The 144,179-nt window shown below is 31.7% G+C and overlaps 11 protein-coding genes across 19 annotated transcripts; 5 read left to right on the top strand and 6 right to left on the bottom strand.

Annotated features, from left to right (window-relative positions):
* Positions 1-1,078: 1,078 nt before the first annotated feature.
* LOC100812551 (RNA-binding protein 2) lies at positions 1,079-5,786 on the bottom strand. Of its 5 annotated transcripts, XM_014773035.3 has the most exons (7): positions 5,342-5,474; positions 4,275-4,449; positions 3,281-3,423; positions 2,901-3,189; positions 2,678-2,739; positions 2,479-2,560; positions 1,079-1,487 (listed from the first exon to the last, which is right to left on the bottom strand). In XM_014773035.3, the coding sequence occupies exons 2-7, from the start codon at positions 4,327-4,329 to the stop codon at positions 1,384-1,386; spliced, it is 735 nt and encodes a 244-aa protein (XP_014628521.1). In that variant the 5' UTR covers positions 4,330-4,449; positions 5,342-5,474; the 3' UTR covers positions 1,079-1,383. The 5 variants fall into 5 exon arrangements, with proteins under 5 accessions (XP_014628521.1, XP_003556144.1, XP_006606160.1 ...); XM_003556096.5 differs by lacking the exon at positions 4,275-4,449 and having other exon boundaries at positions 3,281-3,396; positions 5,342-5,786; XM_006606097.4 differs by lacking the exon at positions 4,275-4,449 and having other exon boundaries at positions 5,342-5,780.
* Positions 5,787-16,541: 10,755 nt separating this feature from the next.
* On the bottom strand, positions 16,542-24,745 carry LOC100811999 (PH, RCC1 and FYVE domains-containing protein 1). The gene is made up of 9 exons (XM_003556094.5): positions 24,192-24,745; positions 23,092-23,178; positions 21,834-21,923; positions 21,610-21,696; positions 21,389-21,508; positions 18,753-20,852; positions 18,381-18,527; positions 17,337-17,872; positions 16,542-17,028 (listed from the first exon to the last, which is right to left on the bottom strand). Exons 1-9 carry the CDS (start codon positions 24,237-24,239, stop codon positions 16,947-16,949), a joined length of 3,297 nt encoding a protein of 1,098 aa, XP_003556142.1. The 5' UTR covers positions 24,240-24,745; the 3' UTR covers positions 16,542-16,946.
* Positions 24,746-39,142: 14,397 nt separating this feature from the next.
* Positions 39,143-39,613, top strand: LOC121174363 (L-type lectin-domain containing receptor kinase S.6-like). The gene has a single exon (XM_041013568.1). It carries the CDS (start codon positions 39,143-39,145, stop codon positions 39,611-39,613), a length of 471 nt encoding a protein of 156 aa, XP_040869502.1.
* Positions 39,614-70,680: 31,067 nt separating this feature from the next.
* Positions 70,681-78,773, top strand: LOC100811468 (ABC transporter C family member 10). The gene is made up of 12 exons (XM_014772764.3): positions 70,681-71,177; positions 72,256-74,331; positions 74,551-74,871; positions 74,959-75,045; positions 75,185-75,772; positions 75,863-76,027; positions 76,482-76,776; positions 76,899-77,113; positions 77,214-77,519; positions 77,627-77,690; positions 77,778-78,017; positions 78,401-78,773. The coding sequence occupies exons 2-12, from the start codon at positions 72,286-72,288 to the stop codon at positions 78,511-78,513; spliced, it is 4,440 nt and encodes a 1,479-aa protein (XP_014628250.2). The 5' UTR covers positions 70,681-71,177; positions 72,256-72,285; the 3' UTR covers positions 78,514-78,773.
* Positions 78,774-80,632: 1,859 nt separating this feature from the next.
* LOC100810929 (putative chitinase) lies at positions 80,633-81,804 on the top strand. The gene has a single exon (NM_001254273.3). The coding sequence runs from the start codon at positions 80,690-80,692 to the stop codon at positions 81,587-81,589; it is 900 nt and encodes a 299-aa protein (NP_001241202.1). The 5' UTR covers positions 80,633-80,689; the 3' UTR covers positions 81,590-81,804.
* Positions 81,805-92,347: 10,543 nt separating this feature from the next.
* On the bottom strand, positions 92,348-93,607 carry LOC547449 (class III acidic endochitinase). The gene has a single exon (NM_001249702.3). It carries the CDS (start codon positions 93,565-93,567, stop codon positions 92,566-92,568), a length of 1,002 nt encoding a protein of 333 aa, NP_001236631.2. The 5' UTR covers positions 93,568-93,607; the 3' UTR covers positions 92,348-92,565.
* A 9,002-nt stretch (positions 93,608-102,609) lies between these two features.
* On the top strand, positions 102,610-103,726 carry LOC100809864 (hevamine-A). Its single transcript, XM_003556091.5, has one exon. It carries the CDS (start codon positions 102,654-102,656, stop codon positions 103,557-103,559), a length of 906 nt encoding a protein of 301 aa, XP_003556139.1. The 5' UTR covers positions 102,610-102,653; the 3' UTR covers positions 103,560-103,726.
* Positions 103,727-107,159: 3,433 nt separating this feature from the next.
* Positions 107,160-112,461, bottom strand: LOC100809327 (plastidial pyruvate kinase 2). Its single transcript, XM_003556090.4, has 12 exons — positions 112,019-112,461; positions 111,127-111,414; positions 110,841-111,006; positions 110,045-110,179; positions 109,774-109,884; positions 109,587-109,675; positions 109,327-109,389; positions 109,033-109,208; positions 108,654-108,756; positions 108,408-108,556; positions 107,978-108,086; positions 107,160-107,554 (listed from the first exon to the last, which is right to left on the bottom strand). The coding sequence occupies exons 1-12, from the start codon at positions 112,247-112,249 to the stop codon at positions 107,447-107,449; spliced, it is 1,728 nt and encodes a 575-aa protein (XP_003556138.1). The 5' UTR covers positions 112,250-112,461; the 3' UTR covers positions 107,160-107,446.
* An 864-nt stretch (positions 112,462-113,325) lies between these two features.
* On the top strand, positions 113,326-122,812 carry LOC100796385 (uncharacterized). The gene is made up of 21 exons (XM_006606093.4): positions 113,326-113,565; positions 113,682-113,834; positions 113,931-114,090; positions 114,198-114,516; positions 114,743-114,880; positions 114,951-115,140; positions 115,250-115,380; positions 116,098-116,310; positions 116,692-116,858; positions 117,358-117,436; positions 117,839-118,360; positions 118,460-118,830; positions 119,054-119,125; positions 119,202-119,306; positions 119,657-119,908; positions 120,101-120,169; positions 120,358-120,582; positions 120,823-120,933; positions 121,139-121,246; positions 121,530-121,646; positions 122,438-122,812. The coding sequence occupies exons 1-21, from the start codon at positions 113,463-113,465 to the stop codon at positions 122,595-122,597; spliced, it is 3,765 nt and encodes a 1,254-aa protein (XP_006606156.1). The 5' UTR covers positions 113,326-113,462; the 3' UTR covers positions 122,598-122,812.
* Positions 122,813-127,188: 4,376 nt separating this feature from the next.
* Positions 127,189-134,479, bottom strand: LOC100795332 (WD repeat-containing protein 91 homolog). Of its 5 annotated transcripts, none has more exons than XR_005890303.1 (16): positions 133,706-134,461; positions 133,507-133,629; positions 133,264-133,405; positions 132,937-133,187; positions 132,072-132,130; positions 131,869-131,963; positions 131,399-131,501; positions 131,206-131,300; positions 130,668-130,730; positions 130,307-130,382; positions 130,123-130,231; positions 129,536-129,648; positions 129,399-129,457; positions 127,773-127,884; positions 127,403-127,599; positions 127,189-127,308 (listed from the first exon to the last, which is right to left on the bottom strand). XR_005890303.1 is itself a non-coding variant. In XM_041013349.1 (16 exons), exons 1-16 carry the CDS (start codon positions 134,094-134,096, stop codon positions 127,465-127,467), a joined length of 1,854 nt encoding a protein of 617 aa, XP_040869283.1. In that variant the 5' UTR covers positions 134,097-134,465; the 3' UTR covers positions 127,189-127,464. The 5 variants fall into 5 exon arrangements, 4 of the variants coding, with proteins under 4 accessions (XP_040869283.1, XP_006606153.1, XP_040869284.1 ...); XM_041013349.1 differs by having other exon boundaries at positions 127,189-127,599; positions 133,264-133,313; positions 133,386-133,405; positions 133,706-134,465; XM_006606090.4 differs by having other exon boundaries at positions 127,189-127,599; positions 133,706-134,460.
* Positions 134,480-136,200: 1,721 nt separating this feature from the next.
* On the bottom strand, positions 136,201-141,953 carry LOC100794281 (G-type lectin S-receptor-like serine/threonine-protein kinase At5g24080). Its single transcript, XM_003555349.5, has 5 exons — positions 141,545-141,953; positions 138,728-140,085; positions 138,448-138,628; positions 137,752-138,205; positions 136,201-137,153 (listed from the first exon to the last, which is right to left on the bottom strand). The coding sequence occupies exons 1-5, from the start codon at positions 141,802-141,804 to the stop codon at positions 136,815-136,817; spliced, it is 2,592 nt and encodes an 863-aa protein (XP_003555397.1). The 5' UTR covers positions 141,805-141,953; the 3' UTR covers positions 136,201-136,814.
* Positions 141,954-144,179: the final 2,226 nt, after the last annotated feature.

Below are 144,179 nucleotides of genomic sequence, written 5' to 3'. Positions count from 1 at the left end.
AATCCTAGAAGATTTGGAAATAAGTTCTTGATGATCCAATTCACTCCCTCTTAGATCCAACCATTTCCTTTAAGGCTCAATTAATGGTCAAGATAAGATAGGATATACAGGTAATGATATGATATGCTCAAATTTTAAAAAATATATATTTCACTAAAATTATCCATAATTTTCTAAAAATAAAATTTAAATTTTTTTTATTACAAATTTTTTTTTATAAACTATGAAAATTATATAAAAAATAATTTTAACTAAATTACACAATATTATATTTTATTTATGAAGTTACTTTTTTATAATTATAAACAAATTATATAAGGATATATATATATATATATATATATATATATATATATATATATATATATATATATATATATATATATATATATATATATATATATATATATATATATATGAACTCTTATCTTATTCATCGTAACCCACCTCTTTAGCGGGATAAGAAATACTTGAACAATAAGATAAGATAAGCAACAAAATAACACTATAATCCTATTGATTCAACAAGCAACGAATTATAACAAGACTTACCTATCATATCCTATCCACCAAACAAACTCTTAACAATAAGAAAAGAAGTTTAAAAAAATCATTATAAAAATAACCATAGTACAATAGTTTGATAAAAAGATAATTAATATGCCATATTCACAATACTTTCGAATTATAAAAATATTTTAAAAAATTATGAAATGAGAAGGGAGACTAAAAACGACCCAATCAAACCTAGTTGAAGGCTCTAACAAGTGAGTCTTCGTTTAACCGTAGAAGCTACCAATTTACACCATATCTCTTTGGAATAAATCAGAATTTGAAGCAGTTATTCCTACATTGTTATATCTATCTAACCGATGAAAGAAGCAATCTAGGTAGCACCATAAGACCTAAAACTATTAACATTTTCCCATATATCCCAAATGTCACCAACACTAGTAATTCCCATGGCTCAATAACAGACTAAAGTTTGGCTCCTACAAGCACACAACTAGTATAGCAGATAATATTGAAAATAAATAAAATAAAATATAATAATTATACCTTTATTTGGCCAACAAAAAACAAATGCTAACTAGGATCATTAAAAAAATATCAATATTTATACAACACAATAAATTGACTTGGCCCATCCCAAAAATCTCCATGTTAGATTTGTGCTCATATGCAAATGTAGTTTGATCTCAGCCAGTTAAAATAATATGTGCACCTCACGAGCTCTGTAATTAGGATCGAAGCCAGGAGGGAGACTTATATTTGCTTGTGGAGAACATTGATTCGTGAATATTCTCATCCCAGAATGGTATGGATAAAGGAATTCAAGTCATTGTGACAAGCATAAAACCTAAATGTCTTGGGTGAACGACTTCACCTCTTGCCACGAGGTCCAGGTCCAGATCTGGGACCAGGAAACCGAGAAAACTGAAGCCGCAAGTGACTAGACTCAGGATTGAGTTCATCAACTTTATAACCTGCACCATCCAATCACAATATCAGCAAAAACTATGAAATTTGGGTACATAATTATGTGAAAAATCATTAACCACTGAATTCAATTCCTACATACTGGGTGACCAAGAACCCAAGGAACACAGCCATTAGATTGCAGACATAACTTAGATTGAGTTTCTTGTTTCTTTAACCATTAAGCTCTTCATTGAAATAATGGCATCTAAATGTGTCATTTAATTGAAGAACTTGACGGCAAGGATGTAAGAAACTTTCAACTAAATTTTGTCCTTAGCTTGGTGACCACAGATACAGCTGATGGTGATATAAAAGAATATTCATTAAACTGGTGAAAGTGATGGTGATAGCAGATAATGGCATACCATTAGAGAACAGGAATATTCCCAGTGATAATCATTAGTACAACAAAGGCAGACACACTAGAGAGCAGGATGACGATGACGATGACATTGATATTCGTAGTTAATAGAACAGATATATTTGTATGTGTTCATTTTATGAACTTCAAAATGAAAGACGGTGACAAATGGAAACATGGAAGTTGGTACTTGGCACTCATTTCTCACGTGTTCACCACTTCAGTTACTATGACGTAACAGGTAGAATAAACCTTTACATCACAGACAACTTACATATTAGATATTCAGTCTAACAAAGTGATTTACCACTTTCCAAGTTTAAATCATTTTAGTTCAATAGAATATTGAGTAATTTCATGAGTTGGATAAGCATATCATACTTCTACACTTTTAGTGCAATGTTTTTCCCCCAGTATGATTCAAAATTATAACAAAACATCCAAAAAAATCATGACAACTTAATAACCACAACTTGGTTCAAAAGGCCAAAAACCCATGGGAATTCTTCAATTTTCAGAACCTCCATCAAGTAACCCTTGTGCTGTGAGGATTCCTAATTTCCTATTAGATGACTAGAACAACAAAAACATGAAATTAATTTCCTTTGATTTCAGCAGGTAACAAGAAATGATACCTTGCAATGCACTCAGAGCAGTTGCTGCACAGGCCGGATTTGCAAAATCCACAAAACAAAGGATTAGAGGATCTCCACCACGCTGCATTAAGCATGCATTTCAGCATAAAGAGTAAGGAACTTTCAACCAAGAAGCAGAACAACGATAAAACAAGTTAAAAGAGGACAAACAGACAACTGCTACAAACAGTACACTTACATGTTTGGATTCTTTGCTCACAAGTCTTACTTCTCTATATCCAACAAAAGGGCGAAAAATATCTAAAAATGACATTAAGGACAAGACAGTTGAAAGTATGACAATACAATTCCTATACAGTATCTGAGAACAAAAATAGGTAATTTAAAATATATGAAGTGACAAGACAGTTGAAAGTATGATTATACAATTCCTATACAGTATCTGAGAACAAAAAGGATACGAGCCACTTCCCGTCTCGTACTGTCAGATGGAAGACCTTCAACATATAAAGTACTTGAAGCATCTGGGGGTAGAGGTACAGTCTCAGGTCCAGGCATGGAAGCTGCATCTACTGGTAACTGGTCACCATAATTGACATTCCGTCCACCTCGTGCAAGATCATGACCACCACCAGGATGCCCCATGACAGCAGGATCAGTTAGTGAATGGCGTGGCAATCCACCAACACCCCTTTCCAAACCAACACTGCCAATTGCGCTGGCTTCCCCCGAGTTAAACGAAGTAAGCTGCTTCATAACCAAAAAAAGAACTTTTCAGCAGACAAGCTGTGAAAGCACATCCTCACACAAATAATGTAAATAAGACATGTTAAGATGTTACCCCAGCGCTTTGAAGGTAGCGGTCAAAAGCAGATCCAAGTGTTTTAGTGTCCTTTAGAATTCGGTGACCAGTATGGTCATCATTTCGACCAATATAATTATGCATCTCATTGCCCCCTGAAGTCAGACCAGAAGGTGAAATATCTGCAATGTAACAGATTCTAGTCTTACAACTTCTCTAATAAAAAAGTGAAGCTGAAAATACATATCTCTATCATAGAAGTTTTGCCATATGCAATGTCATATATCAATGCCATCCTGACAATGCTAATCACTGACTGACTAGTGACTATATATAAAATACATCTAACAAATATGCCAGATGCTAGCAAAACACAGATAACTAAACAGCGCATTCTCCATAATGAAAAGTGTTCATAATAATATAAAGAGCAGGGTGCACTCACACAAACACGGTTGTTGACACCTATCAAATTATCAGTTCATGCCAAGTAGCATAAGCAGTCAAACATTGTTATTTGACTAGTTGTATTAGAGTAACTACTCAAATTGTAGTGACTCGACTCTGTTAACAGACTTGTGCTTTTACAGCTCTAAGTAGATACACAGTTAGTATTCTCAACCATGTATATCACTGGTCTTCCTTGCAACATAAGTCAATTCTTTTAGTTAGCTTTTAGTAGCACAACACATAATTTCTCTAATAATTGATAAATATTTTCCTTCATTCTCTCACATTCCTGTCACATCTGAGAAACTCCAGCATTATTTTCCTTTGCAAGTGTGCTAAGGCGTCTCAACTCAGATCTAAGCTCAAACAAGAAGAATTATGATAAGATTCAATCTCATGGACTTATAATTATTACGGAACTTCTGTGCCCTCAATAAACTGCAGAACGGATCCTAACGGTGCACAATATTGAAGCCTAGATGCTTGTTCAAGAAGCATGAACTGATAAGCATCAACAATCTACTCTTTTGAATGTAGCTCAAGCTTTTCCAAAACAGAATGCTGTAGCATCAAGCATACAAACCTCTCCATTTTATACTCAGCAACAAGTCCCTCAGTATAGTGCCACTCCAGCCCATTCAATTCCAAGCATATCCCAACAAAAGATAACACCTCAACCCTTAGTCACAGCCTTGAAGGGTTTTCTATTCAAGAATGGTTTTCAGATTCTCAAGCCACCCACCATGTAACTACAGGACCTGCAGAATTCATTCCAAAACTTTGCATTATCAGGTTTGGATAAGATCTTAATAAGCAATGGGCAAGCAAGGGACAACTCTGTTTACTTTGAATTCCATCCTGCTTCTGGTTTTGTCAAATTCCTGACCCTTGTGAGGTACTCTCAGGGTTTTCTTGGTTCAGATGGGATCTATCAATTTCACAATGTTCAGCTATCTAGGGGGGTAGCTTACTTCCTCTGGTATTACTTTACCTTCATTTCTCCTACTATGGTCTATGGATAACTATATATCAACTATTCCCACTTCCTACACCTCTTGGCACTGTTGTATATGACACCCTCACCTTGAAGAATTTAAAATTGAATTTCAACACAGTAATATGCCGTTGGATTACTGAGTGACGTTTTGTTTGGGAACCTTTAGCATTCCTCATCTACTACAATCAATACCACTTTTTTTGAGCTGATTTTTAATGATCAATGGGCACTGCTCCCATAGTCTCTGATATAGAATTTAGGTGACAAGGATAGAGAAACAGAGAGAAGAATAACAGAACAGAGAGGATATATGAAGAGAGATAAGAGAATCAGAGATCAGAGAAACTGAACACAGCACTTCTTAATTATCATTTCAGTTTCAGTCTATAAAATACATCACCCATCCATTATTTATAGGCAGATACAAACAGCTTACAGTTATAAAATCCTAAATGACAATAGCTTCCAAACACACCAACTAACATTCTTTTCTGTCAATTTAACAAATCCTATACCAATGAAGCCCACTGTCAAATTAATTATAAAGACCCTAACTTTGAAATTCTAAAAATAGTAGTCGCCTTAGGGTGTGTTTGAATGGTCGGAAATGTGAAAGAATGGCATTGTGAAGAGAAAGAGAGAAAAGAACGAACCGTATTCAGTACGAGGTCGTTTAAGCATGGCGGAAGAAGGGAGAAACGGCTGCTGCTGCCGATTCCAGGAGCCGTCCGTCATGGCGAGAGAGAAGAACAAGTTATGGTTATGGTGATTGATTGGTGAAGATGAAGATCCAATCACAAACCCTAATTCGGAAAACACCAAACCCTAAGCGTTGGTCCGTTTCTGCAAATAAAAGACAAAACTTACAACCCCACGGATGGGTTGGTCCGTTATTTTCCAGGAGCCGTCCGTTTTTTTTTTTTAGAAAAAAGAGAAAATAGCTACTGGTCACAATTATGTTGAAGAAAAAACATCACAATTTTTTATTCACAAATTGTCGGCTGCAACAGGAGCTTACAGAGTGTAGTTTGTGTGTATCTGTGTTTTTCCCCTCTTTAACTGAAGATAACTTGTGTGTGTGTTTTCACACTAGTACAGTCAACAAACTGCGAGAAAAAAAACATAAGTCATAAGAGTCTTGCTTGCAAGCCCACATACAAAGCTTAATAGACCAATATGATCGACAAAATTACTTTTCAATGGCCATGATTTTCATCTTATCTCCTCACATGCTTTTATACCAATTATATTCCTATATATAATAATTTTATTATCATATTATCCAATACATTATTTTGTTAAGGCAAAATTATAAAATTGATCCCCCACTTTATCTCTAATTACGGATTTGGTTCCCCTATAATTTAATTTACAAATTTGGTCCTCAGTTTTATAAATCAAATCCTTGCAAAATTGGTCCTGAAAACCCGATTTGGACATTGACCGTTAACCTCAAACGTTGACTGTAACGTGTCAATGTCATATGTCAACGTCTGAGTGATTTCCTATAAAGACTTCATTTTTTATAGGTAAAATTGCATTTTTGGTCCCTCAGTTTTACTCCAATTTCGATTTTGGTCCCCCTATAGTTTAATTCACACATTTAGTCCCCCAGTTTTATAAATCTTTTTATAAATTGTTCCTGCAAAATTGGTCTTTTGAATGGTTTAGCCACTAGTGCTAGAGACATGATAAGTCTTGATAAATCTTGCACTTCTTTTTCATCGCAAGTTTTCACTCACTTGGAACCTAAATAAAAATCACTTTTTGTCTCTCTCCCACTTCCGGAGTTGTTCAACTTGGGAAAGTGACGCATGAATCCCAACCTAGGTCTGAAATACAACTTCTCTAGTGATAAAATTTGGCTGAATTTATAAAAAGATTTATAAAACTGGGGGACCAAATGTGCAAATTAAATTATAAGGGAACCAAAATTAAAATTTGAGTAAAACTGGAAGACCAAAAGTATAATTTTACCTACAAAAAATGAAGCATTTACAGAGAACCACTCAGACGTTGACACGTGACATTAACACGTGGCATTGATGTGTGACAGTCACACGTGACATTGACACGTTACAATCAACGTTTAGGTTAATGGTCAATGTTTAAATCGGGCTTCCAGGATTAATTTTGTACGAATTTATAAAACTGAGAACCAAATTTGTAAATTAAATTATAGAGAAACCAAATCTAAAATTGGAGATAACTTGAGAGACTAAAAGTGTAATTTTACCTTTTCTTAAATCAACATATAGTGCTCGAAACTATATATACATTATTTTCTTAAAATCAACACATAGTGCAAATTATTGTGAAATTTGTTGGAAAAGTGACATGCCGAGGAGAGGAGACTATAGACTTTTGGAGGAATATGGAGTTATGCCATATGTAAAACACCAAAAAGTTATGGGAAGAATGACATTTTGAACAGAGATTTGTTACCAGAGAAATATAAATGAATAACAGGGAAAGAAAAATTCCCAGTACCTTTTTTCTCTATCTTCTTTAGGATGGAATATATTCTCTATTATTATCAATGTAACTACAGTACTTCCTTTTGAGTCCGGAGCATTGCCTTAGGTCAGTAGAAGATTCAAGATAGGATCATTATTCAATTTAGTATATAACTGTAGTTCCAATTTGTACCCACAATACAAAGTATGCACTATAGTTCCAATTTTCTGTTCTTTTCTTTACTTCAGTAGCGGCTTAGAAAGTTATCAATCCTTGTTTGCCTTTTGGGAACTGAAGGGAAAGAACAAACTAAATTAAAGCAAGATAACTAAGAGTAATCAAATGTTAGTCTTATAAAATTTTTAATATTTATTTTTTGTATTTGGGAGGAATAATTAAAGCGTATATGCAACTAAACTTATACCATATTATATAAATCCTAAAATAAACGAGAAAAAGTAAAGTTATTACAGAAAATATACAAAATGTGATGATGATAAGTAAGTGAATATGTAAGGTAGTGCTTGATTTGAATTTTTTTTTTTAAAAAGAAAATAGAAAATAAAAGTAAAAATATGTTTGGTTAAAATTTAAAAAATAATTTTAAAAACAGACCTAAAATTAAAAATAACAAATTAATATTTTCAAATTTTTTTAAGAAGCGAAAACGTAATAACATCTTAGAATATTTTTTAAATCTTAAAAATTTGAAAATGTAAATTATTTTTAAAAAATAAAAACCAAAAACAAATATTCAAATTGAATGGGCATAGACTTGATTCCCTTAAATAAGATTAAGATTTTGAGTTCGAATATTGTGGATGAAAAAAAAGGTAATGAAAAAGAGAGACACGTTAAAAAATGACTAGTAAAATTTTTTCTACTCCACCCAAAAGAAAATGATGAATATGCGTGTATTGTCGTTTAGAATCGATTTACTCTAGGATTTGTTTGTATAAGTTTACATAAGGTTGTTCTAATATAATTCTTTAGAGCTTTTTTAAGTTACAAACTTTAATTTGTTAGAAAAATATTAGATTAGCTTTTATATTTTTTTTGGTACAAAAACTTAAAGTAGCTTTTATATGAAAAACTAATATAATACTTTTAATATATATATATATATATATATATATATATATATATCTTTTAATTAAAATTATATTTTCGAAAAAAGTTAAAGCAACAGACCCTAAATACATACCTTGTAGAGTTACTAATTTTTGCATTATTTCCGTGCGTGTGTGTATATTTCTTTCTCTCTTACGCGTTTCTCCGTCAATATAAATAGAGCACTTTCATCATCAATACTAGCAGTTTTGGTATCAATAAACATTTCAGGCGTAAATTTGAAGTTTTATCTCCCTTTTTTTTTTTTTTTTTTACCTCTAAGGTCGATGACGGGTCGAATGGTAGCTTTCAATCCGTAGAAGAAGGACAATTTTCTCAACATTATCACACCAACAATAATAATCTAATCAATACTCTCAGATCTATTCGATAGATTGAAATAAAATGGAAAGAAAATAAATTAAAATAAAAATTTTGAATTAAAATGAAATGTAAAAATATAATCACATGATTTTATTGTTTATTTTGTTCTTTTTTTATTCTCTTTATCATAAATCCTTAAAACATTGATCTAGTACCGTGTATTTACGATTAATACTCTCTTTACAGGCACTCTAACTTGTACCCGACCACATAAGTGTCTAAACTTTTAGACCAATTTTGTTTGAATTGTTTCCTTTCTCCTATGAACTAGCATAGAGCATTCTTTACGAGCACTGATTACAACACAAATCAACCCCCTCATCAATCTGTCCCTAATTTCTGTCTCTGTTTCCACACAGAACGTGGGTCCAACTTTATCCGTCTCTTCTCTTATTGTTGTGCACTCCATGGCCCCCCTAACTTCATTGTCCAACTCTTTATTATGGTCTAAGAAATTAAAACCCAATTCTTTTGCTTACCCTATTCATGCAGCACTCGCCACATTCATCAATGTACCCTTGTGCATGTGTACACTGACACTAGGCGCGTTTCCATTTAAGATAAATAACCTTATTTGTATATATGACACTAAGAAAATTGTACCAAAATTAGATAATCTTTTCTTTTTCTTAAAGGCAACCATTTGTTTACACATAAATTACTTTATTTTGATAAAAATAAACTCCTCAAATTGTATTCTGATTGAATGCTCTATAGATTTTAGATCCCAAGTCATTGATGAAGGACATATATTTACATGTTGCTGTGAGACTTAGCACAACAGTTTCGGACTTTCAGTTCCATAGTCGGCCATTAATTTCCATGAAGGCCCACAGATTCACCTAACCAGACAACACTCACCCTATTTTGCTCCCTATATACTATATATCCTTATAAATAAAAATATATATAATGTTTATCCTATCTTTTTATTTATTAAGTCATTTTGGCCTACTCTTTTGGCTGGTTTCTATATACTATCACAACTTGTGTGACTCAACACTTAAGAACACCTTTCCCTCCCCTGAGGACCCGTTCCAAGGTCTCATAAAGGAATTTTCCTAGTCTCTTTTAATTTTTAATTGAATAAAAGTACTTCATCCATCGGATCTCGATTATAAAAAAAAATGTGTTTCACACTCATTAATGAAACTAGTTTACTTCATTAATTAAATTGTATTATTTCTAATTTTCTTTTTAAAAAAAGCTACAAGCAGTTGCAAAAAAATAAATTACATCCCGACTATATTAATACTTATCTTCCTACACCCTCAACTAGCCAAAATATTATAGATGAATATAAAAGAAAAAAAATAGGAAGACTATACCAAAACTCATTACACTAGTTAATTTTATCAAATTATGTCATTCTTAATTAAAAAATAACTTTTTTTCTTAAATTACACCTCATTGGAATCTAATATCAATCATAAAAAAATTGATCTCATTAAAAATGAAGTATATTTTGAAAATAATTTCATTAAATAAAATTTTATAAATTGAAATTTGTTTATATTTAAAATTAAAAAAAATTATTACTTATATTCAAAACGGGAGAAAGTCCTCAAGTTGTCTCATTTATTGCTACAAGCCACCAAAAGCCTAACACAAATATCACCCCCAACAGCCAAATCTTAAAGAACATGACATAGCATTTACTCCCCCCATGTTTCCGCACACACCGGCGTCGTTCTATATTGTAATATTGGTAATACCATTTCCACTCTTTCACATATGCTTCACAAACAAGCCACTCTTCGCACTACAAACACCCCAAAAATTACTTTCATTTATTAAGAGTGTGTGAAACTCAAACCATCTTATAGCATTTCTTCCCCCTCCATTCATTATCCCCTTTTCTGTTTCAACATTTTTCTCCCCCTTCAACAACTTAATCCTCTCTCTCTCTCTCTCTCTCTCTCTCTCTAATTCACTCTTTTTCTTTCCTTTCTGAGGTTCTCTTGCTATAAAGGAAGGTGAACTATTAAACTCCCTTAATGGATAGAAGATACCTCAACTTGGTTCCAGTGCTGATGCTTTTGGTAATATGTTTTGTTGGCCATAGTTATGGTGCTAGACACTCTAATCAAGTTTTCAAAGTGCAGCCCAGGGGAGAGGCTTTCCCTCCAAGCTTCTTTGGTTTCTTGCCAAAAGCAATGCCAATACCACCTTCAGGGCCTTCAAGGAAACACAACGGCATTGGATTACAAAGCTCAATGGGGGAACCATAGAGGGGTTGGATATGTATCTCATATATTCCTTCCTCACCATTGAATCTCTTGATAAATTTTTTTAAGGGTAATGTACATGATGCCTTATTTATTTGTATTTTAATTTGTCTTTACCTTTTTGGTTTTTTTTGGTTTACTTCCCTCTTTTCTGGTTATTATTTTCAAGATCATTTTCTAGACAAACAGTTTCAAAATGAACTGTTAAAAGGGTATATGTAGATTATTTATTATTTATTATTATTAGCTTCTTCACACATATATGTGAAGGATATGTATATCTGGACAAGCTTTAGCTAGCTTCAGACAGCTTTGTGATAGAACCCTTGAGGGTTCAAAGCAAGAAATGTTTTGTGGCTTGGCTTAAAGATAAAAGGTGTTGTACTTGAAAGCAAAGAGAAAAAAGGTGACAAACCTCTCAAAGTTGATGTGTATCTACTTGATGGCAAACCTTGCACAGTTGATGTGTATCTACTTCTTCTGCTTCTGTTTCTTTCAAGTAAGCTTTTTGTTTGGTAAATACGTGCAAGCTGGCATGTGTGTTAGATTAAGATTTAGAAAAGTGGAACTTTCAATGAATATTATTGACAATATGTATGTAAGATTAAGATTTAGAAAAGAAGTTGCATTATTATTGATTCATGTGACTACAAAATCATGCTTGTGTGTTCTTCGAAACTTAGAAATTCTTTCTCTGAAATCTGGAGTTTCTATGCGTGCAAAAACTGATAAAGGGTAGTAACTGTAGCTAAGAGTGACCATACATTCTCATAAACTTTCGGGAAGTGACGTGAGAATCGTCCATTGTTGCGTTTTGATTTGATTTTAGTTAGTAGCTAATAAATGTTCGTACGAGGACTCGATTTCCCTAGCCATCCTACACTGCACCCCCTATATATATTGCTTCATCATTTTACGTGTGATTTGTGTCATTTTGCTCGTCTAGTTATTTTAAATCAAGGATATAATCTAAAACAAATCAAGGATAATCTACAGTTTTATTTTATTTATAATCGCAATTTTTTTTCCAGTTTTTTCAAGTTGGTGAATAGAAAATGGCGTTGCAAAGACTTTTTTATGTTAAAAGTTTCGTAATCTTATGTACTACAAGGGTTTTAGAAGGATGAAAAATTCTAGGATGATGAATTTAATGATGGAATTCTACACAACGAATGTAATTATGTCTATAAGTTAGTGTCTACGACGGTTGAAAAATCTTAATTGCAAATATCTAGGACAAATCAAAATGGATGACACGTTCAAACTAATCACAAGAGTAAAGCGACTTGTTTTAGTTCACAGTTTTCTCGAGTTAAAAGAGAAATGAAAATTAAATTAGCCCCTCAAAATGCTAATTGTTTTGGGTGGGTAAGCTGTTTCAAATCATCGTATCGTGATTACAGACCTAGCTTTGAAGCCATGTGTAACCCATTAATTATAATGGTCAATTTCAAAGACGAAATGCAAAGAACGGCTAGTCAAATTTTGAACTTTGTCGTAAAATGAAATATTTTCGATCTTTTTTTTTTAAGTGATATTAACGTGGAGTGGAGTATTTTTAGTTTTATTTATAATTAATATTTATAGAAGAATTTGATTGATTATAGTAAGATTTTTTTTCTTATCACATTTTTTATCTCCAAGAACTTAAAATTATATTTATAAGGTCTGAGACCAGTACTCTTTGGATCAACCGTGTTTCAACTTTTTCTTAAGTGCTTTAACAAGAATTCTTTAATATTCTCTTAATTATTAAAAAAAAGAAGCATTCAGAATCCGGGAAAATATTGTTTATATTTTAATAATTAAGGGATTATTAATAAGATATAAGCATGTTTCATAAACTTTTCTAACTTTCACCAAAAAAATAAAAATAAACTTCTCTAACATACGATAAATGATTGAAATAGAAATTGTAGATGAAAAATAAAAAAAATATTATCTTCAAATTAATTAATCAAGAAACTATTATAACAACTTAACAAATGTGCTCTGAAGGCATACATTGAAAAATTCCTTATTCTATTAACACGTATATATTTTAAGAATAAAAAGTGTTTGATTTGACTTTTTAAAAGTTTAATAGTTATTTTTAAGTTAAAGTTAAGAAAATAAGTTTTATAGTTAAAGTTCTTGCTCAAACTTTTAATTTCTATGCTTAAGAGTTTTATTTATGTTTTAAAAAAATGGATGGTATGTTCTTGAATATTGAGATTCGAAAAAAACAGATAAATCGAAAACTTTTAAAACTAATTGATTTTTTAAAGAAATTTTGATTAATTTTCTTACAAGCTCATTTTCTTGAAATGTTATTTGACCTGACTTCTTCTAAAGAGATATCCAAAATAAAGAGGATCAAACATGACTTAATACAGTATTATGTCTCCAAAGAATTTTTTATTTTTATTTTAAAATAATAAATATAAAATTTATTAATATCTAGAAATTAAATTTTTTTAACATTCGATTCCTTTTGTGTAATTAATGAAGAGAACTATCATAAAAAATATTAGAAAATATAAAACGACTCATATTTCAGTTGTTTGAATGTATTTAAGTCAAAAGTGGTTAATCAATATTAAACTTTAGAGAGTCTCATTTCCATTGGGTTTGGTTAAACAAAGAGGGCCTTTTTTTCTCATTTCCAGTGGGTTTGGTTAAATAAAGACGGCTTTTCTTTTCAAATTTCAGCAAATGTAGTAACTTCCACTGAAAGGGGGTGACTTAGCTATTTAATTTGGTGAACATGTAAAAACTAGTTTCATTGTCGGTGCCAATACAGGAGTTTTAAAGTTCTTTAGTCATATATATACGAAGTAAGATGACAATAATTACCTCCCTTTTATTAAGATATCAAGGATCTTATAAAAATTTATCAAATATTCGTTGACTTTGTCATCTTTAATAAGTTTTCTTTTTCAATAATACTTTTTATATCCATAAACTCGAATATGATAAACTTTTTTAAGTGGTTATTATTTCTTTTTGTTTTGTGATCTTATAAGTATATGAAAATAAATCATTCTAGATTTATTTTAAACAAAATTTATTTGTATGTGTGTGCATTACTTAATAGAAACAGTTTTTTTGTTCAAAATTTGTATTTTTAAAGTTTTAATTGAACTTGAAACCTTATTTTAAAATCTATTTTACTTTAAGGCTTTTAGGTTTGTTAATAAATTTATTTTGGAATATATAAGTAGAATAAGGGGTTAGTAAATTAAACTTTTTTTGGTATTGTTAACACCCTAAAATTTGTTGAATTTAGATTGAGTGATAAGGTACTAGCTTGGAAATATGGTTGCTAAGCAAAAAATAGTTTAGTTATAATGAGTTGAACAAAGTTACTAAAATGCCGGGACTGGGAGTTACTATTGGCATATCAGTCTCATTTGGGAAACTAATGTTAGTTTAGAATGATTTAATTATATATAGTAAATTATATTTATCCTATATGATTTAATTATTAATTAACATTTTATATGTATGCCCTAATTTTCAGAGGCTTTATTGAATTCCCTATCTATACCAGCGACTTATTCGAATCCACCATATACACCTAAGTACCTAACCACACCTAATAGTCTTCTTTCCCTATTTTTCTTCTCCATTTTTTCATTTCTTCAATCACATTAAATATGAGAATATTGCGTATATTTTTCGGGTCAAGATTTTTCTTGACTGCAATCGAACTAATCAGTTAGTTGACTTGACTCATCATAAAGGTGTCTCTTGTCTATTACAAAGCTCCTTTCTGAATCTTATGTAAAGAGATGACAAAGAATGCACGATAATATTAAATGAGAAATGTGCAGCCTTGTAGAAAAGTTTTTTTGGGTTGCTTATGTATCTATGTTGTAGCTATTTTTATCATATATTCTAAGTGCTTTGCCAACCAATTAGGACCATTTCTACCTCAATCTTTCTCGATCATTTTATTCTCTATCAATTATCAACTACATGTTGAAGAATCAAGGTGCACTTACTTGACTGGTTCTACTATTATGTACGTGTAAACTTGATGAAGCGTTTGTAGCTTAATTATATGGATATATAAAGTGCGTGTGTCAAACCCACTTGAAAATAAAAATTAATTAAATAAAGGCCCGATTGTAACTTTTCTTGTATGATGTAGGTAGTAAGCCAATGTTCCAAGCAGAAGAGACAACAGTATAATTCTCTGAAGATTTCGTATCGCTATGAACCATAAATTAAGAAACTATATCTGCTATGATACCAATAAAGTTGTTATCGAAGAGAATTTCGCACCTCATTAATATATCTTTCTAGCATTAATGCTTTTATAAAGAGTACATAACTACTAGTTTGTATTTGAATCCGATAGAAAATGGAACCACTTGACCTAGAAAACAACTAAATCGACGGGTGTAATAGCCACAATTTCACATGCGATAATAGGGGAAGTAATACTTTTTCAAAGTCAAAACAAACCTATGAACCAATCTTATATGTTGCAGACTTTGGATTTGAAAGTTAGCGAGCCTTTAATTAATGAGTATTGAGACTGGATACTTGATATTAAGTGTTAAATTTGATGGAATGATATATTTAATAAATTTAATTAGAACGTGTTGACACAGATTTTTTACATTATCATTTAATTATATGATAAGATTATTAAAGTTTACATACCTTCTTAGATTTTATATTAGTTTACAAATAATGAATAATTCTCGAACATAGAATTTATGTTTTTCGTCCAAAAAACCAATATGCATAATCGTATTATACAAGGTAAGCATCCTTTTTGGACAAATACTAGGTAAGTGCTTTTGAGAGCTTCTTTACATGCCAATTTTATATTTTCAATAAAAAAAAAACTCTCAAAAACATTTATGACCTGTATCAAAACAGATCTGTAATCATTTGCCAAACTTCTCAGTCAAGTTTGTTTTGTTTATAGACAGGCAAATTTAGTAGTCCATGTTTTGCTAGGGATGCTATTCTTGATGCTAGTCTAGTCGTATATCATACTACACATTTTTATATCTCTTCATTCATTATTAATTATGAGTTAACTTTTTCAAAAAAAAAAAAAAAAGAAGACACATGCAAACCAACCAAAAAAGAACTACCAGACAGGAATGACCCTAACCTATGAAACCACATATTACAGAGACCAAAAAAGAAACAATAATAATCGCACTTCATAATTCAATTGATTCAGCATCTAGAAGATCTCAAAGAGAACCACACACCATAGATAACTCCAGTCATAAATAACGATAATATTACAAAAAGGGATGATATTGTTAAACTCATAGCATCTAGAATATCTCCCTAAAAAAAGCATATAGAACATCTTCCACTAACAAAACCTAACAACTAAAATTTGACGGATAAAATTTTTAAAAAACCTCAAAAAAACACCATAGTTATATACGCAAGGGATTCCATAGTTAACTCTTAGCATCTAGAACGTTTCAAAATTCAAAGTGATGCTATAGTTAATTCAACTAAACTTTTGGCATCTAATTATAAATTTGATTTTATACCCTAAAATAACAGCGCTTTCATGCATGTATTCTTACCATTGGTGATGAACTGATGATAGCTACAAGTGCTCGCATAACTGGGAAACCTTTTTAGTTCACAACCAATTGTGCAACATCGAGTACAAAATGTACTCCCTGTAGTAAAAATTAAATAATAATTTACAACAAATATCACCACGCATACATTTTATTCCTGAGGTATACATATTGAGGTAAGAAAAGAGGTGCAACGGGGGAGAAAAAAACCAAGAAAATAGGAAGGTTTCTCAACCGGTGATTTTATATACACTACAATACAACATATATGTAAAGGGCACCTGCCCAGATAAAATGGAAGACATTTAACTTAAGAGGAAGACATAAAAAAGGTGAGGGAACAAAAAGATTGGAGAGACAATAAAACTCAAAAAGGGTGCCTGGTTCCTTCATATTGATTGTTGATTTCCTACAAAGCTCACTGCAACAAAAAGTGTGTTAACGGAGAACTTTCCTCCATCTACTTCCCTAAGATTATAAAACAGGTAAACCAGCACCCTCTGCCCTATGTGCCGCTTGGCCGTGCTTCAAACATTGTACCTTTTGTATACCCTATCACGGTTCTCCGACCACCAAGTCTCTGCTTGGTGCTCTCCAAATCTTCGCCGGCTGCACACATTCACCACCAAATATTTTACACATGCAAGATAATTTAAGCTTCTTAGTTCAAAGTGGCAATAATAATGAATTGAGTTTCAGGAGCCAGAAATCAGCCCAACCAATATATTGACCCAGTGAAAGATATCCACATGCAGAGTTGGCACAACAAATAGAATTATTTACAAAGTCTTTAAATCCCAAGCACCATACTGAAAATTATCACTGGTAAACTATTGGAGGCTATCTACAGTTGGCATTCATATGATGGTAGAACCATATAAACATAACCGGGAAATAAGGAAAATTCCTTTTATTACCTGAACCGCACTCGCTTCAGATCTCTTGTTCCATCACGCAAGGCAACCAGTGTAATGTAGACACCAGGTTCATATTGTTCAATCCATTCTGCCTCAACTTGATTACTATTAGCAGGCACTATGGCGTTCCTTGATCTCAAACCACTCTCATCATCTTGGAAATCTCCAGAATCCCTACCACCATCAACCGTATCTGACACAGTACTGCTGCTTGGCTGAATCATGCCGCTGCCATTTGGCAATTTAACGTTCGGGTAATCATCTGTCCCATTAGAGGTCACAGATCCCCGGTTTTGCTGGTAATGATTAGCTCCATAGCTTCCAGGCAAAGTGCCATCGGTTCTATTCATCAGGGATGATTCAAGTCCTATGGAAGCCAAACTAGAGCCACTGATTGACTCTGCCCTGGTGTGGTGTTCACCATTTAAGTCTGGATAGCGGATGCCATTTGGCTCCAAACCATTTGGCAGGTAAGCTGGTCTGATGTTTTCAGCATCATAAGCACCGGGAGGAAGCCTCTCAGACAGATTTTTGAGCTGAAACCGTGTGGCAGGCCAATAAGCATTAGCATAGAACAGTAATAAAATAAGGAAGAAGGAACGGAAATGTAGGGACTTTAAAGAAAACAAGGGTAAACAGTATTCAGCATGACTCAGACCCGAGGGAGTATGTTACTCCCTAGTCCCTCCTCTCACCAAATGAAATAATGTAATGTATAATATAATAAAGAAACCAAAAAACAAAAACTGAAAATGAAACAACTAACAGAAAGAGGGGAGAAAAAGACACTCCTCATTTAACCCAATAATAAAATTCCATGCAATATCCATGTTAGTCAAAAAGAAATTCTAAAACCATGATATCTTGCTATAACTAGAATTTATGTAGCAGATTCCATTATGATGGATGGTTTAATCCAGGTATTCGCTTTGTTCAATGAAAATAAGAAAAAAAAAAAAAAAAACACCGTATTACATAAAGCTACAGGCTACAAACATAAATCAACAAAGGCACATGAAAATAAACTTTCAAAAAACATTCAACCTGTGCTGTAAGTGACTTTATAACTTCTTTTGCAGCCTTAGATTTCGCGGATTCCTCTGCAGCCACTGCCATAGCTTCCTGAGCTTTTTTTGTTGACCTTTGAAGCTCCAATTCTTGCAGTTCGCATCTCTGTCTCAGGGTCTCAACCTAACAAATTTTATGTTAGATTTCTCTTGATGTCATAACATGTAAAGATATATAAGCATCATAAAGACATCAAATTATAATGCTCAAGTTTTACATAGTTTATTTGCCACTTGCCAGACTCAAACCTCTAGCAGGGAAGAAATTTAAGGAGGAAAGCTATGCTATCAACGCAGCTAACTTCAGCTACTTGATTAACATGTGAGAAATGAGGGAAGAATATTATACCTGACCGCGTAACTTCAACACTTCCTGATTCAAAAGTTCATTTGTTTTCTTCAAACTATCAGTAATACTTTTAGAGAAGGAAAGTCCCGATGTTGTTGGAATAGGTGTAGCTGAACGAGGGGGGCTTGGTCTTCTAGAGAAAGGGGACACAGACCTGGAACTCACTCCAGATGATGTCAGAACAGGTCTTGGAGCTGTTCGCTTCAAATCGATAGCAGTAGACAAGACAACATCTTTGAGCTGTAGCAAAGACTGTGGTTGAGAGGTGCGAACCAGAGAGAATGTATCAGCCTTCTTCCCCTGTTTAGCTGCCTTACTATCAAGTTGCTTTATCAAATCCATATTAGAAGGGACTGCTGTCTTGGTCAATCTTAGCTCAGGCTTCTCTAATCTGTCCTTGTTTTCACCTGACAAACGAGGCATAGCATTCCTCCGATTATTGTTGCCCAATTCTGCAACCTTGTTCAATTTTACAAAACAAGAATCACAAACACGATATGGCTTCCCAGGATTAGGAGCCAGGGCAGCTCTTAATGCTTTCCTAGAACTACATGAATGGCAGTGCACAAGTCCACAATTATAACAGTTGTGCCTCTTTCTAGTGAACCCAAATGCCTGTCTACAAGCAGAGCACTGAGACTGCTCAGCACCAGATACCCACTTATGAAGGCATATGGCAGAAGAGTAGTTTGAACCACATGCAATATATTTCACATGTCTATCTTTCAAGGCTTCAACTAAAGTAGGTGATTTTCGATCTTCAACATCTCCATGACCCAATCTCCCATTTGCACCCTTTCCCCAAGTGAAAACTTCATTTTTGGATGTTAAAACAGCAACATGATAAGCTCCACATGCAATTTCTTCAACAGATTCTCCTGCAAACTTGTCTTCAACCAAACACGGCAGTTTTCCATCGGACTGGGGATTCCCAAGCTGACCATAAACAGTGCTTCCCATTGTAAAAACACGTCCAGATGTTGTCAGGCCTACTGTCAAACTGTGCCCGCAAGCAATTCTATGAAAATTGTCTTCAATAAGTGAAGGTACACAAGTTGGTTCAAGCCGGGCGTCCTTGTCTCCGTGTCCAAGGCGGTTTTTATCTCCGTCACCCCAAGTAAACAATTTACCTGATGATACGCTAGCACTTGATTGTGTCACAATAACCTCTATGATAGCTGCAGTATGCCACACTCCACAAGCAACAGCTATTGTCCTCAACCCAGATAAAGATTCTACTTCTCTAGGATACGAAACATTTTCCCTATCTCCATGGCCTAAGACACCAAATGTTCCATCACCAAATGTGAAGAGCTGCCCAGTTGAAGTTATCAAGGCTGTGTGCCATGGACCACAAGTGACTAAAGCAACTTGAAGCCCCTCTAGTGGACCTGCAATTCTCTTTGGTATCCAATGACTAACATCAGTGCCATGACCAAGAAGCCCAGCATTATGAGTACCATCACCCCATGTATATAGTTCCCCAGCCATTGTAACAGCACAGGTATGGAACTCCCCACAGGCAACAAAATCAACAGTTGTAGAAGCCATTGCTTCAACTAGACGAGGTTGAACCACATTCTTCCCAACACCATGGCCAAGGCGTCCTCCAGATTCTTCACCCCATGTAAAAAGTTCACCTTGCCTTGTGACTAGAGCAGCATGTTTAACACCACATGCTATTTGAAGCACATCTAAAACCACATTGGACTCCAATGGCCTGGGGAGGAGAATATCTGTCCTTGGGCTAAAATAACTAGCACTTTTCTCAGCACCAACTTTCACAACATTCTCACAGATAACCTCCCCCCATATGTATACATCCCCAAGAGCATCATAATCATCAGGTGCAGATCCATGACTGGATGTGCTGGGTGCACTTGAGACACTAACACGAAAAACATCTGAACTAGATCCTTTCACTTGCATATTTGATGGGTTTGATGGTGCATGTGACCTTTCAAAATTTAAAGTATTCTCAGAGTGAAAGGAATGTGGAGAAGTATTTGCCAGACTAACATAAACGTCTGGAGAACTGAGGTCTCGTGAAGCACTAACTGAACTTTCACTAGGACTATTTGATGTCAAGTCTCTACTGTCCTGAAAGTAATTGAACCAGAAGACATTACATGCAATTGTCCATGTATTTTATCACTGACGCTATTAAGCAGCATAATAGCAAACATAAGGAGAAATAGAGAAATTTTGGAAAACTTAAAATCCAAATAAATAACATCACCATAGTAAAATTAAAGTTGGCAAATACCACAACCAACTAATCCTAAATTCTAAATTGTGTCCAAAGAAGCGCAAGAGTGAGTGGCACTTTGTTTCAGAAAACTGCAGAATAAATACTTCCAGGATAAGAGCTAATCCATAAAATAAAGATTGTCTTTCCTACTCAGAGGGAACAATCATTACTCTTCTAATGAAGCAGAAAACCAATGAGTTGTCCCTATCATAAACCATCCAAACCATTTATTTTAATGAAAATGATAAAAAAAAAAAAGACACCCCTACTGGCTCAAGAGTAAGATCTATCATCTTTCTCAGTCTCTAATCTCTATACATCATGGTACAAGAAGCATAACACAAGTAAAATGATAACTACAAAGACAACAAGTAGGTGTTTTTACATCAAGATGTAGGCCTCCATCACTCCATCCATCAATTTTGGAACGCCCACCTTGACCGGAAGATATCAGCGCCTTAAGACCAGCAATCCACACTTCTACCTCAACTTTATCCTTGCAAATCTGAAACACAACACAAATCATTATATAATAATGAAAAATGAAGAAAACAGAAACAAAATAATGATGTAGTTATCCAGGGAATTTCAGAATTCGTCACCAACCAAATCAAGGGATCGCTTCCCGTTGTTATAAATAAGTGAAAAAGATAGATAGTCCTTCTCAGGACGCAGATATCGTTGGAAAACAGCCTGACAGAAGACAAGGCAAATTAATCATATAGAAGAGAAGGAACAGTTTATATATCAATTTTTATTTCTACAATCATTTAGTCACAAGGAATGCTAAGGCAATAGAATGATATAAAACAGTAGAGTAGAAATCTCACAGTTCTTTGTCCAGGAATAATTCTTGAGACTGAAGATAGCTTCAGATTTCTTTCTCCACTACTTGATATCCAGATTAAAGATGATTCATCCTGTGGTTTTCAGATATTCTAATGAGTACAATTTGAAATAACTCAATCAAACAAGTGTCAAATTCCAAGTCTACAACCAAGAAAGCAACAGCAAAAAAGCATTCCTATTAACAATCATAAATAAGACTGTAAAAGCATAGATCAAAATAAGAAACATAAGTACCCAACATTGAAGCTAGAAAATCACTATTGTTCAGCATCAAACAAAAAGATTTGAAGCTTTATTCATGTACAATTAACTACTGATTACCTCAACCGATTATACTAAACCCAGAATGTGGCATCAAAAATCAAAAAGCTGCCTTGTACCCCGTAATCTCTTGAACCCATTACTTAAGAAACCAAAAAGTATGTGCTAAATCCCCAAGTTTTGCATATAGTAATAGTAATTAGTAATAATAAATATGACCTGCAACCTTGCCCTGAGAAACAGTGATGACTGAAGAACCAAAGAAATACACAAGCTAACTCAGATTTCAGGAAAGTATTGATTTTAGCTAAGAAGCGGATCCTTTCCTTTTATATGGCATACTAGTAAAACTAAAATGCATCAAGCTGAATCTACTCTATAATGCAGCAAGCAAGGCTAGTACTGAAAAAATGCATATACTAGGGGCAGGCTGTATAGTAGCAAACAAGGCTAGTACCCAAAAAATACATTAGTTAGTAGGAAATTACAACTTAATAGTCACTCCCAGCTGACAAAATTTAGGACATCGAAACACACAGCACCAGTCTGCAAACTTTAATCCAATAGAAGAATGCATAGTTCCTTGTAAAGCCCACTTACAGAGATCTAGCTTCAATTGCATTCAATAGCATTAGTACAACAATAACTTACCATATTATGTGGGGACAACTACATGTATCAATGGACGTCATCATAAACAAAATTTTCAAATAGTAAAGTTCTACTAAGCAAGGCACATAAAAATAGCTTGACCATGTAATAACAGGGCTGATAAAGGTATTAACAGTACAAATTAACAATCTTTCGATACAGTATTTTTCATAAAACATCAGCTAACATGACAAAACACCTATGTTTCATAGAGTAATTTGAATTGAGCATATATACAGTTTTACACAGTCCAACCAGAAAGTTAGCAAAGGAAGAAATACAGAGAATCCACCAACACTATCCTGAAAAGGATTTCATTTAACTTACATTGGAAAGTCTAAACGGACAAAACTTAGGTTTTCCCTTACGACCATATTTAAGTAGTTGAGCACCCTTTTTCAAAGCAATCAATGCCTGCTGAATGAAAAAGTAACAAGGTAAACCACAAGAAAGATTATACAGACAAGCAATTATTTACATGAGATGATAAGAAATACCAGGAGTGGAGAAATAAGAAATAGCAACGATCTAAGCCATCTTGTAGTACAAATATTGCAAAAGTTTCATATAAAATCAAGCATTGTTTTACAACATTCAGCTTCTTTGAGAAGCATCTCTCTCTTCCTTATTAATATTTTGACCCAGATTGATGGTTTAAAATATTGTACAGGCCACGGATAATTTTGGGAACACAATCATTATTGTCCAAGCAATCAACATTAATCGTATGCTAAATTTCACTAGATGAACGATAATTTAGCCATCTTCCATCTAGTTACTACAGCCACTACAACAACATTGATGCAAGCTTCGATATTCCATACCAAACAATCCAAGACATTTTCACAAGGTGCTGAATGGAAATCTTATCATTGAAACATCTATCCTATTAAAAATTACCTCTTAGTAGTGCTAGCAATTTAAACTAAGTCAGCCACCATACTTCAAGTCCCATCAGTCCATTCCATTCAAACACAGACAAGCATGCCCTATCTTCCCCCTTCAAGTCACCCCATTCCAAGGCAGTTGATAAAGCAATAACTCAATAATCAACCAAACAAACCCCATTTAACCTCTTCAAAAGGATCACAAACCCCAATTCACAACAAGAAGATGAAATTCCTAATCAAAATCTCATCCTAATTCCAGCACCCCCATAACAAAATAATCTCCATACATTAATTCACTCACCATGTCTTCACTCATATACCCTCACATCCCTCAAATTTCCCAATAACTTTTCAACAAAGAAAACCACACTCTATCACGCGCACACAAGCACCTGATCACGATCATAACATTCCAAAAAAGAGAAAAAGAAACAACCAACAAAAAAAAAAACAGCTCCAAAATTCAACCAAAAACTTAAAGCAAACATCAAAATTGAACTCAAAAAAGAAAACTTTGAGATTAAACAAGTAACTGACTTGGTCGATGTCACGGTCGGCATTCCTGTAGCTAACAAGATCTGCCATTCCATGTGAGAGATTCACCAAAGCGCCACCACCCTCTGCGATCGCTGCACACAGTTCCGTACATCATAAACCTCAACCTCAACCTTTCTCTCTCTCTCTCTCTCTCTCTTCACTTTCTCTCTCTGAAAACACAACCCACTTCTTATTCCCACTCAAAATGCCAAAAAAAAACTTCGCGGATCTGTTCCTCTTCACAGAACCCGAAACCCCACTAGCCCCATTCGCAATTCCAAGTCAAAGAAGCAAGCTTTTCAACTCATGCAGCGACTCCGGGAGAGAAAACAAAAAAACCCGGTTCGGTTGGAGAGTGAGAAGAGGGTGTTTCTCGGCGCCGGAGGAGAATTCCCGGCGAAGAATGCGGGTTCCGGCGGCGTTGCCGAAGCGGGGGATGGAGGGGGACAGAGGAGAGAGAAAGAGTTTAGAGAGAGAGAGTATCGGAGCCTGTAAAAGTACAACTAGTCAAAAGAAGAAGAAAGAATGAAGAAGGAAAAAAAAAACTAAAATTGAAAATAAAAGTTTTATTATGTGGGAATATTAAATAATAAGGAAAAGCAGAAACTCTCCTGAAAAGAAATGAGAGGGCATTTCCAAAGCATGACTCCTATTTTTTTAAAGTAATTATTAAAAATTGTTATTGTTGATTAGTTATTAATTATGAAGGTTCAATTATTTATTTTATTCTTTGTTTTTTATGTTTGGGAAAGAGGCACGTAGGTGAGAAGGATGGTTTGGTAATTTGAAGGGGTCAAGGCGGGTTATTAAACATTAATGTTCGGTTAAGGTTGTAATGAATGAGAGAATGGCAAAAAGGTCCTTCAGTTGAATTTTGGTTTTTCTCTAAAAGAGAGAACTAATTATTTTACATACAAAAATGCACTGTATAATTAGATTAAATTTATGAAAGTTATTCTTATTTTCTACTTAGCAGTCATATTTTCGGAGTAAAAAGACTAGCATGAATTTCAATTAATAAGAAGTGTTAGAAAATTTGTCTTCAAAAAACATTAGTTTTTTTATTTTCTGTCAAAAAAACATTACTTTTTTTATATTCATCAAGAGCTATCTTTTATGGAAAGCAGTTTTATTTAAATTAAAATATTTAAAATATTGTGAAATTAATTTCTAACCAATTTTATATAAAAAATAAGACTTTATTAAAGAGAAAGAGATATATATTTTTAAATCAATTACCTATTAATATGTGTATTGTTTTATTTTAAAATGAATAAATATTTCTATTATGAGATATAGGTAATATAATGTGACCAAAAGGGATAACAATGAATAATATGAATTAGATGTTTAACCTATGCAGGTATCCATATTCCATTACTCTTATAAGAGAATTATTCGTGTCAAATTCTTCTAAATTCTATTTAATTGAAGAGGGATAAAAAAAAGAAATAAAATTATTTATTTGATTAAGAAGTTTTGTAGGAAAATCAGGACAAATGTTTTTTTTTACCTTCAACCTTTGTCTCTTTTTTAATATTAGAGATTTTAGTTTTCCTCCCTTTTTATTAATCAGATTAAATTATAATTTTGATCTTTCTAATTTTTTTAAATTTTTAATTTTAATTTTTAATTTTTAATTATAACATTTGATGTTTCTAATTTTATAAATTGACTTATATTTTTTACATATCATATGATAGATTATTAACTAATAATTAAGCGATTAATAGAATTATTAAATTAATTATAAATTAAATAAAAATTATTAATCATTAAAAAATTTAATAAAAAAAAATGATTAACCCTAATGTTGTGTTGTTATTGGTGGGGTCGCATGCATCGGTGGACATGGAAAAGCTATTTGCGGATAAGAGAATGATCATAATATTGTGAAGAATTAAGATTAATATATTTTACTAAAGTTTTTAATAATTAATGATTTTTTATTAATTTATAATTAATTTAATAACTCTATTAATCATATTTATTTGTTAATAATCTACCATGAGAATCAAAATTGCATAGGACCAAAATTGTTAATTTATAAAACTATGACACTAAACGTTATAATTAAAAATAAGATGAACCAATGCAAAATTATAAATTTAAGAAATTAAAAAAATCAAAATTACAATTCAATACTATTCTCCTCTTTTATTTCTTTTAGATCAAACTTTAGAAAAAGGGGAAAAAACATAAAAATGAAAGAAAAAAGAAAAAGAGACTACAACTTTAAACCTTTTTTGTCCCTTTTTATTTTAAGCTGTTTTCCCGTGCTGTCATTTCAAAATGTATTTTGAAATAACAACTTGGGGGACAACTTAAAAAATGACATCAAAGAAGTCAATTTCTATAACTTTTGGGGGAGCTTGGAGTGTGAGAGAATATCAGTTGGCTTGAGAGAAAATTGAATGATGTAACCGAGGAGAATGTAATGTAGTGTTTGAGTGAAACCAATTGCAGATTCTATGGCAAGTGTAGGCTGTGAATAAGATTTGTCCATTTAATAACCAAAGCAAAGTCAATATGAAGTCCTTAGCATCTTCAATCTAAACAACAACAATAAAGTGTGTGCTTGGACACACGTTTAATATGCACGATTAGTAACAAAATCACATCCAAATATATAGATTTACGCAAAAGCAATAAACTATAGCTTTGGTGGAACGTGCATTAAATTCACAAGAATGCATAGTTTTTTTTTGTTTTTTTACGTAAACTAACAGTCTTATTTCATTAATGAAATATAATTACACTAACAATGATTGGTCCAAATAATAACAATTTATATCTTTTAACTAAGTAACTCAGAATTTAAATTATACCATATTAAAATCATAATAATCAAGTAGTGATTATTTTGGATATAAGATAAGCTCGTACCAATAACGATGAGAAAGAAAAATAAAATTAATTACAACACCATACCATATCATTTAGCTTGATTAAAGATCAAAATTCTAATCTTTTTACTTTATCAGGAGATTCATCTTCAATCTAAGCTTTGCAAATTAACTCGCATGACACTTCACTCATTTAACAATTAGAACATTCTGTTGCTTTGTTTGGAGTTTTGAACTCAGTTATTATCTCAGTAACTTCTCTTACAAAGAACATTTTGTTTAGATCGCCTTATAAAGAACTTACTCTAAGAAACGTTTACCAAACTTCCAAACCAATCCCGACACTTTTCTTTTACTAATATTTTTTTCAAAGTAACCTTCGGCTTGCTTGAATTGCTTTACCAACTTTTTCCTTTTTTTTTTTCGCAAACAAAATTATTGGTACTAATTTAACATTTTATTATTATTAAAGTGTTATTTTAAAAATAATATTTTAAAAGTAGCATGCTTAAAAGATAACTCATAAATATAATTTATAAGAGAAATATTAATAAAAACATATTACGTGATACTTCTTTTATTATTAAATAAAATCTCGATTATACTAATCACATGAACTAACTTGAACTCATTTTTCTATATGAGACCATTATAAAATTTAACTAAATACTAATAAAATACGGTAATGAATATTAATGACAGCACTCAAAATAAAATGTGCATTTAAGGCCGGATAGACAACATGTTCGATCATATTAAATATAAGATGGTAATGGTTTGTAAGTATTTATAACCTTGATTTTTTATTATTTTATATTTATGGTTTTAAAAGATAAATAATATTTATAACTTTGATATGGACATAAAACTAAAACTTTTTTTTTCTTAGCCAAATAAATGCCGTATAGTCACCCATATCCTTCGTTGATAACCTTGGGGAGGGAAATGGCACCACATAACTATTATTGATTCTCTCTCTCTCTCTCTCTCTCTCTATATATATATATATATATATATATTAAAATAAATAAATTCTAAATTATATAAATTTTAAACTTAATTTATTCATGTTTTTTAATATAACACATGAATTCATACAATTTAATATTTACATATTTTTTAAAATCTTATTTTATTAAATTTGGCACTTGTGTCAATTATCCTATATCACAAGAGACAGGATCACATGACAATATTAAGAAAAAATATGACATTTATGAATTAGCATTAAAGTTGTATTTATGTTAAAAAAAATTATTTGAGTCATTCTATTTGAACTTAAGTTTGATAGAAATACAAAAGATAATAAAGTTTTTCCTATCGTGTTTTGATAAATTTTTATTTTTAGGATTCCCATTTGACAATATTAATTGTGTTAAAAGAAGTTTATATTAATTTACATATTTAGGGGCTAATTCTATTAAATTTAAAGCTATCTTGAAGAATTATTAGTAATTTTTTTTAACTTGGAATATTTATTAATTGAAAGTTAATAATTAATTTCTTAAAAATTTTAATATTTATTTAAGATGTTGATTTTACTCTATAAATACTTTTTCATAACGCAAAGACTAGAAATCAAACCTTTAATCATGTCCTTAAATATAAGATTATTTATCAATCATATTATTAATAAACTTTAAAAGTAAATCAAATCATACAAATAATATAAAATGAAAAGTTCAAGTATTATTTTCTGAAAAGATTCGTGTAATATGCAGTAAAATTTAAATATAACCAAAAGAAGAAAAATTGTTTAGGCTTTTTATCAAACACGTAATATGCATTAAAATTGATTAACAATTGATAAGAAAATACGGTTGGATTTCATGAGACACCATTCATCATGTATCATAATAATGATAAAATCAACACCAACTCATACACTCATTCAATATATCTCAATGCACAAAAGTTCATCAATTTCCAATTCCTTAGACAATTGAGATCAAATTCCACCCTTAAACCCATAATTCTTTAGGAGGTGTTAACAAAGGAATTTGCCTTAATCATAAGCATACAAGGAGGTCATTAAATTTATACCCATTCCTAGGTCTTAATTCAACGATAGTTATACTTCAGTTCAAGTGTTAAAAAGAGTTTTTCAACCATAAAGCAACTCAACACATATCATGGGTGGTCAAGCCCTAGAGCAATTTAAGCATGAAAGTAAAAAAGCAAAATATTAAATGAGGATAGAGTTAGGATTTACAAGCAATACATGAGTCTCACTAGATCCAACCCCAATAACTCTAGATTTAGCTACTCCTAGCCATTAAGTTGCAGAAATTCCATGGAGAAATGAAGAATTGAAGAGAAAAAGCCATGAAAGAGCTTTATAGGTCACTATCACAGTTATTACAAAACAAAAAGGGTTTTTGCAATTGTGCAGAACGAAAAAGTGCAAAGCAGTAATACGAAAATCCCTTAAACAAGGTACAACATGTGATAGATTAAGTCTTGACACACAGATAGGCGTTAAGTGCCATGAAAATCAAACTTGTTACTTCCTGATTGGCGCTTAAGTGCAGGGAACTGACGCTTCAGTGCTAGATGCTTTTCCTCTTTGTCAACCTCTTGCTTGTGGCGCTTAAGTGCCAACAACTCCAGGCTTAAGCACCATTTGCTTCTCCACAACCAGATGCTGGAATCATGGTCTTTTTGCCCCTTTCCTTCCTGTTCTTTCGACCATCATCACTTCTTCATGCTCCTGGAATCCAAATTTAACTTAAATTAATATAAACCTGATTAAAACAACTAACCCAAGAAAATATTTATTTATTTACAACTATACTATCAAAAAGAGCAATTAAATAGTCCAAGAATTGAAATATTGAGATAATTATTGCCTCTAAAACAATCATTTAAATGAAATTAAAAAGACAATTATCACATATTACACCATATTGATAGAAGAATTAGTATCCAAATTTTCAACGGTATACTTTGGGAAAAAATATAAATATAAGGAGACTTGATGTTGTCATTGATTTCTCTAATTTGATTTAGGCTACTTTTGTTTTGTTTTAAAAAAAAAAAGGATTGTTGACAACATATTTTCAAATACATTTTTTTAATTACATTATCCCTTATTAGATAAAGAATATGTTTTGTGTCAGCATGACCTAACCGGACCCGCTAACTTAACGCAATCTAATATTGATTTGGATAGGTTCAAATTTTGAAAATACATCTAATATATATTTTTTTTGAACAAGTTTGGATTATGTTTTTAATTGTCTCCATTTGATTTAACATTTGGTATTCTCTTAAAAATATATATTTTAATTATAATTTTTATTTGTTAAATATTTTTAAACCCTAAAATTTAGTATTTTTTAGTTTTGATTTTTACAAAAGTTTATTTATTTATTATTTATAAATATTACCAAACGTAGTGTTCTTTTATTACCTAATGAAAGAATAAAATTACACATTTTAACCAAAAAGAACTGAAATTATATTACTATTTTCAAATAAAAACTATACAATGAGATTTTTATAAATTAAAATAAAAATCATTATTTTTAAGAAATAAAAATATAATTAATTTTTTATTTTCTTAAGAAAATACATATGATTATCCAACTCTATTACACACACACACACATATATATATATATATATATTGTCAAATTCCAACTCAATTCTCTCTTTCAAAAAGGATATAGACCAAATAATATAGTATAAACAGTCCAAGAAGTTTCTTATATGTCCTTAGGTTTGAATAATTATCTAACCATATAGCTATTAATATTTGTCTCTATTAAATCCTCATTGAAACAATATGATGTGGGTATGATTCATTTATCTTGTTAATTAATAGGAGAAGCACTTGAATGAACGAAAAAGATATTTGTGATCTATATAGGTATGATAGAGAAATTTTTATCAACTGGATGACTACATGTGTAATTTTTATGTATTTAAACAAGAATTTTCATGCAAGGTTAGAATCATACTTCAATCGACTTTTTTTTTTATCAATCAGAAAATAAAACAACATAACAGAACGAATTAAGAGCACAAATATAAAGTGACTCTAACACCTGACAAGATAGCCAGATTTAGAAAGGAAGAGCACTGAACAAAGGTTTCTAAACTAACTAAGTAAGAAGATCCTTTCCTAGCCAAAATTTCAACACAAACATTGACTTCTCTAAAGGTGTGAATAATAGAGAAACAACAATCTCTTCAGACGAGTCAACCAACTTAAATTTAAATGCTTGTTTGAATTAATTTTCTTTTTCGTATATTAAAGAATAATTAATTAGTAATTGTTTATTTGAAAATAATATGCGTCAATTTTACATGCCTGGCCACATTTATTCATTGAATTTACAAAGCTTATGCCTGTTAGGGTGCTAGCTTCTAGCTAGGCTTCAAAAGTAATTTGGAACACTTCAATTTTATTTTTTCTCCAAAGGTGGTGGGTGAATTGCAAAATGCTACTTATTTACATGTCTCTTAGAAAGACATATTTTTCAAATGTATCAGTCATGATGGAAACCTTAGTTTGCAATAATTTGTACCTCTGGAGATGGAACTCGTTGGCAGGTCGAGGAGTGATGGAGAAGGAGAAGTAGATTCGATTAAAATTAATTACTGAAAATCCATGGCCCTGAAACTTAATTTCTTTTATAATTTTTTTAAGATAATATGATGGGAATTTTATGGAAAAATATTTAAAATAAAGAAATATTTCCATTTTATAATCCATAAAACTAAAATACAAGGAAAAAATTCATAACACTGCTTACTATAAAAATATAATAAGAAATGCATAATTGGTTGATTCATGCGAAGTAGGTTATATTTTTGGTATGAATAACGGCTAATAATATACTTTTTAACACGCTCATCTATATATATTTTTTGTTATTGATTGAAATATATTGAAAATTATAAAATTAAGAGAAAAAAAATCATTAAATAAAATATAAGATTTATTGAATTTTATGATATTCAATCAATTTTGTGATCATTTCTCTTTTGGTAAAAGTCTTAAATTCACTCATATATATATGTATGTGTTTGTCAATGTATACATACTTTTTTTAATATGAATGTATTAACAGACTATACAATTAGCACCGTATTTTAAGACAATTAGTTTTGAGTGCGCTATGTTTATTTTTGACTTATAGGCTTATGTATAGCTTGTTTGGTTACTCATCAATTCAAGTCATAGGTGTGTCCAATTTCCACGTCTATGCAAAAGCTAATTTTGTGTAGGTTCTAGGTAAAAAATGCAAGTTTGGAACCTGATGATGACACAGAAGCAATTACTAACACCGGTTTGAATATTATAGTCACATATAAGGATAAATTTAGTTTTAAAACTAAAAAAGATGATAAATGGAAGATCTCTTTAACAGTTTTGTGGAAATTAAATTAAAGGTTAAGTATGATTTACACCCTTATAAAATACTAGCAACTTTTGTTTTTGAATTCCTATAATTTTTTGAATTTTTCATCCTTACAATATGTTTATTTTAATCTCTAACATGACGGCAAGTTGAAACCACTATATTTGTATGGCCTAAAAATAATACATACAAAAACTGTTGTATTTATAGAAATTAAATGTAAAATATGCTTTTTTTCTAATTAGATAATCGGGATGAAAACAGATGATCGACAATGCACATTGCAGCAATAAAAAAAATATAAAACAAATTAAAAATAAAAACTATTAAATTTACAAATTATTAAAAAGCACTAATAATAAATAATAACTGTTGGAAAGGACGTTACTTGGGCAAGCCTTTTAGATCTAGCTACCTTACAAACGACAATAGGTGATCATCAATGGTCATTGCAATGGCCAACAATGTTCCATGCTTTTTGGGTATGGTCATGACAATGGTTTATCTCAAAATCAAGGAGAGATAATCATAATTAAGAAGTAGTCACTTCAGCTATTCATTGAGTGAACAAATCCAAACTACTCAAGAGATGAGATCTTGAAAGGCCTAGTTTCAATTTTATATTACAAGGGTGTTCACCAAACGCGACCTAAGAAAGATTAGGGGATTTAATACAACAAATCAACTTGCTTTTAATTTTTTTTTATAAGTAATTAAGTAACTTGGTACTTTTATTTCTATTTTCCTTAATCCGTAAATAAGCAAAGTTCAATGCATCTTTCTTTGCTTTTTCTGAAGCAAAACATGACCAAATTTTGTGATATGTTAGGTGAGCAACCATATGTCTGGACGATGTTCCCATGATTGTTGGTTGTGGAGAACTAGCCACGGAAAAGAACTAAAATTATATCTACTTTGTGATTTGAGGTTTATATAAATATGTTTTGTACCATAGATCTTCCATTAAAATTATTGGTTCCTGTTGCACCCAGTAGATCTAAATTGTTGACCTAAAAAATAAATAAATATCAAATCCATGCAAGATTTCCCTCATCCACAACCGGCTATTCTATATATGTAGTGTTTTCACTTATTAGTTGCTCGGGCTGTTTATCCATTATACTTTTCAGTCTGTAATTTTAAAATATTAGGATTTTCTATAATTTAAACCATGTATCTCCACTAGTGATTTAACACATTGTCAAGAAAACAGTCTATTGAATTATTTTTAAAAAACTAAACAATAAAAATTAAGAACCATTGGTTTTTAAAAAATAAATTAATTACAATAATTTTCATTTTCTGAATTTAAATATTTTACCGTTTCATTTTCTATCAAAATCCTAATGTTTCATATTACCATAGGTCTCATCACCTCTTTTGTTGTACTCCACTGTTAACACAGTAGCAATTCACCTAAAAAAACCAGTTTGAGTGTGAATCAACTTCCTTCAAGCCAACTCAAATCAGTGAATAATAGACTAATCTCTTCATGAATATATGGTCAAGTATTTAAGGAGGAAACCATCTTAATGATAGTTTTACATACATTTGAAATTCAATATCAAATTAGAATTATACATGCCTGAGAGATTTAAGCCTTTTTTACTTGGGCTAACAAATGTTGGAAAGTTATTTAATGATTAATGATAACTTAAAAAAAAAAGTCAAACAACATTGTGATCTGATTCATGATTTCATCCTATGATCACGATTCTTTATTCTCACTTTCTAATAATACAAGTCCTCTTACTTAATATATCCTTGTACATACATAATACATATATAGCTACATATAAACACATATATAGAGATAATATATCATGAAAATATATTTTTTACATGAAAATAACTAATTTTAACTGTTATGACAATACTATGATTTTCTTTTCATTATGACATCTTTATATATCTAATTGCTTTGCTATATGCTGCTTATAACACATGGGTTGTCGCTTGTTTTATTTTGATGTTACTTAATAATTAATTTATATAAATATTTATTATAATAATTTAGTCACTTCGTATTAAAGTGTTAGTAGAGTTATTTCAGATGTATTTTATTGATTAGAATAAATATTCATTGAATTAATTAGTCAAATTAAATTGTCAAGTCATTATTATTTTGAAATAAAAGCATAAATCATACCCAGATTGTTGACCACAACTTTTACTCCCCTTCTATATTATCAATGCTGCATTTTGCTTTTGTTAGACCGAAGTTCATACGTGTATCTTTCATGCTGGCCTTTGCTTCATATTGTAGGCTGGGGAGTTGGTAGTTAAATATATGGAAATAATTACACAATTACAATAATAGGAACATGATCACCTTGAAAGCCGACTTTGTTGATTTGGTATGATTTTTGGTGGGTGAAAAAGTGAGTAAAATCTCGATGCAAGGGAAGCAAAACTTGGAATGATAAAAAAGAGAAATGAGAGAGAAGGAGAGAATGAATATTCGACTATGTTTAGCCCCAAGTTTAAATTTAGTTTGGAGAAAAAAATAAATTTGTCATCATGTTTAATTTCTCTCTAAAAACAAATTTAAAATTAAAATTTAACTTGAAAATTTAATTTAAAAGAAATAATTATTAGAATATGATTTTAAACTCAGTTTGCAAATTTAAATTTATCTCAAACTCAAGTTTACAAATTGCGATCCAAACATGAAGAAGGATGGTTCCAAAATCCAATAGGCCAAAATTATATGGCGAAGGTCCCCACTTGATTTAACACAATCACACTAACCAACCAGCATTGGTGGGTCCCTTGCTATGCTTATGGGACCCTATTTGATTAATTTTCATAAAGCAAATGTATCCCATTTTCGTCAAAAGGATCAACGTACATTGCCGCTTAATTCACCATTTTTTCTTATTCCTTTCCTTTTTCAAATGATAAAGTCTCCGGTTTGTTTAAGCTAATTTTCAAAATTAGTCCTTTTATTTATTGTATTCGGAAAACGGAAAACAAGATTTTTAAGAATTTGTGATATTAGTTATAAGTTAGTTATTACTGGAATAGAGTTAAAAGAAATACTCGAATATCTTCTCCCTGTCTGAAATATATAGAAAATTTTCGTTATAATCAAAATTGTGAACGAACCATAGATGTCAAAATGTGCAAATGCTTTTTTTAGTTTCTGGAGTAAACCCAAAACAAGAAAATCACGTGAATCCCTTTTATTTTTATACTATTTCTCGTCTTGCCTTTTCTCTTTATTAGTACCATTCTGTATAAGTGATTTTTTCTTCTATAGCTGCATTATGATTTCAATTCAATTGTATTGATACTGTAAAGTTTTTTTATTTTTTATAATTCAATCATGAATTATTATGTATATATATATGATGCAGAAATTATTATATAATTAAAATTATCAAATTATATAATAATAAAAAAATAATTTATATATATTATTAGTGTAAAATATTTTTATTCAAATATTTAAATTAAAAACTTATCGTAAAAGTATTTTACATTGAGAGCGTAAACTTTATTTGTTCGAAATGAACGTAGATGATACATCCGAGGTGGATTGCTACCATTTCAAAGATGGATAATTGATGTTAGATCGGGCTCTCAAAAGGTGTTGAGTTTGATGAGCTTGATATGTTGAAATATGAGTTTTCTCAAGGTCAATTGATGTTCAAGTGCGATTGAGATATTATCAAAACTGAGTGAGTTCCTACAAAACACATTAATATACTCAAATTAGGAAAAACTACACCACAATTATTACATATATTAAATGATTATTTGCTACAATGACGTTGATAATATATACGAGTAAGAGATTAATTGAATTTATTAACATAAGGCTCCAGGCGTTTTATGAGTAATAATACCATACTTTAGGTAGTAATAGAATAACTTTACTTCTAGATTTATTGTAACTCACTGTTTAAGAGTCAACTCAATATTTGGACAAGTGGAATTACTATATAGATTGAACTTAAACCTAATTCTTAACTGCTTTTTAAAAATACATTTAAGTTATTTTTTAATTAATTTATAGTGTAAAAGTATTTAAGCCTTCAATATATCAAAATTAAATTTGCATAAATAATTTAAGACACGGCTTTCGAGTAACACCTATAACTTGGGTAAAATGGTGTCTTACTTAAATTACACTCAACTCATCTAAACGATGCATATGGCCACATGCATGCTGTCAAATTTTCTACAGCTAGCCTAAAAAAAGAAAGAGTAAACAATCTACAACCAAAATAGTTGTAACTTTACGACACAAATTTTTCATCAAATACATATAAATACAATTTACACATAGAACAGAAAAGTGGCATCCAAGAGGGCAATAAACTTTAGCAATGGGCCTTCAGCATTGCATGTTCCCACCTCAGCCAAGCTTCCCTCCCGTGACCCAGTTGTAACATAAATAGAGAGAGAAAAGAGAAGCTAAACTTAACTTTGTATTGAGGGGCCTAACTAGGTGTGCTTGCAACATTCCTAACATGAAATCCTATTTCTTTTGTTGCTGTTACTACTTTAAAAGAACAATTGGTTGGTAGTCTTTGCCTATTGTTGTCTTACTCATAGGTGACTGTTGTCATCGTCAACAATAATACCATAAAGCATACCTTGTTCTTTATTGAGTACATTCTGAATTTAACCAGACATATTATGACGTCAAAGCCTATATAAATCCTCTAAATTTAACTTATGTGTAAAGATATAATTAAATGGTGGGGCAGCTAACCCATATGGCTTGCACATAGCTTACTTGGAACATATGACCTACCTTTATTATGTTCAGATCAACCACGAGCATAGCCGAAAAAGAAAAACAAAATAGTACAATCAGTCATTGCACTCAAACACACAATTATATATAGTTGCCCCTACACTACACTTTATTAAAGTGATTCCACTCTATAGTTTTAGAGCAAGTACTTTTAAATAGGTTGAAGCTGGGGAATATTTTGTAACGTTGAATTCATCTGTTGAGTTAATGTAAAATGATTTGATTCGTCCATTTTACAATGCTAATGTTCTCATGTGAATTTGTTTATATTAAATAAGTCTAATACATTTCATCTCTCTTAATAATGAAAAGAGATTATAATTTCAAAAATCAAAAGAAGAGACATTGTATTTTATGCATATCTCTGAGAACGAAAATATAATTTATTATTTAAATTAAGATGTTTTTGTTTGATTATTAAGTAACGAAAATAGTTTGTGTACTTTTTTCTAAAAACGAAAAAAAATAGTTTGTGTACGAAATAAAAGAAAAAGAAAAACAGTTAAAGAGATTTTTTATGTTTTAATTTCTAAAAATATATTTTACTATTTCATAAACAAAGCCCAATGATCTACAAATAAGTAAACTGGGCCAATCCATAATTTTTTAGCCCTTTTATTTTAAGGTTGCACTTGCTCCGCTAAGATATTTTTTGGACTTTGGTGATCCATTGGCCGTGTGGATATAGTTCGTACTCCAACTCTCTCCCTGTTGCTTCCTGCACCTCTGTTGCTTCATGCATCCTTTTTGGATTTTTTTTTTTTTTTTACCTTTACGATCATTCCTAAAGCCAAAATGGGTAATCATTTCAGAATGATTTTTTACTGGAGCAAGATTAATTATGTCTTATACGTGGGGAATTAAAAATATTCTATTATCAATTTTAGTACTTTAAAGTTTAAAGAAAACATAATGTTTTAAACACCTTAGAATTTTATTCATTGAAGTTTTAAATTTGACAAAAAAAAATTCAATAGATATCAACCATTTACAATCATAAGATGAGAAAACAAAGAAAGAATCATTCTCAGAAAGCTTTGTCCACATTAATATAATCACTTGCATTAGGAAAAAGAAACATAGTATTTAAAAAAATATAATTTAAACATTTATTTTATATATATATATATATGCTATAACTGCCTCATGCTACTGTAAAGGATGAAGCCATGACTCGTCAATGTCGCCAGAAAAGGGGATAATATTTGACAAGGTAACACTAGTTTGTATGATGAAATTGAAGTGATTTCTAAGACATAAACATTAGATTGGTATCCAAGTGTGAGGAAATTTAGATGTTGTGCTTCCGGCCTTCAAATTATTGTGCTCGGATTACCCTTTGAAACACTTGAAATGGACGTTCTCATTTTTCCTAGAGAGGAAACGTAGAAGAATATAGAAATTGTGGCATGTCATTCACCTTAGAGCATTGTTGGATACGGGGTGGAACCGTGGTTGAAAACCAAAATTGTGGTAAAAGGCTAAAAAATCAGAAGTCTGAGTTGTTTTACAGTTAATGTGATTTTGACCACGATTATGATTCATTGTACCATCCTTCTTTGAAGAAATCTGATTTCCAAACACATACTCACACACCTATAGTAGTGTGGTCAAACTAAAAAGTTTTGAGCCAGCATAGATATCAGATCAGAGTTGATTGCCCGAGTGTAGTACTCATCCATAACAGTTTTAAAAACCAGATGAAAATTGGATATAAAACCGTATTAGGTTTGAACTAAAATCTTCTCCACTCACATATTGCAGTCCGAATCAGAAGACATAGAATTTCACATGCTTACCCATAATTGTGAAATGGAGTCTACTACGAGAGCCTCTATCTTTTTTCTCAATCACTCGACGACCAAAACTACCTGACTAGACTAATCACCATTCATACCAATACTACCGTGAAACCAAATAGTTCATCAAAAACCTTCACCTCATTTTCAAGAACCTCTTTCTTTTAGAATGCTTTGTCTCTTCTTCTTCTTATTCTTCACCCACAACGCCATCACTCTCACCACACAACACTCCACATGCTCCTCCTCTTCCATTGGAAGAGCATTCTTCATCTACCCCGTCCGTTTTCTTGACCCACAAACAAACTCCACCGTCTCCTTCTCTTGCCACTTCTCATTCTCCATCCTCTCCTCCCCCTCTTGCCCCTCCAGAGACGGCCTCTCCTTCCTCATCGCCTCCTCCACCCCCTTCTCCACCCTCTCCTCCGGTTACATGGGCCTCCCTTCCCCACAACGCTCCTCCCTCTCCTTCTTCGCGGTCGAATTTGATACCGCCTTCTACCCCTCCCTCGGTGACATCAACGATAACCACGTCGCCGTCGATGTCAACAGCCTTGCCTCCTTCGCCTCCACCAATGCCGCGTCGACCTCAAGAACGGGAAAATCATCACTGCATGGGTGGAGTATACGCATGCAATGAGAATGGTACGTGTGTGGGCTGGCTATTCCTCAACTAGGCCTCCCACTCCGATTCTTGCTGCCCAAATTGACCTTTCTGAGAGACTTGAGGACTTCATGCACGTTGGTTTCACTGCCTCTAATGGAGAGGGGTCCAGTGTTCACCTTGTTCATCATTGGCAGTTCAAGACTTTTGGCTATGACTCTCCCTCCATGTATGTGGTGGAAGAAGGAGATTGTTTCTTGTGTTATGAAGGGGATTCAACGGGTGAAAGTGAAGGTTCTAGCATGTCGAATAAGGACATTGAGAGGAAGAAAAAGATTGGGGAAATGGCTCTTGGGTTGGGAGGGTTGACAGCGTTTGTGGTGTCTGGTTTGGCGGCAATGATTGTGGTGTGTGTTTTCTTGACAAAGAAAAAGAGTAGTGTTAGGAAGAATAGGAAATTACAAGGGCAAAGTTGTAGGTTTTAGACGAGTAAAATGCCAACAAGGTTGTCACTTTCGGATATTAAGTCTGCTACAATGGGGTTCAATCGAGATAGGCTTGTTGGGGAGGGTGCATCTGCCAAGGTTTATAAAGGGTTTCTTCCTTTTCGAGGGGATGTGGCTGTGAAGAGATTTGAAAGAGAGAATGATTTGGATTGTTTGCACAACCCTTTTGCTACTGAATTTGCCACCATAGTGAGTTACTTGCGGAACAAGAATTTGGTTCAGCTTAAGGGGTGGTGCTGTGAGGGGAATGAGTTGGTTCTGGTTTATGAGTTTCTTCCCAATGGGAGCCTCAATAAGGTTTTGCATAGAAACTTCAATTCTTCCATTGTTCTTTCGTGGCAGCAAAGGGTGAACATTGTTCTCGGGGTTGCTTCAGCTCTTACCTACCTTCATGAGGAGTGTGAGAGGCAGATCATTCATAGGGATGTGAAGACATGAAACATAATGCTTGATGCGGATTTCACTGCCAAGTTAGGGGATTTTGGGCTTGCGGATGTGTATGACCACAGTTCTAGCACGAGGGATGCTACTATACCAGCAGGGACAATGGGGTATCTTACCCCTGAATATGTTTATTCTGGTGTTGGAAGTGGCAACTGGTAGAAAGCCTGTGGAGGATGGTGGCACCGTGGTTGCAGATTTTGTGTGGGGCTTGTGGGAAAAGAGGAAGCTCATTGAGGCTGCTGATCCAAGATTGATGGGAAAGTTTGATGAATTAGAGATGGAAAGCTGTTATTGGTGGGGCTTCTTTGTGTGCTCCCTGACTATGAGAAGAGGCCAAGAGTGAGAAAAACAAGAAGAATTCTTAAGAAGTGAGCACCACTTCCTTTGTTGCCAACCAGTAAACCAAGGGTGAGAAGTAGGCCTATTTGTCCTGATGATGATACCTCTGATGCACAGAGTGTTGTTGCGGATTTGCCTAGCACAGATGAGGCTCCTTATTTGACCCCTAGAAACCAGTTTTACTAGGATTTTGTACATTCAAGTCAGATTATTTTAGATTCTTGATTTGTGAGAAAACATTGTGTTCAGGAATCTGAGCCAGAAGGAAAAGTACTCGTTTTCTTGTTTAATAACAATATCCAATTGAAGTATTAGCGACTTTGTGTTTTAGACTTCTATTGATTGATCCAGTTTTGCTGTTTTACTGCGTAATTTACTCAAATTACCAATCCTCTGGTTTAGATAAGATGGACCTATAACTAGGATAACATCATTAACATAAATGGACATTGTTTCAAACTCTTTATGACCAGGGAAAGCAGATTCTAAGGTTTTGTTACTAGCTCACAAAAAACTAATTGAATCTGAGAAATCAAACTAAAGCTTTAAAGAGTAGATTGCATGCATTTAGTGAATCAAGTTTGTGAATTATGAGGAAACAAGGACTTAATGAGGAAACCAGAAAGTAATTCTTGCTAGGAAAGGGGAAAAAATGAACACACACTTTTAAAGCAAAATATAATTTTAGCTAGTGTATAGACCAAGGTTGTGAGGAAACAAGAAAATGTTTGTTGAGCATGAGATAACTACACTACAGCCCAAAGCCTCACATGGATTTCAGATAGAGGAAGCTAAGTCTGAGTAGTGTACTGTGTATTAATAGTTATCAATGGCTTTACTCAAACTTGGAGGAATCACTCCTTATCAGTCTAATAAGGGCATATCACTTTACCCTCATGGAATATATACTTGGACATTGGAATGCCCTTTGATGATTTCCACTGTCTAGGAAATTCAGGTATCTGACATTGACATTGACGTGGACAAAAATAGCTTTTTGGAAACACTTTATATTAATAAAGATTTTGATCTAATTTTGAACCATGACTCCTTCTCTGGTTGTTAGCTGAAGGGAAAATTTTGATCTAGGTAGTTAAAATTTCTTTCTATGAGGTCCACTTATTATTTAGGTGGCTTTTGGATGATCTGCACTAGTCACTTTGTTATGCATCATTGGCCTTCACCTGCAGTTCTATTGTTTTAAATTTTTTTATTCTTACATAAAGTAATCTTTGGATAGAAAGACAAATGATTGGAGGTCTGTGTGAAATTACCTTTTCCACTAAAATGATTTGGAATATTGATATGAGAGTTTGCTTAGTAAGAATCTGAAATTGTAGGCCGCAACAAAATTTCAGATGAAACAGTTAGTCAGACGTGGCGACTGTGTCTTCCCTGCGACTCTAAATTACGGTTTGAAGTGGGGGAGAAGCTGCTGAGAACGCATAAGTTGTTCCAACTACCAATACATGAAAAACTGTGATAGTCTCCCTGACAAGTTTTCATGCTGCTTGCTTAAATTTCAAATAGTTGAAGTTGGGAATGTTACATGTTAAGCAATAGTTTATAATCAAGTCAACTAAGATGCATTTGAAAATATGTTTGTGTATATAATGATTGGTAAATTTCTTGATATCTCTTTGGTTTATTTTCTCCTTAGGAAATGGCTACATATTCCAAGTATATGTTCTTATTTATTGGTTAATTGACATTCTTTTGCCCATAATTTGAATGGCTTAATCTAAGATGGCATTGACGGTCTTTTATTGTTTGGTAAATTAACAACAGTGGAGAGTTTCTCAGACTCCTATTGATGTTCTAGTAGCTGAAGATTTGTGAATAATTTATGATCATTAAGAAACTTTCAGGTTCTGTTATATATAATTTTCATATAATTAATATTATTGATGATCGAAGGAGAATTGTAAATATATTAAAAAAATTGATTTGTTATGTAATAACTTTAGAGTTATTTATATAAAATGAGTTTTGTTTAAATTATTAAGTAAATAAAATTCATAAATCTTCTTCATCAATAATTTTTAATGTTAATTTTTTAAAATTTATGAAATCCTTTAAAATCTATAATATCCTTTCATGAATTCAGAATATTAAAATCTGAATTATAAAATCCTTTAAATAAAATCTTTAAAATTATTACATTCTTACAAAATCTTTTAAAATTTACAATTCTTTTTATAACAAAATAATCTTTTAAAATCTTAATTCAATCCAAGTTTGCCACTTCACTCCACGTGGATCGCAATACCATTGCCATCCCCATTTGCTTTTCGTGGGGTTTCTAATTTTAATTGTTTAGCTCTCACTCCTCACTCACTTAAAAACACTTCCTATTTTCACAACCTAATCTAACCCTTATCAAGGAGTTTAACACAGTTTGTTTGGCATTGTATACGAGTTGTTGTAATTATTCTTGTACTTGAGTTTAATTCCGGCGAATAAAAAAACCTAATCTAACCCTTCGCTCTGCTCTCGCTTCAACTATTCACACCAAGATGGTTAGTTCTTACCCTCCTTTTCTTTCCCTTTTCCGTTGGAGGATGGATTAAGATTGTGGATGATTCATGTTTTCCATTTATGTGAGCTGTGAAAATGTTACCCTTATGAATAAAATTTGAAACTTTACCGTGTTTGTTTAGTGGGTCTCTTTCTTTTGAAGGTATGAGTTAAGTGGTTTTAGTTGATACATGTTTCTTTCTTGTTTTCCTTCAGATGCTGTTTGTTTCATTGTGCTGTTGTTTTGGTTGGTAAGAGTAATGTATGTTATAAATGGCAATTGCAAGGCCATAGCATGCTGGCTCTGTAAAATAATTCTGTAATTTTAATTTATGAATGCTTGCTTCTTACGAGGTATACTGTATTATTTTGTGTTTAATTTGATTTAGTGGTTATAAAAACCAACATCTGAAGAATTATTGATTTGGAAACAATTTTGGAGATTCCCGTGGTTGGTTTTTTGTAACAGCCGATGCAAATGTTTATAGTGTGATCTCTAGCTAAGATAATGGAGCATGAAATGGGGCAAGTATTTATTAGTGTTTTGGTTGTTCTTTTCACCAACCCATACGTGAATCAAAAGATAAGCCTAATTAATGATACAATTTTTATATGCATGCTTCTGTTATTATTTATGAAGAACGGCATATTTTATATGCTTGCACATGCACCATCAGTGAACTCTTTACCCTTGTTGTAGGAAGCTGTTTGTCTTCACTGTGGCGACAGAGGCTTTCCAGAAACATTGGTTTTTTGCAGCCAGTGTAAGGCTTATGCGCTGCATAGGTACTTATTGTCTACTCCCTCTCTCTGCCTTCTTGGAAGCACTTATAGCAAGTTTTTGTCATCATACTTAGCTGAAATGCCACTACCACCAATGCTGCTTGAACATTCTTAAGAACTTCTTTTTCAGTGAGAAAACCGGAAGTGGGGTTGTACTCTCTATAGTTGGTAAATTACAAAAATCATTGGAATGATACTCCCTGCTTGGTTTTAATACCCTGATCACTTCATTTACTATAATATGTACTTATGTAGTAATTTTTATATCCATCTCATGTATAAAGCATAGATATGCTTTGAATTTTAATACCCTGATCACTTCGTTTACTATAGTATGTACTTATGTAGTAATTTTTATATCCATCTCGTGTATAAACATAGATATGCTTTTGGGTTTTAATATAAGTGCTTTTAAAATTATGATTTATTCCGGAAGCCAGTTTTTATCATCAGTATATAACCAATGGTGCCTCTCTTTTTATTGCCACACAGACAATCTTAAAATTTCTAATGGTGTTCAAGGTGAGACTAGGAAGTTCTCCATTATAGTTTGATTTGGATAAACCAAAGAATTGTTGAATGAATGAATAGATATGCAACAAAATTGTATTTACACCCTTTTATATTGAATCTTATTTTTTCTCCCAATGTTTTATAAAATAGAAAATATGCAATTTTTAAAGTTACGATAATACGATTTCATGTTCTTTAAGGTCTTTGACTTCTTAATTGTCCTTTTTATCAGGTACTGTTTAAAGGGGCCTGTGATTTTTACTGATGCTGTTACATGGTTTTGTGAGGATTGTGCAACAAAGCTATGGGTGCCACCTGCTCTTGACCAATCTACACCTATCTCATCTGTAACAAGAAAAAATTGCGTACTGGGAGTGAAGAAACACAATAAACAGCAAAAAAAGAAGGTTAAAAAGAAGCAGAAGGAAGGAAAAGCTAACTCTGTCTTAGTTGCTGAAACAAAGGTTGTATTATCTGGTAGTCACAGTTCACCTGGGCCTGAGCATCCTCAATGTAGCAACAGAGGTGAAGAATATGAGGTGAAAAATGACTGTGGACCAGCTCCAAGGGATGTAGCTAATTTTGTTGTTGGTGAAGAAGAAAGTGTGGCAAGGGATTTAGCTAATTCTGATGAAGGTTTCAAATCTGTTCCAGTTTCTCAAGGAGCTAACAATAGTGATTCAGGTTGTGTAGAATTAGATGGTTATGTTTATGCACAGCCTACTATTAATCCAATCTGGAGGTACAAAAGTTGTTTCGCTACCTTTATTTGAAATTGGTGAACTTTTATAGCTGTTGTGGTGAATATCATTTGAAGTTGAATTTTCTGGTTAACAGGGGAAGTATGTATTTCTGCAATGAAACTAATGGTACTGTCAATGGACTTCTGGCTCATATGTCTGATTTAGCGTGTTCCAAAGTTGTGGAGGAGACAGGTCATTTCCCTGAAGTGCTTCATGCTGAATTGCTTCCCAGAGATAAGGTGTGGCCTGAAAGTTTCAAGAGTAGGAGGCCAACTGATCAGGACATTGCTCTTTTTATCTTTCCTGACGGGGAAGGGTGATTTTTCTTGGACAATTTTTATGCAATGCTACTATTTTCTTTCTTTAATTTGATATATCTAAATGTTTCTTCCCTGACAGATCTGAAAAGGACTTTGATAAGGTGGTTGAAGATATCATGATCCATGAGCATGCCATAAAAATTGTGGCTAAAAAAGCAGAGCTTTTAATTTTTCATTCTATCGAGCTTCCAATCAAATATTGGAGTTAGCTTCATTTACTCTAGCTCTTCACTAGCACATTTCAATATAATTATCTACAGAACTTAATTGTGCATTTTATTTTTTTATCCTTTGGGCAGGATTTGAAGCCAAGTATTATTTGTGGGGTGTCTTCAGACGAAAGCAAATTTCAGAAGAGACAAATGATGCTGTGTGCAGAGATTGACTAGGCTCTTAGTTTAGCATAACCATAGACATAGTTCATCTAATACTTTGAGCAATAGTGGTAGTACCTATGATTCTAATGCATAGTACTCCTGTGCTTATACTCACTGATATATTAATAACTGATCATATATACAAAAGCATGATGGGAATTAGAGTGAATAGAATGTGGTGAAAGCAAGAGTTAGGAAGGGAAAGTTTGATGAACTAGAGATGGCAAGAGTAAGAGATGTCGCCATGAAGGAAGCACTACTTAGTTGCCAACCAGTAAACCAAGAGTGAGAATTAGGCCTATTTGTCCCGTTGATACCCCTGAGACACAGAATGTTGTTGGGGATTGGCTCAGCACAGATGAGGCTCCTTATTTGACCCCTGGAAGTCAGTTTTACTAGGATTTTGTACATTCAAGTTATTGAAAATAGAAAAAATAATCGTCTCAAGAAAAACTATAATAAAAAAATGTTGATTAGTATTTACAATATAAATATTTGTGTGTGTCTCTGCGTGTGTGTATATATATATTAGTATACTAATTTTAAATAAATCTATGTATTTAAAAAAAAACACTAATAACGAACATAAACAACAGTAATAAAATATAAAAAATAAAAAATGGTAGTTAATTAATACTAAAATTTTAAGAAAAATAAAATCATACTACTTTTGTAACGTACAATAATAGTCTAAAATCTTAAATTGTAGAATAATAGTATTTGAAAAAAAAATACAAGAAAAAAAGTTACACATAATGATATATATTATTAATAAAAAAATAAATTTATAAACTAAAAACTTAAAAAGATATTACAAAAAATGAGAAATATTTATGGATGTATGGTACAAGTCTAGTTTGTTCAGGTTTAATTATCAATTTAATTTTCAAATTATTTTAAAAGATGTAATTTGATTTTCAAGTTTTTAAAAGTTTAATTTGATCTTTTAATTTTTTTAAAATGTATCAATTTGATTGTTTGTGTCTAAAGTGGCTGGTTAGGTTTCAAATTCCAGTGATTTTTTTACCGAATTTATTATTATTTAAAAAAAAGAATTCAATTCTTGTTACCATTTTCCTCTATATTTGTATCTCAGTCTTTGCTTGTTTTTTAATGCCAGAGCACATGCCAAAAGTGAAAAGAACCATTGCAGCAACAATAGGGATAACAAATGTAAGAATCACTTCAACACGATTCCGTCCTGAACAAACCTCATTAGAATTCAATCAAACATTATGAATTTGCAGTCATTTCTTCTTCATAGCTTTCTCCCACTGACAAGCCCCAAATTCATAACTTCAAGAGCATGTTTGTAACTTTAACATTGTTAGTGAACAAAATTAAAAAACGGATCATCACAAATAAAAAATTATACTAGTAAGTAAAAAAAAAAACAGAAGCAGATCCAAGCAGCTGAGATCTTGAGATTTAGAGCACAAAATAACAAAAGATCGAGGTCCACCAGCATAGTGACACCATCCTTCATTCCCACCAACGTCGAACTGTGTCATTCGACATCAAGGCTTGGGAGATAGTTTATTTTTTTAAAATAATAATAAATATAATGACAGTTAATATCAGATAAAAGCAGCTTCACTTTGGGGATCGGGTGAGTTTAAAATATTGTGATTGGCTTTCTTTCTTTGCCGTACCATTTGAATTGAATGTGTTTGCAATTGCTAATCCCCCTTCAATTCAATTACTTTCACAACCTAATCTAACCCTTCGCTCTGCTCTCACTACACCATATGGTCAGTTTTTCCCCCCTTTTTCTTTCCTTTCCCTTTTCCGTTGGAGGAGGATGATGGACTAGGATTCCTGTTTTCCGTTTCTCTGAGCTGTTAAAATGTTACCCTTATGAATAAAAATTGAAACTTTATAGTGTTTGTTTAGAGGGTCTCTCTCTTTTTTTCTTTTTTTTTTTTTGAAGTGTAAGGTAAGTGGTTTAAGAAATTTAAGAGGGGGAAATAAATTTTTATTATCACCATAGAATTCGTATTGGAGAAGTTAAAAAAACCTTCATAAGGATGAAAAGAAGGTAAAGCGGTTGGTCCACATGGTATCTCTATTGAAGTTTGGAAGTGTATGGGAGAACAAGGTTTCATTTGGCCCACTATGTTTTTGAATGAGATTCTGAGATCTATGAAGATGCCAAATGAGTGGAGGAAGAGTACTTTGGCACACTATTGCATGATTTTTAGCCCGAGAAAAAGGAGAAGAGTCAGGCCAAATGAGTGGAGGAAGAGGTACTCATTGTCTACTCCCTCTGCCTTGTTGGATGCACTTATAGCAAGTTTTTGTCATCATACTTATCTGAAATGCCACTACCACTAATGCTGCTTACATATTCTTTAGAACTTCTTTTTGATTGAAAAAAAAGAGAGGGACTGTACTCTCTATTGTTGGAAATTTCAAAAAATAATTGGAATGATACTCCCTGCTTGGTATTAATACCCTGATCACTTAGTTTACTATAATTTGTAATTTTTATATCCAGCACGTGCATAAAGCATAGATATGCTTTTGGATTTTAATATAACTGGTTTTTAAATTAAGATTTACTTCCTTAGCTAGTTCTTATCATGAGTACGTAGCTGATGGTGCCTCTCTTTTTAATGCCATACAGACTGTCTTAAAATTTGTAATGGTATTGAAGGTGGGACTCGGGAGTGCTCCCATTGTAGTTGGGTCTGGATAAATCAAAGGATTATTGAATAGATATGCAACAGAATTGTATTAATAACCTTTTGCTTGAATCTTATTTTTTCTCCCAATGTTTTATAAAATAGAAAATCTGCAATTTGTAGAGTTGTGATTTCATGTTGTTTAAGGTCATTGACTTCTTAATTGTCCTTTTTATCAAGTATTGTTTAAAGGGGCCTGTGATTTTATTTTTTTTGGAAAAATGTAAAACCCAAAATGTAATAAATGGGACATACCCCGCAGCTAGAGAACATAAAAAACTTCCCTAATACAAGAAGGTCTATATCAAGATGCTAAAACAAATGCAACAGGTGGGCTTGTCTATACAAAAGAAACTTAATCTTGCTAATAACCTCTCTTACAGAAAATTGATAATCTTCAAAAATCAACTTGTTCCTAGACAGTCAGATGCAGTAGAGTGTAATTGCTATAGTCAGACAACGAAATTTTTCTTGAACACCTGATGTGGATCTGCCCCTAATTAAAGAGTCAGTAATGCGCTGCAAAGAAGTGAAACGTTTGCGGAAATGAGCCAAATCACGAATGTGAGCCCAAAGTTGAAGAAATTTCCTGCAAGAAAAGAACAAATGAGCATTTGACTCAGCCTCATTTGAACATAAAGGACAGAGGGGATCCTTGTTCAAAAAAACAGTTTTGTCAAGAGTAAGCTGCCGGTTCCATATAACAGAACATCAACTAACAGTAGACTTGACATCTTAGGGGGCCTGTGATTTTTACTGATGTTGTTACATGGTTTTGTGAGGATTGTGCAACAAAGCTAGGGGTGCCACCTGCGCTAGACCAATCTACACCTATCTGATCTGTAGCAAGATAAAATTGCATACAGGGAGTGAAGAAACACAATAAACAACAAAAAATGAAGATTACAAAGAAGCAGATGGAAGGAAAAGCTAACTCCGGCTTAGTTGCTTAAACAAAGGCACACACACCCACACACACGCGCACGTACACACCCACCCACCTACACACACCCACACCCCCACACACATGCACGCACACACCAATAGATAAATTAGCAACTTCAAGAATTTCATTCTCATCAGGTGATCCAATCAGCTACAATGTCTCATATTTTATTTTTTTTGATGATGTTGTAGAAAATTTCTTAAAAGAAGATGAAGATTAATATGAACAAATACTAGATTCTTTGCTCGATGAGGTGTCATCTTGTTTCTTTTGATTGAATGAATGAAAGAATAAGTACTTTAGTTTCTTTCACAACATGATGATGTGAAGAGGAAATGTGAAAAAGAAATAATAAAAAATTTAATCTATTATTATAATTTAAAATCTAATCTTTTATCTTTCAAGATTTTAAAAAATATGATTTTGAAAAACAATAACAAAAGTTAGTTGTGTCCGTGTCAAGAATCGTGTGAAAGGTTTTAAAAAAAAAGTTGGACATGACAAATGCGTGTCCAACATGTGTTTGGTGTGTGTCCATGTCGGAAACAAAAACACTGCTGTTTGGGGCCATGTCAGTGCTTCGCATAGCTATGGAGTCCAGTAAAACAATGGAAGCTCATCCCTCTCCCCAAGGGTTATTTCGAGTTCTGTTTTGCCTCTCTGGAGGACGTATGGACCGGGGGTACATGGAGTCTCCAACTGGGCCTTCTTCGCATGCATTTATTCAAAACTACAGCCAATAAAACATTCTTAAAAAAATGACCAAAAAGAATTTAAAGAGTTTCAACTACAGCATTAAGGGGAGTATCTCCATATCAGCATGCACATCCATTCCTCTGCTCATTCTCTGGAACTGCCGCCTCAGGAATCCCTTGAAAGTATCTGCACTTGAAATTGAAACAAAGAGTCATGAAGTCAGTTAAGCAGCTACCTGCAAATATCTCAATCTGAAAATAAGAAAACGCCAAATAGACTAAGGCATGAGACTCCAAAGAAGGAACAAATATTAGTATGTACATATACATATTCAAACAACCAATGAAGGTATGTGGAATAGAGCTTCCATCATGTTCTAACAATGGACTTACAGTACAAAGCTCCCTTTCCATTAGCACCTTCCCCACCCGGCCACAACACTTGAAAATTATGTGTTGAAATCAGTAAAAAAAATCAGGTATGATTGGAACTTATTAAAAAAATGAATTTATTTAATATCATGTTATATTTTTATAGTTTCACCCTTATAATGTAATCTCTGAATAATTAAAAAATCTATCCCCCCCTCTCTTCAATAATAAAGAGATTCATCATGTATGTACTCTATCTCCTTGGCTGACAGTAGTTGGCACTTTGCATGTATATGTATATACATACATGCTTTTTCCTCATGGCTCAAAATTACGAATCTCACACTAAACTAAAGGCTGTTGTTTTCATTTTCAAGACAAAAAGGCTAAATACACAAACGGGGATATGTAATATTGAGGAGCAAACTCCAACCAGCTCCTCTCCATTTGTTTTTATATGATTTATTTTCATCTCAAACAGGAAAAAAAATAGAGCAGTGACAAGAATTCACAATCTATATTGGAGAAAAGATTACTATCAGTCTATAAGAATCAAGTTAAAAGCATAATTTCATACCAAAACATAATCCTCCCATAAGAATACAGTTTTGGATACTTAATAAACTATCGGCTGCATAAAGAAATAATTGAGTGCCAGGTAGACATTTGAATACCCTATTGGACATTACGATTCCATAAAAGACCAGATAATTTGGTCATCTATTTGTCACAGCATTAACCAAGTTTTTTGCTTCAATAACTGAACACCAAATATTGCATCTAGAAATTGGAACATCAAACTTTCTTAAATATCAACTGAACTGAACATTTGTTGGCATTGGAAGTTTAAAGACAAGAAGCTTGATTGAACTGTATCATTAGCTTATATAGTAGTAGTATTTTGATACTTATATATAGTAGTATTTGACTAAACAAAATCATTTTCTTCTCCTTGAAGAGAAAAGATAGATCAAACACATTTAAAAAAACGCTTACAAAATAAATAACTTAATTCTTATATAAAAAGGAAGTTTTTCTCTGAAGCTACTTTATCCTAATTTTCCTCTTCCATTGGACAAGGCTAGTTTTAAATAACTCTTAAAAAAATGTCAAACAGATCATAGTTTAAAAAGAATTTTCAAGTTAAAAGAATTAAATAACTTAAATTTTAACTAATGGGATTTTTGAAAAATCGGACCAAAATTTTTTTCTACCGTATTTCAGTTTGGTCAATCTCACTTGAGTTCCATTCTTAATGAAAATAATTTTTATCAGATTTTATTATTTCTTTTATTAAACTTTGAATTAATCAAAAAAATTTTTTGTCAATGATAAACCTAAAGATTAACAAAAAAAAAAAAGACCAATCTCATTAATGCGTATTAATTTTATTGGCAGATTTTATTTTTACTTGCATTTACAATTTCGACCGTTACACTATGGCAAATAATTCAAAAGCAATGGTATAACTGTGGTTAGCCGCATTGCCGCGCCTATATTTTCCACTTCATTCTTTCCGTACCTTCTCAATAAGCCAGTGAGTTTTCACCAGGTGGGCACACCCTTGAAACATATTAAAATGTTATTTAAAAGTCATTCAATTTATAATAAAAGTGTAAAAAAAAAAGTTAGTGTAATATGGGGCTCATTCTATTAGTACATGAATTTGGGTCCCGCTATTAATTAATGTAAAGACTTGATGATATTTGTTCCCACTCTCCCTAACCTTGGTGATAAGGAGCTACAAATGCTAAAATATTGAAACACAAATTTAAGGTTCCACGTGAGCACGTGGCTTAGTTGAACCTTTGCCATTAATACCAGCTTCCATAACCAAAATGCTTAGTAGGAAACACCAAAAGGATACATAACTCAAAACAAATTCTCTCAGCTACAAATGTAAAAATTTTGTACAAAAGTAAACTCGGAAACCAAATGTGGACAATTTAAGTCAAATCAATTACTCCCATAAAATTTTGCTTTTCCCCTCAATAAATTGCATTTAGAACCCTTATTTGCTTCCATGTATACCACAAAATTTGGACCTTGCCAGTTTTCCTTTACGCACCCTTTTGAACTAAGCTCCCCACCTGAAAGCATTGGAGTTTCGTCTGTGTAAGTTACTTTTGCCTCTCCATGACACAGCCATCTATCTGAATCATTGCATCATCTTTACTGGTCTCTGTGGTGGATCCAACCGCATCCTCAACAAATCCTTCAAAGTGTTGCATAAAACCAAACATTCATCACTAAAACCTTGTTTTCTCTGAAATGAATGCCCACACATCAAGTCAAAGATTCTTCAATTTCACAACCAACCTCCACTCCATATTTAGTTCATCCTATATCAATCACAGATATTACTTGAGAGACATTTTCAACTAAATCCATAAACAGTTAACTTCATGATGCTTATTATTATAAACTTACCCAATAATTAGCTTTGAGTATATCAATATATCTATGTGAAATACGGTTTACGAGTTCATCATCAATCTCCCAAACATTTTTTGTTGCTCTTCAGAATTGCTGCCAACAATCTGTAAAACAAACTGGAGCATAACAGTAAGATTGCCACCAAGAATACACAAAGCAACTTGAAAACCACTCCATTTCTCCCTGTCATCCACCTCTTCACTTTTCTCTCACCATTTTCTCAATAACCATGTCTGATGATTCGTCACGAGTAAATCATATAAATGGATTATGACATTTTGTCAATGTAATAAAACTTTAATTTAAAACAGGAATTAATGATCTTTTACCCTTTTCAACATTGTGCAACTTAAAGGTGTAAGCTTTTTGCACAGAATGTTTTTAATCCATATTTCATATTCCATTTTCATTGGGAACAAGTTTGTGAGTTTAGAGAGGTTCATTATAAAGGATCTAATTTCAGTCCAAGAACATACCTTAATTAATGGCTACTTTCTGCCCCTTTTTTGCATAATCAACAGGTTTGGTTATTCTCAATGGAGGCGATATATATGACCGATATCAATATGAACTCTCTAGAAGGAATACAAATTGGAATCCCAATACACCGAATAGACAATATTAGATGCTAATTTGAAGAAATCATAATGATTAATTTATATGTACACACTGCAAAAAAAAGAAAAAGAAAAACCTTTCCATAAATTGGTATTGTCAAAATATTACAACTCCTCATTTACATAAAAAAAATATAACAACACACAACTTCCACTACATTACTCCATCCTTCCTCATTTTATGCTTCAGTTGCATTTTCTACAAATTGTACGGATGTAGTTCCATTAGAATGGGCAAAACGATATTCCTTAATCCTCATTTTATCTTCTCTTTTCATAACTTCACTTCAAATCGAAAGGAGGAATCGGTCCATGTACGCACTTTGACTGTAGTTGAAGGAAGCACTATTGTTCTTACATCGAGGCTAACTAGCAGCTCTTCAATGCTTGTCAGTAACAGCTTACATTATCCTCTCTTGATATGATCCGTTGCCACAAAAGACAGTCCAACAACTTTCTTGCTCAAAATATATCCTGAGTGTGGCAACACAGGTTACTTTATAGTTGAGAAGAACAATCAAGGAGAACCAGGTATATTGCCCTTCTGCGTATACAATGGCTTTCCCATGATTTAGTGTTTAACAATCAACTTTATTTGCTAGAATATTGTTGGCAACAAAGGTGTATTTAGTGTCAACAATCACCTTAATTTTGCGAGATTATAGATGTTGGCAATCACATAAAGTGTTTCCCATTGATGATGTTGTCATCTAAATATAGATTCGAGGTGCACCATCCAGGAGGGACTTCTACTAAAAAAAAAAGGAGAGAATGGGAGAAAGAGAGAGTTTAGTGTGTAGTTTACAACAACTCACTAGGACTGCTTCATAAAATAATATATACATATCCCCGTTTAATTGTGTTTAATTCCTAGTAAATATTTTTTTCCCAGCAATGGAGAGTATTTTTTTCCGAGAGTGATCACATGCTTGGAGGAAGATGAGTTCGACTACGCACACCTGAATCAAACTCCTTCAAGTAGATAGTTCACTAAAAGTAGAGTGAAAAGATTGAAACGACTTTATTCTGAAGAGGGTAAATATGATTGTATTTATTTTTAAATTATAATAAGCTCTTACAGTCCTTTTAGTGTTGGAAACAACAAAGGAGAAGAGTTGGGATAGCCTTTGGTGGAATCAGATTCTTCGGCACTAATAAAAACTTACAATCATCTTAACATAATTTCTTGGCCACTTCACATTTACCTAGAGAGATGCATGGACCAGCCAGCCTCTTTTACTGCTAAATTTTTTCATGATATTTGGTGAGGTTTTCCCGTATCTTTCACGAGCCCCTCCAAGTATAGACAAAAACTCTCATACTATGGATTCGAACCAGATTTTTGTTACTCCCTATACACGAATTTGGTTAAACTATAAATTTTTAAATTTATAATCAATATTATTTGTATTTAGTATTAGTTAAACATATAAATAAATACATAAATTTGTCATTTTTAAATATCTAGTATCATATTAATTACATTAAAATTAAGTAAAAATATTAATTGTATTTTTAATTCAACAGATATTAAAGTCAAAAAATTACTGTGTGAAAAGTAGCATGAGTTGTTATTTCTTTAAGTAATAGATAAGGTTAAAATAAAAATAGTACATATATAATTTAAATTATTTATATTAAAATTTATTAAACCCACACATTATAAAATACTTAAAAAAATAAAATTGTTATTCATTTATAATTTATTATAAATAATTCATTGTAAGTAAATTTTTTAAGTATTATGAGTATTTTTTGAAATTAAGCATATTAATTATTATTTTTCATGACTTTATCATTATAAAATGAATATTACATACTTAAATTAGATCAATGATTATTATAATTAAAATTTTGATCCAACGATTTTAAAAGTTTCAAGTGAGGTTTATATATATTCATATATATATATATATATATATATAGATGGAGAGCTAGAGAGAGAGAGAGAGACAGTTTTGGCTTCTTTGGATTTGGTTTGGCCATGTTTGTTCATATTTTCCTTATCAATAGTATTCAAGATGTGATGCATGGGACATGTAGGGACGGAGGTACCAATATAGTTTGGATGCTTGCCCCTATTGTGATGCCTTAACTCAGTTTTCCTTTTTTTTTTTTTTATAAATTAAAATCATGATACATTTAAATTAAACTAAAAAAATTAAAGCATATTTTTTATTTATTTTAAATTAAGTTAATTTTAGAAGAATTTAATTTATTCCTTATATATATTATTCAATTCTATATTATAAAATTGACTTTGTATTTCTTCTATATGAATTATCATTCTCGTACACTCATGTATATTTTTTATTTATTTCATAGCACATGTCTTACGTACCAAATTAAATCAATATTTTTTACAATCTTTTTTATTAGATGTCCAATTAAAATTATTTTAAATTATTTTATTGTTATAATCAATATTAAGTATAATAATATCCTTATAATAATCATTCAAGCAATATTTTACTAATTAACTTAATTATCAAATTTTTTAAAATAGAAATTTTTAGGCTCTCACAGTTTTATATTTTTATTAATAAATAGATAATTTTTAAATTCATATTAATTTTCATGCATGTACAAATTTTTGAAATAGAATACTGACCAATGATCATGAAATTCCAACAAAGCAGCACCAAGACGAGTCAGGACGCTAGAAAAGTAGTCTGTTTCCCAAAATGAATTATTTAATTTATTAGGTCCATTTCCTTTCGGCCCCAAGGACTTTTGTTTGTGGGTCTGCAATAATAGTACAGGGAAAAAGAGGAAAAATAAAAAATAGAAAAGAAAAATCAAATTGTACGGATTCGAGTACAGAGCAAGTTTTATTACTTTTTGTTGCACGAGACATGGGCAAGTGGCTGTGTTGATTAACATGACTCACCAAATCACAAATGGGTTTCATGCAGCAAATTTTGGGCACTTTCCTTTTCTTTCTTTTTTAATAAAATAAATTGATTATTTTCAAAAATTAAAAAAATTAAACTATTTCTTTTATTAGTAGGAATTTAAAAGAACAAATGAAACAATTACTAACATCAGTCAGGAGACATGATATTCTCAAATCACATAAATATTGTTTAAAGAAGATCTTGATTTGTTAGCTCATCAAAATTCTTGAGTTAATTCCTTAATTTTGAGTAGTTTACAAGTTCACTTGTCCTTTCTCAATTGACTCTGACTAAATTTTTTTTTTAGTAGATTTTAAATAAACTCTATAAATTATAAGTAAACTCGGTAGACTCTTGAGTTAACAAATTAAAAAAATTAGGTCAAAATATAAACTATTTTTTATTATTTTATATCTGTTTAGATTTAACGTACCTTCATTTAATTTGTTATTCTCAAATACAAAATTTTCACTTTTAATAATATTAAACCCTTGTTCTCTAATAACATCAAATATTCGATGAGAATGATCTACCACTATTATAACTTGTATAAATTATTGTCTAATAATGATGTATTATTATTAGACTTAGTTATTTAAATATTTTAAACTATATGATTTACTGTTTTGTTTTATTATATTGTCGAAATGTTTAATTAATATGTTATTTATAGATATTTTGTTATTATTTTTATATGAAATAGACTTTTATAAATTTACGAATCGAGTTTATAAAATTTTTACAAATTTAAGTAAATTCTCAAATTTAATAACTTTACTTAACATTACTACTTTTTGTATGTAAGTTCCTTAAAAGTAAAAGGGAAAAGCAAAAGAATAAATGAAAAAGTAAACGAGTAAAAGCAGAACCATAACCACAGCCTCGATAAAAGCAGGACTAAAAATAAACAAATGAATTTAAGGGAACTCATTTTCATGGAAAATTATCATATGGCGTACGTAGTATCACCACATATTTATAATTATGATTAACTTTTATGAGATAGTACATAATTAAATTTTTTGAAACTCGGTTGTATATGCAGAGACTGACGGAATATTAAAAGTGAGAGTTTACCTTCGAAAAAAAAAGTGAGAGTTTTAAACCATATATATGATAATTTTCCATTTTCACAGCACCGACACATAAATATGTTGGTATCCACGCTTACCATTTCATGGGTCATGGTAACAATAATGACTTAAAGAAATGTCATTATATATTATCCACACCCTAATTCCAAAGGAAAAATAATATGAAAAAAGAGTATTTAGTTAGTTTATGTAGAGCATATTAATTAAAACAATACACCATGAATATTAACCTAGTTTTCGTGGCTACCATACCGTAATAATGTTTGAACCAGAAACTTCAAGAACTAATATTTGGATTAAGTAAACATTTATAAACTTCAAGAACTAATGTTTGGATTAAGTTAACATTTATAAATTTTAAGAACCGCAATGGCATGGATCGATTCTGAATCTTGTCAGCACTAGCATTTCCAATGAACAAGAAACAAAACAAATAGAAATGACTTGACAATAAGAAACAAAACAAAACGAACAAATTTACCTAATAAAACAAATGTCAACAACAAATTAATTATATAGGCGGAAATTTCCATGTTATTTCTCCTAATATTTCGGGTTCTTCATGCATGTGTGCTATACTGTAGTTTCTTATGTTCTCGGGTTCTGCAACTGTAATTTTTGGTGACAACGTCATGGTTGTTTAAGTGTCCACAATCCTAACGTAACTACAATATTGGTCACATTTTTTGTTCACGATATGTAGAAATGCAACAAAAGCATCGACCGTGACCGCAATAACAACAAGTTAAAACCTTGATGTATGATAGATTGTGACGTGTAGTTCTCACATGTGATAGTGGTACCCGACTACAATAAAAATGCAATTCAAAACCAATGGACTCATCTATCTCTATATTTTAAACACGAAATTGAAATTCTCATTATTTAATAAGCATATAAAAAATAACCTGATAGAACATGTAGTGTAATAATGACACTCAAAACGTAAATGTGCAAGAATAGTTTAGCAGCAGTACTAGTGTTTAATATTATTTTATCAAGCAATGGGCCACCTCAGATCCTACTTCATGATTCTTTGCCACCACAGGAAAGCGGAAAAATCCTGAAGAAAAATTGAAACATTTGATTCGATGAATTTATAATTTATAATATTCCCTAAAATGTACTCAATATTATCTTGTTAGCTTCTTTTTCCTTCTAGTAGGCTTAAAATTCCGTCAAGTAGCTAGAGTATGGAAAAGTATAAAAGTCAGGCCATTAAATTAGTTGGAGACAATGATGCAGATATGAACATCATATTGAGAAAGGCTGCTAAGCAGTAACTTACGGAAACGATCTACACGTGTTGAAAAGGAAAAAGTAACACACACAAATTCATAATACATATATGATAGAGATGTTTATAAACCATTATCATCATCATTATCGTTACGATTGTTTTTGTCATAATTGTCATAACTGTCATTATAATTATTATCATGATCCTTAATCACTTTTATAGTGATTACTATTGTCACAATTGTCATGATGGTTGTAATCATCGTTATTATCACTATCATCAACATGACTGTTCCCATCATTACGACTACCATGACAATAACAATGAGAATAATGATTACTTTGATGACGAGCATGATAATCATAATAATAATGATGATAATAATTACAATTATGATGACAATATTTATTAAATATTTGATTTAATATTTGATGAATCTTTTAGAGATTTTATATTTAAATGTAATCTAAATTTAAATTTAAAATATTTTTAATATGAGTCTTTTATTTTAATTTAATGGTTGAGATTTATTATTTTAACTCTCGTAATTATGATGTTTACATCTATGTACTTGAAGCAAAGGTGCTGGTTGCAATGGTCGTACTTGTTGGTTAAAACTTGAAAGTGGTCGACGTTTGAATCACATGATGAAAAATTCTACATTTGGAGTAGCACTCTTAATTAGGAGACTTTTGGCCTTTATAACTTTATTACTCTCTTGGTCGGCATTGCAAGAGCGAATTCCCCTTAATATATATCATGAAATTATTGTATTTAATTTAATTATTCTGCAATCTTATCACATAAGTTACATTTTATTATTTGAATATATAAATAAGTTTACTAATGTTGAATTAATTTAAAATTTCCTTTTTAACTCTTATTTTATTTTCTATAACTTTTTTATTTTATATTTAAAAACAAGTTTTAACAAACAAGACATGAAAATAATGTGAGATTTTGCTAAAGAACTTAAATCTAAAATTAAATATATAAAATTCAACTTGTATCATTTTTTTGGATAATGATTCAACTTTATTTATTTATAATATAACATCATATTTAAAACATTTTAAATGTTTTTTTATAATAGTTGAAATTTATTTTTTTGTTAATTTTCTGACATTGAATTATCCTAAAAATATTATATTATTTTTAAAAATATTTAAAATTAAGTATAATAAAAATATTTAAAATTAAGTAAAATATTTTTTCTTAATAAAAAATAAATTAAATTAATATAACTTTAATAATTATTATATTATTTTTATAACTTAAATATATCATATTTATTGATTCAACATTGAATTATATTTAGATATTATGAAAATTATCAGTCTTTTCTCAATCAGATTTGGGAACCTTCACTCCCATCGTCACCTACTTCGATTGTGTTTCTGGCTTCGAGAGCGTCACCTTGCGTGTTGATAGCGGCGACAACGGATTGGCGTTGCTTCGAGAATGACGAAATCCTTCACGAATCTGAGTTTTTTTTTCTTTTCAAATTAGCGTTGTTTTTCATATCTGAAATTGGTGAAAGATTGTGTGTTGAATCCAGATTTGTAATTTGAACGATAGTGGTTGGTGGAGTCGCCGGTGCGGCGAGAAAGCGTATGCCGCCGGTGCTGCTAGAACGCGTGCGCCGTCGGTGCTGACCACCGAGAGAGGCTGTTCAGCGAGGACTGACTTGCTGTTGTAGGAGAAAAAACCCCAGTTTCCGGTAGAAGTTCCTGGATGGTGGGGTGGGATGGGAGGAAGAAGATACGGATAAGTTTGTCATATTTTTTATTTTTTATTTTTAAAGTAAAATAAAAAAGCAATCATTTTTAGTGGTCATTATCTTACATTAATTATTTTAAAAGTTAAAAATTTTTAAAATATAAAATATCAAAATAAAACTCATAAAATTTAATGTATTAAAATGAAATAATGATATAATATAATAAATTAAAAATAACATTAAACCTAAAATTTAATTTATCTATTAATAAAATTATCAAACTCAAAAATTTATATAAATTGATGAAAATTTTATAGACTTAACTCTAAGATTCCTAAGAGTCTAATTTATGTAAAAATAATAATAAAATACTCACAAATAACATATCAATTAATAACATAATATATTAAAATAGTAAATTATAAATTATAAATTTCACATAATAATTAAATTTAATAATGTATTACTATTAGATAATATCTTACGGATGTGATAGTAATAGAATATTCTTATTGAAAATTTAATGTTATTAAAAAATAATAAATGTAATATTGTTAGATGTGAAAAATTTTCAATTTAAGAACAATACATCAAATAAAGGAATGTTAAATCCTAAACACATAGAAAATAACATAAAATGATTACACCAAATAAAGGAATATTCAATCCTAAACATATAAAAAACAATCTAAAATGACTTACATTTTGATTTAATTTTTTTAATTTGTTAACCGGTTGACTTAATAGTAAATTTAAAAGTCTATCAAATTTGCATAAACTCTATCCAAAATTTATTAAAGAAAGAATTTACAACCAGTTAACTGAGAAGATAAATTAACTCTTAAACTCATAAGTGTTAAAGACGTTCATAATCATGATTAACAAAGAATGTATTAGAAAGAGGACTTGACTCATTTGCTTAGTGACTGTTCTTACACAAACGAATCTGGGAGCTTTTCAATTTTACGGATCATGATGGCCAAGCTTGGATTCAACGTTGCTCAAATCATTCCAAAGGTTCCCCTTTTGCTTGATTTTTTTTTTTTTGAAAGGCAAAAGAGGTATATTATAAATATAGAGAGAACAGAGAGTACAAGAAGTACATCTGCAATATACATAAAAAAATGCCAATCTCATAACAAAATATGAGATAATATGAACCAAATAAACACCCTTTGCAGCTGCCATAAATTAAGACATAAGAAATGGTTATTACACCAAATGGAATAGAAAATAAGAGACTTGTTTCACCTTTTGTATAGGTACCACTGCCATGAAATATATATTTTTTAATTTTTCCAAAATCTGCTGACTATCAAACTGTTGGTGTAGAAAGATGATGCTGTTCCTGGTGTTCCACTACACCAGCATGCAGCATGCCATAGTAGATGTTTCAATCTTCGATTTGTCCTACCTCTGACAAAGAATCCAAATTGATCGCAAAGTTGTAACACAGTTTGTGGGATGGCCATATGAATTCCCATCCCTATAAAGACATTATACCAGAATTAAGAAAGAAGAGGGGAAGGCTGGATAAAACTGAATTAAATGAGTACCAATCTGGATAAATCCCTTTTTGCTTGTACCTGCTGGTTTCTTTGGAGGGCGTGAAATGTTCATGTTTTTGAAGACAAAGAGTGGCCTGAATGGTACATTATAAACCAAAATTCAGACAACTCTTCAGGTGTTAAATTCGGATGTTCAGAGTTCTAAGCTAACCAAAACATCCTATTCACGTATCTTGGCAAGCTCCGAGTCATGGTACTGTCAAGTTGAGCTGAAGGGGAAACCCATGTGACTCCGGGTTTGGAGGCATCATCAAAAAGATCATCTTGGTCAATGGATAAAGGGTTTTTATGGATCTTGTGGGTATACGACGAATATTCATGCTGAGCTCCATGCCATTCTTCACGGATTGCAGCTAGCTAGCCTTGGAGTGCGGGTTCAATTCAGTCATTTGCGAGAGTGATTCAACAACTTCCTCGCAACACAAGGATCTTCATCATCAACCGTTTTTGAAGTTTTAGATTCTTGCCCAGCTGTTTTGAAGCATTTGCTTCTGATGCTATTTTTGTTAGATTGTATCATGTTTTCTATGTTGTTTTTATTTTCCACCAATAAAAAAAATGTATTAGAAGGAGTTTGTGATTAACACTCCTCTTTAACCATATCAACCCTAAAATAACATTATAATATCAATTTATTTCTTAAAATATATTATTGAATTTCCTATAAATAATTATAAAAGGGATAATCATAACATATATTGGGATGGAAAAACTTTAGTGACAAATTGGATTCACGAAATCGATGCAACAGTGATCCAATAACACATGTGCTGTTAACAGCTAACAATGTACAGGGTTACATGGAAAATAATTGGATTAAATGCACAAATTGGATTAGGGCACAAGCCCAGCGTTGCATAAATTGTCAAAAGCAAAAAAGTTCAGGGTGAATTTGGTTGTCTCATTGTGAAATAAAAAAAAAATTGAGAAGAAATATTTAAATTAAAGTAGTGTAATAAAGTAACAGATTCATAAAATTTTGATTTTTTTTTTCAATTTAAATACAACCAAATCAAGTATCGTACCCTCAGATTTATGAGGGGGAAAAGTGTAGCTTTAATTAGAGTTAAACATAAATATAATAAAATAACCGATGCAAAAATAAAATAAAATTGCTCACATGATTAGAAATGCTCACTTGAAGTGGTAAAATTAGTTAAACAGAAAGAGAATAATATAAAATAATATTATGAAAATAAATAAATAACAAACATAATGATAAAGATAGTAAAGAAAATGGTGGCAATCAGAACAATTAAAACAATAATTTTTTAGTAACATAATATATATTAATTTTCTTCTAATGTATCTAAAGTTTTAAAGTTTAAGAATAATTTAATTTTCCAAATTTCATAGTATCAAATTATAAAGTTTGAATTTATAAAATCACGAGACATTACATTACACGTACCATATCCTGAAATATGAGAAGATTTCCGCTAAATTAACTTTCTTTATTATCTTCCACCACTCGCCATTTTGTTATTTGTTGATTGTGATATACATATTCTTTCCTCTCATAAGAGCATCTCCAACCAATATAACTCTATCAAAAAACTTCTTATAGTTTTTTTTAATAACATTTCATATTTTCCTATAATATCACATTATATTTTTTACTTTTAAACAATATAATCAAAGTTTTCCTCCAATAAAAAAATCTACTAAAGTTTCTCAAATAAATCCTACAATATATCATTTCAGTTTGAGAAATACAATAAAATAATATCTCACACCAAAATTGAAGAGCAATTGATGTTCTGCACAACACCCCAAAGCAGGCATGGGTTCTTTGAGTTTCTCTGCAATTGTTACAATTCCATTAATGCAGTGCTTTTATTGTCCATCTCACACGAGCAACCTGCATTGGAGGTGCTCTAAGTAGGCATAACAACATTTTCTCAAAAGCAAAAAAAGTAGGCATAATAACATAGTGAATTGGATCGTTTCCCTCTCTAATCCCTGATCTCATCAAAGGCGAGATAGGTCTGAATTCACATTTAAGAAAACTAAACTCATTTTTATTTCCGTTGAGTTTTTTCAAGTTTAGAAAAACTTGCAACAAACCCACCTTACGAAAAACTTTAGTTATTAAAATATGTTTTATGAATAATAATAATAATAATAAATAATGATTTCATATAGTTTATATTTAACATGGTTCATAATGTTTATTTTAATTGATAATTAAGGATACAAATTTAGAAATACATGTACATAATCAATGAGGAAGACTTGGACTTTATAACAGCGTAGTTGATTGATTCAAACAAATTAAATAAGTTGTAAGTTGTTAGAGTGACTTACCACACATATTATAATTAAAATTCTCTCATTAATTTTAAAATTTATATATATTATTTATTTATATCATTATTTACATTGATATATATATATATATATATATATATATATATTCTAAATTATGTTTTATAAATTTTTAATAAATAATAAACATAATAACTGAAATATAACTATTTCTTTGTTCATTTTTAATTAGGTAGAACAAGCTGCCATTAGTCATTTTATTAGAAATCATATCAATATATCTAGTTTATGTTCATGCAAATAAAGTAAATGCTATAATAAAATATGTTGTAAAAAGATTGTCATTTTAGAGTCTTTAGAAAGATAGTGATAATGTTACGTTCAATAGAACCATTCGATCGAAATCCAACATTGCATAAGAGTGCTCGAATAATCAAGAATTGGTACGATTAACAAATTAAAATAACTATAACATCTATAATAAACTTGATAATCAACAAAATAATTATATCAAGGTTTAAAATGATCTCCAACCTTGGCCTGCCGGGCTAGGTCTGGTTGCCCAGTTTTACAACTTTAACAACGACACAACTTCTTTATATATTCAGATATATTTTTTACAGAGTAAATTCAGATCTTAAATATAACCATGAAAAAATAATTAAGGAATATACAATAATAATGTAACTGCATGATAATTTTATTTGAATATGTATTTAAAAAATATAAATATATAAAAAAAATATAATTTAATTAAATTAAACCTGTGTTGCACGGATTTATAATTTAGTATATGTGTAAAATAAATTAAGCATATTACAACTCTGTACACGACAAGCATACAGTGACCAAACTTCTCCAGACTGCATCACATGGCATCGATCTCAAATCTATGCAAAAGGACACATCACAAACTACTACTCCAGAAGGCATAGTATGTGTCTGGCTCAGATTTATAAATTAATGCACGTATTTGAATTTTTACTCATCAAAACTATACAAAAAGACGTAGAATTTTTAACGCGCAGAATATTTATAAATACGCGTACTTGAATTTTTACACATCCACTGACCTTAACACATTTTAGGATCAAGTAATAAGAAGAGACATAAAACAGATATTATATCGTGCGAGTACATTTAATATCAGTTATTTTGAATATTAGTGTATTTATGTCAATAACTTATTAAAATATTTAGACAAAAAAATGTTGTATCTTATTTAAATAAGTTAGTTAATAAAACGATTTTAATAAAAAAATATTTAAAAGTTGAAAAAAAAAATTCTCTCCCTTCCTTTCTTTTTCCTCAAATTTCCTTCTATATAAAAACTAAATTTTGAATTGAATATTCCATACCCAGATATGGTAGTTTATATCTCTTAATCATATCGATTTTCAACAAGTCATTTCAAATAATTTGTAACTTTATTTTTTTTATATAAAATTTTAGGTAAGTTGAATTTTGAGAACTCATTAGAAGTAAGACAAACTTTTTAATACTGATTCTTTATTATCTTATTTATTAAATTTCCTTATTCTCTTGTTTAATTTAATAATTACACTATTTATTTTATTATTTTAGCATTAATTACACATCAAGATATTCATGATAATATATGATAGGTTTATTTCATTTTTTTTTTGTTATATTTACATTTTTTATATTACACTATTTATTTTAATCATTAACAATTTATAATATTTAATTCATTATTTCAACATCAATAATAAATGTTAGATTTATTTTATTTGTTTATTATTTTTTTGAATAATTTTATATTAGTCAATTTATTTTAACTATTTATGTTAATTAACATAATAAAAGTATAATATCTACTTGAGTATTTTATTTTACTTTTTAAAAAAAATTTAATTAAAAATATTTTAAGAATATAAAATTAATAGTAGAATATATAATAAAAAATAACTTTTAAACTCTTAGTTAATTTTTTAAAACTAATTTTGTTGAACATGCATAACCTATATATGACACGTTAGGATATGATTATCATAAAAATCAATAAATTTATAATTAAATTTTGATTTAATTATAATATAAAACTTTTTTTTACATGTCAAGTAATGAGAGCTAGTCATAATATGTCACACCTTTTATAGACTAAATTTAATAATAAAAGTAGAGTTTAATATTTATGTATTGATAATGTAAAATATTTTTATCTTATTTTTAATTATAATTTATTATTAATATAACTTTTAAAGTAATTATCATAAAATTTAATTTTTTTTAGACCATCAATGTATAACATTTTTCTCATAAAAGTAACTAAGTTTTTTATACTAGATAAAAATTAAAAACTTAATAACTAAGAATATGACATTTTAATTTTAGTTGTGATGATTGTAATACAACTATTTCTTTTTATTAGGTTGGTAAAAGTTTATGGCCATAATGCATTCATTTAGTAAACGGCCGCTCATTATAGTGTTTTATTTTGACTTGAAAGTGAACCCAATTTGTTTTATCCGTAGAAAAGACAGTGATAATGACAATCATTCTATTTTACAGTTTAATTTAATTTCGATCATCTGTGACTATCATCAGCTCACACATTAAATTAAAAATTTACATAAAAAATTAAATAAAAAGTTAGACTACGTATAGTGATAGCCAGGAAATTTATATAGTATAGTCACGGTAAACACATAAGTAAATGTTTGCTAAACAATCCATATATATAAATATATACTAATATTAGTCAACGAGTTTAATTAAATTTTGTTTAAAATATATGATAAGTCAGGTTTTAATTTTTTATTTATAGAATTTTATAATTTCATTATATGTAATGTTTGAATTGATTAGTTTTATCCAAATATTAAATCGACTCGCTTTTATTTGTATTTGTACGATAAACAACCTTTATACATAATTTTAAGTATTTAAATATAATATCGTTTTTAGCTAGTAATCAAATATTCTTCTTATATTAAGTATTTTATATATTAGTTTTGATATTCAAATTATTTTACATTTTATTAAGAAACATTTTTATTATTTATTATTACTATTTAATACTAATATTTTATTTCTTATAAATTCCTATTTAGTTATTTATATTTTTTTAATTAAAAAGGCCATAATTGTACCCAAAATTCTGAATAAAAATATGATTCAGCGAACCCAAGGACAGAAACAATAAAATGCTCTAAATCTAATTAAGAACCAACGACAAGTCCAGGAGCCTACTGCACACATTTGAGTGGTGTAAGATGTCTGGACATTGACCTCCAAATTACTGTTTTTCAAAAGAATGTATTTTAAGTAACACGTGTTATCTTGAATGTTCATCCATCGTAAAAAATAATTCCGTTTCAACGACGTTATATACAACGACCATTTACAACCGTTGTTAAAAGTACTTAATAACCTTGTTAAAATTCTATTTTTTCAGTAGTGAAATAGTTTGATATGTTGCAAAGAAAAGAATAAAAGAAATAAAAAATATTTGAATTAAAGTAAAACACTAGGGAGTGTATTAATTTATAAATATTTTTTTCCATCCTATTTATTGTCTACCAAGCCCACTCTTATCGTGCCTTGTGTTGTGTCTTGCATAAGCCATAAGCAGAAGAAATAAAGAAATAAGGAGAATCAAAATAAAAAAGTGAAGTAGAATGAATAGAAAGACATAAAAAAATAGGTCAAAATACATATGCGATTCTTTATGTTCTAGTTTTTGTTCAGTTTAGTCTTTTATATATATGTGTTAGAAGCTTAATTTCGATCAATCTCCTAATAACATTTTTAAATAGCTTTAAATTAGTTGTTGCCATAAATTACTAAATGCCACACAACATAAACATATGCACATTTTTTAAAGGGTGATTTTTGTTATCAATAATACATTTTTAGAAAGATTGAATTTAGTCTTTCATGTCTCTTTTAATTTTATTCACAATGAGAAATCAAAATTAAACCTTTCTAAAAAATATCAAGAAGAAAATTGATTGTTTTAAAAAATTTATATATATTTTTGTTACATCACATTTAACAATCTTAATTATCGTTACAGTTCAACCTTAAGATGTTTGAAAACCATTTTTTTTTACGAAAACGATCATTAATCATCTTAATGTTATAATTATAATACATTAATTACAACAATTTTTTTAAAAGACTAATTAAATAATAAATTGTAGCTTATGAAAAAGCGTCCAATTTGAGAAACTCATTAAATAATTGTTAAAAAGAAATACATTAGTTACAAAAATGAAGATTTTCAATGACACACAAAAGGTGCATTTGATTTGATAAAAAAATAGAATAGAGAGATTAATATTGAACAAGTAGTTGAGTCAAATGATAATTTATTGTACTGTATGTTGATGGTCGATGCACAATATGTATAATTTTGTGTTGTATCTTGTTTGATGTACTTAAGTATTGGACAAAATAATATTAATTTTAATATAAAATTGTAGGTGCATTAACAATACCTTGATGACGCAACAAAAGAGAGATATCTCTATGGAGGAGGCATGACCCTTGACGCCACCGGGCGTAGGACCTGACAGCATGAGATTGTCATAGGGTCACGACAATGGTGATGGTAGCATGACAGTGTGACGCGACTTTGCCAAAGTTGGCAAAAAAAAAACATAGCGAGAAAGAGAAAGATGAAGATGAAAATATTTGAATAAATTAACAATGAAAAGAAAGAAATAATGAGCAAAAAGAAAACAGCAATAGTCTATACGACCCTCACTGACGGTCAAGGTGGCCCTCATCGACGTTTGAGAAGGAATGTTTAGAGAATGAGACACATATGAAAAAAGAAAAAAGGTGTGAGAAAATGAAAAGTAAAAAAAATAGAGATAATATTGTATTTTCTTTTGTTAGAAATGAGACAAAAACTTGCACGAGATTTAATGAGTTACAAATTTTTGGGTATTTATCCATTCTATCATTTTTTATTCTGTATCTCAGTCATTTTTTTAAATTAAACCTTATATATATATATATATATATATATATATATATATATATATATATATATTTTTGTCGAGTCTTTCATTTTTTAGCGAATCAAACGCATCCTAAACAATAACATTTATATTAGAAAAATGTCTTAAAAAATATTTTATTTTACGTTAAATAATAAAAATATTTCTTTTGTTTTATTCTCTATATATGATGTTATTATTTTTAAAAATATAAAATAATAAATGAATGCACATACTCAAATATTCTTAATTGGAAAAGATTAATTTATTTTTATTTTAATATTTAAAAATAAAAATAGTGAAAATAAAATATTTAATTTATTTTTATTTTTAACATGATATATTTATAGCATTAAAAAATAATATATATATATATATATATATATATATATATATATATATATATATATATATATATATATATATATATATATATGTATATGGTGAAAAAAATGATATATTTTTTTAAAAAATAAATTTCAAAATATATATAATAACCAATAAATTAAGATATGAATTAAAATAAACACTTAAAACCATATTAATATCCATTATCCTCCCCTAAAACTTACTAATGAATAAAAAATTGAATATTTTTTTATCCCTAGAAGATAAACTTCATAATTCTATTTATCAAATTCCTTTAATGTTAAAGAAAAGAAAAAAATTCTGAAGTACCCCTATATATCAGAAAAAATTACGCCAAAACTTATTTTTTATTTGGTAAAAGATTATAAAGGTTTTTTTTCTGAAAAAAATATTATAAAGATAATTCTCATTCGTAGTCATTTTTAATTTGGTCATTGGTTAGTGTAGTCAACACATTTTTAATTTTGCAACTACTTTCTTATTGGGTTTACATTATTATCATGACAAAAAGGCATGACATAGGGACGACATTAAAAATAATTACACGTATGAAACCAAATAAAAGTCTAATTTCCATAGGAGCTAAATTTAATTAATTTAAATATTAGAATAAAAAAGATAATTTGTTTATAGGAATTATTGTTAACTTTTCAACCAAAAGCTATACTTATTAATCATCAAGGTTGTAGAGTAAGAAAAAAACATGGCAACATACGTGAGCCATGACGACATCGTACCTAGTAGCTCTGATATGATAATAATCTTAGAGATATATGCTGTTACAATGGTTATATTATGTCGTCTATGCACACGTTCATTCTTTAACCCATCACTCACTACCTTACCTTCTTCTTCTTCACTTCCTGGCTTTTGTTTCCTCGCTAAGCCAAGAACGACCCTTTCCAATCCCCTAACGAAAAATCATCGTCATAATCATCTACGTACGTTGTTTTCGCGAAACAACACTTTCACAATACCGAAAAACAACACAAAAACAAGGTTTAAGCGCGAGAAGTTAACTTCTGTTTTTCTTCTTCTTTTGCTTGTTATATAAGCGCAAATTGTCCAATACAGTTTTTTCTAAGAGATCGACAAAAGCAAGGACGCGTTGAAATGGCAAATACGTTTGCGTGTCGCTTTTAGCCACCGATCACTTCTGGCTTCGCAGTTCGCACAATACAGGTTTGTATGTATTCCCACTTTATGTTTATTTGTTAAATTACATGATTCGTCTTCCATTCCTCTATTTTAAAATGTTTTCCTCATTTTTTAGTATTATGTAACAATACTTCAATGGTTGGTTCATTCCTTCCCAGACTCAAAACAGCAACCGAGCATTTTTTTTATTTTATGTTTTTGTTCTTTTCCATGTTTTCCTAACAATATGCGTAAAATCTTTAGATTCTCTCTCTCTCTCTCATCATCTTCTGTCTAACCTGAAGCTATATTTTATTTGATAGTATATCACAGTGAATTAGAAAAATAAGACAAATGGGATACAAGGTGATGAAAGAGAAAGCGAAACGTATGAATAGAATTAGAGTTTAATTTTTATGTCTCGAAGTCTCAGGTACCAATTAGAAATTTGATATAAATTTTTAAGGTGGTTATAGTACAAGTCAAACTTATTATAAATGATAGTATATTTTTTTATATATATTACCAGTATATAATATATACTCTATTTACTCATGATTATTGACTAAAAAATGAGACTGAAATACTAGCACGTCTCTACTGAGTAATGACCAGTAAAATAGTTGACACCACTGAAGTTACCCCACCACCAAACGAGGATAAATTATACTCTTTCCTAGTGAAGTTTATGAGTTTCGTTAAATAGTGTGTTCTATTTCTAAACTAGTGACATTCACATGAATTTTAGCGAATAACAGAGTGTGTATTGAAAAGAGAACGTTGGAGAAGTAAATAATACTCTTCCACTTCAGAAAACAAAAACAAACTAGTATTGCCCCTCTATGATCATACTATCTACTAGTTGTTGGTGATAAGTGACGACTGTATGTGCACATTTATATTTCCAAGTTTATTTCTCTTTCACTCGAGCCTTTGATCTAACTAGTAAGAAAGATGGAGAGATATTATGTGTTTGTGTGACATGTTTTCAAATGTGTTTTTTTTTTCTTTCTAAAGCTTGTTGATAAACTGTTTGAGTTTCAGTTTCAAAGTTTTAGGACAAAGATTTGCTCAACAAAGGCATGATTTTATTGTTTAATTTTTTATTTTATTTTCTTTACAGAGTTTGAGGAGCAAAGAGAAGTAAAGAAAAATGGCGGGTTTTTGGAGCGTGTTTTGTGGGGAATCTGGTTGCTCAGAGGCTGGAAAAATGCCTGGCAGCTATGATTTTAGGCTTCTCATTGATCCTTCCACTTGTGTCAACCATTTGCTAATCTCTTGCTTTGATGTGTTGCTGCTTATCATGCTTGTATTCATTATGATCCAGAAGTCAACATTAAAACCATCTCGGGGTCTAATACAGGTGCAAAGATATCCATATTTCCAGCTAGTTTCTGCCATAGTCAATGGTGCTCTTGGGTTGGCACATTTGTGCTTTGGAATTTGGGTTTTAGAAGAGACGTTGAGGAAAAACCAAACTGTGTTGCCTCTTAATTGGTGGTTGCTAGAAATCTTTCATGGATTAACATGGTTGTTAGTGAGTTTAACAATAAGTCTCAAGTTGAAACAACTTCCAAGAGCATGGTCAGGGTTTTTTTCTGTTCTAATCTTCTTGGTTTCTGGTATTTTCTGCGGTTTATCCTTGTTTTATGCAATTAGTAGCAGAGAACTATCCCTTAAGATAGCTTCAGATATTCTATCTTTTCTGGGGGCGATATTATTGTTATTATGCACATATAAGGAATCCAACCATAGGGACACTGACAGTGAAATTGATGAAAGTCTTTATGCACCCTTAAACAGCGAGTCCAACAAAAATGATTATATTACATATGTAACCCCATTTGCCAAAACTGGATTCTTTGGCAGAATGACATTTTGGTGGTTGAATCCATTGATGAAAATGGGCAAAGAGAAAACACTTCAGGATGAAGACATTCCGCGTTTGCGGGAGGAGGATCGAGCAGAAAGTTGCTATCTGCTGTTTTTGGATCAATTGAACAGACAGAAACAGAAGGATCAATCCTCGCAGCCATCAGTTTTGAGGACAATAATTTTATGCCATTGGAAAGAAATTTTAATATCAGGATTCTTTGCATTGCTTAAGGTAGTTGCTCTGTCTTCAGGACCTCTTCTTTTGAATTCTTTTATATTGGTTGCTGAGGGTAACGAGAGTTTCAAATATGAGGGTTTTGTGTTGGCCATATCACTTTTCTTTACAAAAAACATAGAATCCTTATCACAAAGGCAATGGTACTTCCGCTGCAGACTCATTGGTGTGAAAGTTAGGTCGTTGCTAACTGCAGCCATTTATAGAAAACAATTGAGGTTATCCAATTCTGCTAGATTGATGCACTCTGGTGGTGAGATAATGAATTATGTGACTGTGGATGCTTATAGAATTGGTGAATTTCCCTATTGGTTTCACCAGACTTGGACAACAAGCTTACAGCTATGTATCTCATTAGTTATACTTTTTCGTGCTGTTGGATGGGCAACAATTGCCTCCTTGGTGGTGATAGTAATCACTGTGCTTTGCAATACTCCACTTGCGAAGTTGCAGCACAAGTTTCAAAGCAAGCTTATGGTGACACAAGATGAGAGATTGAAGGCTTGTTCTGAGGCTCTTGTGAATATGAAGGTGTTGAAGCTGTATGCGTGGGAAACCAATTTTAGAAGTTCTATAGAGCGATTAAGGAATGAGGAGCTCAAATGGTTGTCTGCAGTGCAATTAAGAAAGGCATACAACACCTTTCTCTTTTGGTCCTCCCCTGTCTTGGTCTCTGCTGCTTCCTTTGGGGCATGTTACTTTCTTAATGTTCCATTGCATGCAAATAATGTTTTTACTTTTGTCGCTACTTTGCGCCTTGTTCAGGATCCAATTAGAACCATCCCTGATGTTATTGGGGTGGTCATCCAGGCAAAAGTTGCGTTTGCTAGGATTGTAAAATTTCTTGAGGCACCTGAACTGCAGAGTGCAAATGTCACACAAAGGTGTATCAATGAGAATAAGAGGGGTTCAATTTTAATTAAGTCTGCTGACTTTTCATGGGAAGCTAATGTATCAAAGCCAACACTGAGAAACATAAACTTGAAGGTTAGACCACGACAAAAGGTGGCTGTCTGTGGAGAGGTTGGCTCAGGCAAATCAACTCTCTTAGCAGCAATTCTCAGAGAAGTTCCTAATACTCAGGGGACAGTAAGATTTTATTCCTTTTTTGCTATTATTTTTATTTTCAAATTGTGATACTTTCATTGGTTCTAATTTAGATGAAATTTTCACTTTGTGTCAGCAGTGTTATAATATCTAGCACATAAATTCAACTCACTAGAGTGCATTTTTCTGTCCTTCATTAGAGTAGTAATATTATTAATTGATTTCATTAATGGGTATCTGATTTTCTTTTCTGATTTACAGATTGAGGTTCATGGGAAGTTTTCCTATGTTTCTCAAACAGCATGGATACAGACAGGTACAATAAGGGAGAATATATTGTTTGGAGCAGCTATGGATGCTGAAAAATATCAAGAAACACTTCATAGGTCTTCACTATTGAAGGATCTTGAGTTGTTTCCCCATGGTGATCTCACTGAAATAGGGGAGAGAGGAGTCAACCTGAGTGGAGGTCAGAAGCAGCGAATTCAACTTGCACGTGCACTATATCAGAATGCTGATATATATCTCTTGGATGATCCATTCAGTGCTGTTGATGCACATACTGCAACAAATTTGTTTAATGTAACAAAAACTTCTTTTCTTCAGGTACTACATTTATAACTTGGTGTTAGTATCTTTTTACTTATAGATGGCTTTTCAACGGAACAGGAATACATAATGGAAGGACTTGCTGGGAAAACAGTCTTGCTTGTGACTCATCAAGTTGATTTCCTTCCAGCATTTGATTCTGTTTTGGTAATTGCTTTCATCTTAGAGCACTGGCTATGTCATTGTTTCATTTTCTTTTTCTGCATATAGTTAAAATTTAATGGTTATGCCATATTAAAGCACTGGCTGTAAATTAGCATGGCTGTAATTATTTCTTTGTTTATAGTTGATGTCAGATGGGGAAATCATAGAAGCTGCTCCTTATCACCATTTGTTGAGCTCAAGCCAAGAATTTCAGGATCTTGTGAATGCCCACAGAGAGACTGCTGGCTCTGACCGGCTTGTAGATGTTACTTCTCCGCAGAAACAATCAAATAGTGCTAGAGAAATTAGAAAAACATCTACGGAGCAGAATTATGAAGCATCAAAAGGTGATCAATTGATTAAGCGAGAAGAGAGAGAGAAGGGAGACCAAGGGTTCAAACCATATATACAGTATCTGAATCAGAACAAAGGATATATATACTTCTCTGTGGCTGCTCTTTCTCACCTAACATTTGTGGTTGGCCAAATATTACAAAACTCATGGATGGCCGCTAGTGTTGATAATCCTCAAGTCAGCACTTTGCAATTGATTCTTGTTTACTTGTTGATTGGACTTATTTCAACACTATTCTTGTTGATGAGAAGTCTTTTTGTAGTTGCTTTGGGTCTTCAATCATCAAAGTCTTTATTTTCACAGCTACTGAACTCCCTTTTTCGTGCCCCCATGTCATTTTATGACTCCACTCCTTTAGGAAGGATACTTAGTAGGGTAAGCATATTAAACAGTTTTTTCTCTCCCTTTGCAGAGTAATGCGATAAACAGAAACATTTATGTTTTGACTGTTATTTCCTTGTTCAGGTCTCCTCGGATCTCAGCATTGTAGACCTTGATGTCCCATTCGGCTTTGTTTTTGCTGTGGGAGCTACTATGAATTGCTATGCTAATCTAACCGTTTTAGCTGTTGTTACTTGGCAAGTCTTGTTTGTCTCCATACCGATGATTTATTTTGCAATCCGCCTGCAGGTAATGAACAAATTCTTCTTTGGATTACATTGAATGGATAATTTGGTGTTGCTTTCTAACTTAATTTGAGAATATCATTATTTAACCACACATTGTTATTGTTCGACAGTAGATGAATACATGACAAAAATAGACTTCATACCTGTATTTGTAGACAATGTAGGTTTTTGAAACTTATTCTATCTAGAAAAGTTTGAAGTTTAAAATAATAACTGAGAAGTGTTTGATTTAGTCATGGTTTGACTTACAAATTAAGGAAACATATGTACATGAAATGGGTAGTCAGACATTGGTACACAAGAAGTTCTGTTCACCAGAAAATAATCATAAAGAAAATTCATTATTTGAAGTTCTTTTATCTTTTTTACTTTTGGTAACTGGAATCATTTTTCAAAGATTTAAAATAATTTTATTGGAAAGTAAACATGCTAGCCTAATTATTTCCTCTATATAGAGATATTACTTTGCCTCTGCAAAAGAACTGATGCGGTTGAATGGCACAACAAAATCCTTTGTTGCCAACCATCTTGCTGAATCTGTTGCTGGAGCTGTGACAATAAGGGCTTTTGAGGAGGAAGATCGTTTTTTTGAGAAAAATCTTTATCTAATTGATGTCAATGCGAGCCCTTACTTCCATAGTTTTGCTGCGAATGAGTGGCTGATTCAACGATTAGAAACGGTCAGTGCTGTTGTTCTTGCATCTGCGGCACTGTGCATGGTTGTACTTCCACCCGGAACTTTCTCCTCTGGTGAGAGTTTATCTATTGTTGCTTTTGAAAATGTCACTTTTACTGTTCTTTCAATATCGCGCAACTCATGTTTTTTCTTCCCGCTCTGTCTAATGCAAGTTTGTATTTTCAACATGTTCCAGGATTTATTGGCATGGCTCTCTCTTATGGCCTTTCACTTAACATGTCCTTAGTATTTTCAATTCAAAATCAATGCAACATAGCGAATTATATAATATCAGTAGAGAGGCTAAATCAGTATATGCATATACCAAGTGAGGCTCCAGAAGTAATAGAAGGAAATCGCCCTCCTGGGAATTGGCCAGCGGCTGGTAGAGTACAAATAAATGAATTGCAGGTAATTGTTACTGTTTTAAAACTGGTTGCACAATGTCCTGAAAAATGGTAGTTAAACACTTGAACTGAAGCTCTTAAGTTGCTTCTTGATATCAAAACAGATACGTTACAGGCCTGATGCACCACTAGTACTTCGTGGAATCACATGCACATTTGAAGGAGGTCACAAAATTGGTATTGTTGGCAGAACAGGCAGTGGAAAGTCTACTCTTATAGGCGCCTTATTCCGTCTAGTGGAGCCAGCAGGTGGAAAAATCATTGTTGATGGAATAGACATTTGTTCTATTGGACTTCATGACTTGAGGTCACGCTTTGGTATTATACCTCAGGATCCTACTCTTTTTAATGGGACAGTCAGATACAATTTGGACCCTTTATCTCAACACTCTGATCAAGAGATATGGGAGGTAATACTATATAGTTTGTTATTTTTTAGTATGCTGCCAAGTTTTTTATGTTTGCTTATCTCAACTTTCCATGGTACATGTGGACTGATTGTAGCTTTTATATGAAGGTTCTAGGGAAGTGTCAGTTGCAAGAGGCTGTCCAAGAGAAAGAAGAGGGATTAGACTCTTCAGGTACAATACTTCATGTTTTGCTGTCACAACTTTGCAGTGACTGGTTCCTGATTAAGTACTAATGACTACTGACTAATTGTTATGCAGTTGTTGAAGCTGGAGCAAACTGGAGCATGGGACAACGACAGCTATTCTGTTTGGGGCGTGCTCTTCTCAGGCGAAGTCGGATATTGGTGCTTGATGAAGCAACTGCGTCAATTGATAATGCAACTGATTTGATTCTGCAGAAAACAATTAGGACTGAATTTGCGGATTGTACAGTGATTACAGTAGCTCACAGGATACCAACTGTGATGGATTGCACCAAAGTTCTTGCCATCAGTGATGGTAAGTTGCACATTAACTACCCCTTGTCTCATCATTCTCGTTGAGCACATGCTTTTCCAACATAAATTATAATTCAGTCATTTGGTAATAAGTAGTTAAGTTAAGAGGACAGGTAAGGTTGTTCATCTGTGCCCCATGAGAATTCTAATATACCTCGCTGTTTGACCAAAGAAAAATATAAGAATGTTGTTGAGTAGGTCTTCTTGAGTTTACTTATAATTATAGAGTAATAAAATATGAGATAATAGGTGTATCAGCTTCTTAGCTTCGACCACACAAAATTATGAATTATGATGTAAATTTGAGGTACTTGATCGCACATTTAAACAGTTGATCCTTTAGTTATAGTCTTTTAAGAAAATAAAATGACATTGTATTTTCAGGGAAACTGGTGGAGTATGATGAACCGATGAACTTGATAAAGAGAGAAGGATCACTCTTTGGGAAGCTTGTTAAGGAATACTGGTCTCATTTTCAGTCTGCAGAATCTCATTGAAGCTGAACATGTTTTTTTAGCATAGCTCTTATATTTTTCTCTGTGGATTGAGAAGAAGCCAAGAAAGAGTACTTAGAAGTAGGATGCAAAGTGTATTTTACTATTATATTTGGAAAACCCTGAGGTCTGAGAAGTGGGAAGGAATTAGAGGGACTAAGAAGTAAAAAGAAAATGGTGCAAAGGTATTCTAATGTACCATTTTCTAGAATGAGTTTGTCACTTTGAGCTGTTTTACAGTGGAAAGGTCCATTATTTATCAATCTTTGTTTATAATTTGCGCATTCTTAGCAACATTTAACGTTTTATATAATGTGGGGGTCGGTATTTTTCCACACAATTAATCCCACAAAAGGTACCCAAACAATTTTAAAAACATGCCATATTTTAAGTGGGAAACAGTTGAAGTGCCTAATATAGTTAACCAATATGCAGAAATCTTTTCTATCTGGCTATTTTCCCCTCGTCTGTGTGGAAAACTGAGTGAGGTCTGTTACTCTAACATTTTTCCATACATAATTGGAAACATTATTGGATGTTATCATAAGGCTTGCTATCCCAACCAATTTTAGTCCTTTGTCTGCCAAAGTCTTCTTCCCACGAGTAACAAATTGAGATGCCATTTTGTTAATTAACTCATTTGCATTTGGTTAATTCGTATTACACATTTGCATTTGGTTAACTCATATACCAAAGAGGCAAAGACTATCATTTTAGCTATTTGTCATATTTTATCTCTCCACTCACGTGCAAGCTAGAACAAGTTTTTTGGCTAATAATAAAAATTATAAACTAGTTAAAAACTTATAAGTTATAAGCTAAGAGTTAAAAATCTGAAAACTTATAAATTAATTGATCTAATTGAAAGTGTTTGATAAAATTAATTGATAAACTAAGATAGATGATAATTTTTTGGCTAATATTTAAATTTATTTTTAATAACTTATCATCTTAAAAAGTAGAACAATAATTGTATTATGAACTAATAGTAAAAATTTGATAATATTACTCATTTTTTAACATCAAATTTTGATAAACTAATATTTTTTCAAATTAAAAAAATTCTTGTTTTGTTGAAAAATTAGAATTAAATAAAATTATATTTTTTAAAATCAATTTTTAATATTTAATTTTTATTAATATTATTATTTTAAAACAAAAAACATTATAATTTTTTTATTTTTTTATCAACTTTTGTTTAGTGATCAAATATTTTAAATAAAAAACAATATATTAATTCATTAAAATTAATAGTCTAACATTAAACAAAATAATAAAAAAATAGAATTTCAAGTTTCATAATAACTAAGAAAATAAATATGCCATCCAATATATTTGTAAGAATGTTAAAATAGGTAAAAAGATTTATATATTGAATTAAAGGATAAAAAATAATTTTAAATAAATTAATGAGGATTAATTTGAGAAGAAAAAAATTGTAACAATAAATTAACTTATTTTTTACAAGTCATTTTAAATACTTTATAGAAAATAAACTCGTGTATTAAACAAGTTTTTTTGTCCAAATAACTTATAAGCTACTTAAATGAGTTTATTTACAAACCTTATCAAATGCCAAATTAAATATACACTTATATACAAACTAGCTAGCTTTCTAGGTATGGTGGATTATCACGCAACAAAATTGATTGTTCCCCACATTTTACGCAGAAATTTACAACACATATTTCAACATTGGTGGCCGCTATATTATACCATTTTACAGGCAATGATTTTTGGCCATAATTAAATATTTTTTCATATATAAAAAATAATTATTTGGTGTAGTGAACGTTTTTTTTTTCAAATGAAGTTCCCTTCATATTTCAACCCCCTCCCTACAAAAGAATTTCATAGTTCATAAGCAGCATAAATTTATCTTGCCGCCTATGCTGGTCCTTTATGAGCTTCATTTGACCTTGTATTCCATTTAGTGAACAAGGAATTTAGAGTGGAGAATGTGTGGCATATATTACAAGCTTCTTACTTTTCTTCCCTAAGAGAAACGCAAGCAATTTCTTTACCAACAAGGCACGGTCTCATAATTCTTCCCCAACTGTTGGAGTTATAAGGCACCCTCCAACACCTATAAAATGGTACCCTCTCTTACGATCCTTGAACCAAACCAAGAAGCTAATTAACAAAACAAATTAAGTAATAAATTACTTATCATAGAAACATGGCAGCCCTCAAACAAGTTTCATCCCTCTTGCTATTCCCTTTGTTTCTCATTTTTTCCCTATTCAAATCCTCTCATGCTGGTGGGATTGCAGTCTATTGGGGTCAAAACGGCAATGAAGGCTCCTTGGAAGAAGCTTGCAACACTGACAACTACCAATATGTGAACATAGGTTTCTTGAACGTTTTTGGCAACAACCAAATCCCACAACTAAACCTTGCAGGCCATTGTAATCCAAGCACCAACGAGTGCACCGGATTAAGCAATGACATCAATGTATGCCAAAGCAAAGGAATCAAAGTGTTTCTCTCCCTTGGAGGCGCCGTTGGAAGCTACTCTCTCAACTCGGCTTCTGAAGCCACAGACCTTGCAGCGTACCTATGGGATAACTTCCTTGGAGGACAATCAAATTCACGTCCATTTGGTGATGCTGTGTTGGATGGCATAGACTTTGACATCGAAGATGGTTCAGGCCAATACTATGGTGACCTTGCAAGAGAACTTGATGCTTATAGCCAACAAAGAAAAGTGTACTTGGCTGCTGCACCACAATGTCCATACCCTGATGCTCACTTGGATTCGGCTATTGCAACTGGCCTTTTTGATTATGTGTGGGTTCAGTTCTACAACAATCCTCAATGCCATTATACTTCAGGGAACATTGATAACCTAGTTAGTGCATGGAACCAGTGGACCTCAAGTGAAGCTAAACAAGTGTTTTTGGGGCTACCTGCATCTGAGGCAGCTGCTCCAAGTGGTGGTTATATTCCTCCTGATGTGCTAATTTCTGATGTTCTTCCTGCTATCAGCGGCTCTCCCAAGTACGGTGGAGTCATGATTTGGGACAGATTCAATGACGGCCAAAGCGGATACAGTGATGCTATTAAGGCCAGTGTTTAATTAGTTTGATTATATGTTAAGTAATGCAATTAGTTAATCTTCGGAATAAGTAGCACGTTTGGTAGGCTTTGTTCCTGCATGTTGAGTGCTATGTGATCAGATAAGATATTTTTAGTTAGTTTTTAATTTTTTTAAAATAATTTTTAATGTTTTTTTAGTCACTGCTTGAAATAGCATTATAATGTTATCTTAGATTTATGGGTCTCTACACTTAATTATATATGTTGTTCAAATTTATAGTTTTTACCTTCACATTGAACTCCAACTGTAAGTATGGAATATTGCCTGATTTGGATTGATTTTGAATGTGTTTTATGAAGGAGATTCCTGGACCTTTTCCATCTCATGGGTTTAGTTTGGCTTAGTTTCAAGATCGTCATATTTTGCTATTAAAATCACTTAATATAATCTATCGTCGTAGAATTTGCTCTGCAGGCGTAAATAAGTAGTGAAGAGCAATGACAAAAATTATTTATTTATTTGTTATGATTTTAGTTACAAGATGAATTTATTTAGATATAATAAATGTATTATATTAATAACTCTTTGGGTATTTGCATAAAGGCAAACAGATAATGTTAGTTTTTTTTAAAAAGCTTTATGCAATATCATAAAATTTGCAATTAAGTATTGTTTGAAAAATATTACATTATGCTTCCTTATAAGAGAAGTTGATGTAATTGATAAAAAAGATGAAAATTTGTATTATTATACGAAATCTTATAAATGATATGTGTAATTAATTTACTTTGTTTTTTTTTTTTTTACTTTTGTTTCTATACATCTTTAAAATATCTGCTTCTTTAATTAACATTAATTTACTTATTGTACATCTTTAAAATTTCCTCTTCTTTAATTAACATTAATTTACGTATTGCTAGTCAATACTTTCCTAAAAGATTCTCTCAAAATAAAAAAACTTTCCTAAAAGACATTTGCACACATTTTATTTGTAATTGATACTGATATTTGTTTCTATGATATTGTTTGATTTTTTTTGCTAAATTATAATTTTGTTTTCTTTACAATTTCTGACCTATGGTTGGACTTTTTTCTCACAATTTAGTTGTTCATATTTTAAAACATTCATAATTTTGGATTCAATCCTTAATTTTGAATATGCTAATTTTCTAATTTTTTAAATTTAATTAATTAAATTATTTTTATTATTAAATATTAATTTCCAACTCATCATAATAATGACACATCATTAGTCAGCCATTACTTTAAATCATGCTTGATCACTGTAAAATAAAATAATTTAATGGCTTTTTTCGGGTAAAAAATCGATACGATACTGACACATAACATATGCCTATATGATTAAATCTTATCTTATAATTGATAATTAATTTATCAAAAATTACAAATGGAATTGATTAAAGAAAAAGGGGAGACTCCAAATTTTATATTTTTTAATAAATTTTAGCAAAATAGTAAAAAGTGTATTATAAAAAAATGTTAAACAATGAGTTCCTAACATTTGTTGGACAAATATATATATATATATAGCTTGAGTATTTATGTTTTTAATTACAAAGCAAACTTAATTAGTCCCGATTTTCTGGCTATAAATACACATCCATAGCTTTGTGTCTCTTACACTTTCTCCTTAAAAATGCAATGGAGAATGCAGTGGGGAAGAACGTGGGCGTGGCAATGGCTTCCATTCCAGCAACTCATGCCACGCAGCTGTTGCCAACCGTTGTCAGCGATGCTGAACTCTAAAAAAGATGAGAAGCAGATATCACTACTAGAAAAGCAAGATTTTACGACTTCAACACGACGTGGACCAATGACAAAACCAAAACTCTAAGTCAGTCAGAATAAATTACAAAAAATAAAATCAGTGGATTCAACTATATAAATATATATGAAATAAAAAAAAGATTTTATTTACAATTTTTAATTTAATAGAAAATTTATTGGTGAATTTTAAAAAATAAGGGGGTGCAAGTGCACACCCTCACCATAGTGTAGGTCTGCCACTGAAGTCGGCCATGTGTGGACAGTTGTAAAATACATGCGATGACATTTTTGTAAATACCATGAAACTAATGATATCATTTTTGGCAAAAATGGTAGTGGTATTTGACGCGCTCATTAAACAACAATGTTACCATCAAAAGCGTCGTCGTATTGAATGCACGTATTTAATACAACGATGTTTGTTTGTACAACACAATCGTTGTAACAATCTTTTAAATTATTTTTCATCTTCAAAAAAATCGTGCTACCATGACCTATAGCTAGCTTTGTGCCTTTTATCCGTAGCCGCATGCGTAACCCCCTTCATCCAAGAAAAAGAGTTTTTTGTGTTTTAGAAACCTACCCTCCACCATACTGCCGTCGTGGGCTTCAACTAACAAGCATATAATACGAGGTACATTGGTTCTTATACTTGCCCTACATCACCTCCAATGATTTAGGGTTCTAAACCCATTTTAACTCTTGAAACTTGACATGAGTAGTGCATGTTATTTCTCCTACATTGATGGTGACTATGTGTTGGTGCAATATTATTTGAGCTTCTTAAAGGAACAACCCCAATCAATGGAAATAATCAAATACAGGTATAGAATTTAAATTAGTGCCTTTTTTTGTAGTGTATTGAGTATTCTTTCAATGGTAACAAACTAGTTCTTTCAACCAAAATGAAGGGTCATGCAGTGTTTCTTTTACTTGTTATATATGTTTTGATTTTATTGAAGATTGAAATTTGACACATAAATGAAGGGTCAATCTGTAAGCCAGTTAAAAATATTCAACAACATCATGAAAGAGTGTGTATCCTGGAACGGGCCAATCTTTAGCTAATTGTGGGGTATTCTGATTCAAAGTAGGTTTACTCATTTGTAATTGCTAGCTACTATTTTAATTCAAAAATAAAATGGGTAATTGTGGGGGTATTCTTCCATAAGGTCTCATAAGTCATAAGCAACTTTTTATTATTAATTATTACCTCAATGAACCAGTATCCTGTAGTCCTGTTCGGCCTCAATCCATTTGGATTTTTCCTTGTCTGTTGGGCTAAAGAAATACCACTAAGCCTTAATGACTTAGCTGCACATTAAAAAAATTCAAACAAAAAACAGATTCATTTTTATCGTTCATAATTATATCATTGATACTTAGGTTGTTTTACTTAATTTAATATTATATAATTATATTTTTTATTAATAGTAATATAGATAATTTTTATTACTCATCTCCGTTAGGTTTTAGTTAATTAATTTAATATTATATCATTATATTTATTGATTATTAGTAATATACATAATATTATTAATAATAGTATATCATTATTAGTAATATAGATAATTTTTATTACTCATTCTCAGGTTTTATTTTTTTTAATATTATATAATTTTATTTATAGATAATTTTGCAATTTTGCAATATACATAATTTTATCATTATAAATAATTTCTATTAATTAACCTGAAATTTTAAATATCTTTTTACATCACATAAATCCATCTTACTATATTGGTGTCTACGCCACAACCGTTGTAGAAAATTTATGTTACTACATCAATGCCTACTTTATTACCGATGTTAAAAAATTTTAGTTTCAACAATGTACGTTACAATAAAAAACAGTTAATCACCATATTTGAATTCTCATTTTGACTGATGTAGAAAAAGCGTTTTTAATATATTACTCAATACTTCGAGACTCTAGATCAGCACAACTTGCGCTTCTTGGGTAAATTTTTGTGTTTTAATTTTCTTTTAAGCGTGTGCTTAATTAGTTTTTTTTTATAATTGAAATAGAGTTTAATTCAATGCAAAAACATATTTTGTTGATTTAAATATGTTTGTTCCTTAAAATATAGTTATTTTAATTTTTGATCTTTATATTTTTTATCATTATTATTTTATTTTTGTTTTTTTAGTATCTATTTTTTTCCTATAATATATATGTAGATAATTTGTTTTTACTGTTTGTTAAGGACTAAAAATATAATTTTTCTCTCTCCAAACATGTATTTTTTTTTCATAATGGGATTCCCAATCATGCCCTGAAACAATGTTTAGGAACTATAAATATATTCAGGACTTCAACTATGATGCATTTTTTTTCATAATTTCATTTTTCCAATTAATTTTATTTGGTAATTTATATTGTTTTACTAAAAAAATGTATCACTTTCGATACATGTTAAACACAGAAAGAATGGACCTAAAGAAGAACGTGACATATATATATATATATATAGATAGATAGATAGATAGTTTCAAGAGCTTCACTAATGCAGTAGCTTATAAAAAAAACAGCTTCACTAATAACTTATATGCCGCGCCAAAACAGGTTACCCCACTAATCAAGACTTCGGCTATGATGCACTGGCACCATTATGTCATTCTAACCTAAACAATGCTTGTGATCCATTTATAGGGAGTAGCTATAATTTAAATTCATCAAAATTTGAAGTTTGCGTGCTTGATTGGTTTGCTAACCTATGGGAGATAGATAAGGGTGAGTATTGGGGATATGTCACAACTGGTGGAACTGAAGGAAATCTTCATGGAATTTTAACGGGGTCAGATTTGTTGAACTTTATCTCTAGAGCCTTTTCATGTATTACAAATAGTGAGTATCCCAAATATAATGATTTATTAATTAATTCTTATTTACTATATAGAGAGGAGGGAAATATTTCCAGATGGCATTCTATATACTTCACAGGATTCGCATTATTCAATATTTAAAATAGCAAGAATGTATAGGATGCAATGTGTGACAGTTGGCACGTTGGTCTCTGGTTAGATTCATTGTGTCGATTCATATCATCAATATGAACATGGGTATTCTCTTTATTCCTGACAACTATAATGCATTCAAGTAACCATCTTCATGGATAGTTTTCAAGAGTAATCCTATGTATTTATTTGCTCATCCGTCATGATGTGAGTTTCAAATGTACCAACTTCGGATTTCTTTAAATTTGTTGGAAATGATGACGAAGATTCAGATGATAGAATTCTCTCTATGTTTGGATTGATTGTCCTCTCTTCTAAAGATTTTCTTCTCCTTTTTTGTGTTGTTTCTCTTGCAAGTAACTTCAATCTCCAAATTTAATGGAACTAAATCCTCTGTTGAAGTTTTATCTCGGATACAAGAAGCAACTAAATAAAGCAACAGTTAACCAAGTCAAGAGATAAAATTTGAATTCTAACTATTCACAAGAAACAATCAAAGAATAAAGAGTGAATGTTTCCAAACTGAAATATACTATCTAAATGGATAGAAATTTTCTGACAACGACGCCAAAAACTTGTTCGTCCATCGACAAGTGTACTGATTTGCACAAGTAGTATAAAACGGTAAGATCGGGTATCGTATTCACAGAGAGTTTGTTTTACCTAGACTATGTATATTCAATATGTAAACACTTTTAAAGCTTGAAATAAACTAAATATTGAATGGTGAATCAAGTTTCTTTACTAGTGAACTACTTGAACAAAAACAAAATACCCAAAGCTATAAAATGTGACAACTATCAAGATAAACGCGTTGGGAAGTTTCCTACTGAAATTTATCTTGCTGTATAAAAGAGTTTTTCTTTATTTAACGTTATTCTAGTGTTCTTACACTGAGAAAATACTCAGACCATGATTCCTCACATGAATGAGTCTAACTCTCTTAGTTTTTGTTCTTGATTCCTCAACAAACTCGCATACCGTGTAAAATGCACTAGATCATTGCACTTCATTCCTAGACATACTGATTTTTAGCTTACTCTATCAAGTTCTAAGGTTTTAAGGCATTTTTCAATACTAAAAAGCCCAACTACACATACAAGTGGATGATCAAGCCACAAGCATATACAATAAGCACAAATAAAAGCAAAGAACACTAGAAAATAACATTAAATAGATAATAAGAGTATTACATCAAGAGTTTCAATAGTTACTCCCCAACAAAGAGGCTCTAGCATTCCATTACAAGCAAAACTTCAAAATACAAGCAAGAAACTATTTTTTGGTGAAAGAAATTGGAAGAAGATGATAGAGAATGTTTTCTCCAGTCTCTCAACCCTAAATTTCTCTGTTTTCTACGAAGCTAGGCACTCCTTGTGGCTCTTGATCGGTTATGTCTCTTGAGTTCCTCCAACCTTAGTGTTTTAAAGGCTCTTGAACTTTTCAGCTTCCAAAGGCTTGCTCAACGAACATGTATTGCTAAGCGAGAATAAGTGAAATTCCGCTAAGCGCGAGAAAAGACAGCGTCCTTACTGGACGGACTAGCTGTGCGTTAAGCGTGTAGATCTCCGACTTATCCTCTTATAGGATTTCTCATCCGCTAAGCAAGCTGGATGCCTCGTTAAGTGGACGAGTCTCACTTAGTCAATATGCCTCGCTAAGTGAGTCATCAACAATTTTTTACACCTTCTCTTCTTTGATTTACAAATTGAGTTGGATTTAACATCAGGTTACAAAAATAAAATTTCTACTCTATAAAATCACACAAGAAATAAAATATATACAATTTTTACAAAAAAAAAATCATAAATTGAAGACATATTGTTATTTCTTTACAAATTTTTAATATCAAACTAATTCATAAATAGTAACTAACACTTGCACAAAGTTGGAATTTGTAGTCATGGTTATGGATGGTTACGGGGAAGAGATTTATTTGATGCAATATGTGGTTTTCAATTCCTATAGAGGTCTCAAGAAGAATGGGCTGCCGTCAAGATTCAAGCCGCCTTTCGAGGCTCTTTGGTTCGTGTATGTATTCACTTCTTCATTTTCTTTATATTATCATCCAAAATACATTACTTTAACATAATCAATAGCATGACTTGAGTAGGATGGACTCTAGTTGAAGATTAAAAAATAAAAATATCTCTGTTGCAATTTACATACAACGTTAATTTATTACGGTTTTTTTTGTCTTTTTGTTTAAGTGCTAGTGGTGAAACGAGGTTTAAGGGGAAAAAAAAAGAATGATCCTGGGAGATGGGTTAGTGATTTGGTAACTGGGTCGAAAGCGAAAATAGCAAGTACCATCCCATGTCTTGCAGATTTGCGTATCTGTGAAACGGTGGTGTCTTTTGTTGCCAAACTTGATGAATGATTCCTTCCCTTATCTTCTTCTACTACTGAGCTCAGTTGTTTGTTATTTATTTGGTCTGATACAAAAATATGGTATTTACCATTTCCTCTGAATCAACATTAATTACAAACTGTTCTCTTTGGGTGACAGCTACTAAAGCGTGCGTACTCATCGAGGTGCCTTCAGCTTCACCTCTCTTTCGGAAGCCATGTGTATTGGAATGATTTTCTTCGTTTAGCTAGATTTTTGTAGAAGCAAGACAACAAAGCAACCTATTTATATAGGATTTTTTTTATTCATATGTTGATTTTCTCTTAAATTTACTTTATTTTATTATTTGTTTAAGATGGACAGTAAAAACTGAAAATGAATTAATGATTAATAATAATATTAGTTTTATAAAATTATTATTTTTTAATTATTTATTTTAAATATTTCATTATTTTTTTCTATTACATCATAAACCCTATTATATCTATATTTTTTTTAACTCTCTGTGTAAGATAACATCACAGGTATTCATCAAACATTTTCAACGCTTTTTTCTCCTAATATGCATAAAACTCATCTTTGAAATAAACATTTTTTATAAGCTAAACATTAATATGAATAGCTAATTAAAGATAAAAGAAGGTGTATTACTCAGACTTGGTAAATCTTCATACTTTGTGGTTGGTCCAGATGGCTACTCAAATTCAGAAAAACTGATAAATATAATTAAAAAGTAAGAAAGAAACTCTATTTTTCATATTTACATTATTTTAAAAGGAAAATTGAAATCTTATATTCTGATACTTATAAAAGGGATCATTAGAGTTCAAGTAATCAATTATTAATCCAACTTATATTATGATATTTATATATTTTTATACTATTAACTTGAGCGTTAAAATGTTTTTACCAGTACTCCTACATCAAATTCGATAATGGCAAAGGTTTTTGGTGAAGTTGAAGGAGAGAACTTCTAAAAATTTATTTATGTAACGCCCCGATTAAATCACATTAAAATAAGAGAAATTTATAAATTGTATAAATATGTACACTTGAAGATGGATTAATTAATTTTATTTAGATTAATAAAATGTATTTATTTTTAGACAATCTATCATTTAAGAATTTCATAGTTAAACATATTTAATTTTAAATAATTTTTCAAAAAATATGTGAGTGATCACAGGACATGTTAAAAAAATTTGTTAATTTATGGGGAACCTCGATATTCCTAAAAATAACCGAAATATATTGGTAAGGTTTTGAACATGACTACTTACGTAGTATGCTTAACCGGTAGAAAATTCTCGGCAACAAAAAAATTGAATAAAATATCATAATGAGAAAACTAATTAAGTCAAAAATCAAAAGACATTACAACTTCCATATAAGCTCAGGCTTAATTATGCAAAAATGTTACTTCATTTAACTTCTAAAGAAATTATCCAAATGGAATCTCAAACCAGACCACAGCTGCAGCACACATAACGTTGGTGCAATATATATCCTTCCCGCTTTACAAAAAAATTAAGAAAATGAAATATGCACGTGGCATAATTTTCAATTAATCACTTTAATTTTTTAACTGCTATTATAATTATTTATTGTTACCTGTTTTGCGATGATCTTTTGGTTTCATATTATATTAAAAATGTTAAAAGAATTATAGATACATTTGTTGTTATAATAAAAGACGGTGTTTTTGTCCTTTATCCACTACAATAAGAGTGTCTTCAAGTTAACATGTGGAATCGAAGGTAGTAAATTAATTTAATTGAATCAAGATAAGGATAAGATCCCTATCCGGATCATTTACGATTTTGTTTTGTGAGTTGCGATTCAAGGACATCATAATTTGAATATGTCCAAAGTCCAAAATCTATTCTATTGGTGGGTCCCACAGACTCAATGGGTTTGTCTCTCTTCTGCTGGAGGGCTGATAGTGCATGCATGAGTGTCTTCTTGCTTTTGTTTCAAGTGATTCACGTGAACAGAAAATACGAATCCTCCATGTGATGAGACAATTTAGAGCAACTCGATTTCATTTCCTTTCACATTACTATGAGTACAACAATTTACGTGATTCGATAAGATTGGATCGTTTATTAGCTTGCTCCTTCAAGTTCAGAAATAAATTAAAACTCAAATATATATGACATATATCTGCCTTTAAAATGTTCTTTTTTTTTATATAAAATATTAAAGGCAACAATTCAATGAACAATACCCCTTAGATTATCAAACATTTTTTTACCGTTCGTTTTAATAAGATTTTCTTTTATAAAAAATTATATCAATAATTATGATCAGTTAATTAGAAACTTAGAAGTTCTTGAAAAATTATAATGAGAATTTAACAATAATAATTTTTTTTATTTAACAATAATAACTTAGAAGTTCATTTTAATAATTTTTTTATCAATCAATCAATATTAATAGTTAACCAAAGGAATTCAAACTCATGGATCTTTTTATATTTTCTCTTCTTTATTCAACCATGCATCAATCTAATCTTATAACTCATTACTATATATGTTCATCATATGAGAGCATAGTCTTCATGATGATCTCACATCCGCGAGAAGTTGTCTATTCATTAGGAATAAAGAAGCATAGACATGTATCTCTACCTTACTTGACACCTTAAAAGCAAATGATAGATAGGTGATATCTTTTGATGGGAAGAGAGAGATGGAAAGAAAATAAGGTTGTCAAATAAATGTAAAGTGAGTTTTTTTTCCCTGTGAATACATTTTTTCTCTCTTTTTTTAAAAAAAAATATATATCATTTTATAATTTAATTTTTAATGTACACTATTTTGGATTTTATGTTTTGATTTATACCACTTTGTAAATAAACCTGGTTCTTTTTGTTTTTTTTTTTAATTTAAAATATTATAAAATATAAATATTATATTATATTTTTTAATTGGTTTTAAAATTACTTATTTATTAAATTAAATTTTATAAATTTTTTTAAAAGAAAATAATATTATTAAATATAATTATTTTTTTTATTATTTAATTTACTTAACATATTTTTTAACTAAATATTTTTACTTAAAGAGGACGACAAAGAGTCATCCTATTTTAAGTCACATTCCTATTGAGATGAATGAAGAAAAAAATGAATAAAAAAGTATAAAATAATGTGAAATTTACCTACAACATGATCATAATAGAAACAATTATCCTAACATATCTCTATTTTATTGATAATGTAATATAATGTTCTTCTACAAATAAATTTATTAAACAAAAAGTCTAGTCATTTTTAATTAAATCTAATGACATAAACAAACTAATTATATTTAGTAATATAATTATATTAAAAAATTCATATTTTAAATAAAAATATTTACCTAAAAAATATGTTAAGTAAATTAAATAATTATATTTAATAATATCATTTTCTTTAAAAAAATATATAAAATTTAATTTAATAAAGAATTAATTTTAAAACCTATTAAAAAAATTATATAATATAATATTTATATTTTATAATATTTTAAATTTAAAAAAAAAAGTCTCATTTATAAAAAGTGATGTGAATGAAAACAGTCTAAACTAATATAAATTGAAAATTAAATTACACAGTGATATATATATATAAAAAAAAACATGAGAAAGAAATTGTATTCACGGAAAAAAATGATAAACTATCTCTACCGAAGGATGTATGTGTTATAGGAACATAGAAGTTGGAATGAGTAGGGAGTATTTTATTCTCAACATGCTTCGATTATATTGGTTACATTACATAACAACTAGCTAGGAAATCAAAGCTGGAGTAGATGCCACAAAGGTAACAACTAATAACAATTTGTTACTTATTTCCATTTTTCCATACAAACGTTACAGAGACGGACACATGCATAGATAGCTGATAAATAGTTTGCACGTACGGCTCCCCATATTTCTAATATGGTTTCTTCTGTAAGATGCGGTGCGTAGCTGCAGAGACACTCTCATAAATAGCGTCGGAAACTGCGGTCACAAACCGCATTGCATATTTTGGAACATAATCCTTTATCTGATCGCTGTGATAATTTAAAACATCATGGTACCTGTCCCACAGCATAACTCCTCCATAGTTGGAAGCTTGCTTTACATAGGGAAGCACCTCAGAAATGAGCACCTGTGGTGGTATATAACCACCACTTGGAGCAGCGTCGGGAGATGCTGGTAGTCCAAAGAAAACAGAGTTATTGGGAAGAACATTTGAAGTCCAATCATCCCATGAATTAAAAAGCAATTGAGTATTGCCAGGTGAGTATTGGCATGGAGGGTTATTGTAGAACTGAACGTTTACATGATCGAAAAGACCAGTTTTGATGGCATTGTCGAGGTGGTAATCAGGCATAAAACATTGTGGGGCTGCGGACAAGTAGAAGTAGTGGTCGTTTTGGTGCCTGAGAGCATCTAGTTCCTTGGCAAGGTCGCCCCAATAGAGGTTGGAACCAAGTTCAATGTCGAAATCGATGCCTTCCAATGTTACACTTCCAAGTGGACCGGGTTTGCCACTGAGGAAGTTTTGATAAAGGTAATTGGCAACTTCTTTTGCGTCCTCGGGTGAGCAGAGGGAGTAGGTTCCTTTAGCACCACCGAGGGAAAGGAAGACTTTGACACCTTTCTGCTGGCAGTATTGTATTTGGGGTTCTAGTATGGAACAAGGGTTCCAGTCCCCACAGTGGCCAGCGAAGTTCCATGATGGAGTTATGCCGCAACCAAACGCATTGAGGAAAGCTAGGTTGACAATCTCGAAGTTTCCAGTGTCGCATGTGGAAGTCAAGGTGCCGTCGTCAATGTTTTGGCCCCAGTAGATTGTTATGCCACCAGTAGTACTGGCCTGTGAAGGCTTTATGGTGAAGAAGAATGTTGTTAAGAGAATAAGCATTAACGCTTGCCTTTCGGAAGCCATGTGTATTGGAATGATTTTCTTCGTTTAGCTAGGTTTTTGTAGAAGCAAGAGAACAAAGCAACCTATTTATATAGGATTTTTTTTTAAGGCAAAATTGCAAAACTAGTCCCCTACTTTATCTCTAATTTTAGATTTGGTCTTCTATTTTTTTAATTCACGCATTTGGTTCCCCTATTTTATAAAATCGTGCAATGTTGGTTCTAGAGATCACAATTGGACGTTGAATGTTACAAAGGAATGTTGACTACCACGCGTCACGATCTAATTGAATGATGATTGTCACGTGTCATATTTTGATTAGTCAATAAAAATAACAATGTAATTCATCTTTTATAGAATTGACATTCAATTAGAACATGACACATAGTCGTCTTCATCCAATAAGAACGTAACATGTGACAATTAACGTCATTTGCTAACAGTCAACATCCAATTGTGATCTGGGGATCAACATTGCACGATTTCATAAAATAGGAAGATCAAATTGGTGAATTAAAAAACTGGGAGACCAAATATGAAATAAAAGATAAAATGAGGGATCAATTTTATAATTTTACCTTTTTTTATTCATATTTTGATTTTCTCTTAAATCTACTTTATATTATTATTTGTTTAAGATGGATAGTAAAAATGGAAATGAATTAATGATTAATAATAATATTAATTTTATAAAATTATTATTTTTTAATTATTTATTATTATTTTATCCGTATAAAATAACGTGTATATATAGTGACAATTTTATAATGGAACAAAGCTAGCCATGCAAGAAGAAGAAGTAGGTGGGAATCGGTTGTCTCATTTTGCACGTGTAGCAAAAGAGTGGAATAAGAAAGCTGTCGCTAATTACCATATTATCCTTTTTGATTGAATCCATTTGTGCTTAATTATAGTGTGAGTAGCAGTCACTTCAAAAAATATACAATTATGTGGCAATATTTTTTAATTTTGAAAAATAACCTATCACTTCTAAAAAAAAATACAATTATTAGAATAAATTGGAAATAAAAAAAATAGAGACAAAAATTAACTTAAGTGCATAAATAATTTAAATCTATTATGTTAAATTTTTAACATATTATTATATTAACTATGATTTTTAGCCGTTAGACCACCTAATAAATGAATTTCTTGATTTATTTCTTAAAAATTTATTCACAACAATATTTTTAATATCTATTTTATGTTAAATTGCTTTATATTTTTTAATGGCTTGATGGAATATATAAAGAAGTAGATTTTTTTTCCAAATTTTTAAGGATGAACAACATAACCAATTATTATTTTAAAAACTGTCATATTTAAAAGTTTACAAGACTTATGGATTGACTATCCATAAACCTCATACGGGCCCATAAAAGGGTTATGGATTACAAATTCATTAACCCGATACGGATTGATAATCCGTATTAGGTTTACAATTTTATAATCCATAATCTATAAGTCCAATATGAGTTGTCGTAGGCCCAATACGAGTTGACAATTGGTATGGCCTTGCCTTAAGGGTTTATCATCGGAAATCCGTAAGCCTCGTATGGTTAGCCTCGTACGGTCTGCCAATCCGTAACGCTCTTACATTATAAAATCTAGTGCTATATATTATTAACATTAATTAAAAGCAATAATCTCATTGGCTAATTATGTCAGTTGGTTAGAGCATGATATTAATAATGATTTTGTGTCACATTCGAGTGTTTCATGGTCCATTAATATAAAATTTTGTTGTAAACAATTTTTTAACAATCAATATCGGGTTTTTCGATTATGAGTCCGTAAGCTCGATACGGATTGATAATTTGTAATCTATATGCGTGTTACGAATGTGTATGAGGGTTTCCGATTGAAAATCCGTAAAGGACATATGATTTGGTGAAAAACACATATATTTAAGTTAAATTATTTTCATGTTATACATGTTTTAGTATAAAAAAATTAATAACTCACAATGTCCCACAATGATTTGTGGTACATATGGTCATAGGTTTGTCATGTTGTTGAACTGTAATTAGTTGTTGTTGGTTGTCATCTTCTCAAATGAGTTTTTGCTTCTATTGTTCTAGGATGATCACGACTTATTAATTGTTGTTGATCAACATGTTGAGCACCTTTAATATTGTCATTGTTGTTATCATTAAGGGACTGAGGAGGTCCCCTGGGTCCAACATGTGGTTCATGGTGGTGTGGGCCAACATAACCATGTTTATTGGAACACTAGATACGATAAGAAATGAATATATTAAATTTAACATAAAGTAGCTTATAATCTCTTTTTTTTAATTAAATAAATTTAAAATTGTATGCCGAAAAATGTGAAAGTGAGTAACACGCTATTTTTGGATAAATCAAAAATAGTTTTAAAGAAATTAGTAAATTTAAAGTATTCAGTTTTTTTAATTATGATAAAATTTAGAAAATATAAGAAGAAATATTTTTAATTTTTTATATGTTTTAAAGAAATTAGTAAATTTTAGAAAACTTAAAGCAGACAAGAACTCTTGGAAGGCCACATATTTACAACCCTTTTTTTTAAATGGTTTTTTTATAATGTTAAAATCAATAATAAAAATATAATTTATTATCATTTATTTTTTAAAATTAATAATTATGATTCTAAAAAATCTCGTATTCCGATAAAAGAAAATAAAAAATGTTAATATAAAAGAATGTAATAGCAAAATAGAGATGCAGACACACATTCGTTACATTCTCTGGGTTTCCGTTAGTTTTACATTACAGAAGATCAAATTAAAGTTTTTAAAACTAAAGAAATCTAATTTAATTTATCTTGAAAAATTAAGAAACATAATTAAACCTATTAAAAATAAAGAGATCAAAATAAACATAATAAATAAATTAAGAAACATGAAAAATTATTTTATTCAACATTTAATTTTTATAATCAAAATTCAAAAAAATATTTTTTTAATTTTTAAAACAACAAATAATTTTAAAAATAGAATGTTACGGTGTATGTTTGCATCAAAAACTTAAAATTAAAGTGAATTATAAATATAAGAAAAATTTCATAAAATTGAAAAATACACGTTATATGTTATTATTTTTTTGTTATTATATTATGTGTTATATAATGCTGATACTAAAAATATTAAAAATAATATTAATTTTTATAAGAAAACTACAATACCCAAATAAAAAACAGAAGCACAAATGCAGAAATATCTATGTTTTTATAATAATAATAATAACGATAATAATAATAGGATGTAAAAATAGTATAATACAGATAATCGTATTATTTACAACAATAATATTTATTCACATGTTGTAATAAGATACAGAAGTTATTAATTTTTTTTATACCAAAACATGTATAATATGAAAATAATTTAACTTAAATATATAATTGTTTTTCACCAAATTACAAGTCCCTTACGGATTTTTGGAAACCCTCATACACATTTGTAACATGCTTATGGGCTACAGATTATCAATCCGTACCGGGCTTACAAATTCATAATCGAAAAACCCGATAATGATTGTTAAAAAATGGTTTACAACAAAATTTTATATTAATGGATCATGAAACTCTCGAATGTGACAATCAAAGTTGCATTTGGAGTCGAGGTCGAGTTTGAGTTTTTTCCAACAGCCAAAATTGCATTTGGGATGGGGGATAAGATTATTAATACTCAATCCAAATCCACCCTCGAAGCCACCTCACTAATAATTAATTTACAAAAATATTCTCACATATATATAACACACTAAAATCTGAAACTATTGAATTTGATTTTATACTACTGTTGGATTATATTTTATGTTATCACGTACAATCTAAAAATATGTTATGGTTGCAATTTAAAATTGTTTTTTTTTTTCATTCTATGAAAAATTGTATTTTTTATAAGATTTTATAAACATGTCGGAGGTGCGGCGGGGTGAGAAAAACTCGATCCGTTTTCGCTTAAATGTATTCATTGGGGATAAATCTACACCTTGTTAGGTTTCGAGGCTAAAACAGGAGAAAAATGGAAAGTCAAGGTGGATAAGTAAAATCTGACCTTGACCCACCCTATTGTCAAGCCTAAGCTAAAGGGAGGGAGATTAATCTAACGGCTAAAAATCATGGTTAATATAATAATATGTTAAAAAGTTAACATAATAGGTTTTAATTATTTATGCACTTAAGTTAATTTTTGTCTCTATTTTTTTATTTCTAATTTATTTTAATAATTTTATTTTAAGTGAGAGGTTATTTTTCAAAATTAAAAAATATTACCACATAATTGTATATTTTTTGAAGTGACGGTTACTCACAACAATTAAGCGCAAACGGATCCAATAAAAAAGGATAATATGGTAATTAACAACTTGGCCAACTTTGCATGTCATTCCACTCTTTTGCTACACGTGCAAAATGAGAAGAATTTATGAAACAACTAACAGAGCCAGATCCCACCTACTCCTTGCATTGCTTGCTTTCAATCCAAAGATCCTAATTCCTTCCTTATGATGCCAAAGATATTTCACTTATATATGCTAGACTCCATCTAGGTTCAATTTGGTTTTACTGTTAAAAATCATAGTTAATATAATAATATGTTAAAAATTTAACATAATAGGTTCAATTTGGTCTTATGGTTAAAAATCATGGTTAATATAATAATATGTTAAAAATTTAATATAATAGATTTAAATTATTTATGCACTTAAATTAATTTTTGTCTCTATTTTTTATTTTCAATTTATTTTAATAATTATATTTTTTTAGAAGTGAGAGGTAATTTTTTTAAATTAAAAAATATTGTCACATAATTATATATTTTTTGAAGTGACAGTTACTCACTATAATTGTAATATGGTAATTAGTAACTTGGACAACTTTATCATTCTACTCCTTTTGCTACACGTGCAAAATAAAAATAATTTATGAAACAACTAACCCAACTGGTTTCCACCTATTCATTGCATCGGTAGCTTTCAATCCAACGGTCCTAATTTCTTTTGTGATTAATAATGGTGAAAGGACAAAAATCAGTGGTTCATATTTGAATTTTGCATCACCCAAAAGAATCTTGACGTCAGCTTAACAGGGACAGCGGAACATCAAAAGTGAAAATTATTTTACATGTGACTTTAAAACTATTATTACAACAATCAACTATTTTATTATACATATAATAATTTGTATCAATATGTAGTTTAATAAGTACTAGACTCAAATTATTTCTTTGAACAATGTTTTAAATTTGAGTTTATAGATAAAAAAGAATGTAATTTAAAGTGAAGATCCTATTAATGGTGTCCAATCATATTTGCTGAAAAAGTTAATCAACATTAAAAAATTATAGATACTCTTCCATCAATATTATGATAATGAAAAAATATATTATAAATTAGTGATAGTGTAAAAAATTATATTTGTTTTCCAATTAAATTCATATGAAATTGTTCAATATATGACCGAGACGAATTAGCCCAATTAAAATATCCAAGTCAGGTTAAATTAAACATTGCTTATCTTGTGCATGTGATCTATTTTTAGCCTACCTTTTCTTGGGTGAAAAAAAAAAGTAAGAGGGAAAGAATTTTAAATTTCAATAGAGGATAGTACTATAGTAGCATATAAATTTTATTATAAAAACCAGATTTTTTTTAATTTCCCTTTTAACTAAAAAATCATAAAAAAGCTAAAACTACATTTTCCATTCTTTATATTTTCTTTTCTTCTAGCAAAATACTCCAGTTGATTTATATTTTCTTTTCTTCTAGCAAAATACTCCAGTTGGTCCAGTTGTTTTTGGCATTGAAGGTTGTTGAAGTTTATGTACCCCAGTTTTTAATATTTTTTTATATTATTAATTGATTAAAATTTATAAAATTAGGAGTAGGAGTTTATCAATAAGGAAATGCTTAATAATTTTATATTTGCTAATAAACATTAATCAACAATATAGAACATATTTTCGTTAAAAATGTGTTTCCTATATTTCCCAACTCTATTTTATTAGAAGCATAAAATTTTAATTAGGTTAAATTATTCATTTGATTCCTATAATTTTATGATTCTTACCTTTTTAGTCCCTATAGTTTATATTTTAATTCTCTTTTGGTCCCTGTAATTTAAAAGTTTTCTTTTTAGTCTTTATAGTTTGCATTTTAATTCTCTTTTAGTCTCTATAGTTTGAAAGTGATATTTTTAGTTTCTATAATTTGTATTTTTATTACCTTTTAGTCCTTACTATAAAAAACATAAAAATAATTAACTACAAATTGGTTATAAATTATCAATTTTTTTATTACAAATTATCTTACGATAAATTAGTTACGAATTACTTGTTAATATTTTTGTAGTTAATTGTAATTGATAGTATTACTCATATTTTGATGGTAAGGACTAAAAGAAAATTAAAATATAAAGTATAGAGACTAAAAAAATCATTTTCAAACTATATAAACTAAAAGAGAATTAAAATACAAATTATAAGGAATAAAAAAACCACTTTTAAAACTATAGGGACTAAAATAAATTTAAAATATAAACTATATGACTAAAAAAATCATTTTCAAACTATAAGGACAAAAATGATAAGATTCTTGAAATTATAGACAGCAAATAAGTAATTTAAATTTTTAATTATAAGAAAAGTTGTCTTAATAACATGTGCCTTTACGTTAAATTAAATCAATTTATAAATATCATAACAAGTTATAAATTTTTAAATACATCTATAGTTATTAAAACCATGACTATTTATTCTAGTTGCAGAAACATCTATAGTTTCTCTACCCACAAATAGTATACAGGCGCAGCAAATGTCACTCGAGAGTCGAGAGGAAAAAATTGCGTGACTTGAATTTATATTTCAATTCACTCTTTGACTATATTTTGCTTATAATCCAGTTAAACGCAAAGACTTAGTTATTTTTTTAAAATAGTTTAATAACTTACTAAATAATTAAATCAGTTCGTCTTTGAATTATATGGAATTTGTACAATTCATGTGGCTATAATCCAACCTCAATATAAATGTAATCAAAAGCTTGACTAAAAATATTGTGTAAATTTAGAGAACTATAGCTAGTTACAAATTTTTAAATTATAGATATTTATTTTAAAATTTTAAAATAGCTCAACAACTCAAATGAATTATGGTAGTGCTTGTAATTGGCATTTTTTTTCTCTCCCTATTTTTCTTTATTAGAAAAGTAACTAAATTACTGTTTTATTTTTGTTTACTATTATTTATTATGGATCTAAATTAATTTTGGCAAGCCTAACCACTTGTTTCACGAGTGCAAATGGTTTTCACATGTGGCTGGAGTGGTTAAGGTGGTCGTGTTTCTGCACAATACTCCATGCATTATGTGGGGCGTGATCCGTTTCAATAGTTTAATGGCCTATCATGCATGGAGCAGGGTGGCAAGTGATTTGGTTTGTGGAATTGCGGTGATGTAGTCTGTTTGGAAAGCTCGTATTGTAGTGTTCTAATTGAAAGCTATGCACATTTCATGATATGGTAGAGACTCTCAAGCTTACTTCGTGGAATTGGCTTAGGTTTAGCTACTAATTACATGGCCTTTCACATAGTTCGGGCAGCCAAAATGGTATTACACGGGTTGCGGAGTTGGCATTTGTTGAGGGAAGAGTATGGTTGGAGCCTGTGGTGGTGACTAATGTGGGGTGAGAATTGTGTATGAATACAATAAATAACCTAATTTGGTGTAACGAGTGAATAGTAACAACTACTAGTATGACAAAAACTAAAGCCCATATCAAATAAAATCCTTGAGCAGTGAAAACTTCCCAGCACTTAATTCATTTGGGTCTAGTTGATTCCAACTTTTCAAGCTGAACTTCATCTGGGTTTGGATCATATATCCCCTATACACTTTCTTAACAAGGGATGATGCAGTCTATTCAATCCGTTTTCCCAGATGCATGTAATTATATCCTTTTTGGAGTTCAAAACTCAAAAGTGCTTCTCACATATGGAACCGCACCCATATTAAAGAGTCTAACTAATCAGCCAACAAGTTAATCAAGAATAGATTTCAATTACTTGTACACTTCAAATTTTTTTACTTTCCATCGGATTTTCTTTCTTTTCATTTGTTAGCTAACAGTGCTTTCTATATTCTTTGCGTTTTTGGCAGTCAAAATCATGATGCGACTGTATAAAATCAGAAACAACAAAAGGGTTGCTTCAGTGTGACTGAAAAAAAAAATTAATTCTGCTTCACCGTGCTGCATATCCAAACACAGGCTATATTTATTCCCTATAGGATTCTAATAGGGTTTTGTTAATCCCCTTCCTTAAAAAAAACTAAACTAATTGACATTTTCAAAAGTTCCCTCCTCTCTCAATTTATTCTGCTGTAACTCGTTCCCATATAAAGTTGATTAGATTAAAGAAAGACATTTCATAATTATACATAAGCAAAATTTTTTCTTCATGTACTCCTAATTAATTATTCCATACTTGCATTGTAATTCAATCATATCTAATTCTTATGACGATGAATATACACCAAACAGTAATTTTTTCCTTCTTATATTATAACAATGAATACACCAAGTTGACCAAGCCTCGCCAATCCGGGCGTTGACCCTTCTCATCATATACCTTCCCCATAATACACAAAGCACTTGCAGACATTGTGGACTGGTTTGTCAATTCTATTACGCTCCTTCTGACTTCTGCTGTAGTTAACTATTCTAATTAAGGTAACTGGCTCTGTGTGTGGTTCATGCGTCATGTAATTAAATGTAATCGAGTTTTTTTTTTTTTGTTCAAATGTAATCAAATCGAGTATACTAGTTTCCGCTGTTTAAAGCAAATAGTACAATTTACAAACCGCGTTGAACACAATAATAAGATCATTCATCTGGCCGTTGATAAACATAAACATAGTAGTGATATTAATGACAGTGGATATACTATACTTCGGACCCCACAGATTAATTGACAAATAAGTGAGTTGTTTTTCCACTAGGAAATGACATCTCTTTGGTCAACACCTTAGTTCCAATCTTCAAACTTTTGTGAAAAGCCAACCTTGGCTTTATAAATATCAAAACTGCAAAGAACTCTTCACAACACACCAAAGGGTGAAGAAAAAAAATGGCCAAAAGCAAAAACTCTCATGCTTTGCCTCTTCTCCTTCCCACTCTCTTCTTCACTCTTCTTGGAACCTCTCACGCCGGTGGCATAGCCATCTACTGGGGCCAAAACCGGAACGAGGGCACCCTCTCAGAAGCATGTGCAACAGGCAAATACTCACACATAAACATAGCCTTTCTCAACAAATTCGGCAATGGCAAAACCCCAGAAATGAACCTTGCTGGTCACTGCAACCCCACAACCAATTCCTGCACAAAGTTCAGCTCTGAAATCAAGGACTGCCAAAGCAAAGGTATCAAGGTGTTGCTTTCAATAGGTGGTGGCATTGGAAGCTACACTTTGGCTTCAGTAGAAGACGCAAGAAACGTTTCAACGTTTCTGTGGAACACTTTCTTGGGAGGCAAGTCATCTTCAAGGCCACTAGGTGATGCTGTGTTGGATGGCATTGATTTTGACATTGAACTTGGCTCAACACAAAACTATGAGCACCTTGCACGTTTTCTTAAGGCGTATAGTGGGGTTGGGAATAAGAGGGTGTACCTAGGTGCTGCTCCTCAGTGTCCAATTCCTGATAGGTTTTTGGGCACTGCCCTTAACACTGGCCTATTTGACTTTGTTTGGGTTCAGTTCTATAACAACCCTCCGTGTCAGTATGCTAATGGGAACATCAATAAACTTGTAAGTTCTTGGAAGCGTTGGACTAGTACAGTGCCTGCTGGGAAGATATTCTTGGGGTTGCCGGCCGCTAGGGCTGCGGCTGGCAGCGGTTTCGTTCCGGCCGAAGTGTTGACGTCTCGGATCCTGCCGGTGATTAAGCAGTCACCAAAATATGGTGGGGTGATGCTGTGGTCAAGATTCTTTGATGTCCAGAACGGGTATAGTACTTCAATTGTTGCCAGCGTGTGAACTGTGAAGAGTTGCAATTAGCCGATGATTTTTTTTTTTGGTTATCTTCCAGTTGTAGTTTTAAAATCAATAATTATAAGGAAAAGAATAATGTTGTACTTTTGCAAAGTGGTGTGTTGTTATCAGCAATTGTGGCCGATGAATATATTGCAGTTTGGTTTCCTTTATTTGTTTTGTGGTGGCTTTTAGCTCTCATTATTGGCTACTTTGTGTAAACTTTTAAATAACAGAAACACCATTTTGAATCAACTTAAAAAGATAAAAGACTAAAATAAACTTTTTAAAAGATGAAGGGTTCAAAAGATCATTTAGCCTATTTTGATTGAACAGAGCAGTTAATGAGGAAAGACAATGAAGATTTATTTAGACCTGAGGAGCCCTTGGCTTAAATCATGCTGCAATTCTCCAATTATCATATACGTTAACATGAAAGAGTTTTTATATTGTTTTAGTAGAAAACAAGCACGGGAGATGTTAGCTAATGAAATCCATATCAAGGAATTTAACGGGTGTAATGGGGGAAAGAACAGAGTCGCAAGTGAACTTCAAAAGTTTCGGTTAAGAAAGCATCTCTTACTAAAAAAAAATCAAATTTAGGGACTGAAAATCGAGACTAGCCCAACCCCACGTTGAAATATTCCACACAGCTTATGAAATACTACATTAGAAGCAACATATAAAGCAAGTTTATATTTCATTAAACGCAACTCAGAAGGCCTAATAAGTCGGATGTTGATGTTAAAGCATCTCAACGAATGACTCATTCGTGCATGGAAGCGTTTCCAATTCCAATTTCTGACCAAAATTTCAATGCCATGAAAGCACTAACACCTGTCCATGCTAAATATATAACAATTAAAATGTTAACTAATGATAAGTGATAACAACAGGGCAATAATTAAACGAAGAAAAGATGAAACCTAGTGAGCAAACAACCGACTAAAAAGCAAGATTGGTATCAACCCATCAAAGATAAATATATATTATGTTGCTCTAAAATTAAATATATCCTGAAAGTCTTGACTGTTCGAAACAACACATGGGTAGCTTGCTGCCTTTTGCAAGTGTTTCTTGCCTTCAGCATATATATATATATATATATATATATATATATATATAGAAACAACACGTATATTATATAAGCATAAAGAAAAAAAAAGAAGGAATAGGGGAATAGTATGATAAGTGTCTTCTGACCACTCATGTTTGTGTATTTTTGGCATCAAAAGAATGAATTCAGTTGGAGGCTTCCAAACAACAAAATTTATTCATCGACTCCAGCGTGCATTTGACCAGTTAATCAAATATCATCTTAGAGCATAAAAGTTTACCAAGAAAATTTTGTTGTCCAAAACTCCAAATTCAATACTAGCATCATCTTTTATAGACCAATCCTATCTAAGTTATGCATAAAAGCCTTCTTACTTTTCTAAGATGATCGTGAGCTAAGCACCGTCGTCTTAGAAATGTACCTTTTTAAGATAATCCTTAACTCACGTCTGTCTTAGATCTTTCTAAGATAGTCGTTAGTTAATCACCGTCTTAGAAGATCACATATATTTTTAAGACGGTTTCTTATAGAATCGTTATCGAAAGTCTTAACTTTTAACGACGTTAGCTTCAAAGACAGTTCAAAATCATCTTTATATATTGTTTTTCATCGTCCTCGTTTATCTTTTTTGTAGTAATGCTTGTCTTATTTTCTGTTCTTTTCTTTTTATAGAAAAAAAGTGTTTAAATAATAAAAATAATGTTTTCTAATAACTTTCTTACTTTCATTACATTTAATACATTCTTTTAACAAGAAATTAAAAGAATATATATACATAGCACTTGCATGCAGCATGTAATAGTAGTTAAAAGAATATATATACATAGCACTTGCATGCAGCATGTAATAGTAGTTTGATTTGATATCTTCATTTTGTTATTTACAGATCCTCCGAATAAGTTTTGATGTATTTATTGGATAGGAAATGAGTTAGTAATTCACATAGGGAGACCAACCAATGGGAGGAAATGTATAGGTTTTAAATTATGAGAAACGTGGACTATCTGATATTCAAGAAGAGGCTGCAGGATAAGAGAGTTAATATTTAGAAAAATTATATACACACATTCATTTTTTTTAATCTTATTTCCACTTCACTTTCTTCCTTCCTATTTTATCTCATTTCTGCTTTATTTTCCTTTTCATTTCTTTGTTTTTCAATAATCATTTATCACATTTATCGATTCCTCAGCAAAATGAATTTTTTTTATCACTTTTTCTATACATTCTTTTTACTTTACTATCTTTTTTCCTCTTTTAATCTCGAGAATAATTATACTCGTACACTCTATTGTTGAGGTGTAAGTGAAAAAGTAATTGATAGAACAAGGATAGTAGAAGATATCGATGGATGGCATAAATGACAGTGCGACATCATGATTAATGCTGAAAGCTACGGTGGATGCTTATTTATAAAGTATACCTAGGGATGTAGGCATCTAGCTCAATTTTTGTTGTAAATATTTTAGTAGCTAGTTCAATTCTTACGTATAAAAATAAATAAATCATATGGTGTTGACTATTAACTCTTAAGGAGACTATATTTTGATAGTGTATAAAATATGAATGATGTGCTTAATTAACAAGTAAAGTTGTTTTTTTAGAGGAACTAGTAAACTTTTACTCGTAAAAAGTAATTTATGAAATATGCATGTTTGAAAAAATTATAGTAATATATAAAATTATTCATGTTATGTAAAAAATATTTTTTTTACAATTTATTAATAATTTTAAAAAATAAAGATTGCATGACATGAAATTGAAATAAAATCAACTTATTACATAATATTTAATTTTAAAAACCTAGATTCCACCGAATTAGCTTTGGACTGAAATAGGTTATCAAAACCAAGATAGGTCTTAAAACGCCTACACCAACAATTTGAATAAAAAATTGCCTCAAAGAAACGAAAAGAAAAGAAAAATCACATTCTAAGGCTAAAGCGTGCTACAAACCTTTAAATAAAAATGGTTACAATGGTTAATCTTCGTTGTCATAATTTAATAATATAATGTATGAGTAGGACCCGTGATGTGTCACAAGCCTATTTTAAAATCTAAATATTAAGAAATTTAAATTAAAATAATATTCATACAAATTTTTACAATATCTACACATTTCTTTTTCACCCTATCTCCACCGTATCACCTTATTTATTACACATTACTTTCTCCTCTCTTCCTATTTCTCTTCATTGTGTATAACTTATAGTAAATCATTTACGTCTAAATAACATATCTCTTAAATAAATTGAGAAAACCAACCTTTAAATAGGTAAACGTATACTTTGCTTCCTCGAATAAAAGGATCACGAGTAAACTTGTAGGTTAATTTACCAAATAGACCCTGACGTTAACAAAATCAAATTTAAAACCGAAATGCTTGATCCTGATAAGCATATTCCATACGACTTATGAAATGAATGACACAAGCGAAAGCAAATTAACATCATATTATTAATGATAGTCAAATATAAGGCCTACTAATTTGGATACTAAATATAACAATCAATTATTAAGTCAGTGACTCGGTGGTCCACTCCAGGATGTGGCTGAAAGCATTTTTCATTGCAATTTCTAATCAAAATTTCAATGACACTATCATATGTCTAATGTCCGTGATAAATATAGAACAATCACCAAAAAAATAATGATAACAAGAAAGTAATAAATGAAGAAAAAAAAAAACCTAGGCAACAAACAAACAACTAAAATGCTACTGGACTTATCAAATTGGCATCAACCCACCAAAAGGGAACATGCTCTTCTAAATTAAAATGTAGTGTCCTGAAAGACTGAAACTTAATTCATAGCCATCTTCACCTTTTTATTTTGTTTACACTGTTCGGACCTGGATATTGTGAGTGGATTGGAACCTCCATATGGGTTGCGTGCCACTTTGTACTAGTGCTACTTCTTCTCCTGATTTCACCATTCCTTGCTTCTGTAATGGAAACAACAAAAATGATCATTAAAAAAAACTAAAACTAAATAAAAAGGGACTATTAGTCACGTGAATGTGTTTAGGACATAACATAATATGCAGTCCTATAGTTTAGTTCTTACAGAACCAGCTGACAATTCTATTAGCAAGTGCAAATGAAGCATTTGCTTATTTACCAGTAGCAAAACGGTTAATATAAAGCGTAAAAGTCCGATGTTAAAGTATTCAATTATGATGCATATGAATGAAATGGTTAAATGTTTAATTGTAAGAAGCACCCTCAATAGTATGAGGGCGAGAGGAAAGCTGTGTTATAATTTTAAAACCATGCAAACAACTTTAATTTTGTTATAAGTACTCTGAACCTGGTTATATGCTTCTATAGGTGACATTTCAATACTGAAGATATCCTCCAAACATTACCTGCAGCAAATCCAAGGCCCTTGTGAAAGTCTCTTCAGCATCTTCAGAGAATTCCATGTAAATAGGACAGACTCCTTGATACAAAGCCAACCTCTGTTGTATCCTCTTTCTGCATGGCCAGTAAAATTAGGTAAAGGTTTTCAACTAAATACATACTTTCATATTTTATAAGTCAACAAAGAATCAGTTTTATTTGTTACTAAGCACAGACATTCGATTAAGAAAATGATAATACTAATTATTAATGGAAAATATTGATAACAACGGAATCCAAATACCCAACACATTTTGGAAGAATCTCTTAAAAGGTGCTTAGGCACAGATGCATATTGCTACTAAGTTAGGTTCATGTTTAACTATTATCTTCTGTAGTTTTCTTTTTTAAAAAATATCTTATGGTATCAAGAGAAAGGGAAAAAAAGTAACTTACTGATCTGTAAAAGCAAATATGGTGCCTGAAGGTCGATAGTGGCTCAAAAGGATAGCCATGAAGCCTGATCTAGTGAAGACAACAGTTGAGGTTCCAAGGGTATTAGACATCATGGTTGCATGGTAAGCAAACATCTCACTCATGTGGTTCTACACAGTACAAAAAAAATCACATTTCAGTACCAACAGTAAAACTAGAACACAATGATTAAAAAAAAGTCAGAGTCATTGAGTTTAAATTTCAAACCTTGAATACTTGACCAATATTTGGTGGCATTTGACCACCAGGTATAGTGGCTTCTGTCCGTAATGCTACGGTGTGCATTACTTTCACGGCTTTTAGTGGGAACCTGCATTATAATAAATGTAATTATTATTTTCACTTCCCATGAATGCTCTTGCTTTAGATTAGTCTTCCAAGTCATTAAGATGCACTAAACCATCTATTGATACTCAAGCATGTAAAATTGCAATATATACTCTCAACTATACACATTATTAAAACCTAAATTTTTAAGGAAACACAAATTTGATTGTGATATTTCCTGTCCTTTGTAAGAACTCAAATAGGAGAACATCACCTGCCAAGGTAATTGGACACTTTGAGGCATGGAATTATTACTTACTTTCCATGAGCAGTTTCCCCAGAAAGCATTATTGCATCAGAACCTTCTCGAACAGCAATTGCAATATCGGATACCTCGGCTCTGGTTGGTGTCGGGTGAACAATCATGCTTTCCAGCATATTTGTTGCCACAATAACGGCCTTTCCCATGCTACGACATATGGTGATTATTTCTTCCTACACTAGCAGGCATTGTGATCTTAAAAAGAACTCAAATTGATATCCAGTTATGGAAGTAATACCAACTAATACTTATCTTTACCATTAATCTCATTTCTGTTTAAAAGGACCATACCTGCAAAAGTGGAACCTCTTCAATAGGGAGTTCTGCACCAAGATCTCCTCTTGCAACCATGGCCTAAACAGGATGGAAAAAGTAGACAGTTCAACATCAACAATCAGCAAACAAGTGCCCCAAAAACTTAATCCACGATCTCTAAACAAAACACACTCAGTACCAAAGGCTTCTGTTTTTATAATATGGGCTAAATCATCCCTATTTTCCAGAATCAGGCAGTAACTATAAAGTAAATAACGTGAGGATTAGATTAGCACCCCATCAGACGCTGTAATAATTGAATGCAAGTTTGGTATAGAGTCTGCACTTTCAATTTTTACAATGACGTGTATATCAGCATCACAGCCTGCAGCGTTGAGTGGACAATTTATCACATTTTGAAATAATTAGAGAAATTAATCAGATGGACTAATTAAAAAAAATACAAGTATCTTGAATATTTACTTTTCAAATAATTCTTCAGTTCATGAACTACTTGTGCATCCTTAACAAAAGAAACAGCATAGAAGTCAACTTTGTTATCCACTCCAAATTTGATGTCATCCCAATCCTTCTCTGTAGCAAATCAACACAAATATTATATGTCCTTGGGAAACCAACAAAACCTTAATCCTCACCCATTTGCCAGTACCCAAACATATGGAGAGGCATGTAGAAGAAATGGTTTAAAATTAAAAAAACAATCAAGTATAGGAATAATGATCCAGAATCTAACCAGTTATGGAAGGCAGTGTTGCACTTTTTCCTCTAACATTCAAATGTCTCCTTGACTTGAGCTCTCCTCCATCAACAACTTCACATTTCACAGAATCCTCTGTCTTAGACTTAACCACCAAAGACATCATACCACCTACATCATACACAAATAGTATACATCAAAGACCCGGTATTAACTCTTTCCAAGATAAATAGGATACTAAAGATATTGCCCAATAATGTTAAATATATAATAAATACATTATGTAAAGCATTGTCTCTTGTTATCATAGTCTTCTTTAGAAAAACATAAATACATCTTCCAACAGTTTGGTTGGATGATTCATGTTATGTTGACTGAAACTTTTATGAGTAAATTATAATCAATGATTTATGGATCTAACAGAAGCTTGTGACTCTGCATAAGTAAGGATAAGAAAAAAAATTTAATAACTTAAGATGAAATTATTTTTGTTCATGTAATGGTTCTTTTATTCTCAACCCAAAACCATGTTCATAAAATCTAACAACTAATCATGATTCAGGGAAATACAAACGGATCAAGATGCATAGACAAGTTATAACATATTTGCACCAGAAGGCCACAATGCTACACTGCCTTGAAGACTCATCCCTTAGGTCATAATTTTTTCAGAGATTAGGTGACTTGCCCTTGTTACAGTACACAAAATTAGCTAAGGTTAAAGAAAATCACAAAAGAATAAATTAGTCCCATGTTTGGTGGCTTATCAACCCACGAGCATAACAAATTGTTTATATTTCAAACATTTTTACCAATCAGTTGGTTGCCATACCATCAACAAGAAGCATGTCTCCCACATCCACATCATTGACGAAATCGTCATAGTTCACACTAACACAATCTGCAGTTCCAACACCCCTCCGGATGGTAAAAGTGAATTCCTGCCCAGTTGTTAAATTGATTGGTTGTGGCAAATCCCCACTCCTAACCTCAGGACCCTGAAAAGAGAGAAAAATGAATTATCAGCTGACATGAAAACTAAACTGTGACCAAAGAAACATGATACGAACAAAGTAATCTTAAAAGGCAATAACTTGAAGAAAGAACTTAATTATCACCTTGGTATCAAGCATAATTGCAATTACGTTGTCCTTGGATTGAGCATTATATTCTTTAACCAAATCAATAATTTTCTGATGAGAAGCATGGTCTCCGTGAGACATATTCAATCGGGCAACATTCATCCCAGCCTCAGCCAGCTTCCAAATCATTTCCCTGGTGTTGGTAGAAGGACCAATGGTGCAAACAACCTTTGTCTTCCTCCTAAACGTGGGTTTTGACCACATTCCAACAGAAGTGTCGCCAAGTTGCTGCATACCACGCAAGTGCTGCAACTCTTCCTCAATCTATTCTCCACATCACGAAAAGGGTTACAACTCACACCAATTTTCTCAACCAGCTCCATTTATTTCATGGAGAATCCATTTGGAACAAATCTTGTGTGCCACATCAGTTTCAATAAAAAATTTGCCTTTCAAAAAAAAATTATGGAGAATCCTCAACATACACTACTTCCTCTTCCATCTCATTTGCACACAATTTTCTTCTTATCTCTATCTTCCTTTTATATCACATCACATCTGTCACTTTCTGTCCCCAATTTTTTTTCTTCCTATCTCTCCCTTCTTTCCACCCAATTCACCCCAAAAGTGTACGTTTATCATTACTCTACTTCTATTTTGGGTTGAGTAATGATGTATGCAACTTACATATTACATACACCAGATTAACACTCTTAATTTCACTTCTTATCACATTATGTCACCTATCACATCTACATTTCTCTCTCTCTCTCTCTCTTCTATCTCTTAATTAATCTCTCGGTGTAGATTAGCGCAACTGTCCATGATTTTTCATCTTGGGTCCTTCCCACCAAAAATATCAAATTGTCTCACTCCCCCATCATTTTTATTTGGCAAACTTGCAGTGAGAGAGAGAAAAAGCACGCACCTTTGAATCATCCTCGGGTGACACGGGAACAACTTTAGCGGGTGCAGATTTCCTCGCATTGACGAGGCAACTTCGGGAGCAAACTTTGGAGGGGTTGTTCCTTTGTGCTCCGAACAATTTGGAAGCAAAAGTTGGAGGCTTCAACAACGTTTGGGCCCTGTGGTGTGCAGATCCTGAGGTGGGGCGCGTGAGGGAGGAGTGAATGGATCGAGTGGCCACTACCTGAGACATTGTTAGAAAGAGAGAGAGAGAGAGAGAGAAGTAGAGTTGAAGGGGATTGGGCGTGGAGAATAAAAGGGTGAAGAAGAGGGTGCGAAGAAGAAGGTGGAATTGAAGGTTTTGGAGAAGTCGCCGTTATGTTCGGCAAAGGTCAGGTTATGAGGCAAACATAAAGTGGGAGGGACACAAGACACGACACCTATTAGTTTGTATCGAACTGACCACTATCAATGCTATGTTTGCTGACTCCCCAAACTAAAAAAACTATAGCCTTGAAAATGAGCATTGTAATCTTGATGTCGTTTTTTTTTTTTTTTTTTTTACAGTTTTTGTTGTATTTTTTTTTTTTGGATGTTGTATTTTGTTAAAATATTCACTTTTGCGTGATAAATTACTGATAATGATGTTTTAAAAAGGAAATACAGAGAGACATATAGATATGTGTATGATTTTTTTAAAAAAATAAATAAAGGAAGATGGGTCTTTTTACACTAAGCATCACTTCAAGAGTAGAAATTAATTAAAGATTGCTTGCAATCAACAATGTTCTATTTTAATGGAAAAAAATGTTCTTGTTTTAATAAAATATTCCAAAGTTTCAATCTTTGTTCCATTTTAATTTTTTTAATACTGTTCTTAAGATTTTTTACTTATTAGTGAGACCAAAAAGTTTTTACAAGTTTTCAGTTTTTTTGAGTTAAATATAAAACTAATATTCAGTCAAGACTTAGGATATATTTGGACTATTTTTTATATATAAAAGTTATTTTTAAATAAAAGTTAAAAAATAAGAACTTAAAAAAAGTAAAAAAAAAATGTTTATTAGATTTTATTTTTAAGCTTAAAAGCTTATTTCTAAATTAGAGTAATATTTTATTCTAAATTATTTATCTCTTTGAAAGAAAAAATATATTTATAATAAAACAAGAGTAATAGAAAGTAGAAACTAGTTTTCATAAAAAAAAAAATTACAAAAATTCGTGCGAAAAGTAAAAAGAAGTTTTTGTGAATAGCATATAGCATGGCCATTGTTCAGTTCGCAAGCCTGTTATAAAAGCCCACGACCCAAGAACCCACGAAACTAAACGACACCGTTTTCCTGCCCTACCCTCAAAAGCGCGGGAAGATTTTCCGCCATTCTTCTACTCAACTCCACTGAACTAACTCTTTCTTAGATCCCAAAACCCCACACTCTCTGCAATTCCCTCACTGAAACACTCACACCATGGACACTGAAGGCTTATCCGTAATCTGCGCCGGCATCGGAACCATCGAAGTCGACGATGAAGGCAACGTAATCGGTTACATCAAAGGCCAATACTGTCTCGGTACGAATCTCTCGCACTTCCAATTTTCCTTTTTTTTTTTTTTGTTTTATCCTTCCGAATTCGATTTGATGAAAAATTCGGATTCCTCATTGCTCATGTTCATCACCGATTACCAGATAACCTGAAAGACCTTCTGCGCTTTCTTAGGCGCGACGATCCCCAAACGCGCGATGTCTTCAAGCAAGTCTGCAAATGGAACATCGTTTCCAAGTACTTAATCCCTACCATCGAGCTCTATCATGAAGATAGCAACTTGCTACTCAATGCAGGTTTTTGTTGAATTTGTATTAGTATTATTGATAAAGTTGTGTTGGGATTTGGTTAATTGGTAGTTGTTGAGTTGTTATGTTTTTTGTTTTTCGCAGTGAAGGTTCTGGTGTTCCTTACGATGCCGATCGAGCCTTCTTCCACGGATATATCCCAGCAGCTGGAGTATCTTTGGGGTTTGAAGTCTGCTTTGACTAACAGTGACGTTGCTGCAGTGATAGTGTCGTTTCTAGAGAGACCGCTCGAGAATTTGGAACGGTGAGAGGCTGCAAACTGCTGTGTGTTTTTGGTATTGTTGAGTGTGGATGGAAAGAAAAGAATTGGAAGACTTACTTATTTGTGTGTTTTTAATTGTTTGTTTACAGTGGCACGTTTAGTGAGGATGATTGGAAATTGGTACAGCTAGTGCTTACGTTATTTAGAAATATCCTAGCTGTTCAAGAGATTCCGACTCACCAGAAGTCAGGGGGACTTGCTACTCAGTTGTTATCAATGAGAGACCGGTTTCTGGAACTTTTGTTTCGGGAGAATGTAATGGATATAATGCTGGTTATATCTCAATGTGTTGGTAGTTCTAATGTTTATCTCCGTCAGGATAACTTGCTTCTACTGGAAATTTTTCATTACATTTTGATGGGTCAGGACCCGGAGTTAATTGTTAGGGCACATTTGAAGGAATCAAAGGTTAGGCCTCTCATTGTGACTAATGTCATTTTTTTCCATGCTGGCAAAGAGCACCCTACTAATTTAGATTATTCTTTCTGGAATGTGCTTTGCTAGTATAACTTACAAGGTTTTTTGGAATGTTTGATGATTTACTCTTTCTAACTGCTCCCATCTAGTGCATTTATATCCTATTCTTAGTTTGTATTTTTGTTCGGTCAATTACATTTTCTAAACTTCATTTTAGGAGGACGAACAACCCCAGACTTCTCTTAATAGTCTCCAGTTCATTTTGGAGGAGGAAAAGAAGAGAAGAAATATTTGTAAGCTCAACAATCTGAGTCGACATTCACAATTTAGTGGAACATTTGCTAGGCTTACCATGGTACTACTTTTTGCCCTACTTATGCTTTTATAATGGTGGACTTGGGTGATAACTGTTGTCTGTTTGGTAGGATGGTTCTAAGGCAGTAATTAAGGGAAATCCTAATTCTTCTCACAATGTGCTGCTTAAAGCACAAAATGTCACCCGGGGTCCTACCAAAAGAACTGTGTGGGATCATCCAAGGTTGCCTTCAACAGAGGATAAGATATTGGAGCTGCTTCACGGATTTGTGAATCAGTTTCTTTCTGGGGGATACAATGGTATGATGTTTTTTTTTTCAGAATAAATTGTATCATTTTCAAATATATTGTTTTGGTTTCCAATTGCAAAAGCTAAAAGTAATCTCACTGCAATTTGAACCTGTATCAGTTTTGATGCGATCCATTCGTGAAGATATTGAAAAGGAACATCCCTCAATTCAAAAAAGTGATGTTGTTGTTTTCTTTCAAGTGGCTGAATTTGTCACTTCATTTCAGTGTTACAAGTATTCAGCTTCTAAGGTGAGAATGATAATATGAGAATTGCAAATTTTTTGGCATACTTTTCTCTTTTCCTCTTTCAAGCTGAAATACTTAACATTGCCCCTTGATTAGAGGTATTCAATGCAATTAAGTATTCATCTAATGTTGGAATTTTATAGATTCTGCATGCATATTTAGTTGTGTTCTAATTACTTAGTATTTAGCATAATGAATTTTCTGATTTGTTTATTGAAGTAGGTGTAAATTGTAATTTTCAGTTTCTCAAAGCATGTTGAGACAAACTTTTCATATAATGATTGTTTGTAGGCCTTACAGTTTCTGACACAATGTGGCTATCTATTAGTGAATAGTGGAGGATACTAATTACTGTTTCTGTATAACACAATAAAGGAGATAACAAGAGGATAGAAACTCACTTGATTCGATTTCTTTGGTTTCTTGGATTTTCTTGGTTTATTTTTTTTATGACCTTTGATATTGGATTTCATTAAGGTGAATATGGAATAAGTCATTATCCATGTGCTAAATGATAAGTTTATAAATGAAATTTTTTAGCTGGACAAATGGAAATCAACAAAAATACAAAATGAAATTAGACAGTAAATAACAACATCCCTTGTTCTCATGTTGTGTGAGGTATCACTTGCTGCTTTATTTGTAAATAGCATACATGTGATTTGTCAATCTACAATTGAGAAAAGATGTCATTCTCACATATGTTCTCTTCTTCATTAGACCACGGAGGGAGGGGACACATTTGAGACTTTTAGTCATAAAGATGCAGATACCTCAGATTTCAGTGGTCAAATATGTGGTCCAATTGCAGCATCCTTGAATGAGTCAATGTTTCAATTGGTTATTTCAAAGTGGCGGCATGCCTATGATGGTCTAAAGGAAACAAATGACTATCAGTTTCTATCTGCAGCCGGTTCTCTTTTGAAAAACATGGTAATATGCACTATCAAATCTTAATAATATGTTCTGCTATGTTGTTTATTTAGTTTTTTGCATGTATCCTTACATCATGGGGTTAAAGTAGACAACTTTCTACTTTCTTTCTTTTATATCTGTGCTCTCGGTTTTAACCAAAGGTGCTTAGGTTACTGTAAAAATATCTTACAGCTAGTTCACTTCTATAAGCAGTTTTTCTTTGTCAATCCCTTTCATTTTTGTTTGCGTTCCATTGGTCCCACTTTGATTTACTATTTTTTTTTGGTTAATTTTACAAATTAGGGCATTTCCCTACTACATTAAGTTGAACACAAGAATGTTGACATGAACTCCATCACTCATTAAATGTTTCTTAGTTGCCCTTTCTTGGTTTTTCAGATTCGCATGCTGGATTTGATTCTTAAATTGTTGCCTGAAGACTCAAAGGAACCTCAAACAGCTCGCATACTTTTGTACAAGTTATTTTATGATCAGACTGAGGAAGGGATGACTCAGTTCCTATTGAATTTGATTAAAACCTTTGACACCCACAAACAACCCAAAAGGTTTGACCTCTTTATTCTAACAAAGAAAAAAAATTCACATACCTTAATCATGAACATATATGGATTGCTTTTTTCATGTCTTAAACTTGTATCTTAGCAGCCTCTGGTCCATGAAAGGCTATTCAAAGGACTTCTATTGATCAATTACTAGTTATGTCTTTTTAGTTCATTCTTTATACAAAATATAATGCATAAATACTCTACTGGTGTGAGTGTTGATTGTTAAGAAAGTTGAGTATGGGAAGCTGCATTGTGATAGAAAGTGGAAAAGCATTTATTTCCAATCAAATAAATTTTCTTTTATAATCAACTTAGCTAATTCACTTTTTCAATTCAAATGCATTTTGTGCAAAATTGTCTGTTATTGCAGGTATCCAATTGTTGTCATATGTAAGTCCAATGATAGTGATTTTATTTTATGCATATTTTTGTTGTGTGTTTGTGTATAATCCACTGTTCTTTCTTTGCTGCTATATTTATGATTGCTGTTTCTTGTCAGTGATCTTTCAGATTTAGTGGAAATCATTCACAAGGTTGTAAAGCTGATGGATAATCTTCAGTCTCGAGGAGCATTGAGGGTAAGCTGAAATTATGTGTTTGTGTGTCTGTCATGAGTTAGTGATATCTTTGAAATAAAGTAGATCTAGAACAAACAAGGCAAGATGCCTGTTACCACTTTACAACATATAGTTATCAATTCAACTTCAAGTGCAATACCCTATTTGTTCACAGTGATTTCAATTTCACATTTAAAAATAACAACTTTGCTTCCATTTGCTTTGTTAGAGATATACTAAAGCCATTAATGAGCCTTCACTAGTAGCTCAACATTTTTGGAGAGTTAGTCCTTGACATTAATAATTAATAATGTGATACATAGAAATGTAAAAAAATTATAAAAAAATCTGCTGCTGAGCATACCAACTAAGATTTTACTACATTTTGATCCTTTTCTCTACTTTATATCTTATAAATTCAAGGTGTCTAGAAAATCAAGGAAAGTGAAAAAAAAAATAATTCCAGAAGGGACAGAATCAGGGGACAAACTGGCTGGAGATCATTCTTTCATTCAAAATGAAACTGGCATCTCAACTGTCAATCAATCAGCAGAAAATCAGCCACTGCAGGAAGGCCTACCAAATGCAAATTCCACTGGGGAAGATGTTATCCCTGATGATAATGAACATGAAAATCATGTTGAGGAAGTTGGGAACTCCCAAGTTGGGTTAGAACCAATGGGAGCCACAAATTCTGAACATGTTAATGAGGATATGTTGGATGGTACTAAGGATTTTTCTGAAGATGAGCAACTACATGCATATAATGAAGTTGATTTCAAGGTTTCAACGCTGGTCTCTGCCTTTGCAAATCATAATATCATTCAGAAATTATGTTGGTTGCTCAAGTTTTACAAGAGCAATTCCCTGGCTACAAACCATTACATAATAAGCATGCTGCGGAGAATAAGTGATGACCTTGAACTCCATCCTATGCTTTACCAGGTTAAGTCCAGAAAGCATTTCATCTTCAATGAGAATGTGAAGTTTTTGAAATGTGAATACTGAATACTATTTATTAATCTTGTTGACACACTCTTGCAGTTGTCGCTGCTCACAACTTTTTATGACATCCTGGTTGAACAAAAGTCATGTCCCTGCAAGGACTATGCAGGTATAGTTGATTTTCTGACTTGTTTGGTCAGAAAGATGCTAAAGAAAATGAAAAAGCAACCCCTCTTGTTTGTGGAACTCCTTTTCTGGAAGACTCGGAGGGAATGCCATTACATCAATGCTGAATATTTGTTGAGCGAGCTTGGTCATTTGAAGAAAGAAAGTGCCAATTGGAATAACACTCAGGGAGATGAAGAAATTGGTTCATCCCCAGCAAAGGTGTGGACACGCAGAAGCATAGCTGATGCACTTGGTGAGGATGAAGCCGATGTTGTGATTACTCATGACTCAGGATATCAAAAGTAAGATAAAACCCTCAAACTTTGCTTCTAAGCTTTTATGTATGATTTTGTACTTTCTATTTCTTTTGGGAAATTTTTTTGAAGCACTGAGATGACCATTTTTAGAATGTGGGACCAATTTTCAATTTATGCTTGTTGATTGATTGGTTCATAATTATTCTTGATCACTGCAAAGAATTATCTGCAATGAATCTACTCTTATTTTTGTTTCTTCCTTCTGTAGAGACAAGCTTGATGATGTTATTAAAGGCTTTGCACCTACCTCTGGCAGTAACAGTGACAAAGATGATCATAAGTACGTTTACAACTTGACATCAAATTTTACTTGAGATTTTATAGTTTCTGATACTTGGTTCACTTGGGCATAACAGTGGGGAGCAATTGATGGAAGATGAATCTCAAATTGCTCCAAGGAGAAGGAAGAAACTTGTTCTTGATGGTGATTTGGAAAGACAAATCAAAGATCTCCATGAGAAGTAGGTTTGACCAGATCAAACTTTTGTCTGAACTTTGGAGCATGATTTAAATTAGAGCCTTGTCAAAAAGAAATTCAGTCTTTTTTCTTTTATTTTTTTTACATCATTGGTACAAACATTCTTAAAAGGAGTCAGCAAGATAGATCAATTCATAGCTTTTCAATTTTTTTTTCTCTTCCATATAAGATTTATCCTTTTTTCTTTTATATTTTTACATCATTGGTACAAGCATACTTAAAGAGTCAGCATGATAGATTGATTCATAGCATTTCATTTTTTTGTTTCTCTCTAGCATATAAGATTTGGCCTTTGTTTTCACCAATGGTTCTTCCTCACTTCAAACATTCTAGATTCAAAGATGACCAACATTGCAGTCACCGTATAGCTGAAGTGCTAGATCCAGATGGTAAAATTTCACCAGCTCAAATTTCCAATATGTTAAAAAGGTTAGGACTAGCAGTTGCACCTAGGAGAAAGATGTGTGATGCTGATGCTGAAGGACCTTTGTCTACTAGCCCTAATCAGTTAGACAGTGACAAAATAACAGGAGCTACCAATCATAAATCCGTGAATTTGGAGGGAAGCCTGTTGGTTCAGCACCTGTAAGTTTATACTGAACTCTTATGCTTATTAATTATTACTGGTATTTTTTCTTCTATTAAATTTATGTTTCCTCTGGGAAATGAAATGTTGTCATTATTGTTCATCTTATTTGACAATTTTTTTATATACATTTTGATGCATCGAATGTGTTTAAGTCTTCTCTAAGTTTGTGTTCAATTTCATATTTATAGGCAAAAAAAAAAGAGAGTCCAGGCTTTCAATAAAGATCAGGAAGCTCTAATCAAAGTTCTATATGAGCAGTGAGTACCACTTGGTTGCCTTGCATTTGATCTCTTTCTGCTCTTTGATTGATGACTGCTGAATGGATAGTTAAATAAGAAAATTCAATGTTTTCTGAATTTTCTATATTATTTTGCTCAGGATGACAAATAGCATTTCAATTTAGCTTTTGATTTTGCTGTTAATAGCTGGGTTGTTATTTCTGCAGATTCAAGGACCAAAGAAGATGTAGTTACATGATAGCCAATGCACTGGATAAGGATGGTAAATTCACTACTGCCCAAGTCTCTCGAAAACTTAAGCAGCTTGGTTTGTCTCTTCCTCTGAAGAGTTCTGGAGGAAAAATGCACCCAAAGGGTGCAGATCTCATGGATCGTTCAAATGAAAGGATGGATGAATCTGATGATGAGACATTGGTATCACTGGTAAAAAGGTAATGTGTTAGGTCTGTAGTTTTGCAAAGCCATGCCATTAATACTTCTGCCTGTTTGCAAAATAATATTCACTCATTGACATGTGTAACTTCTTTCAAAATGCCTTACATTGTTTCAAATTTTATACATAGCTGAATTTCAATACTTTGTCAAATGCAATTTTATTGTGCTGTCCAGATGGATGAGTCTCTCCTAGCTGTCCTCCCTTTAACTATTATTTAATGTTTATATAAATTTAGGAAGAAAATGGAGAGTGACAAATTATCAAGGGGACAGTTACATGGGCAAACCAGTGAGGATAAATTGTCAAAAGACGATTCTGATGATGAAATGCTCAGCTCTGTTCTCAAGTAATGTTCCTTTACCTTCCCGTTTATAGGATCATCACTTTACTGATCAACGATAGGATCAATAATGATGGTCACAAATTTACTTTGAGCTGGTGATTCTTCCGGCTCCTGCTTCTATCTGCTTTGACTTAAAAAATGATGAATTTGTCTCGTCCATCAACCACTTTTGTTTTATTTGTAATTAATTTTCTTTTATTTAATTTAGGAAAAAAATAAATAGCAAAGTATCAACTGAACAATTACTTGAACCCATTAATGTGGATTCATCGTCAAGAGATGATTCTGATGATGAAATGCTCAGCTCTGCTCTCAAGTAAATATTCCATACTTTCACTTTTCTTTCTTGGATATTATTGATCAATGATAGGAACATAAATGTGCATATGAGGAATTTAGTTTGAATTGTTTATTTATTTTTATTTGAAATCTTGCTACAATGTTAGTTAAGTTTGTATGTATGGAAAAATTCCTTTCTCTTGTTAATTTCTTAAAATTAATTACCCATTGTCTATATCACTTGTAATTTTAGTTGTTTATTCCAGCACTGTTCGTACCAGATTTAATTTTCTTTGTATTGGTATAATTTCTGGATGCAGAAGAACTAGACGACCATCTCTTAAATCAAAGCAAGTTGAGCTTGAAAATATCCAAATTCATGAGAGAATAATGGGCGACGATTCTTTCAATGGAGGCATAACAGAGGTTTCGGAAGGGTATGCCTTTGTCATCACTGTCATTTTTATTTTTGGTAATAGAATTTTATTTAGTGTATAATGATGTCAATGAGATTCATTTTTGCTAATATAGACTAATGGCAAACTTTTACCACTTAATGGGAAAAGATTTCTTGTTGCAATAGCACACTTTTGCTAGTTTGATATGATTATTTAGGCTGACAATTGAGTTTATTAACATTCCTGGGTATTTAATCCATTCGTTGAACTATAAATTGTAGTAACATTTATAGTTATTCAGATGTAAATATGAATCAAGGGGTGCTTCTCCTTAACTAACACAGCAATCGGCTAACGCAACAATTGGCTTTATGGAAATAAAGATCAATTTTTTGGTGGTGCATATGATTGCAAAGGAGCATAATCACCTAGATTTTTAATCTCCTTCGGGGGATCTGTTGGCACTCTTAGGTGAGCTGCTCCCCTCCCAATAAGGTTTTTTCTGTTGGTGTACAGGATTTGAACCCTTGACCACGTGCTTAAGAAACCTAGTCCCGGTGCCCCTTGGACTAAACACTTGTTGCCTTGTTGGTGTATAAAACATAAGTTATTACTACTTTTCTATTTTTCTGTTCAATTGTAGTGGGGTCAAGCAGATTGTTTCTGAAGAGATGACCAAGTCGATATAGTATATTCTGTCTGTCTTCATATCTAACATAATGCAGTAATATCTATAAAGCAAAGTGGAATTAGAAATATACCGATACAGTTATCTCAGCCTTTTCTATGGACTAATTTGATTGGTGGTTGAATTGAATTTGTACTGGCAGGGAATATCGTGTTGATTCCATGAATTCCTCTCAAGTAGAATATCAGCAAATGGATGACTTAGCAGATTTAGAGGATGAAGTGGCTGTTAGTGCAGTTCCTGACAATGCCAGATCCAGAAGGAAGCTGAGAATGGTGATTGATCCCGAGGACGATGACTGAAGGGGAAAGCATTATTAGGGAGCGGGTTTATTTTTTTGAAAATATTTTCTACTAAACTGATATATATAAGGATTGGATCCTTCTGTGTATACTCCTGGTTGTCAATTGCTCAAACAGCACACCATACCCTAAAAGGGTCACGTGTTACTTTTAAATATAGAAGCATGTCAACTCATTCGTGGGCAAAATGATAATGAAACTATTCATCCTCACAAGACCAAAAAGTATAAAATAATAATGGAACTAGTCTTCCTTCTAGTAAACTTCCAGTTCTGGGAACGGCATTACGACAGCCCTTGATTCAATAGATATAATACTGCATATCCCTACTAAATTCTTGCTGGTATGTTGTGAGAAATCTGAGGCAGTATATCCAAATTGATTTCCCACATGAGGATTCGATCACCATTGCTGGTTTGGAAATTCTGCGAATACCAGTAGAATGATAAGCACGGTTCTGGTTATCTTTATCTCACCATCTTGTCGATTAATTCATGAAATAGCCAACTGTTTTATTCTCAGTATAAAATGGTTTATCATTTTCATCTAAAGAGGGCTACCAAGTACCAAGGTAAAAGAGATCTTTGTAGCTGAAGGTTTCACCAAGTGACTTTTTTCACCCATGAAGTCAATTAACTTTGTTTTGTGCAGACAACTCTGAATTCAAGATGCATAAAAAAAAAATTGCCTCATTTTATGACTTAAGAATTATATTTGTAAATAAACCTTGTTTTATATTGTTGTGCCTAAAACATCCGTTTCATAAACATAAATTCTGGTTGGTTATTTCTTACCCATTGAATCTTAAGATTCTACTTGTTAGTGTCCCCTAAAGCCTGCCACTCATTTTACTGTTGCTATGATTTGCCGTAACGTTGAAATTGAACCTTCGTAAATGCAGTTCCTTTGTCCACAAATAATGGTTGAGGGATACCATTGCTCTAGTGGGCATGAATTAGGGTTGTCCATCTTCATGGTTGAGGGAATACGGTTGCTCAAGAGAAATGTTGGTTCAGTGTGGAGAAACCTTTGGCGACGGAGAGAGCTCTTCTCACAAACTTGGTTTCCGTCACCAAATTTCATACAAATTAATAATTATTTAATGCTTCATCAATCGCTTTTATATTAACTAAACAAAACAAATATTTTAACTTATATTATATTTTTTAAGATATAAGTAAAGAACACATACCTAAGAATGTTTAATTTAACTAAAATTTTACATGCATAGGTTCAATTAAATTATATATATATATATATATATATATATATATATATATATATATATATATATATATATATAAATTGAGGAAGATAATTACTTATATTTTTAATTAGGAGATATAGTTTTAAAAATATTAAACTTATTTAAATTTATTTTGATTGTTATTTCTCCAAGTAATAATAACAATGTAATACATAAATTAAATTAAATATATTAAATAATGATTAAATTATTATTTTTAAAAGTAAATGATTATTTTAAAAGTAAATATCCTAAAATTAAATAATTATTCAAAAAAATAATTTTCAAATTAGCACTACATTATCTCTTATTTCATTGTTTTTTTTTTCAATTTCTATTTGATAACAATAATAGTAAATTATTGTATTAAAAATTCATAATCCTCTAAAATGTTTTGATATGAGAGCTATTATAAAATTAAAGTTTTGATATGATGATTACTGTGAAATTTATATAATTGAATCAAATTAACTGTTGTTATAAAATTATTTTTTTTATCTGAATAAAAATTTGAAGTTTATATATATATATATATATATATATATATATATATATATATATATATATATATATATATATATTACTGACCCAAAAAATATGGTATGCTTAGTGTGCGTGTATGAAAGAGAATACATAATTCAGTATTTCCTCTGAACTTAAATATAAGAAAAAAATTAATTTTGGACTTAAATATAAATAAATACTAACTTTTGTCTCATTTAATAAAATCTTATTTTCAGTAAATCATTTATTTCTATTCTATTCCTATTCTACAAGTACATTAAGGATATTTTAAGAAATTTTTTTGAATTAAATATGGTTGTGTCGCTGATAGTTAAATTTATGACCTTCCATAAATCTAGAAAAAGCCACCGAGTTTTCATGACCTTCCATGTATTTGCAACTCGTGGTGGATGAATTTTTAGGAATTTTTTTTGAATCAGTTAGAAAAGAAATATTAAATGTGAACCGAACTAATTTGACCTTTCGCATTTTGAAATAGATTGGTTATTTTGTTAATTAGAGAGTGTGATTAACAATCCTCTTCCATACATAAATTTCATAGATAAGTTTACATTTAATTAGAAAGTGTTTATGAATATATCTTAGACACAAGAATTGGTCAGACTTACAACAGGAAGGAGAATGGCACGTTTAAAACCAATCCTGTTTGTGATCGACTCTAGAGTCTGTACCGAATCTATGACTTTCTGACTTTGTGATCCAAAAGAAGAACTCCGTCTATTGAAATCTAGGAAACTGCAACTGTGGTGGTACGTAAAGAATTGTTTTTTTCTTAGAGATTTAAACATTGTCAGATTATTTAGATATATGCGTGTTAAGTAATAAGAACTCCTCATTAGATTATATTTTAATACTTAAGATTAAAAGATAAATATACATAGCTTTTTAATTAATTATCTAACCACTAATTAATTTTTAACTTTAATCATTCATATAGATTATACATTTAGATTTATAGATCTCGTTTTTACCATCCATAAGAGAGAAGATAATTACTACGAAAGTATGTGTGTGAGATAAATCAAAACTACAAAATTTCATACAACTTAAAAAAATAATTGATGTTTTATCGTATTACGTTATTTTTTTAATATATAGCATAGTATTTAAAATATAAATAAATATATAATATTACAACGATATTAAATTTATACAATCAGATTACATGCAAACAAATTCTCAGATTATTTAAAATTTATCGTTGCACGTATAATATCTAAGTAATATTTAAATTTGAGGAAAAACAACTCGTTATTTACCCTAACAGACCCTGTGTACAATGCAGGTCCTTGATGTCCGTACTTCGACAAGTTCGAGGCCACAAGGTTAATGTGTTATTCAAGATATATAAATAAAAGTATGATTTGTACGTTTAGGGTTTTATGAAGTCACTTTGCTTATTTCAAATGCTTCTATTTCTTATGGGATTTGTGTTTTGCAACATTTCGTAATGTTTCTTTATAATATTATGTAAAATATATTTGAAGATGCTTTTAGAATAAAAAAAAACTTAATTGTAAAATTAGTTCCCCTATCTATTTCACCAAATAAAATAAAAATAAAACTTATATAAATGTACATATAATATTATATATTATATTTTAAAAGATAATATATAAGATTATAAAAATATAATAAATTAAAAATATAAGATTATCTATAGGAATTAAAATTATGTACTAAGAGGGACTGAATTATTATTTCATATAGGCCTCTCGTTCACTAACTGCCACTCTCATTTGGATTTCCACAACCATCTTGTGTGCGATCTTGAATTTATTGTCAAAGATCAGAGATATTGATTAAAAACTAGAAGCTTCTCGTTGTTAGACAAATGACATGGAAATCCAAGAGGGAGTGAATTATATTGTAAACTTTTTTCTTCCAATAAACAGTCCAATTCCTCCACAAATTTGTTTATCAGGGTTTTATGAATTGATTTTTTATCCAAGAGAGGATTATGCAATGCACAATGATATATGTTTATGGCCCTAACATGAACAAGAAACAAAATGTTCAATAAAGTGCTGAATATTAAAAGTATAGAGTGAGAAAGATTGAGACAAGATTTTTATACTTGTTCAGTCACTACACTGTGACTTACATTCAATCCTTAGTAACCCACTGAGGTTTTCCACTAATCACTTCAAAATTCGTACAAGAATTTCACATCAAGAAACTTTCTTGACCTTTCTAAGTCTTCCTTTGGATACCACACCAAGAACTTAGAAAATACCTCGTAGGAACCACCTACAAGAACCTTTTGAAAGATATTCACTCTTAAAGAAAACAAATGCCTAAGGCAAGAAAGAAATCACTGATTGCGATTATACATACAAATTGAAGTATTTGTTTCTTTGATCTTTCTTGACTATGAGAGAACCCAATTGATGAACATAATAAATCTTAAAATAAATTTGTAAAATTCTTTCTTTATAGATGTAATTCACACCGTCTTATATTAGAACTGAAAGAAAAACTTGTAAACTTGTAAAATTCTTTCTTTATAGACAATTATTCTATTATTTTTAAGCTTTTGTTACTGATGTAATCAAATTCTTTCTTTATAGACAATTATTCTATTATTTTTAAGCTTTTGTTACTGATGTAATCAATTTCTGTCTCGTAATTGATTACATCAGTTAATTTGGTCCTTAATGTTAAGAGTGCATCAAAGACCAAATTAACTAATGGCTGACAAAAATTAAAAATTAAATTTACCCTTTCATACTGTTAAGAAATCAAATTGACTGGTAGTACCAGTCTCAGAAATCAAATTATCTGATAGGTGTCAATTAAGATCTAAATAGATATCCAATCTGGTAATGAGACCAAATTGACTAGTGATGTCAATTTGATCAAATTGATTTTTTACTCAAGTATAAATAGACATCCAAGCCCATTGCATAAATATGTACAGATGTACATCCTTCCTGCAGACTCCAAAACATACCAACAGTATAAGATCAGTTAGTAACTTTTATCTATCTTTCTATCAGTCAATCAAGAGAGAGAGAGAGCAACAGTATATTACAACAAAAAATCTAATGAAGTCTCAAGAAAGAATGATGAAAAACTCCATGTTACAACGTGGTGCTATGATAAAGATGTTACTCGGACAGAGTTATCAGCTGATCCAGTCAAAAAAATGGGCAGGGTTGGATGCCAATCCACAGCAGTAATAGGAGCACCATGCGGAAGTGTTCTCCATCCACTCAAATGACCATGAACCTGACACAAGACAACCACACACAACAATTCCAGATAACTAACAAGATAACTGAAAAAATGCAAAGCCAAAATTTACTGGATGTTACAAGTCAAACCAATATGAATAAGTAAATTATATAATTATAATCCCTTAAAGGCAATGGTCTAATCACAATTCACCACGAATCATCAACCTGGTATATGGGTGCTCTAAATGAACTGGATGTTACCAAGAGTCTCCTCCCATTTGCATCTAATGCCATCTCATGTCTGCAATATTTTGAATCATTGAGGGGGTAACAGAACCTATGAAAGGCAAAAAAAGGTCATGCTGAGAATTAATTCTTCAAACATGTATAAAACCAAGGATAGGAGGAATGGGGATAAAAATGTTTTAGACAGAAAGCCAAATACTCTAAATAAAATATTTACACTTATAATATTGGGACCCCACATTGACTAGGAATATGGCCAATATAGTCATTATAAGACTTGGGCAATCCTAACCTTACAAACCAATTTTATATTATGGAGTTGTTAGACCCAAAGCTCAAATTGCAAGGTAGTATCAGATTATATCCCATATCCATCTACCCTTATTTGTCCACATTCCAGAGGTCCAGTCCTCTTATAATTAGGGTTTAGGCCTAACTTATTGCTATCTTCCAAACAACTCAAACAAGTCAGGTCGAAGATTATGTGCAGCCAGCAGTTTGAAATGTTGCTTGTGTAGTAAAAAATTCTAGAACAAGCTTTAGGATATTTTATGAATGAGTTGAGCAATGTTATCAGAAGGAAGATGCAAACACGACCCGCAGAATTCTCCAAGGGCAATCTGCCTCGCACAATCCATTAAAGATGAGTTGTTTGGAGATTCTTAGTTATGTTCCCGAATGGCCAAAGAAAATTGCTCCAATATTTGTGAACCTTTCTGATTACCAGGAGCAGTTACCGAACGACCAAAACTAGGAGTGTCAAACCAAGTTTTGGATCCTCTGTGTAAACCAGTTCAAGTAACAGTAACACTACTAAAAAGCATCCATTCCACAATTTAAAACCACTGGGTTTGATTGGAAATTTGAATGTTAATTCTAGTGACAGCAACCAGCCTACATAATTACATAACAGTGGCACAAGGCACTTGCCTTATCAAGAATATATTTGAAGGAGAGAGGAACGCCGCTGTGGCAATGTGGCTAACAATTTAGGCCACTGGATAGGTGTCAAAAATATAAAGTAAGGGTGCTGATTTTGAGGGAAGATGATGATGGGGGAGAAGGAGGAGGAATTCAATTGGATTGAATTGATGGAACCAAATTCAAAAGCTAATCCTCAAGGAAGGGTTTCCTTAATTCAACCTAGGGGACAAGGCTACTTCTGTACCAACAGCATTGATAGGCCATGTTCGGAAATAGGATGTTATAATTCTGTATTAGGAAGTTATTGGACAATTATTTTTGAATGAATTCAGGATTCGGCTTTTATATGTTATGGCATGATAGTTATAGTTATATATAGGTTGTGTAACGAATTTGAAGGCAGCAATTAAGATGTTAGATTGGTATTTCTGGTATTTTGAAAGAGGAAATTCCTTGTTAGGGAGAAACCCTGTCTTTGTTGATGTTTGTAATCGAATCTGGCCTAAAAAACCAAATTATTTCTATAATTTATTCAGAATGAAGTGTGTTTACTTCTTGAGTCTGACATGACAACCCCATGTATCAAATTTTCTTACATTTGGCTAATAAAAACTATTTTGAGCCGCACAAAAGAAAAAAGAAACACTACATATAAGTGTAAGGCTGACACTAGAAATATACCTACTACAGTCTCTTGACCACAGGATTTGACCTTGATTTTGCAAACTCCACTCAAAAATCTGACAACAGAGAATCAATTAATATAAGTGTACAACCCATTTCACAAGCTGGAATAACATTAAATTTATAATACTTGCCTTCCCATCACAGCCCAGGCTAAAAATGCTAGTCTCATCTGGTCCAAACAGAATAGAACTGATGGAAGAATCATGTGCTGGCCAGCCAGTGATTTGTAGACCAGCAGACATGTCTACGACTAGTTAAGGATGGCATGATTGCCAAACCATGTGGCCACTGCTAGAACATTCTAAATACATTTATCTTAAAAATTGCACCATTTTATTTCACTGAATAACTGACCCCAATAATCAGAGAATAACTGAATCCAAAAATAAGGAACCTCTATAGAGTATAGAAAGCACAAGAAATCCCAGCAAATTGGCAACTCCAGCAAGAGAAGATATAACTTAATAAATGCAACCAATTGTTGAAATTGCAGAAATTTAAGTGTGATAGATATTATTGATAAGTAAATAAGAAAGTAAAGAATTAAGAGAAATTGGAAGAAAATCAAATAACAATGGAAATATGGAAATATGACAATCAAAGCAAATTATAATGGAAATATGTTAACAGCAACAAAATTACAAAATATTTTACTTCACAGATTAATCACTAAGTATATCAAACCAAGGAATAATCAAATGAATAAAATTAAGGATACCAAACATGTGAATCATTCCATCAACAGCAGAAGCTGCCAAAATCTTTCCATTGTGATTAAAGCATAGAGAAGTAATTGCTGGCGGATCTTCTCCAAGAGGAAGGACTGTCTTTATGAAATCCAAAATTAAAAATAGCCATAAAACCACATAAACATGAAACATTTTATACAAAGAAGCACATACCATGGCTTTCCACGTCTTCATGTTCCACACAGTTAGTGAAGCAAAACCCAGGTGGTCAATATAGTTAGAACCAGCCCTACACAGAAAGTATGGCCCTCATACTCCTTGCTAACATAATATTAACAAAAATGAACATTGAAGAACAGAAAGATGTAAATCGAAAGCATAATAAAAGACAGGATACCCTGACTAATGATATTTAACCATAGTTCATCCTTATGCCCAAAATCAAAACAGCAAAGCATACATATCATAATTAGACTGGCATTGTATTAAAAGTTAAAACCAAGGATCAGATCAACAAATTAAATTAATTTACTAGTTCAACAAAGAATTCAACATTTAAAAACTTAACAAATACCCTCCAGATGCTGCAGCAGACACAAAAATAGGTTCCACTGGACTGCACTTTATGTCCAATACACTGTAAAACCACAAGTTGGAGAGTTAAAAGGCAATGCACAGAAACCTGAAAAATATACAAGGTTTAAATATGTTTAAAGTCCCTGCAAATATAGCAATTTTTGTTTTTAGTCCTTGTAATTATTTTATTTTTGATCCCTACAATATTTGCCATCACTTGTTTTGGTCACTGTCATAACAATAGAGACTAAAAACAAAAACCGTTATATTTTATTGGGATCTAAAAGTAGGGACTAAAAACAAAAACTGCTATCTTTGTAGGAACTAAAAACAAAAAATTATTATATTTTGCAGGGCCATAAAACTAAAACAGCTATATTTGCAAAGACGTAAAACATGTTAACAGCAAGTTCACGACAAGGACTAAAAACAATGAACATTGCAAGGGAAAAAAAATTTATAGGGACTAAAAACAAAAACTACTATATTTGCAGGGACCTTCAACATATTTAAGCCAATATATAATCAGGAAATACCTTGGAAATGCTTCGGTTGTGTTGAGGTCACAGACAACTCTCTTTGCATCCACATTCCATGCCTTAATGCACCCATCAGACGTACCTATGAGAAGCTTTTTATCAAGAGGAACAACTTAATAATTTAATTTTATAATCTCATAATCATTACAACTGAATAAATTCAATCACCATGAGAAATCAATTCACATACCAAGCGGTCTGATTTACATTCCCAGTCAAGTGACAAAATTTCAGTGCCACAATATATGGTTGCATTTCTAGACACTGGAGTTGATGTATCATATGTCCATATCCTTCATTATAACATGCAGAGCAAACAAAGGCAAAATTGCTTGAGATTTCATAAAAATTAAGAAAGAGTTGTAGATAGTAGATACTCAATGAAAGGTAAAGAAGAAGCATTAATGAAGGGAAACATATAGAGGGGAATTTGTAAAGAAAAATGTATTGGAGTGCATCAATCTTTTTTTTTTCCTCTACTTAATTTTGTATCATTGTATGTTAACTTGCTGGTTGCTCTAAGCACATCTGCACACAAGGGTTCTAAATAGTGGCAAATGAATACATGCTACAGCCCAGTAATTGAGACCAAAAATTAAATAAAAGCTATTCCATGTTTCCACTAAAATAATACTTCAAATCAACTCCCAAAAAGGATACCTGACAGTTCCATCCAGAGAAGCACTGGCAATATTGTTTCCAGATGCAGAGAAGCGACATCGACTGATTGGACTGGTGTGCCCCAAAAATGTCTCCTGTAAGACACAGTAATATGATATTCATGCAGATTCCAATAAAACTTAATATACTCTGATAAGGAAAATGAAAATGAGGAACAAGGAGGGGGGGCTTAACATTGTTACCTGGTGCTCTACTTGGACCTCAGAAAAATATTCTTCCCCATAAACTTCCCCACCATTTTCTGCCACAAAAGTAACTGTTAATTGTTTATTTCCAAATATACAATCAATGGTTACTGAAACATTTAGTGATTAATATGTGAACCTGCAGAACAATCTATTCAGCATCCAAAAAATTAGGTGCAACTTGAAGTTCAGACAAAATTAGGCGCAGAATAAGTGAAGACAAAGCATAATTTTTAAGAAATAATAAGTGATAATAAATTGATAGGTCGCTTCCTAGTTTGAAAGTTAAAAATACAAATACAAAACTTTCTTGTTTCATTTCCATAGTTCTGCAAGACAGCAACTGATTCAATATCTACAAACTGGTTTTTACATGTCTGATACCTTTTATGCTTCAGGGTCCTGCGACAAACACTATCATTTGAAATCAAAGTATATTAGATCACTCCACATACAAAATCAATATCTTGTTTTAGTGCAACTTGTGCTTGCAAGTTATAACTTACAACTAGTGGCAATGCAAAAGTAATATCATGATTGTCTTTAGGATGCACATGAGAGTCATATTGCCAGAGAATCTCATTTATTTCTCAGAACTCACAGACATCTGACATTATCTGTTCCCAACTTTTCCCGGGACTTCAATGACTAATTAACTAGTTATCTTTTTAGAACAATAATTCATCATTTTGAGGATGCTCACACACAAATTTGAACAAGTCTATCTCTATCCATGTAAAGTAGCCATTAACTTGCTTAAAATACAATGACCAGACAATTAATTAACATCACTTCGCAAAGAGGGTGAGCAGCATTGAACTATTGAAGTATATCTCTCTGCCTCTATGGGAACTGTCATGACCTTTTACACCTGCATTGTCAGCTCCACCATTCCTCAGATGGTCATTTGATAGAAAAGCTGAATCATCGCCAGACGTGGAGCCAATCAACTCGGAATGAATATTCCCCAATCCACCCGCAACTGAATCTTGACTACTCTCTGTTAGACCTACTCGTGCAACACCAGCTGGAAAAACCTCCGGAGAATCTTTTGACATACGAGCAGTTTTTTCACGCAAAGTGCTCGATGAACCAGTACTCCCCCCTTCCATACTTCATCCCAAACTAATCAGAACCCCAAGCATGTCCAATAGACGCTAAAGCACTGAATAAACAAACACACACTTACCTTCTAAATTGGCGTAACTGCACCTCTTTCTCATCAAGCGAAGCCTGAAGCTGCGACAACTTAAGATTTAAATGTACAATATCTCGTTTGAGTAGGTTAGTAGCATTCATCTCTGAACTAACCTTCAGCAGCGCAGGTAAACGTGATACAGCATTAAGGCTAAACAAAACAAGTTGCGAAAGAAATCACCAACATTTTGTGAATTAAAAAACAATAAATGGAATTAAACTCTGTGAAGGATATGAGTAGCATTGAAGACCTCGCTGAAGAAGTTTCTAGAAGAAAGATGCAAAGCCTGATACCACTCCTTGGAGAAAAAAACCCGAAACTCGGGATCCAAGTGTGGATTCTTCTTATAAGGAATAGCTGCAACACAATTAGTCCAATCTTGTGACCGAACCAGTTAAGAAACAAAAACGACGATGAGAGAAGCAAAACGCACCGAACCAGTTAGTCCAATCTTGGGACCTCTGCAGCAATTCGGCGCCGTAGAGCGTGAAGAAGTCGACGACTTTGTCGTTGCGGTTGCACTGGACGGCGTGGACGACGTAGAAGCGTAGAAGAGAAGTCTCCAACTTAGAGAGCGTGGAGGCAAGCGGCGCGTCGGAGGAGGAAGAGAGGTAGTGCTTGAAGAAAGCGAGGAGCGCGAGGAGGCTATCGGCGTGGAACTTGGGGACGTAGAGGGAGAAGATTAGGTCGAGGATCTTGTCGACCTCGAATCCTTTTCCGATGTCGGTGCGCAATTCGGCCTCGTAGGATTCGAGGGTGTTGGTGAAGCCGCGGAACACCAGAAACTCCCTCACAAGCTCCTCCGCGTGCTGCATCTTCTCCATCGTGCTCCACACGGCGTCGTATCGGATTGATGCTAAATTGCGCCGCTGATGGGGTTTTGTGGCGATGCGTGTTTGGTTTGAAGAGTAGTAGTTAGCACACAACTCATGCCTCGTCTCCGATCTTCGATGCTGACTGTGAGTGTGACGGAGGCCCTCACTTCCAATCACCTGAGCCGGTTCAACGTTCCCGTTCAATTTCTACTTTGAAACAACTTTTTATTTATATTGTGTTTGGGGGTGGGGTGAATAAAATGTAATTGGAGCAATAGGAATACTGAAACGTAATAATTTTTACTGATCAAATCAGTTTTTTTTATTTTTATTTTTTGAAAATTAAAAACAATTTTGGAAATAGAAATCAAATGTTAAAAGTAGGGAGATGTTGCGGTTATCTGTTCTGAAAATAACCGCTCAACTAATTTCTGAGACTATGTTCAGTTTTGCAACAGATGTTTATAGAACTGCAGAGAAGAAATAACCTGAAACACGAGAGTTTCTTGCATTTTTTTTAACTTCAAATAAAGAAACACCATCAATATGTTTTCTAAGCAATATTGTTTGCACAATTTAATTTCTGTTGTGTACTAGATTCTACTAAGCTATTGATTTCCACTTAAAATCATCAAATTCGTTGAATCTTATTCAACACTCTTACTTTACAAATATGCATACAAATGAATAAGAGCTGTGCGAAGGCAGGGGTAAAATACTAGTTCTCTTTGAAAGTTTAACCAAACCAGCGTGAAGAATGATATAGTAGTACCAACACATCAAGATTTATACCAACAAGGTTGAACACGGTTGGTAGATAGCTAGGTTTTTATAGCATGTTGTCACGGCTTCAATTTCTTAGTTATCCATACGAAGAAAACTTTGTTGGAAGAGATAAAAACAAAAGTTTTGAGGTTTATAAAATCTTTTCTTTTAGCCTTGAGGTTTGTCTTAATCTTGGTGAGTCTCTTGACCCAATTCGCCAAAACTTATGTTTATAAAAAATAAAAAAGGTTGAATATATTAGCATGTCAAAATGGATATCGAGTTTGGATGCCTCATTAGGCTCTTGATGCTACTAATGAATGCAACCACTGAAATTATCCAAGACACAACCTACCAGCTTGGGGATTGAACCAGAATTTTGCTTAGAGACAAAAGAAAGTGGTAAAATAGCACCACTCCTCATTAAAAGATTATGTCATCTTTGTAAAATTGAGTTTTAATATGTAGGAAAAATTTGACCTAATAGCTGCAACATGTTTTCAACTAGAAGACAAAGCACACCTGTTTTGGATGAAATTTGACCAGGCAAGTTGTCATGTACTTGTGGAACAACTTCTTGGGTAGACAATTCTGTTTGCTGCCCCTTGGCGATGCTGTTTTGGATGGAATTTATTTTGTCATTGAGGGAGGAAAGGTTCGGTACTAGGATGAGCTTGCAAGGAACCTCTCAGGCTATAGTTGCCAAAGCAAGAAACTCCACAATGTGTTTTTCCTGATGCCCTTGGAACTGCTCTCAATACAAACCTATTTGACTATGTTTGGTTTCAATTCTACAATAACCCACCCTGTCAGTACACAACAGGAAATGTAGTTAATCTTCAAAATTCTAGGGAATTGTGAACTTCAAAAGTTCCTGCAGATGATCTCACTAACTACAGCTCCTCCATCAAGAATTATGTTTGATGAATGAATACTTTTTACAAGCATGTTCCCTTCCATTGATTAATAACTTGCATAAAAACAAGCAATAGTGGTGCTTGTATGTTTTGACAGTTTCCAATAATTGGGCGTCTCACTACATGAAGTGTATTGAGTATCATTGTTTCTAAGGTCTTCTCTTAAATAAAGTCGTTCTAAATAATGTCTCCATGTATGTGTATGTAATTGAATATTCCAAGGGAAACTGAATTATTTTAATAATATGATTGTTGGCCAATATTGATTTCAGCAAAATAAGTAAATAAAAGTTTGGCTACATTTAGAAGTTTTTTTTAAGATAATGATGTTGAGACCTAAACAGTAAACACCGCATGATATTAGGCTTCATGTATGTCAAATAACAATCATGTGATAGCATCATATTAGGCTCGACATTTTGCATTCTTGTTTAATTCCATAAGGACTGATCTTTAGGTTATATGTTTAATAATTGTAATCCCCCCACTGCAACAGCAAGTGTACTTTATTGAGAGAGAAAAATTACTATTGTGAAGCCAGCCAGTTCTTTTTAAGTGAAATCTTGTATTGCTATAGATTATTCTCTAACCCCTAACTCCCTAACCCAACAAATATTTATATTGTTACTCTATCCCCAAAGGAAAGAATTTCAACAGAGATTATAAATATAATCACTAGAGGAGAAATACTTCAAAATTACAAAGATTATAAATACAGTCACCCTTAACTAGAGGGAGGAAGGACAGAACACTTGTTGTGGAATTGAGGGGATGATTACAAATGGGTAGAAGGGGTCATATATAGGCTCTAAGATTAGGTAAGTATCCATTTCCTTCTTAGGACTTCTCCCAAAAAAATAAATAAAAGGAGCCATTTAAACATTGTAAACTTTACATGTGCATAAAAAAAAAAAAAGTTCTTCCATGATTCCCCCCTCCCCCTGATATAATTTCCAGATAACATGAAAAGACCAATTTCTTAGCTTGTGGAGGCAGCAAACACGTACAAGATCAGACCAATTTTTTACTGTTACAGTTTAAAACACTATCTTGGTGACATTGTGGAATTGCTACATGTGGCTTGAGATGTAAGATGGCTGGTAAGAGTGAATGAGCTGGACTGATTATACTCTCTTTTCATAGCTTTGTATACATGGTCTAAGCCTTCTTCAATTAATTCTACAACTGTTTGGGGCATTGGTGGCATATTAATGTCGATCGAATCTTCCAGCAGTCTTACCACTTCTCCCATTGTTGGTCGCATGGAAACCTCATCTTGGATGCACCAAAATGCAACTTTCAGAGCTCTCGTTAGCTCTTCTTCATCAACTGCCCCATTTAATCTTCTATCTGCCACCTTAATTATTGACCCATTTGTCATCTCCTGCAATAACCAAACATTGTACTATCAGTATTTATCAAGCAGTTAGATATCTCGAGTTGACAATATATCAAGTGTGCTTAGGAAGAGTGAAGTAACATTGTCTGCTTAAAGGGTTCTTTTCTTATGGTAACTGCTTCTCTCTATTGAGTAGAATGTATGATCTTCTTAAAGGCCAAAGTTTTGGAGACGTTATTTACTAGATTAAATTACACTCACACTCCTTGAGGTTTAGTCAAATTTCTCTCAATACCCCTCATTTTTCTACTCTTACACTAACTGTCTTAATTGTTTGAAAAAAACATTACACTTAACCCCCCTAATTGTATTAAAACATTACACTGCATACCCTTATAAGAGAGGTGGTTGTAAATATTAAAAAACATGAGTTGTGTCATGAGTGCAATATCAAGAAATCATAAGGAGTGTCAGTGTAATTTATTTTTCTACTATAAAAAGAAGATACTAAGGGGGGAAATCTTGATTGAATTAATTTATTAGGATGTTAAATGTTAAAACTGAAATATGATGTTAAAGTCAATTTTGCATCAATAAAAAGATAAATAATAATAATAATAATAAAACCAGTATCTTAATGTACCTTGTAAGCCCAACCAGGATAGAAAAAGTCCTCAGCACCAAAGGACATGTCAAGATTTCTCCTGCCACCAATGATCTCTAAAAGAAGCATTCCATAGCTGTAAACATCAGCTTTTACAGTTATAGGGCGATTACTAACCCATTCTGGTGCCAAATAACCTCTAGTGCCTCTGACCATTGTTACCACATGAGAGTGCTCCCTTCCCATCAATTTGGCCAGCCCAAAATCAGATACTTTGGGACAAAAGTTTTCGTCTACCAATATATTTTCCGGTTTGATGTCACAATGTATTATCCGATCCCTACACTGCTCATGAAAGTATGCAATCCCTTGTGCAGTAGCTATGGCTATATTGAAACGAGTTGTCCAATCTAACAATCTATCTCGACCTTGATATGAAGGGAAGATCCATTTATCCAAGGATCCATTTTTCATGAACTCATAAACGAGAAGCCTGAAAATCAAATATTTGTCAAAGCCAATTAAAACCATTAAAAATTGAGTGTATGTCTTATTAATCCATAAACAGTCTTATGGGGAGCTAAAAGTAAATTCAAGCTATATATCTTCTTGATGACTAAATGCTAGTTCCTAGTCACTTGTCCCAAAAGTGGTATTTGATAGCCAACTCATATTTTAAGATGTTAAAAAAAAAAAAAGATCATATAAAATTGATTGTCAAGAAACAGTGCATACCTATGTGATCCCTCTGAACAATAGCCACATAGGCGAACCAAATTCATATGATGCATTGATCCAATAGTGTTTACTTCAGTGATAAATTCCTTCTCTCCATGAGGCAAAACCCTGTCAAGTTTCTTCACTGCCACTAGAGTACCATCTCCCAGGCTTCCTTTATATACACTCCCAAATCCACCTGCAAAACATGTGCAGTTAGCAATAGTTCACACAAAATCCAAACTCTGCTTGCAACTTCTTCTCCTTTGCCATAAAATTTAATATGGAACACAAATACCTGTTCCTAGCAGTTGTGAGAAGTTGCATGTCCTAATTTGCAAATTGCGGTATGTGAAACTCATTGGAGCACCTGATAAGATCAAGGAACTTTCCATCTCCCTTTTCAAAGTTCTTTTTCTGTGAACACTGAAATACAGTAATAAACTCAGCAAAACAATGAGAACTACCATGCTCAGAACAGTAGGAATAATCACAGCCTTCTCCTTTGCACTTCCCATTCCATCAGAGGAGCTATTAGACCCTCCTGCTTGGCCTTCCGAAGTCCATGACCCATTTGCTCTGACCTTCACAAACAAAGTTGAGCTAGTATCCTCAAAACCACCAAAACTTAAGCTCCTCAACACCCAACAAAATGGCCTCTCCTCATTTAGCCCATAAACAGAAGCCACACAATCACAATCTGACAAGCAAGCATCCCCACATTTTGACACATTAGAAATATCACTATAGTTAGTTATTACTGAAAATTCAGAAAAATAGTAGTTGGTTTGCTGCACCGCTGAAATCCTAAACTGTGATGTCAGGTTTTCATGCTTGCCATTGCAATTTCCAACAAGAGATGAATTCTCATAGCACTGGCCATCCCTGCCAACTTTAGAAGTTCCTGGCAAGCAAGTGCAAGTGGCTTTTGTCTTACTTCTATCCAAATTACAAACTCCATTGCCACAAACTCCAGCAATGTCACATGGATTTGAAACTGCAGCCCACTGTGGCACCCACTGCCTCGAACCATTCACCTCATCCCATCGATACAACCGCAGATTTCCGTTCTTTTCCAGTGTTAGTCTCCTGAGAACAGTCAACGGTGCAGATTGGTGAACTGCAGAAGACAAGCCTGCATCATCACCATCATTCTTGTACACATAAACAGCTCCATCAGATGAGTCTCCATACACAATTCCAAAGCTCCCGGCTTGGTCTAAAACCGCTATAACTTCCCCGGTCACATTGGAGATATCAGGGCCTTGCCAATAGGAATAGTTGGTGTATGATTCATCAGAGGCTTGGTAAGTCTCAGGGAGATTGTAAGTGAGAGCAAGGCTCAGGGAAGTAGGCTGCTGAAGCATTTTGAGAGAATAGTAACCACCCTGAGAGGAAGACTTTGATGATGTTAGTTCAGAAGACACTGTTAGAAGCTGGTTTGGGAGGAGAGTGTCAGAAGGTTGAGAAAAACTCTGCCACACAGAGTGGTTGTTGGAGTTGTGGAGGATGAAGTTGCCAGTTTCTGCCATGATTGCTGTTTGAACATCAGCACCTGAGGTGTTTGAGGTCCACATTGTCATGTGTCCATCCATGAGAACAAGGTTGCCAGTGGTGTCAAGCTCCAATGCTGCTTCTTGGGATACCGGATTGTCTCTATTTGGATTGACATCAAAGAAAATGAAACATGTTGGAATTCATAACCTGCAGAAGCTTTTGTAAAGACTAAAAAACTAGATGGAGATATGATTTATGACTTTCTCTTTGTTTTTAAGTCAAAAACCAGAACTAACCATCTAATCTGCACTACTACATTAATGTTCTTTTTAACCATGAGATTTATACAGGGTACCGGGAAAAAATATATTAAGTTAAATTCCTTTATAAATTCTGTAGTTTTGTTAAAATTTTAAATGGAGGGACATTGGAATGAATTTATTTAGACTTATAAAAATCACTTGTGTTTTTTTTATAATTTTTTTAACTCATTTCAATAAATTTAACGATTATTCTAATAAATAATTTTTCAATAAAAATTTATTGAAAATGTGATTGATTATATATAAAAAAAAAATATGTCTTAAACCAGCAATGTTTAAAAGGTTTTAACAAGATTCTATATTTATACAATTTTTAATTAGATTCCTAACCGCTATCGACATGTTTGAAATTCTTTAATAAATTAATTTTTCCGTTATTTCCAGACTATTATCATATTATATATTGATGTTACATATTTCAAAGAATTGACTATAGAGATTTATTAAAAAAAATAAGTATAAAAACAAAGTTAAAAGCTTCTAAACTAAGAGCTATTTAAAAATGTAATAAAACTATAAGAGTACACAAAATAATTTAACCTTTATACAAGTGCAAGTACAATATTGTTTTAACCTCCCTGTGCATATGTTCACACTTTAATTTTGATCCCTCACAAACGTACTCTTTTTAAGCTTATCCCTTCATTAGAATTATTTTATTCCACTTCAAATATATATATGATCATCATTTTTACCGTGCTCCCTTGAAATGATATTCTTATTTTGTTTTTTTTTTTTTACAGGAAATGATATTCTTATTATTGTTGTTGCTTGACTTTTCAATTTATTTTGTCTAAGACTATTTTTTCATTTTTAATCCCTCACAAATGTTCTCATTTTTCATTTTGGTCTATTTATAATTTTAGTTTTTTTTTTTTCATTTTGGCGCTCACATATAAGCTCCCTTTCATTGTGATCACTACCTTCTTGCTTCTATTCATTTTTGCATAACCAACTTAGTAGAATAAGGTACAGTTTTTGTTTTACGTGTTGTCTCTACAGCTAGCTAAACAGTTAAATATTTCGGACAGGGCTACTTTAAAATGAATTTACTACTAAACTAAATAAGTAAGAATATAATTCATATTCAAATTTTAAATTAGTCCAAATTCTCTTCAAAATTAAATTACGGAAAATATTCATATTTACAAACTCATGAATTTCATTTTTTTTCCAAATACTTTCGCATGCATATTTTGCTTTTCACAACCATTCATTGCATACATATATCAATCAGTTCAATTAAAAAAAATGAATGATGATACAAAAACTAATGATATTAATGGGAGCAGTACCTATTGGGTGACCAAACTAAAGTTCGATCTCCTGGAAGCCGTGCAAACCAAATTCCAATCACAAATAATCGATTATCAGTCTCTGCTGGAGTGAACCCCAAAGCAAATGTGCCATTTTCAGAAACCCATGTTTGGGCCTCTCTAGCCAATAACCTCGAGCCCAAACCAATCTGGCCCGAAATGCAGCCACTAAAACAACACAGACCCAGAGCAAGAATCACCCAAAAATAACAAATAAGGGAGGAATCAGCATTTGCCATGGCAAGTTCTTACACTTGCATGGAAGTGTGGTATACAATAGACTATATATTTTAGTGAAAGAACAAAGCTTACAAAATGTTATGGCATGGTGTTATATATGGGGATAACAACGGGAGAGTGTAGTGTTCTATTTGGAGAAGAAAGACACAGAAACTGAACACGTGGTAAGTGGTGGTTGAGCTACAACTTTGAAAAATGTTGTTTTCAATGTGTGGTCGGTAAATAAGATATGATTGTTTTGTGGGCTTCAAATAGGAATTCAGGTCTGTGCCAGGCCGAAAGAGCAAAAGCCAAGACAATATTAACACGTAGTTGTTGAAAATAACAATACTTTGCAACAAATTAGTTCAAGATGTTGCTGAATGTGTATGTTCACGTTTAACACTTTGGAAGAGGGGGGGCTTGCCACATATTTTTGTACTCATCGGTACTGAAGAATGGTGACTTTTGAGCACCTAGCTTGCTGAGAGAATTTCAAATGAGAATTGTTTATGGATTTTTAAATTTAAGGTTTTTTTTTATTATTGGAGCAATTTTTATATTAGATATGTGGTAATTTTTATATAAGAATAATTGCTTATATAAACGGTAGTTCTCAAGAATTGTAAGTATTATAAATATAGAATATTAGTATTTTAGAATTGGATATATAAATTACAATGTACTCATGCAAGCTTACTTTTCTTATTTGAGTAAAATTTATCTTTCAGTTTTATATTTTTTTCTCTCTTTTCTCTCCTCTAAATCATGGATTCTAAGAGGAAGATAATGGTAGAACTTATTTTATGTTTTTAAAAATTGCATCATTAGAAGAAGAAGAAAAGTTGTTAAAGCTCTTAAATTTATCTAATATTGTAAGATTCACGTGTTAAGCAACTCCACCATGATTGTAATTGTATCCATTAGAGGTGCTCTAATGAAAAATTATCAACAGACAATCATTTTGGGGTGAATTGAGGTGGAGAAAAAAGAGAGGTAAGAAGAAAAGGAAAAGATAAAGAGATAAAAAAAAATGATAGATATATGATGAAGAAGAAAGAAATCGACAGAAAAGATGAAGAAAATAGATTGTACATTCAATAGAAAAAGAGAGTAAATATGTGTTTATAATCACTCCTTGCTAATACCCAATTATGATAATTAAATTAAGAGTATCAGTAACATATTTTTTCAAGCACAGTTTTTTATTTGTTTAAAATTGATTAAAAATTACAAACTGACTTGTTAAATTAAAAGTGAAACTCATCTAATTATATTATTTTTAATAAATTTCAGTGGATGATAAAATTATATGTTAGAAAATGTATACTTAACATTTCTATATTACTATTTTGAACTTTAAGAATACTGATTAAACAATTTTTTTTACAGATAATAAATGTTTATTAAAAACTACGTTAGACATTTATTTGGTTATCTGCCTTAAATTAAATGAATAGTGATATATAACCAAAAAAATTAGTCAAAGCTTTGTTGGAATTTCGATAGGTTTGTTAATGATTGTTGTAAAAGATAAAATGATTGCTAGCCGTTCGTTTATTAATATGTCAACTAGCTTGTTAGCTTATACTGTCAATCAACGAAACAAATCCAGTTAATACCATTTTTCAAATTAAAATTGATAGGAGTTATTGATAAGAATTGCATTGATACATCAATTTTAATTTATTATAATAATATTTATATATTTTTTCCGCACTTATTTTATAAAAATTATAATTAAGAAGTGTTAATCAACAAAATAAATGAAATATTATCTGGTGGAATGATTGTAGAACCTCAAAAGTCAAAACTTTTGACCCATTCAATTGTATTCATAAATAGATAAATGCTCAGTTTCAAAAAGTCTACTGCAATCTTCTTCCTGAGGAAATGCATGTTGTGTATTCCCCTGTTGTGTATGTGTTCCCCTGTCATACTCCCATTTAATAGTTTCCACCGCCCATGAGATTTGAAAACCAAATTACAACTTTAAAAACTATCAATACTTTACACTTAATCATTTTCAATACTTGCAAGTTTTATCTTATTATAACTACATCTACTTGTTTGAATACGTTTTTGTATCTTTTTCTTTTCCTCCTCTCCATAGAGACACACACGCGTTAGCTTATTATTTTGGCCATGAATTGAAAACATGAGTATAACAAAAATGTTGGTAGCATTCCATTCAATAATAAATTGCCCTAATTCCCTCAAAATTGAATATATTTCAAGCAATCTTATTTATTCAAATAAATATATTATTAGAGGAAATATGAACGTAATAAAATTTATTACATATGTGAGTAAAGTTATTTTATAACTTAAAAGATATTTAAAACATAATAATACGTTTCGGGATTAATTTTCAATTCATGCATTGTATCTGAAG

Source organism: Glycine max, chromosome 20 (assembly GCF_000004515.6).
Source record: "Glycine max cultivar Williams 82 chromosome 20, Glycine_max_v4.0, whole genome shotgun sequence".
In the NCBI taxonomy this organism is placed as follows: domain Eukaryota; kingdom Viridiplantae; phylum Streptophyta; class Magnoliopsida; order Fabales; family Fabaceae; genus Glycine; species Glycine max.
This window is presented reverse-complemented; position numbering and strand designations above follow the sequence as displayed.

What these genes read in the sequence shown, in the direction of transcription:
- LOC100812551 (XM_006606097.4), bottom strand. Translation starts at nt 5,423, where the DNA reads ATGACGGACGGCTCCTGGAATCGGCAGCAGCAGCCGTTTCTCCCTTCT. An exon ending in TACGAGACGGGAAGTGGCTC is followed by an intron (nt 2,740 to 2,900) that starts GTATCCTTTTTG and finishes TGTCATTTTTAG; the next exon opens with ATATTTTTCGCCCTTTTGTT. An exon ending in TGCTCTGAGTGCATTGCAAG is followed by an intron (nt 1,488 to 2,478) that starts GTATCATTTCTT and finishes TGGATGGTGCAG; the next exon opens with GTTATAAAGTTGATGAACTC.
- LOC100809327 (XM_003556090.4), bottom strand. Translation starts at nt 112,249, where the DNA reads ATGTCTCAGGTAGTGGCCACTCGATCCATTCACTCCTCCCTCACGCGC. An exon ending in AACACTGCCTTCCATAACTG is followed by an intron (nt 109,885 to 110,044) that starts GTTAGATTCTGG and finishes GATTTGCTACAG; the next exon opens with AGAAGGATTGGGATGACATC. An exon ending in AAGAGGTTCCACTTTTGCAG is followed by an intron (nt 109,209 to 109,326) that starts GTATGGTCCTTT and finishes CTGCTAGTGTAG; the next exon opens with GAAGAAATAATCACCATATG.
- LOC100794281 (XM_003555349.5), bottom strand. Translation starts at nt 141,804, where the DNA reads ATGGCAAATGCTGATTCCTCCCTTATTTGTTATTTTTGGGTGATTCTT. An exon ending in CTCACAACTGCTAGGAACAG is followed by an intron (nt 138,629 to 138,727) that starts GTATTTGTGTTC and finishes CATGTTTTGCAG; the next exon opens with GTGGATTTGGGAGTGTATAT. An exon ending in TGTTCAGAGGGATCACATAG is followed by an intron (nt 138,206 to 138,447) that starts GTATGCACTGTT and finishes TTTGATTTTCAG; the next exon opens with GCTTCTCGTTTATGAGTTCA.
- LOC100811999 (XM_003556094.5), bottom strand. Translation starts at nt 24,239, where the DNA reads ATGGCAGATCTTGTTAGCTACAGGAATGCCGACCGTGACATCGACCAA. An exon ending in CCGACCGTGACATCGACCAA is followed by an intron (nt 23,179 to 24,191) that starts GTCAGTTACTTG and finishes TTCATTCAGCAG; the next exon opens with GCATTGATTGCTTTGAAAAA. An exon ending in ATGGAGGCCTACATCTTGAT is followed by an intron (nt 20,853 to 21,388) that starts GTAAAAACACCT and finishes AATTACTTTCAG; the next exon opens with GACAGTAGAGACTTGACATC.
- LOC100809864 (XM_003556091.5), top strand. Translation starts at nt 102,654, where the DNA reads ATGGCCAAAAGCAAAAACTCTCATGCTTTGCCTCTTCTCCTTCCCACT.
- LOC100795332 (XM_006606090.4), bottom strand. Translation starts at nt 134,096, where the DNA reads ATGGAGAAGATGCAGCACGCGGAGGAGCTTGTGAGGGAGTTTCTGGTG. An exon ending in TCTCTGGATGGAACTGTCAG is followed by an intron (nt 131,502 to 131,868) that starts GTATCCTTTTTG and finishes GTTATAATGAAG; the next exon opens with GATATGGACATATGATACAT. An exon ending in TGGTCAAGAGACTGTAGTAG is followed by an intron (nt 127,885 to 129,398) that starts GTATATTTCTAG and finishes TGCCTTTCATAG; the next exon opens with GTTCTGTTACCCCCTCAATG.
- LOC100811468 (XM_014772764.3), top strand. Translation starts at nt 72,286, where the DNA reads ATGGCGGGTTTTTGGAGCGTGTTTTGTGGGGAATCTGGTTGCTCAGAG. An exon ending in TACAAATAAATGAATTGCAG is followed by an intron (nt 77,114 to 77,213) that starts GTAATTGTTACT and finishes ATATCAAAACAG; the next exon opens with ATACGTTACAGGCCTGATGC. An exon ending in AGAGGGATTAGACTCTTCAG is followed by an intron (nt 77,691 to 77,777) that starts GTACAATACTTC and finishes ATTGTTATGCAG; the next exon opens with TTGTTGAAGCTGGAGCAAAC.
- LOC100810929 (NM_001254273.3), top strand. Translation starts at nt 80,690, where the DNA reads ATGGCAGCCCTCAAACAAGTTTCATCCCTCTTGCTATTCCCTTTGTTT.
- LOC121174363 (XM_041013568.1), top strand. Translation starts at nt 39,143, where the DNA reads ATGCTTTGTCTCTTCTTCTTCTTATTCTTCACCCACAACGCCATCACT.
- LOC100796385 (XM_006606093.4), top strand. Translation starts at nt 113,463, where the DNA reads ATGGACACTGAAGGCTTATCCGTAATCTGCGCCGGCATCGGAACCATC. An exon ending in CATGACTCAGGATATCAAAA is followed by an intron (nt 118,831 to 119,053) that starts GTAAGATAAAAC and finishes TTCCTTCTGTAG; the next exon opens with AGACAAGCTTGATGATGTTA. An exon ending in ATAACAGAGGTTTCGGAAGG is followed by an intron (nt 121,647 to 122,437) that starts GTATGCCTTTGT and finishes TTGTACTGGCAG; the next exon opens with GGAATATCGTGTTGATTCCA.
- LOC547449 (NM_001249702.3), bottom strand. Translation starts at nt 93,567, where the DNA reads ATGGCTTCCGAAAGGCAAGCGTTAATGCTTATTCTCTTAACAACATTC.